Source organism: Eptatretus burgeri, chromosome 16 (assembly GCF_056783735.1).
Source record: "Eptatretus burgeri isolate ZD-2024b chromosome 16, Ebu_testis_v1, whole genome shotgun sequence".
Lineage (NCBI taxonomy): Eukaryota > Metazoa > Chordata > Myxini > Myxiniformes > Myxinidae > Eptatretus > Eptatretus burgeri.
In genome coordinates, this window is record NC_140976.1 from 64,325,230 (window position 1) to 64,452,729 (window position 127,500).

Sequence of the window (127,500 nt, forward strand, 5' to 3'; positions counted from 1 at the left end):
CTATAAGAGCAGACACATAGTACTGGTTTCTATTTAGCTGGTCAGCATTGAGGAGTGTGGAAATCTCCTCACCACAATCGATGCACCTCTCATTCTCCTTCCACCTCAAAACACAAGTTAAATGTTCCTTTGAAGTTGTGTGTTTGTGAAACCCCCTGCCTTTCTCAATGGCATGTTTCCAATTCCGGTAGCCTCGCACTGTGAAAGTAGAGTCCACTGGGCCACGTGCAGTGTTAAACTTCCTACATGGATAGCAGAATGCTGCATCTGTCTGCACACTGTATTCCAGCCATTCATTAGTCTGGTACCACGAGGACACAAACGAGCGACTCTTGTTCTCAAACAGTCAATGTGTGGCCCTAAGTGGAGTTCTTTCATCCCCTCTTCCTGTGCAGGCTGGAGTTCCTCAAGGTAGCGTTCTGGGCCCTGTTATTTTTCTGGTTTTCATCAATAATCTCTCGGACTCTCTGGAAAATCCTCTATTTCTCTTTGCCGATGACTCCACCCTCTGCCGTACCATCTGTCATCCCTCAGACCGGCAAGCAGCAGCTTCTTCGCTCACTGCAGATCTGGATAAAATCACAAACTGGTCCAACACGTGGAACATGTCTTTCAATCCAGACAAATCTCACACTCTCACTATGTCTCTTCGAAAGGACCGTTTAGAAAACCCCCCCATCCACTTTCTCAACAATCCTCTGGAAGAAGTCTTTTCTTTCAAGCTTCTAGGTCTCACTATCTGCCATGACCTTTCCTGGGAAAGTCACATTTCCAACCTCGCCTCAAAAGCCAGTCGCCGACTGGGAATCCTCCGTCGTGCTAAGTCCTTCCTCGGCCCTCTTGAGCTCCTGACCACTTACAAAGCTTTTGTCCGTAGCCTGATGGAGTACTGCTCTCCCCTCTGGGTTGGTGCTCCTGCCTCCCACCTTTCTCGGCTTCACGCTGTCGAAACCAGGGCATTTAAGATCATCGGCTTCTCCCGCAATGAAGCTGAGTCTTTGGGCCTCTCACTCAATCACCGCAGGTTGGTCGGTGGTCTTTCTGTCTTCTACCGACTCCTCTCCAGCCTTGCCCCCCCCTGCTCTCTCTGCGATTTGTCCCCACCACATTTCCACAGGGCGCTCAAGGTCCGCCAATAACCCCCTTCTGGTAAAACTACCAAAATCACGAATCACTGCTCATCTTCACTCTTTCATTCCTCTTTTTTCCCGCCTTTGGAATAAACTTCCTCACTCTATTCTTTCCCATTCTTCCCTCCAGGCTTTCAAAACAGCTGTTCACCACCACCTCTTATCTTCCCCCATCCAAATCCTCGATCTTTTCTACCCCCGATAATCCACCCAAGCCCACTTCCTTCAATTCTCCTGCTTTCCTTCCTGAAAGTCCCTGAAATGTCCATCTTCTCTTCGCCATGTTCCCCGTCCCATCCCCATCCCTCTCCCTTCCACAGTTCACCTAATGTGTCTGTTCCCCAATGTTTTGTCCCTTCCACTCCCGCCCCTCTTGTCTCATGCCTCCTTGCTGTGAGTTGTGTGTTAGCTCTCATATGAGCCTCGACCAAGGTATACAAAAAAAAAAAAAAAGATGGCCAGGGTACCGCTGTAGAACAACTTGATTCGGTCTCTCACTTCCAAGATCATCGGGAAGCGGCTTGACAGTCACACCCGATCCTGAGGTCGCCGCCGAAGGTGGTAACTCGGCTGTCTGCACTGGGGCTCCAGCCGCAGGGCTCACGTTGCTGGCTTGGCCAGGTTGGCCAGCTTCTGTCGGTATTTCATCGACATGATCGTCTTTTCCTCCTCCTCCTCCTCCCACAACACGTCTTTCATCATCTTCTTCATTTTCGTCGCTTGCATTTTTTCCTTTTCTGAGCCATTTTCGTGTATCCATCATCTAAGTCTTTTTCTCCTGCTGCGAGCTCGTGCTCTGTGATTCGTCCCTTGTGACTCGCGTCACTAATCTCGCGACTCACACAGGTGAACTCTTAAACAGCAAGTTCACAGTGGGCGCTAGTCCTTAAACACTAAGTTGTTCACAGAGTACAACAGGGCATAAATGGGTGGCGTACAAGTGGGGGGGGGGCACCAGATGCGCCATGGGGGGGAATTGCACCCAAATGCCCCCCCCCTAGCGACGGGCCTGCTGTACCGGTATCACTTTGTACTGGTATGACCATGTACTAGTATGTACTCAGCATCGGCACAAGTCCACACATAATCAATTGGCAATTGCTTTGAAAATAGCCATGAGAGCAAAGAAAAATTTGATTGCTTGGATGGTACTTGAGTGCTGATGGTTAAAAGTTAAAACCGACTGCACTTACTTCCTCATCTGTCTTGACGTCATACGTTTCGCAGTTCCAGGTGTACCCGAGAGGCTGAGTGCATCAAAGCTTAAGTCATGTTCGTTATTTAATGATTGTAAACACCTTTCTTCGATTTGTTGTTGATATACCAGTTTGTTACTCTTGCCAAAGGAGAGGGTATTGCATTTTGGTCCATTTGTTTGCCTGTCTGTCTGTCTATCTGTCTGTTTGTTTGTCTGCACAGAACTTTCGTGTTTTTCTCCGCAACCGCTTGTCAAATTCAGACAAAATGTTCGCCATAGGAGCTACTACTCATGTAGAATGCTTAATTGATAATTATGTCATAGATCATGTGGTGTGGCAGCCATGTTGAACAAACGGAAAAAAAAAACTTTGGATCTCTGTATCTCTGAAACCGAACCAAGGAAAAAAATTGAAATTTTGCATATGGCAAGTTCTCCTCATGGGAAATAGGTGATTATTTTTTATGACATCATAATTACATATGGAGAACACTACATCTTATGAGTATGAACATTTTTGAGGGTCATATAGGGATAAAATGGTCCACAGAAAATTTTTTGAAGATGTCATCGGTCACATGATTTGGCTGCCATATTGTTTAAAGAAATATTTTTAAAACCTTCAAATATCTTCTTTGAAGTGGCTGAACAGATTGAGGGGCAACTTTACACGTATGATCGCCTATCCATGAGGAACAAAAGGTTCACACATATGTCATCGGTCATATGGTTTGGCAGCCATATTAGATTGAATAAAATATTAAATAATGTTTTCTCTGGAACCGCTTAATCAATCGAAGTTAAACTTCACAATTATGATCTAGTAATGATGGGGAATACATACTTTAACTTTCAACTTGATCAGATGCATGGTCTTGCAGCCAGAACGATCGAATTTTTTTTTGTTCGGGGTTCTTTTTGATTTTTTTTCTTTTTTTTTAGGCTCACTTGGCTGTGCTTGGATGGGTTTGAGGGTAGAGAAGTAGCTGAAATGTGAATCCTATCCAGGTTCCCCCTGTTGACTTCATCTTTGGTTTTTGCTTGTTTGGGTTCCTTCTGATTACTCCAATGCAGGACTTGTACCTATTTGGTCTTCCATTTGATTTGAATTGAATTGATTTCAATCCCATTCTAAATTCAATTGAATAATAATAAAAAAAACGTCATGGGTCAGGGTCAGGTGTCGAATCAAAGTGCGGTTGCATCAAAGCGGGACGTCTTGGTACCCGGTCATCATTACCAGCAGTTATAAAGTGACAGTTCTAATTATGTCTCTTATTAATTACGTAACACACCAGTACACAAACGACACACAAAATACACCACAAAAAATACACCACACAAAACTACACAAAACAAGTACTGGCGATGGTCTGTAATCTCTGATTGCTCTTTTTCTTGTTTGTTTGTTTTTTCAGCATACCGGTATATTCAGAATTCCAATACTGGTATCTAGATATGAAAAATTATACTGGTATAACCAGTATATCCACACGTTGCCAGAATATACCCCTAGGCCTCACCCCCAGTTTGCCTCCAAGCACATGTTCCACACCGTCCGCCATTACGTGAATATCCGCCATTTTGTCCACTTTCCCCTCGTGCGTTCAAATTCAAACAATAAAATCTCTTCTAAATTTAACAGCGCCAACCGTGCTTTCTTTGACCTTAATTAAATTGAATTTAAAATTTTCCTTGGGGAATTTAAATTGGGTTGATATCCCAATTCTGAGCAGCAAATATCACGTCAGAGGCTCGCAAAAGTGATATGCCTCGGCATTGGGATCTTCGATCCGGCGAACAGTCGAAAGGTTTCAAACTAAATTGTGTTCAATTTTATTACTACAAACCATGTTCGGATGTGACAACTTACCGTTCCCCACGGTCACCTTCTGGAAAGCCGAAATTTTGTGGCGGAATGTGCACAGGAGGCAGAAGGATGGGAAAACTATTCTTACCTTCATAAGGGGTAGGTTGAGAAAGGTGGACGGGACATGCAAAATGAACAAACCAAGCGAGTCAACAAACATCAGCATGGAGAAGGGAACACACAACTTATGTATAGTGAAATGAAATAAATAAACCTAACCCCTCTAGGCACCACAGAAAACTGAATCACTGCAACGATGGGGAAAATAGACGAAGACTTAACAGGTACGACGAAGCTGAGAATGTGCAGAGCGATGGTGCAGCTCGGGAACAGGAAAGGGTGGCAGGAGCGATGCAGTGGAGGTAAGGGATTGTGAGGTGGCATCCACGTCTCAAAGGTCGGTCCTTCCTGTCCTGACAACAAAGCAGAGCTGGAATCAGACAACAGGAGACAAACAGAGCCAGTGAGATGAAGAGCAAAACAGAGAGCAATCTTCTTCCCACACCAAGTCCACACACATGTGCAGACCCAGCCCTTGTGGACTCTGGGACCACCTTCACCTGCAGCTGCTTGTGGGAGGTGCCATCCTCAGGGCCATCCCAATAAAAAGTTTTTCTCCATTCTTCCGGGCCCCACAGCGCATCTCACCTGCACACACGTGCTGACAGTTCGTATTGGTGTTCTTTTAATACTTGTAGCGCTTCTCCGTGTGCGTTCATGTTTCATCACATCATGCGTACCTTAGCTTGTACTAAGCAATAAATCACATATTGCAGTATAAACCTCATTCATGCAAAAACAACATTATTTATTAAACTTAGTGTGTTTTGGAGTTTGAGTGTTTTGGTGTGTTTTTTTTGTAGGTTTTGGTGCTTTCTCGTGTTTTTTGGCATGTTTTCGGTTTTTTGTTTTTCTTGAGGAACCACGTATGACCTATGATGGCTAGAGAATGGACAGAAGGGGAAGTTGCATGGCCACATGCAGGCTTGTGTAAAATTGAGTGCCCACCAACTTGCTGCCAGTGGGTGAGTGACAGTCAGAAGGAATCTGACTCCCGTCTCAACATTCCGATAGTGGTGCAAGGCCATTTTTTGACTGCCTTGAGAGGACCAAGCTGGGAAGCAGGAGCAATAGCCAAGAGTGGGGAGCCATACCCCCCACTGAGTCATTGTATTGCACATCGTGATGAATTTGGTGCATCTTTAGAATTAATTTGCTCCTAAAAATACCCAGGTGATGACTTGCCTTTGATGCCAGTTTGGAGATATGATCCTCCCAGGAACCTTTATGGTAGATAATGTGTCCAAGGAGTTCCAGGGCCTGCACCCTCTTCCACTGGCTATCTAGATTAAAGGACCGACACATATAAACACATATACAAAGAATACACACATTATGACTCAGCATATTAGCTGAGAAAGAGGGCCTGTGCTATTACCATTGATGAAAATGGCAGATGTGTAGTTGCTAATGAAATTAGAAAGTCAGAAATGGAAAGTACCAAGTCAAAAGGGAAACAGCAGACTATGAAATGGAGTTGTTGTTGTGAATGCAAAGCAGTCACTAAAGGAGAAGTGGATGTCATCGTTAACCTCAAACAAGCATTTCAGGAACCCATGCAAGAACTGAAACCGCCTTCGATGCATATGGTGATGGGTATCCTAATGAACACTACACCCCCGTTACTAGCAACTTCGTACATAAGAGCTCAGGCTTGCCCATGCATTTGTTGAGTATAATGTAATGGTGATACAAAAGCATCCCCATAAACCTGCAGTATCAACTGTATTGCTGATATTATTTCATTTACATTTTAATTGGAATATAATACTTGTATGAACCGACTTCAACACTTGATTTACACGTGACAATTGAACCTCTATTTGCACAATCATACATAATTCTCTTCCTCCTACCCTTCCCCACTCCCACCCTCAAAGAACAACAAAAATAAACATTTATAAAAACATGTCGGAATGTAATCCCGAAAAGACAACAAAAACAAGTTGGGAAAAACACCACAAAACTTTTACGGAAATTACCATTAAGACATCTTTTGACATTTTTTCTTCTTAACTCAATCACAAATTAAACAATTATATCAATCAAATAACTGACCAAATACAGCACTGGAGTATCAGGAGGAACCCAAATAGACAAAGACTGAGTCATCAGGAGGAATCTGGGTAGGATCTGGTTTTGACTGATACTACTCTACCCTCAAACCCATCCAGGTGCAGCCAAGCAGTCGTCAACCCACACTACCAATGTTTAACTCCCTCCCAGACAGACATCTTTCTGCAATAATTAATGGTTCGTGGGGTGGTAGGATGGCCTGGAGGTATGCACACTCGCTTCTGAGCTGTCTCGCCTGGGTTTGAATTCTGGCCCAGGTATAAACTGGCATCCCGGTGTTTCACAGGCTGGGCACTTCATCAATGTGTGTGCCATCCCTCAGATGGACATTAGATGGACATCCTGTCTGCCAGAATTAGATAGTGTATGTTAAATATACCATGGTGCCCTTTGTGAAGAGTGGTCGAGCAATGCTGGTATGCGAAACAAATTACTAATTCCTGCTCTCACCTATAGAGGGCACTTTTTTGTGGCATTGAGATTAAAAAGTATCAAAAGATGTGGTTATGGCAATCCATAAAAAAATATTGTGGTGTCCTATTGTGTAATTCCCATCTTGTTGGGTTGTTTTGGGGGAATTCCATCGTGAAAAGTTTTAAAAAAATTTTCTTAATGTTTTTTTTTTCTTTCTCTGAATTGCACATTTTCAATTTTAAGATTAGAAAACGACAAAATGACATTTAATTCACAATCTCATGAGATTCCATCATCTTGCAATAATTGTGACGGTGGGACAGATAGATGTGACAATCATGTTATATATATATATATATATATATATAGATATATATATATATATATATATATATATATATATATATATATATATATATATATATATATATATATATATATATATATATATATATATATATATATATATATATATATATATATATATATATATTCTTCTTTCGGCGGCTCCCGTTAGGGGTCGCCACAGCGGATCATCTGTTATGATCCGCATACTGATTTGGCATAGGTTTTGCGCCGGATGCCCTTGCTGACGCAACCCTGGTCGTCTCTTACGACACAGGGATAAGGATTGGGTTTCGCCATGATTCCGGACTGCCCTGCACCCTCTCATAGGACGGCCCAGCGCAGAGCTCCCGTTCTCAAGCGATCCTCTAACCCAAGCCTCCGAGTAGACGGATTACAGGCGCACGCCACTATGCCCGGTATATACACACACATACAATATATATATATATACACATACAATATATATATATATATATATATATATATATATATATATATATATATATATATATATATATATATATATATACACACACACACACACACACACACACACACACACACACACACACACACACACACACACACACACACACACACACACACACACACACACACACACACACACACACACACACACACACACACACACACACACACACATAATATTGACGTAAAATCCACAAAATAGAAACACAAATGAACACAGCGAGTAATTTAATTAACAGTAATTAGATGAGACCAATCCGGAGCACTGGGTATTCCACGTTTTCGAGACGTTCACTGTACAGTAGTGTCGGTGTGTTCGTGTCGAGCACAAAGAATGCCGTGTGTACACAATGGGGGTTCAACACTCAGAGGTAGAAGATTTCGATCTTGTACCAAACCTCCATTTGAGGAAGAACCTTTGGCAATGTTGGAAATCAATGGAAGTCTGAGATCCTCAAAATGAAGATTCGAAGGAAGGAGATGAAAACCTTCCATTAGTGTTTCGTTCTTCGTTTGGATGGGGTTCAGGTGTGTCAAGTAAATGTCAAATAGTTTACTCTTATTGGACCAGACATTGGGAAATGGATTACATATTCTTCCTTCACATTATCTTTAATCACAGCTTCCTCTGTTATGAAGTCCCTTTGGTGGTGGCACGTGGTAAAGGCCTATGGAGACCCCTCACCCCTCACCCTTTCTCTTGTTTTGTGTGTACATATATATATATATATATATATATATATATATATATATATATATATATATGTACAATAACATGATTGTTATCCAATGTCTAAATCCTGGCAGTTGGTAGCTTGTCTTAATTTCACAACTGACGTCCTGAAATTATTTTTGAATATTTATTATTCAAATTTATTATTCTGCACCATCTTGACAGTTTGATGAATATTTCAAAAGGAGATGCAATACAAGCGTGCGGAGACTGTGAAGCATTGAGCAGCAATGCAGCACCTGATGCATTCGACCTTTCACCTTTAACAGGTCGTTAGTGTGGAGGCCGAGGCATTTAAACAATGTGACCATTGTTCAACCCATCAACAAATTGTGGCTCAACATACAAGAGCTGAATTTTGAGCACACTTCAAATTTTCTGTTTTGGGATTGATCGGTGCATCGATATGATGGAGTGGGTTACACGCTTATCACCGAGTTACCAGTTGCAAAGCATTGTTGTTACAAATGCAATGCAAGGATTCTAAAACACAAATGATGTTATTTCAAAGAGGAAACATGCCACTTGCTCCTTCAGTGTTTGCTTTTCAATTTGTCCTGCTATATTTAAGCACATTGGCATTGTGTTTTCATTTTCCAGATGCATTGGTGGTTGAAGTGGACATTTTGTCCATTATGTACTGCCCTGACTGCAAGAATAAATTCCAATGTCGAGGTTTTCAAAAACAACAGGTCTGCCAGCACAGTGGTTGAGCATTCTCTCCAATTGTTGCAGCTTTGGGTAAAGATAACAATTGTGGTACAGAGCACACCGCACTCGGTGGTTATAATGGTTAGAGCATCCGCTCGAGTCTGGGAGGTCGGTAGTTCAAAGTTTAAACCCCGGCCGAGTCATACAAAAGATTGAAAATGGTACATTATGCTTTGTTGCTTGACGTTTAGCATTTAAAAGGATGGAATACAGACAAACAACGCTGGGAAGGCAATGGCAAACCTCCCAGTATAAGCCTTGCCAAGAAACTACTTCGACAGCATCCACGTTCTGTAAAGAGGACAGGAATTCAAAATTTTAAAAATGGTGCAGAGGAGCTATCAGGGTTTTGGTTGTTAGCCCACACTCACAAAGCAAAAAGAGTGGTGAAGCAATTCGTTCACTTTGTCTGTCTGTCTGTCTGTCTGTCTACAAACGTCAGCTTATGATCGAGGAACAACTTAATTTTCATTGAATGGTATACTTTGAACACCAATGGGAACATGAACCAGAAAATGAACCTACCGTTTAACAGTACTTTGGCTCCAAATTCAACTCCATTGCACATGTGCAGAGAGGAGTGAGATATTTTGTTTTTACTCTGTCTGTTTGTCTGGCAGTGAAAGAAAATTGAAAATCATTCCAAACAGGAAACTTAATGTTGTTAAGGACGTTATAAAGGACACAAACAACAGGCATGAATAACTAATGTGACATGTTGGATAGGGTGATGTAAACGACGGTGCATCAATGGCAGTAAACTTCACAAAAAGTTATTTTTGTTTTGTTTTGTTAACCTGTACATGTCGACAAGAGCTTCACTTTGCTGTTACTGATGTTGTTGTTGGGGTTCTTATTGCAGGTCGATTTTTGAAATGTGCACCCATTGGTCGGACAGTTGCCGGATCACACCCACATCTTTCGCTTGACTCCACCCACCATGGCACCCCGACAAAATGATATGGCCGCATCTTGGGTTTCTGGTGGGCTGAATGCAAAGCAAATTGTAAAGGATTATATGCAAAAGTCAAATTAACTCGATTGGTCACCACCTCCACCACCTTATGTTCCAGTGATGGTGAGTGCACCCCTACCACTGGGAGCATTGAGTGCGGTCGTGCCACAGCCTCTGTATGGAAGAATGTCGGGACAATTAAGAGCATTTCCAGGACCAGATAGGTAATACACTACATAGCCAAAAGTATTTGGATAACCCTTCTAATTCATGGATTCAGCGACTTCAGCCACAGCCATTGCCGACAGGTGTATAGAAATCAAGCACACAGCCATGCAATACCCATAGGCAAACATTGGCAGTAGAATGGGCAGTACAGAAGAGCTCAGTGACTTTCAACGTGGCACCGTCATAGAATGCCACCTTTCCAATAAGTCAGTTCATCAAATTTCTGCCCTGCTAGAGCTACCCTGGTCAAATGTAACTGCTGTTATTGTGAAGTGGAAACATCTGGGAGAAACAACAGCTCAGCCACGAAGTGGTAGGCCACACAAGCTCACAGAATGGGACTGCCGAGTGCTGAAGCGCGTAGCGTGGAAAAATTGTTTGTCATCGGTTGCAACACTCACTGCCTTGTTCCAAACTGACTCTGGAAGCAACGTCAGCGCAAGCATTGTTCCCCAAGAGCTTCAAGATCAAGATCTCTGAACTTTATTTCGCAGATGATGCAATCATCTTTACGGAGACTCCAGATAGCCTTTTGGGGGCCCTCGAGGTACTGAATGAGGAGTCGGAGCTGCTGGAATTATGGGTTTCCTGGGTCAAAACTAAGATCCAGGCTTTCAATGACATCTTGGATGCTGCTGTCTTGTCTGTGCCCGTTTGTGGTGAGGATGTTGAGGTCTTGGAGACATTCACTTACCTTGGCAGTGATATTCATGTCTCTGCTGGCTGTGAGCCAGAGGTCAATAGACGTCTGGTTCGGGCCTGGGGGAGTCCTGGATTCACTGGATCATGGGGTGTGGCGCTGCCGGTACCTGTGCGGGAGGACAAAAGTCTGAGTGTTCAGGTCTTTTGTGCTTTAAACCTTGTTCTATGGATGTGAGACTTGGAATCTGACTCGGGATGTGAAACGGGGACTTAATTCCTTTGGTACCAGATCTCTTCGGAGAATCCTTGGCTATTGCTGGTTGGACTTTGTGTCCAACGAGGAATTGCTGAGAGAGACTCAAATGAGATTTGTTACCTGTATCGTCCGTGAGCACCAGTTGCGGCTGTATGGACATGTGGCTCATTTTCCTGACGCTGATCCTGCTCACCAGATTCTCTCAGTGAGGGAGCCTCGTGAATGGAGGAGGCCAATGGGCTGACCGCATGCCTCATGGTTGCAGCAGGTTGATCGGCATCTCAAGGAGATAGGGATGGGCCAGGCATCTGCTGGGTGATGGTCAGACGGAGGTCCCTGGAGTACCGGCGGAAAGTGGACGCAGCGACACGCTGCTCTGGCGCATGCTCCCATACCTGACCTGACTGACCAGTCGTGCCATGAAAAGGACGGGTGAGTTGGACCTTGATAAAATAATCTCAAACCTTCCCCTCCTCTCGAACGCTCACCACTCGTTGCTTTGGTTGTGGGTTGGGGACATCAGACCGGAGACGTGGTTCAATGATCACAAACAGAGAGGCAAACAGGGATGATAACGTATCCTCTGTCAACCTTCTGTAGCATCCAACTCCAGTAGCAGAAGTGATAGTGTGATGAGAGTACATAAATTTGCATACATAATGTACAGATGGTCCCTTTTCTGAACATAATTGCTCAGGTATTGATAAAGATGAAAAACACACGTTTCTTCATTAGAATAGTGATATAGAATAAAAAATGGAATCAGCACGAGCTCATGTGTTGTTTAGAACGGTTGTATTTGGCAGATTCAACTGTTTTTGCATGAATTTGGTTTCTCGTGTAAAATATTTTGTTTTCCTTAGAACAAGCTAAAATACACAATATTTGATGAAAAATATGCGTTTTTGCTTTAGAATAGTGATTTAGAAGAAAAAAACGGAGTGAATACAAACTCGTGTATTGGTAAAAAAATGCTTGTTTTCGGTAAATAAGACCGTTTTTGCATGAATAAGGTTATTGATGTAAAATATTATGTTTTCCTTAAACAATCAAAATACACAATATTTGATGAAAATCACACGTTTCTGCTTTGGAATAGTAATTTGGAACAAAAAAAACGTGGTCAAAACAAGCTAATGTGTTGGTAAAAACACTTGTTTTCGGTAAATTCAACCGTTTTTGCATGAATCAAGTTTCTTGTGTAAAATATTTTGTTTTCCTTAGAACAAGTTAAAATACACTCTTTGATGAAAAGCATGCGTTTCTGCATGAGACTAGTGATGTAGAACAAAAAACTGAGTCAGAACAAGTGAATGTGTAGTTTAAAACGCTTGTATTTGGCAAATTCAACCACTTTTGCATGAATAAGGTTTCTTATGTAAAATATTTTGTTTTCCTTGGAAGAAGGCAAAATACACAATATTTGATGAAAAACATGCATTTCTGAATTAGAATAGTGATTTGGAACAAAAAGTGGAGTCACATCAACCTAAAATGTGTTGTTAAAAACACTTGTTTTAGGGAAATAAGACCGTTTTTGCATGAATTAGGTTTCTTATGTAAAATGTGTTGTTTTTCAGATTTTCTGGCGAAAATGGCAGATTTCCTGCAATGTTTATTTCACGGGCGATTGAACTTTGCTTTGTCTCCAGGGTTGTTTTGCATTAAACAGCAACGCTTTTGAGGATAAAGTCATTTTATTTCATTAACTGCTGTATGTGCGGTGAAGACAGTTTTAAAGTTAAAGGTATCCTTTATAGTATGCAGCAACAACCTGGCCAACTGTTCCTTATCAACCATTTAATTGGAGTGCTTGCATGAGTGCTTAAGTCACTTGCCCATTGTCGATAGCAGTACTGTGCTACGTTATTCTGAGCAAATCGTTCACTCTCTGCGGACTCTTTTGCTGCGCCATGTCATTCAGAGCGAGTGGTTTGTGCTCAGTCACCCTGAGCGAGTTGTTGTGAAATGACACCCGATTTCTGAGCCATTTGCCACATTAACATGTTTTCTAAATATTGAGCCAAATTATTTTTCCACCCGTCCCACACAGCCGTTTGTAAAGAATAATGATTGTGCACATATCCCTGAAATGTCTATATAAATGCAATGTTGTTTATCGGTGAAAGCTACTCAAGGTTTCTGGGTTGAATACAATAAGTACTATAGTTGGTAATGTAGAAGAAATGAACTCAATTTCCACTCAGGTTGAGCATACAAAGTTGAATGTTTAATAACATACATGCGCACGTGCTGGAGAGAAAAAAAAATCCATCAACCAGACTCTCTTAAGGAAAAAAAACTCCCTTGAGGCCCAGTCACACCTTGACGTTTTAGCCAGCAATAGCAACGTATTAAAATGTATGCAAAACGCTGGCTGACGTTGAACTTTTGATGTTTTTTTTTAAAGATTCGGACGTATTCATAACGACTTGGTCTTGTGCATAACGTATTCGTAACGGACACAGAACGTTTCGTTGTGTTATAGATAACTTATACCAACGAATTCTGAGCCTGTTGTCGGCCTTCCCAACCTATGCCCAACGATAGTCTAACTTAGGCATAGCGCGCTGCACGCATCGCCGACGATGACGTGGCGTAGGTTATGAAAAGGCTGCCGCACAACGATTCAAATCATAACCGCCGCAGAAATGGAAGTGTTAACATCGCAGTCACACCTTGGCGATCTTGCCAGCGTATGCCGACCTCTGAAAAATGCGTCTAAAACGCTAGCGCACGTCGAATACGGTATGGGTAAGTTTGGTATGCGTGAATAGAACGCTAAAGTACGCTATCATATGTCGTAGTAAGTGGAGTGCGTCTTGTAATTTTGAACATGTTGAAAATTTTACGACGTACTTGCCGTATGACACACGCTCCGCATGCGATGGGAATAAGTTGTACGCACGATAAGCGATCGTTGACGCACATTGACACACGTTACTTGTAAGGTGCTCATAAGTCGAAACACGTCAAGGTAATGGTTAGCGTCAGTGTTCCAGACTCCCAGTATTTTTTTTTCTTTTCGGTATGACGGTGTTCAGTGTACAGTGCGGTTACGATTTAAATCGTTGAGCTGCAGCCTATTAATTATATTATATTATAACCGCACTAGAAATCGAAGTGTCAAAATCACCATCATACCATAGGAAGGAAGAAAAAAAAACCAAAAAAAAAAAACCAGGGAGTCTGGAACACTGACGCTAACCATTATATTGACGTGTTTCGACTTATGAGCACCTTACAAGTAACGTGTGTCGATGTGTGTCACCGATCGCGTAACGTGAGTACAACACATAACTCATAGGTTAAAAATAAGTTTCGGGTACGCTAAACATTACCTCGACGTGTTTCGACTTATGAGTAACTCACAAGTAACGTGTGTCGACGTGTGTCAACGATCGCATAATGTGCCTACAACTTATGGCCAGCGTTATGCGGAACGTGTGAGTCATACGCTGGCATAAGTCTTAAAATTTCAAGCATGGAAAATTTGAGGACAACCGAAAAGTACAACGTTTAAAGCCAGCTTACAACGACGTATGGCAGTGTTTTTCAGTGTGCTCTCAATGTTATCAAAACTTACCCATAACGTATTCGACATGTACCAGCGTTTTAGACAAATTTTCCAAAAATCGGCATAAGTTGGCTAAAACGTCAAGGTGTGACTGGGCCTTTAACCCAAGTCTTATGTATCGAGTAAGGGCTAAGTGGGGGAAATGAAAATAGCTTTTCATCTGCGAAAGTGTAATTATTCCCAAAATTCGAAATTAAAATATGTGCTTTCTACTTCTGGGAAAGGAGTGAAAACATTCTAAACAATGTGGGCAAGGCCCAAGTACAGCCAATCAGAAAAGAACACAACAGCTCCCTTACTTCGAGGTTCCCCAGGGTTTGGAAGTACAGACAGTTACACAGATCAAGGGAGTGAATCATTAGTTCAGCACGTTCTCAGCATTGATAAAGAACATGACATTGACTGCCGCTGCTCACAGAAGCTTTTACAATGCATCTACACAAAAAGCCATGAATTGTATTCATTAAATTTGTGAACTAAATAAGAAATATCTGAAGTTATGTTTAATCAGGTAATAATTGATATCCGTAATTCTTCCTGGAACTTATGCAACATTTCCAAGTTGTTACACAGTTTTAATCAAAAATAAATCAATATCAACAGAAGGCAGATGTATGTTTTACACATAATACATGGATAATCATGTATTTAATGGAATCCTCTCAACTGCAGCATTTTACCAAATTAAAATAATGTTTTATGAGTGAGGAACAATTTATTTATTCATTCACACTTTGAGCTGGCAATACCAATTACAAATGCTTGAAAAGGAAATTATTGACACTCCCCATCCTCACCTCCTGCTTTTTTTTTCTTTTCTTTAGGCCACCGTAGTAAGAGAAGAAGTAGGCCCTTAAACCATTGTGGTAGGGATCTACACAACATGGGTGATCCAGCCATTTTCAACACAGCTGGGCGTAGGGTTCAGGGAACAAGGCTGATAAGTGCATTAAGGATAACATTTGTCCACAGTCATAGAATCTACTCATGACATCAAACTATGCATTCTCAATCACAATTTTGCACAAGTTATGAAACTTCTCTTCAATATCAGGATCCTGTTCATGAGATGTTTGTTGAGAAATCATGACAGGTGTAGTTTTCCTCTCAAAGCATGAGGCAATCAGTGATGGCAATGTTATAGTAGCACATTTAAAAGTACTGTGATAACATCAAATAACATTAGTCGAATAAAAAAAAAATTCAATGCAACAGCTTTATCGACCATCCTCCAAAGATCCCTTTTAACCAAGAAAATATTCCACCACCTGTATAATAATTATGAAAGTTAGCTTCTTATTCTTTAATTTTTCTCAAACTTGTAATGTGTTCTGAATTGTCTGGGATACAAGTACAACATACAAACTCAATAAGAGCACATCACTCCCATCCACCTCCGCCCCCATACTAAATCCAAAGCGATTCGATTTTGCATAGCTACTGTTCACATTGCAATCATTTTGATATTAATATCTGCTAAATAATCCACAGTTTCATTTGCAAGTGGTTCCAAAGCAGCTGCCATTTTTATTTATTTATATATTTACAGGTACCTTAGCACTTCCATACTGAGGAAAGATGGTCATAAAGGCCAAGTCAGTGTTAAAAGCACCCCGCTTACTTCGTTGCAAAATTTGAAATGGGGAATGCAAAAGTAATTAACTCAGTTACCGTACACACCCCCCACTAGCTGCTAACTCTCCCCCATGTCAATGTATGTGACGACCAACCCAGTAAGCAGGTGTGTGGAAATCACTTTTCTGATGAATGCACATGAAAACATTACCACAAGTATTACTCGTTGGTCCGATTGACCATGAGAGCACCCCAATCCCTAAACAAGTCAAAACACACTGTTGTGCTGTTGGATATAAATAATTCAAAGCTGGGTTGCGCATTGTTACGTTAATTAAACAGGAGTAATTAAACAGAAAACGAGAAAGGCTGTCATAATAGTCACAGGGCGATCATTTAGGAGTCTTTTCTCGGGATTCTCCGTACTGTGGACTCTTTTGCAGTGGGAGGGGTTGGTTCATGCTGCTTTGCCTTGACATTTTACAGCAGTGCAAGTTGTCAAGCTATAAAACTTGACAGGCACCCAGACCACTTTGGCAGCAGGGTGTTCTTTCTTTGTGAGTCTGTATAGACAAAGTCACCATTTGTGAAGCTTTGGCAGTCAGCGGAAGCTTGCTCCTGGCAATGCTTACTTCACCTGCACATATAAACTCCTGGCAGCACGATTTAAGGCAATACAAAATATAAATTGTGTTATCTATTCCTTTTATACTTGATGGAAGTGAAAATGTCAACCTCATTGGTCTTCTCATAATAATCTCATGTGGACATATGCCCATTTTTGGCTAGCGGTCGATCTCATTAACAATAAAGTTACAGGAAGGGAACCTGGCTAATTTAAACTTGTCTGGCAGTAAACAAATTTTCCAGGTAAATTTTTATTTTTATTTATTTCTTAGAATCATCAGCAAATTTGTATCTGGATGACGTAGGAGGATTATGACATCGTCCAGTAATCTTCAGATCCTTATCATCCCGAATGGAGGACAAAGAGCCAACCATAAATCTCTTTCTGCAGTATTAACAGCTGCTTGCAAAGCAGGGACATCGTCAAGAGGAGCAATTTTTAAAACACATATGTTGCAAGGAGACCGGTATTAAAGCATTGAAATACCAATAGGGAGTTTTGGGAAATGGTCGTGACTTTAAACTTGTCTGTTGCAGCAGTTACCAAAGAATCATCATTCAATTCATCTGTTTGGGCATCACACTTGATAGCTGCAATTAGAGAGGGCAACAGGATTGCCTGTAACAAGTTAGCAATTAACTGACCATTTTTCCCGGAGTGCCGGTGGATGTTATAAATCATCGTTCACACCGCAAGGCACCAAAATCATGCACAACACCAAACGCACGGTGCGAGTCAGTGTAAATTGTCACAATTTGGCCTATTGCTAAGCAACATGCATGAATTAAAACAAAACACCTCAGCTTGCTGGGCTGAGCAATTGGAGGCAATTTCCTACTTTTCAGGATGTTAAAATCATTACAAATCACATTTCCAGAGAACAATGGTCCATCAACGTAAAGTATGAAATCAAAAATTTGGAAACGTCTCTCGAGTCACTGAACATTACCAGGAGAGAGGCAGGACTCGATGACGAGCATTGCTGCTGAAAACAAGTCCACACATAGCAACCCTTCAACAAAGTAAGCTTTAATGTCTATCCGAGGGATGGCACATACATTTATGCCCTTCAGATCAGGTGTGCTGTTGCGCCAGAGCATGCGCCAGAGCAGCGAGTCGCTGCGTCCACTTCCCACCGGTAATCCAGGGACCTCCGTCTGGCCATCCCCCAGGCAGATGCCTGGCCCATCCCAATCTCCTTGAGATGCTGATCAACCTGCTGCAACCACGAGGCACGTGGTCGGCTCGTTGGCCTCCTCCACTCACGAGGCTCCCCTGCTGGGTTTCCTTCCCTTCCTACAAAACACAGAGTTTCCCATTCATGGCGAAGCTGAGATACAACCACAGTCTCCGTGGAGTGTGCACATATCTCTAGACTTACCATGTCACCAAGACTATAATGTATGCATTATTATTTAATATTCTACAATGGCCATTCAAATTATGTTATTTCGAGGAGACCATTTATGTATTATGTATGCAACATAGTGTTAAAAGCCAGAAATGGATGCAAAGTTATCTCATGGGACCATTCAAACAATGGGAAAGTCAGAGCTTTAATCCATTATCAATCCCACGGCGGCCGCAGCACGAGTGAGGAATTCTCACACGCTCATGATCAATCCCTCCCTACAAACATTATATTCATTCACTGTCTGGAGCAACCCAAGACAACGTGATTCATAATTCAAGACATAATAAAACACATGTGCGCATATCTGAGGGATATTTTAAGCATCAAACATGATATGCATCCATGATTAAACAGCAAATCGAAGTGATCGAGAATGCACACAACAAACATCCCTCTGCTCCACGTCATGAGCCAGCCACCAACCCACTAACAGAAAAAGCTTTAAGAGCCTGCTTCAACTCTCTGCCTCAAGTTTTATATTCAATTGACCCAAGCAACCATGGGCACAAGTTTGGCTGTTCATGTGAATAATCTGCGTCTTGCTGAAGTGGTTTCTTGGAACAAGTTATAATACTGTTACAAATTGCGGCCCGCCCGGTGTGCGATCGGTCAGGTAACTCAAACCGCGACCATGTCGCCCACCGGAACGGACAATTCAGTCGTGACCCTCCTTGGAACTATCGTCAGGAGCTAGTCACGGGTGGGTCTTTCGACCACACCACAATCGTGCCAATCGGCTACCCGCGCAGGATAGGGTTGTTCGCCAAACTCGACCTACCTAAGTACCTGCGCGGGTAGTTAACCGGGCGATTGTACCTTGCCGCTGGCCGACCTAGGACACAAACCGCTTAAGCGGTCCGTTCCGTGCTTCAGTGATAACCGAGCGGTGTTATCGCCGGCCCCGACGGACATGATTAGTTACCGGGTGCTTACACCCTTCTACCAATTCCTTCCGTGATGCAAGATGGCACTTTCAAACAAAGGAAAGGACGCAACAAAACGGGGAACAGTTCGACAAGTACATTTATTACGCACTCAGACAAGGCAAGCACGTATTCACAGCCATACAGTAAGAATGCAATTTACAAGCAAGAGTTACAACCGAATAAAGCAATGTTTATTTACATGCACTTAAACAATTCTACTTACAGGACTCGGCGCCACAACACGCATTCAAAGAAAAAGCAAGAAAATACCCCCTCATAGACAAGGGAGTCAGACTGGGCCCATGGGCCTAATGTGCGTGGAACCTGGAGGAGTGGCCAGGTCCACGAGACCGAAGGGTCTTACCCGCGCCCTCGTGGCATGATGGCGGGCAAGCCGCGATGTCAGCGTAGCTGCGCCTGGCTTCGTGCCCCTGGCGGGGTCGGCGAGCTCTCTCTCCGGCGCTCGCCGTCTGCCTTTCCCGTCGGCTTCGAGCTCCGTCTCCCGACTCGAATGCCCCGCCGACACTGCTGACTCGACTGCACCGCCGACACTGCAGACTCGACTGCCCCGCCGACACTGCTGCTGCCACTTCTCTGCTCCCACTTTTCCGCGCTCTCCAGACCCTCCAGACTTGACTTTCCTGCCGACACTCCGCCGCTCCCACTTGACTGTTCTGCCGACACTCCGCCGCTCCCACTTGACTGACTTTTTTCTGCTGACACTCCGCCGCTCCCACTTGACTGCTCTGCGAGCTGCACCGTGCTCGCACTTATATAGCCCGGGGGAGGGGCGTACATGCAAATTTCTGGATCACAGCGGGTTCGGAGGCAGGGCCACACCACCCGATGCTCAGCCATTGGGCGAATGAAAAGGGGGCGTGAAGCATTCCTGATCCGCTTTTTGAGGCGAAAGGAACGCATTCACAACCCATGGTACGACGTGTGGTAGAAAGGCGGAGGTGGTGGGAGTTTGCTGCGATGGTTTGGGAAGGGTTTTGGTGGTGGCGATTTGGTTGCTGGCAGGCGTCGTTTGAGAATGGCGGTGAAGCGATGTTTGCTGGGTGGAGTGGTGGAGGTAAAGAGGCGAAGGTGGTGGTGTTTGAGTTGTACTTGTTTGGGAATGATGTTGGTGGTGGCGATTTGGTTTTGGGGTATGGTTGGTGGTGTTGATTTGGTTGTTGGGGGATGATTGGTCCAAAATAATGATAGAGAAAAGAAAAACGGCTATCTTAAAGGATCGCAGCCCGGTGAACACGGAAATTCCCTTTAAACAACGGTGGGGAACTCTAACTACACAATTACTTATCGTCATAACTGATTTAAGGTCCTTTATGGTGTATTGCGAATTTCCACAGCCGTAACACTACCCCCTCCCCTTTTTACAGACTCGTCCCGAGTAGCCGAATTTTCGTGTGCCATCATGTGTAGTTCTCCCCTAGTACGATTTACCTTCGGATCCCTGAGTGTGACATTCATGGTATTTGTGTCCCCAAAATAAATAACCTACGGGCTGAGTAACTATCTAAACAAACCCACTCATACAGACGACTTAAATAAATTGCCGGCGCTAAGACTTACATGCCGGGGGCGCAAAACACATTTACAATGCACAACTTAACAACTTAACCTTATAATTTACACTATTCCATGGCCCAGGATTGATGGACTCAGCAAGAAAAACAACAGTCACAAGCAGGGGGCCAGGCTGCTCAAGCGCAGTCCAAGGCACCCCCCCCCCCTTATTAAAATGAATGCAGTGAACAAACAACCGGTGCACGGGCCGCTGGTGCAGTCCCGTGTTGCAGCTGTCTACAAGGCAGTCCCTGCAATTTGCGCGGGGATCCTGGCGCACATGGCAATGAACAAGGGGAGGGGAAAATGCAAAACACAACGGGGCTGGTGGACATGGGCAGTAAGCATGGATGGCAAAGGTGGGCAGGCAAGGCATGGCATGACAAGGCCGCTGTCGCAAACACAGCCACAAAGCCATTGTGTAAAAATCAATGAAATGGACACAGATAGGGATGCGAAACGATGCAAGTTTCAATATGAACACGACTCAAACAAAACCTGCTCCCATCTACTTAAACCAAGACACTGAAAACCACAATTTGTTCGTTTCATCCACTGAGATCATCCTTCGTGTGTCGTTCTCCTCTTACTTTTATTGTACGTGACACCTTCACTCTGAATCGGCTTGTCTTTTAAACCCATTCCCCCGATTAACCTATCACACAGAACCAACTAACCTCCACTAACCCCACCTAACCCATCACCTTCACCCTGATCGGCTTGTCTTGTAAACCCATTCCCCCCGATTAACCTCTCACACAGAACCAATTAACCCCCACTAACCCATCACCTTCACTTGCAGGTTGGGCTGAAACGATGGCCCAATGCACACTCGCCTTGGTTTGAATACCGACCCAGCTACTGTATAAACCGTCATCGCGGTGTTTCACAGGCAGGGTGATTCATCAATGGTGTGTCGTCCCTCGGATGGACGTTAAACTGGACGTCCCGTCTGCCGGCATTCATTGGTGGACGTTAAACATTCATGAAGAGGAGGTGAGCCATCACCGGCACCCTGAACAAGTGACTAATTCCTGCCCTAATCAGCAGAGGACATCTGCAGACCTCAGTCAATGATGCTACCCCGCAGCCCTGTGCTGCACACGAACGAAGAAAGTGCAGGTTACCCTTTATTGTTTCCTTCTCTCTTCTCTTTTCCAATTTGTTCATTCCATTGATGAATGTACTTACTGTCAGTTCGTTGCTTTTCACCCTCGGGTCACCTCGGTCTTCCATGAGCCTCGATCTAGTGCAGGACGGGAAAAAACAAATGCAAGAGATGTTATCACAGGCAATTCTTGCTTACCACATTGTACTCTCGCTGTCATTGTTTAACCAAGTACAGTATGTTGATCGAATATTCTTGAGATGTACAAGTTTTACATTACGAGTGCATATCGCTACAATTGCTCTTTGAGACAATCAACAATTAAATTACCATTGTTAGCCCCGAAAATGACTCACATTGCATTCAGACAACTACACCGTCTCGAAAAAACACACACACAGACACAGACACAGACACAGACAAAGACCTGATTGGATACACTGGAACAATAAGGACGAAACGCCAGCTCCGAAACAAGTCCGTTGAGTTGGAAATGACATTTGACCAGTGGAGGACCCAGAATTCTTTATTTTTGGATGCAAAGTCGAGGCTCGTGGAAGAGCAAGAATACTCAACCGATGACGACACAATGACGGAACAAAAGTAACAGTGGAGAGAGAGAGGGGGGACACCAACTGGGTTGAAGGACAAATTAGAGGGAGACTTGGACAAACTATGGGTGTCGGGGTAGGGGAGGATGCACGTGGACAAGATGGACACAGAAGGAAACTCTCTGGAAGGAAAAACTGTAAATCTGGAAGGAGGTGGACAAGTGGGTTATCGAGGGTAAGAAAAAAAAAATCACGATTTTGGATGGGGGATGATCTGAGATGGTGGTGAACAGCTGCTGTCTTGAACACCTGGATAGAAGGATGAGATTGATGAGGATGTAAGTTGATTCCACAGGTGCTGGGAAGAGGAACGAACGAGTGGAGGTGTAAACCCAGCTTGTGACCTTGAATTGGTACAATTTGCATTTTGGCATCAATACCACACCCAGAGTGCTGGCCGTTAAGCCGGCCGTCCCGTGTGATACACTATATTAGTTGGTAGACGTTAAAGATCCTCGGGTGTCGGCCGTGAAGAGGAGGCGACTTATCGCCACCAAGCTAAACAAGTTAGAAATTCCTGTCCGGATCATCTTCGTCAAACCTCAGGCCTGGCCAGTCAGCTCGTGAAAGACTTGCACTAAAAACTCCCCTCCTGTAGTGAGAATCGTTGGAGCCGTTAAATAATTCCCCAAGTTCTTAGGAAGTTTGAGAGTCACCTTTAGTCCGAAAACAAACGTCAGAGATTTTGTGGGAAACCGTGTTCGATCACAGTTACTGAGCCATCTTGTTCCAGCTCACACAGGATTCCGATAACAAGATTAGATGCATTATTTATTTATTTATTTCACAGACAGCTGCTAGCACCGCAGCGTTTGCGTTGGAGTGTTGAGCAAGAATCTTAAGGAATATTTCAGAAGTTACTGGAAACGTGATGCAGCCAGCCTGTGGCTGATTGGCTGCATCATTTTTGGGGTGCAGCTGTACCGCTTGATGTTCCCAGTCAGCTGGTACTCATTTCGCCGACCTCGGACACATGACTGGCCGAGTCAACCCACCTGGTGTTACTTCAACGGCCGACAGTGGCTTGAACTCAAGAACCTATAAGACCTGAAGCTAACATCAGGCTCATAGAGCGAATGCGTACCTTCATTGTATCACACAGTACATGGTAAGTTCTAAAGGAGTTGAGATGCACCAAGGAAGGACTTTCAGCTCACCATCAGACTATGCCCAGGTGGCATTCATCTGCGGAGGACCTGCTTGGAGAACAATCTCCCATGTCCAGGACAGACTGAATCAGGAGAAACCTTGAGAGACCCGAGCTGGATAGAGAGGATTAACCAAAATTTTTCGAGAAAAGTTAAAAGACGTACGTGTATTTCTGTGTGTGTGTTTCAATGTCTATAAAGGACCTCTGAGGGCAATGATGCCAACGGGTCTGGAATTGCATCGCTCTCGGTAGTAAATCCCAGCTCAGATCCACGGTTCCTGGTCAGGAGAACAAACTGATCCAGTATATGTATTTTGCTTCCATAAAGAACCAGCACACATGACTTGTGGTGTGTGGAAAAAATGTTTTGGACAAAAGCACAACACGAAGCTGAATGGAAAAAAAAAACAAAAAAAAAGAACCCGTGTGTGGTTTTACTGGTAAAGTGGTTAAATGCAGTGATGTTGTGGTTTGCTTCGTTTCGGTCTCGGGGTGGCGGTACCTTTACACGCCTCTCGGAGTGTCGCCCATTGGTCTTTAAAAAGGATTCTAATCATGGCTGGGTGGTTCTCACAAATGGTCTTTGGTGGTCAAAGCAGTGGTTTTCAGGAGAGGGAGGTTGTGAGGGGGGGGTTAAAGACAAAATGATGACGTTTCCTATTGAAGACCTCAAAACGACCTCATTGGACCGATTTAATGACATGGGTCAACAGCCATACGTATAGAAAGTCCTTCATCCAATGGATGGTCAACCTGCATGGACACGGATCCACGTAAACAGTGTGCAAACATTGTACTGAGACACCGTCCTCTGTGTTACTCCTTTTCATACAAGAGAGCGATCAACTCTAATCAAAACATTTCCTTCCAAATACACCTGTTCCAGAGGGGAACGAGGTTATGTGTAACAAGGTTAAAGGCCCAGTCACACCTTGACGTTTTAGCCAGCTTATGCCGATTTTTGGAAAATTTGTCTAAAACGCTGGTACACGTCGAATACGTTATGGGTAAGTTTTGATAACATTGAGAGCACGCTGAAAAACACTGCCATACGTCGTGTACGCTGGCTTTAAACGTTGTACTTTTTGGTTGTCCTCAAATTTTCCATGCTTGAAATTTTAAGACTTATGCCAGCGTATGACTCACACGTTCTGCATAACGCTAGCCATAAGTTGTAGGCACGACATGCCATCGTTGATACACGTTACTTGTAAGTTACTCATAAGTCGAAACACGTCGAGGTAATGTTTAGCGTACCCGAAACTTATTTCTAACCTATGAGTAACGTGTTGTACTCACGTTGCGCGATGGTTGACACATGTCGACACACGTTACTTGTAAGGTACTCAGAAGTCGAAACACGTCAAGGTAATGGTTCGCATCAGTGTTCCAGACTCCCTGGTTTTATTTTTTTATTTCATTTTTCTTCCTTCCTTCGGTATGATGGTGATTTTGACACGGCGATTTCTAGTGCGGTTATAATATAATATAATTAATAGGCTGCCGCTCAACGATTTAAATCATAACCGCACTGTACACTGAACACCGTCATACTGAAAAGAAAAAAAAAACCGGGAGTCTGGAACACTGACGCTAACCATTACCTTGACGTGTTTCGACTTATGAGTGCCTTACAAGTAACGTGTGTCGATGTGTATCAACGATCGCATATCGTGTGTACAACTTATTCCCATCGCATGTGGAACGTGTGTCATACGGCAAGTACATCGTAAAATTTTCAACATGTTTAAAATTACAAGACGTACTCCACTGACTACGACGTATGATAGCGTACGTTAGCGTTCTATTCACGCATACCAAACTTACCCATACCGTATTCGAAGTGCGCCAACGTTTTAGACGCATTTTTCAGAGGTCGGCATACGCTGGCAAGATCGCCGAGGTGTGACTGCGATGTTGACACTTCCATTTTCTGTGGCGGTTATGATTTGAATCGTTGTGCGGCAGCCTTTTCATAACCTACGCCACGTCATCGTCGGTGATACGCTGCCGCGCGCTATGCCTAAGTTAGACTATCGTTGGGCATAGGTTGTGAAGGCCGACAACAGGTTCAGCATTCGTTGGTATAAGTTATCTATAACACAACGAAACGTTCAAAGTCCGTTACTAATACGTTGTGCATAAGACCAAGTCGTTATGAATACGTCCGAATCTTTAAAAAAAACATCAAAAGTTCAACGTAAGCCAGCGTTTTACATACATTTTAATACGTTGCCATTGCTGGCTATAACGTCAAGGTGTGACTAGGCCTTAAACCCTGGTAGGATTCCCATCTCATCTACAGCTTATGATGTCGAGAACCCATGTTCAAATCCAATACATCATGTACATTTCTCCATTGTCGACAAGTTCATATCTACGCCTGTCTTTGTCCTGCACATATGTATAGACAGGACATGCATGAGCCTTAGATAAGAGAAATCGATAATAATAATAATAATAAACGTGTGTGTGCGTGTGTGTGTGTGTGTGTGTGTGTGTGTGTGTGTGTGTGTGTGTGTGTGTACCTGAACCCCTCGTGTCTCTCCACCCTCCTCTCTCGCTGCCCCCTTCATTGATTCCCGCCTCTTCCCCCTCCTCACTCCCTCCTCCTACCTGGGGGTATTTGTACCCTTTGGTACAATGCCAATCACCAGGAGAACAGTTTATAGTTGTGCATGAAAGCAACTTCAGACTAAACAGCTTAAGGGTGAGTATGTGACCCCTGACCTTATCCGAACAACCTTGTATTCAGAGAGTGGGAATGTGGTCGGAAAATGAAATAATCATTCGATATTTGGGAATCAAACATGAACATTCCCCTTTCCAGTACAGTACTCCCAATTTTGTGAAAACCACCCCTCCACCAATATCACATAATGACCTCACCCTGCTTAATAAACAGATGCAAGTAAAATACAACAAAGAACAATCAATAAGGAATCATAGAGTGTGAGCTTATCTATCTATATATTACTAAACCTCTCATCTTGTATGTATGTATGTATATATGTATGTATGTATGTATGTACCCGAAATACAGCCAAAACGGTACACGATAGCGCAAAACTTTTAGGGCCACCTCACTCAACATTGTCCTGCGGTGTGCAGTATCAAATTTTGTTCAAATCGGGCAACGAAAAAAATAATTTAAAAAATCAATTCCCGATTCAGTGAAGTACTCTTCGGGAGTATTTGATCAATGAAAACAACCTCAGCGGTAGAGTTCACTGGAGCTATGATTTTTTTTATTTATTATTTTTTTATCAACTGCTGTCACAACGGGAACCCAACAGGTTCACAGGTCTAGTTGTATATAAAACGGAGCAAAGCAAAGTGATTCATGACGTCACGGACAATGTGGATGCTTTTCTAAAACGAGAGAGAGAGAGAGAGAGACAGAGACAGAGACAGAGACAGAGACAGAGACAGAGACAGAGACAGAGACAGAGAGAGAGAGAGAGAGAGAGAGAGAGAGAGAGAGAGAGAGAGAGAGAGAGAGAGAGAGAGAGAGAGAGAGAGAGAGAGAGAGAGAAACACCAACAAGAGACACCTTGCAAGTTAGAAGGAGAAATTAAACTGCTGGTCCCGTCTGTCAGCATTCACCGGTGGACCAGGAAGATTTATCGCTACCCTTCAAAAGGAGGTAGCAGTCATTTGCCAGCACACCAGGCCAGATTATAAATCCCTGCCCTGACCCACAGTGGGGGGCGGGGGGGCACTGCATTGGCAGCGTAGCCACACCCCCAGGAATGATGCAATCAGAAGCCATTTTTGCAGTGGATGACTAATAAACAGGAGGACATAAATCAGTAATTACGTGCAAGTCATTTAAGCAGGCTGATGCATCCTACAATTATATTCACCAATGTAAGGTGAATATTGAGTTTTAGGATGCATTGGTCAGAGGAAACTATTTCAGGTGGAATAACTCAAGGTCGAATTAGGCCACATTGTGTTCACTTATTATATCATTGTAAGTGTGTAGATATTGTGCGAATTGACCAAGTAGAGCCAAGCCTACTAATCTTTGGGCCTGCATGCTAATCCGGCACACGGCACACGTGAAGCATACCAATACATAACGTACTTGTTATTCTATTTACAGGGAGTTCACGTCATGCTGCAGCACATGGAAGGAATTGTGGAATGTGTATTGGAAAACAATAGTCATTTAGATTATCCCATCTTGATGTTGGTCATATCTCACCCGAACCAGTGCTTGGTGCCAATCTGAGATTAGCACACGACCACGTTCCCAGGCAAACAACAAGTGCTCCAAATGATGTGGAAAGCCTGTTTATATTTCACTTTATCCTGACACGAGGGCGACAGATAATGGAAGATTCTGTCTGGCTTGAGGCCACACAGAGGTCTGACATCTTAGAAATAACAGCTATCTAAGGGGAAGAGTGGTGGCCCAATGCTGAGCATACTTGGCAGAATGAATGATTTTAACTTCCAGAAACTGAGCTAGTATCGTTAACATCATTCCAGCAGCTTATTGGTGAAAACCCAGCTGGCCCATGAATGATCTGCAGGGAGGGTTTAATATACCTTTAATCCACCTGGGCCAGTCCACATAATGTGGATGACTTAATGCCTTCAGGGAAACTTTGAATGGACACTAAAATACTTTACCTATGAAAAGGTAAATATTGGAAACCTATAAGCTGAGGCCATCGTGGTGTTCATGTGTTTACGAGACTTGTGCAACAACAAAAAAAGGAGTGGTGGAATAATGCTTGGTCGTAACAACGAACAAAGTAGAATACTTGGTAGAGCACATACCTCCGCCAGGCTGAACAGTTTACGTTTTGTATCCCACTGATAGATCTGGATCTCGATCCGGCCTTCAGCAAAATCGAATCACTTGGTCCTTGTCACACAGCCAACATTTCCACCAAGTTTCATCCGAATCCGTCAATAACCTTTTGAGATATCCTGCTCACCGACAGACAGACAGTACCTTCAAATGAAGGAATTTGCATTGTTGTAATAATTATTAGGATTAGTTACAAATAATGGAATATATGTCCTATACAGTGGGCCGACTCTACTCCCAAAAGTCGTAGGACTTCCATTTGCAGACAGTGAATTACCCACTCATGTTTGACTTGCACAACAATAAAAATTGTTATAAAAACGACTTTGGGGGTTAATGATTCATCAGTTATATCTTAATGAGTGTGAGCTTAAGTGTTTGTAACAGCCAATTAGTGTCGACCAGATTCAATGTCTCGTTAGCTTCGTCGTCATCCTCAACCTCTTGTGTCCTTCTCTTCTCTCCATCTTCATCAGTGTTAAATTCTTGAATCACCCCCATTGTTGTTCCATCACAACTCAACATGATGTCTCCATCTGAGCTACAACGGAGCCACTCACACACACACACACACACACACACACACACACATTTTGGCAATATGGAGTGCACACACGTGCTACTTTAAACCTTCCAAACATGGGTTTTACAAATGGCTGTCACATTTGTGCTACCTTGATGCCATGAGAGTGCATGCAGGTGGCGGGGAAGAGTGGGAGGGAGCAGAGGTGCTGCTTAAAATGGAGTGAGGTGTGTCGATTAACATACACAGCACCACTATGAATGAGGCTATAGAGCGCCGCGACAGAGCCCGTGACGCCGTACCAGTGGCAAAGCCAGAGTCACACAATCCAGTGCGGAGGAGAAGTGGAGCAGCAGGGACAGAACAGGCAGCGCAGAGATCCACGGACACACAGCCACTGACAGCAGAGCCAGACGGAGAGCCGAGGAGACCCAAGGGCAACACCAGACCAGGAGAGACATCTGAAGCCGTGCCTGCACCAAGACGTCCCGGGTCATCTCTGACGACTTGCAAGACCAGCCTGTGCCACACCACCTGGCACTTCACAAGGACGACCACGCACACACAATCACACTTTGGTCAATTCTCCTGTGCGTCTTGTGCTTCCGATCGAGTCTGCCGATGTTAACATTAATGCTAAGAATAGCAGAGGAATTGCTACCATCCAGTTAAGCACACCACTCGATTGTCTCACAAATTTTGTCGTTTTCACTTTCTGTGCCCTTGTCCCAATCATTTATGAAACCTGTTGTTTTAAAAAGCAAATCTTGAGCTGCAGTCATCCTCCAGTGTCATCAAAATCCCTGTAATAATCCTAATGATCAGCAAGTCAACAAGTCAACCGTGGGGAACATAATTAATTGGAACAATACAGGAAAAACCAATCCTGACAATACATCTAACATACCATCAAAACCACCTCAAATGTGGAGAAAAACCATTGATGGAAAACCCATTGGGCATTCAGAACTCCATGATTATGTGATCATAATATCACAGAAGAGCGGAAAGCCATTGCAATGTCAAGCAAGCAGCAAATACAGTTGGTGGAACCTTTCATTTCCTTGGAATAGCGTGAAAGAGTAGCGGCACACAACCTCTTGAGTGTAAAATCTGAAAGAACGAGGTGGGGTAGCGAAGAATCCACCCCCACCATTTAATACAGCGATACCACGTTTGCACCTCCAGGAAGTTAGGTGTGGGCATTAAGCCGAGGACAGTATTCCCAACCTCAGAAACTCTAAAACAAGCCTTAGTTGGACCGGAGCCACAGGAATCACAGCCCTATCAGGTGTTTACCATGTACACCGAGTCGAGGTCGAGAATCCCCATTATTCGCACCTTAAGCATCACCCATATGCTTTGTGATTTCGCCTTATCTGCCAAACACAAAATCGCAGACTTGTGACATATAAACAGCCTGGCAAAGAAACCAGACAGAACAATTTCTGGCAGTTTTTGCCAATAAGAATACACTACACACCAGGTAGATAGATGACAAATCTCAGTCTCACCATGTCATTCTGGAAGGATCATCAAATTAACCCACTTATCTAATTCCATGGTCAGCCACTGGAAGAGGCTCAGTCCATTGAACATCTCGGCCTCAATATAAACCATGATGTTCTCCTGGACCGACCACTGAGCAAAGCTGGCCTCCAAAGCCAACGAGAAAATGGTCATTATTTGTCAATCCAAGTCTTTCCTTGATAAACCTAAACTACTCAAAGACTACAAGACCTTTGTACTTAGATCAATGAAGTACTGCTCTCCTGTATGGGCCGGGGTGTTAACGCCACATCCATCAATCTTTTTTTTTCTCTCTCTCCCTTCTCTGTCTCTTTCTTTCTCTCCCATCTTCCAGAGACGGTTCAATTACACTTTTCCTTCCAGGACTTCAAACCGGATTTTCACCACCACATCATGAAATTCACCATTCCAACCTGCAATGTTTTCCACCCCCTGTAATCCAATCTAATAACCCTCTTCCTTGCAGGTTACTGTTTCCTCCACTCCCAAATCTCATTTTTTGTAATCAGCTCATTCCCTCACTTGTTTCCAACTATTACATATCCAACGACAAGCTGAGTCAACCCCACTTGGTGCTATTTCAATGAGTGGCAGGACTCAAATTAAGAACCCTAAGATTCCAAGCCAGCTACCGTAACCACTAAGCCACCACCAGGCTTGTGCACAACTTTTTGAAATATCATGCTATCCAGTATATCGTTTTTGGCCCCTGCATCTCTCAATGGTGAAGAATCACTTTTAAAATTCCAAAAGAGTCTTAGTGGGATCCGGATTAGGATCTTCACCAAAATTGAAACAATTTGTACTTGTCACTCACCAAACCTGTCCACCAAGTTCCGTCCAAATCCATCCACAAACTTTCGAGATATTAGTTCACAGACAAACAGACACACAGGGGTGCAAACATAACCTCCGTTATGGTGGCCTTTGGTGGCAGAGATAATCTATACGAATAAAAGGCATGTGTGTGTGTGTGTGTGTGTGTGTGTGTGTGTGTGTGTGTGTGTGTGTGTCTCCTCCATTATTACAAAATTGTAAAACCTAGCAGCCTGAAACTTTGCATGCACACTAAGAAAACTCCAAGGAAGTGCCAGAGTGAAAATTGTGTGTTTGGGTTAATTAAAACACCCCTTTTGAAGATAAAAGTAAAAAAAAAAGACATAAAAAGTCACAGCCCTCGTTGTTTTTGTAATTTTACTGTTCGGAGATAAAGGGCTAGCCCATATTTATGTACAACTAAAATAGCCACCAGTCTACCAGTCGGCCAGCATTAATCAGATTGCAAAATAAACTGAGGTGCACGTGTACGCACGCCATCAAGTAATGTCCTTGTGCAATGTCAGAAATGATTGAGGACACATGTAAGTAAGAAAAAGGCAACCAGTTGGCCATCTTGGATCTGATATCGACAAAAAAATGAGGTACATATTATGAAAGCCATCATTCTTTATTTGTGTGCCAAGTTTGAAAAACATCGGCAAAGGCACGTCCGATGAATGGTTGAGGACGTGTTCAACATCGGGATTTTTATAACGAAAATGGCCGCAAGTCGGCATCTTGGATCTGAACTCGAAAAAAAAAAAACAAGACGTGCATATGCAAGCCATCATTCATTATCTGGGTACCAAGTTTGAACAAGATCCGTAAATGCATGTCTGAGAAATGGTTGAGGATGTGTACGATACCGGATTTTTTTTACATCTAAAATGGTCGCCAGTCTACCAGTCAGCCATCTTTGATCACATTACAAAATAAAGTGAGTTACACATGTATGCCATCATGTACTGTGTTTGTGCCTAGTTTGAACAAAATCGGACCACGCATGTCTGAGAAATGGTTGGGGAGGCATTCAAATAAGAAAATGGCTGCCAGTCGGACATCTTGGATTTGATCTCAAAAATAAAATGACGTGCATTTGTAAGGCACCGTTCATTATCTGATCGCCAAGTTTGAACAACATTGGTACATGCATGTCAGGCATCATACTCCATTGTGCATGCACGCGCCGATAGCGAGTAGTTGTGGAGCGGTCTGAGAGCTGGACCCTCAGGAACATTGCGTGTTGTCTTTTAAAGGCGAGACGGGATGGAGACGCGTCAAGAGAGTGCATATCGGAGAATTGGTATAATATCTGATATGGTACCAAGAGCGGGTCACGTTGGCAAGAGTGCGCCATGGATAAAAAAAAAGTTTGTGGTTTGATCGGATGTGGACCATTTAGCTTCCTTCCAGGTATACAACTGCTGAGACCACATTTGTAGGTAAACCTTTAATCACAGATCGGATCGCATTGAGTAGCTCGACACAAGAAAAACAAGCTACGAAATCACTTGGTCGAGTAAAGTTTCATTAAAATAAGTTAACTAGCCCTGACATGTTAACTTGCTTTGATGGATCTTTCAATCATCATTATAACGATTAATATTTTTATTATTTTCACTTTATGGTTGTTTTTGATTTTTTCCTATTAACGCAACTTTTTGCAATCGAACTTAAAAAACAAAATTATGGACCAAAGGTTGGAGGAACCATTTATTTATTACGTACGCACTAGGGAGGCCGTGTCGGTAAAAGTGTATCATATTTGCGTACGTAGTAAAGATATTTCGCACCTAAGCATTTACTTTTCTTTAATCTTTATGGGCTTCATAAGTCCAACGCTCAGCAGTAATTTCACTGATAGTAATTTATTCGAATATTGTGTTGCATTGTTCCTGGTAGCTACAGCATGGAAAGTTTGTGCAGTGTGACCTTTTGTATGATAGGATCTTCTGTTGGGGGTTCAACGTGACTGCTCCTCACATGGACTCCTCCAGCGATTATAGACCAGGACAAATCATCTTTAAGCAGTGTGGAAGACTCCTACACCTAATGCATGAAATCGTTTTGACTCAACCAGCAAGTTCGCCACGTCCGCACGGGATTCTAAATGGCGTAGGCTGTTGGGATGGGGATGCAAAATGCAAATGGCGTCTTCTGTCATCGAGCAAACATTCGCATTTATTGCCACTTCTGATGCAATTTAAATGCTCTAATGGCGGCGAGGTGCTCCATTTGAAACTGTTCAATTCATGTAGATTTTTGATGCTGAGGATCCGTATTATAATAACTTCTACAGGTGTCAAAGCCAGTGATCAATTGCAAAATTAACAGTAGCATCGCTGTATTAACGTCTATGTCCGTGCACCTATCAGGATCATAATTCGTATTGTTGTTTTGGTGTAATCCATATTTGAATTGAGACTTGAACCTTGTCCCAGCAATTATTTCACCGTGTACGGTTTATTCAAATGTCGTTGAATAATAATCATCGCACACATACTAAAATATGCAACTTGGTGTCTCTGTCTGTCTGTCTGACAGTTTTTTTCACCTCAATACATTCGGTTGTTACTTATCCAATCTCATCCAAATTTGACAGGACTATAAGGATCAAATGATGGAGGTTGTAGCGACTTTATTTACCCTCCTCCCCAAGAGGGTGTTCCTCCTTGGGTGAAGTCTGCATTAAGGTGTATATCCGTGTTAAAATAGCTAATTGTGGCGTTTTTTCCAAAGCAGCTTCTAATAAGAAAAGTAATAAGAGCACTAATGATAATAGCATAATATTTATGTTATTACAAAATATCATGAATACTAATGCCATGTTAACGTGTATAAATAGCTTATTGTGGCATTTCACGGGCCTTGAAAATGAGGAAGAATAAGAGGCCTACAAGAGGTTAAAATGTTATAAACCATAAACACATATGATTACATTTGTGAAGTCACTACTGCGGTTTAACATAAAACTAAAATAAATCTGGAGGAATCCTGACATCCTTGAGGCATACTCTGCTTCTGACGTCAACCACAGAACAGACCTGGGCTGAGATGTACTGTAATCTTTGTACCCCAGAGAGGACAACAACATGACCCTTCCTGTCGCTAATCCTGGAGAGGGTGGGTGGTGTACTCCATTATAAGTGTGTGTGTATCATTCATAAAGCAAAACCTATTCTCTCTGCTAACTCCCCTCCTCCACGCCTCTCTCTGTCCTATCCTTGCTCAAACACCTCCTAATACAGTGCAGCAACCTCCTCCCACCCCTCTCTCTCCCACATCAGGTCCAGAGACGAACTTTGATGGTTTAAAGTTAATCTCAGGACGCATCTGGATGGCGTTCGTCTTCGAAAGTGTCTGAGCGGGCTTTATATCTGGACGGCAGTTTGATTCTCCGGACGCGTCCGGACAGGAGTTTGTCCCTGGACAGCTTGGCTCCGGACAACTTGGCTCCGGATGTATCTGGACAGTGTTTGTCTCCAAAAGTGAAAAACACTGCCCAGACGTGGTGGTATTTATGTCTGGATGGGAGTTCGATTCCAGACGCATCCGAGCAGTGTTTGTCTCTGGGCAGCTTGTCTCTGGACGCATCTGGGCGGTGTTTGCCTCTGTGCGGTGTTTATCGTATGTCCGGTAGATAATGGATTTCAGACATTATTTTGTTTCCATTGTCACCGTTATTATTTGCAGAATCCTTATGATGAAACAGTAGGAATTGTAATTAACGCTCCACCACTCGTCTGCCTTCTGTTCCTCTCACTGCTTTCCCTTCCCCCCACCACTCCTCACCCCCCCCCATCCGACACCCATCCCCCATTCCCCCACTTCCCCCCCCTCTCAGTATTCCTTTCAGCGAAGCAACGAGTGGGATTTGTTAGTAAATTAATAAAAAGAGACTAAGCTGGAGTGATAAACGAGAAAAGTGAATATTTATGGGGAAATTGCCGAGGAGCTTTGGAAGAAAGGTCAAGACAAGCAGCTATGTTCAGGGTGGCGGCCATAACTCGCTGACTCTTCACGAAAGACGCACCGTGGGATCTTCAACATCCACTGAGGAATATTAGCCAACGGGTTCCCCGGCTCAACATCCATCCTAGGGACGATGCACCTTGTGATGCAACGCACTACCTGCGAAGCACCAATCCGACGGTTTATAGCTGGGTCAGGGATTGAACCCAGGTGAGATGGTTGAAAGGCAATTCATTACTTGCATACCATCACATTGTACTGAGGAATGAATATACCACAAGGCATTAAATGGCCACACACCTATAGTAAATAAATAAATAAATAAATAAATAGATGTGTGTGTGCACTGGATTTTGATGGGATAATAATGTTGGTGTCAGACTCAGAATGATAGGTGCTACAGGTAGTATTGCTATTCCACAACCAGTGGCGTTAGGGTTTGAACCTTCAACCAAAGATGAGCCAAAGTTAGTGAATACAAGACAGAGAACGTTCTAAGTTCAATGGATCGAAATGAAGGGAATAAATAGAAAGTGGCGAGGCAAGTCGATTTGTTGGTGTGTGTTGGTCTATATTGGTATATCAAGGGGAACCAACCACTTCTCTCGTCTGTGGGATTAACCTTTTCTCTTTTGTCTTCTCACCGTGTTGAGAATTTTTTTTTGTCTCATTTCTTTGTAATTGCACAGTACTCTGACCCTGAACGCTAGCCTCACCACAAACGTCATTGGGAAAGCCCAGTTTTCAGGTGCCGCACATGATCGATGGGTCAAACTTTCCCCTATCTTTGAGTTTCCTTACATTATCAAAGTCATTTGATAGTTCTGTAAAATATGAAATCTATTTGGTTTCAAGTCTTGATTCATATGAGGAAATACCAACAATTATTTAAAGTAAGGGTTTGGTCGGACAAAAGTTTCGGACATGGTTGTACATCCTCCTTTGTTCTGTCGTTTTATTCACAACAGCAAATACAACCCGTCGCGATACCAACCGGTTGCATCGCTGAAGGGAATATTAAAGGGGGGAGGGGGGAGGGGGGATATAAAGAGGGAGAGGAGGAAGTGAAGGGAGGGAGAGAGGAGGGGTGGGAGAAAGAGGGATAGGTGTGGGAGTGGGAAGGCAGCATGAGGGGAAGGAGGGGGAGGAAGGCAGCATGAGGAGAAAGGAGTGGAAGTCAGTGTGAGGAGGTGGGAAGGCAGCACGAGGGGTGGGACGGCAGTGCAAGGGAGAAGGGGAGGCAGCGTGGGAGGGGCGGCAGCATGAGGGGAGGGAAAGGCAGCGCGAGGGGCGGGAGGAAGCACGAGGGGGCGGGAGGAAGCACGAGGGGAGGGAGGAAGCACGAGGGGGAGGGAGGCAGCGTGAGGGGTGAGAGGCAGCGTGAGGAGGAGGGGGAGGAAGCATTGGAGGGGAGGGGAGGCAGCGCAAGGGGGAGAGGGAGGGGGAGGCAGCGTGGGAGGGGGAGGGGAGGCAGCACAAGGGGTGGGGAGGCAGCACAAAGGGGAGGGGAGGCAGCGCAAGGGGGAGGGGAGGCAGCGCAAGGGGGAGGGAGGCAGTGTGAGGGAAAGGGGTCAGTCCTTAGCAGTCTCCTTAACAGAGGGGGAGGGTGGATGAACAGGGGGACAGAGATGGAGGGGCTGGGAGAGAGGGAGAGAGAGAGGGGAGAAAGCAAGTGGGATAGCGGTTGGAGGGAGAGGGATGGGGGTGTGAGAGAGAGTGAGAGCTGGGAGGGGGAGGGAGAGAGACGGGAGGGGGGGAGAGAGACGGGAGGGAAGAGTGAGGATGGGAGGAGGGGGGAGATTCTGGCAGATGTGACTTCCAGTTTAACGGCACACACACTGATGAATCACCCTGTCTGTGAAACACCGGGATGACAGTTTATAGCTGGGTCGAGATTCGAACCCAGGCTGGACAGCTTTGAGCGAGCATGCATTCCTCTCATCTATCCTGCCGAGATGTTAACAAAAGTTTCATTTTTTTGGTTTGTATTTATCTATGCTGAAGTGACGGGTCGTATAATGAAAGATCGTACATAAACGGGAAACGTGGTGTAAAATAAAATTGCACCTTTTCAGCGAGCCAGAAACTGCCTGATACACTGCAGTACAATGTGGGGTCAACACAGGTGAGTGGCCCCTAAACATTGTTCACATCGATCCGATATACACGATTCAGTGACATTGCGAATATTGTAGAGTGCTCACCAATGGCTTAAGCACTCCAACGAAACGGTTAAGGAAAGGCTGGCTCAGCAAGCGATTCGTGATCGCCGATCTGTCATATTAAATACACAGCTCCCAGAGACACCCAAAATATCAAACTATGTCCAAATTACACAAATAAACACGTTTGTTTGTCTTTTTAGGAGTCGGAATAGTTGCGAAGTTCAATTCTGGAGCTAAAATTTTGTCGTTCAGCTTAGTTTAAGAGATTCTCGAGGTTAGGGCATGTGTAGAAATGAAATAAAGCCATGAATGCTTGCATCTCAGGGCATTTATCAGCATTGCAATGTATCCAGCGATTTGAAGCAATAATGAACAAGCATTCGATAATGAGTGAGGAAATTGGAAAAAAACAGACAACTTTATCATTAAGAAATCATTGCGGCCTGTTCCAAGTCAAGGCATAGTTGAACAGGCCAAAAAAAACATAAGATCCTCATCCTCTTAATGATGACGTCATGTGATGTATCAGGTTTGCAATAAATTATCTGTGCTAATGCCCGGCTTGATTCCCGCAAACAAAATTCAAAGAGCTTGCCTCGTTTCGGAGATAATGGAATAGGCAATTTCCATTAGCGGCGATATTATGACATCAACTTTTTTTCTAGGAAGAATTTCCAAAATCGGAGATGGTTACTGCCTGTGTGTGGGCTTTCTGCATAAACATGGCAAGTTTCACGAAGATCCGATGAAAACTCTGGGTTGTGAAACAAAAAATGTCAAAAAATAGGAATGACGTCATAAAAATTGATATGACGTCATAGTGATGTATCATATGTGCGGTAATTCATCTCTGCTAATGCCCTGTTCGATTCCAGCAAACAGAATTAAAACAGCTTGCCTAGTTTCGGAGAAAATCTTTTGGCGATTTCCATTAGCGGAGATATTTTGACGTCATAACTTTTGTTCTAGGAGAAATTTTCAAAATTGGAGATGGTTACTGTCTGCGCAGGGTATTTTTACATATATATGCCAAGTTTCAGGAAGTTTCGATGAAAACTGTAGGCTGTGAAACAAAAAAGTCCACAAGAAGAAGATGAAGAACAACAACGTGAGTGATACTTAGAGATCCTCCACGAGGATCTAAAAAATGGCAAACCAAGACCCTATTGAGGGAGAGCGAGTTTTCCGAAGATTCGTCTGAAAAAGGATATAATTAAATAATGCCGTTAATTAATTATCTTCAAAAGGGATGTTTTAATTAACCCAAACATCCAATTTTCACTCTTGCACTTCCTTGGAGTTCAAATGTATGTCCTTGGAGTATGCATGCAAAGTTTCAGGCTGCTCGGTTTCATAGTTTTGGAGTTATGGACGACACGACACAACACAACACAACACAACACAACACAACACAACACAACACAACACAACACACACACTTATTATGGAGTATACCAGCATCAGCAACAGGAAGGGTCATGTTGTTATCCTCTCTGGGGTACAGAGATTACAGTACATCTCAGCTCAGGTCTGTTCTTCTGTGGCTGACACGAGAAGCAGAGTATGCCTCAAGGATGTCAGGATTCCTCCAGATTTATTTTAGTTTTATGTTAAACAGCAGTAGTGACTTCACAAATGTAATCATATGTGTTTATGGTTTATAACATTTTAACCTCTTGTAGGCCTCTTATTCTTCCTCATTTTCAAGGCCCGTGAAATGCCACAATAAGCTATTTATACACATTAACACGGCATTAGTATTAATGATATTTTGTAATAACATTAATATTATGCCATTATCATTAGTGCTCTTATTACTTTTGTTATTAGAAGCGCTTTGGAAAAACTCCACAATTAGCTATCTTAAACATGGATATACACCTTAGCGCAGACTTCACCCAAGGAGGAACACCTTGTTGGGGAGGAGGGTAAATAAAGTCGCTACAACCTCCATCATTTGACCCTTATAGTCCTGTCAAATTTGGATGAGATTGGATAAGTAACGACCGAATGTATTGAGGTGAAAAAAACTGTCAGACAGACAGACAGACACCAAGTTGCATATTTTATTATGTGTGCGATGATTATTATTAAACGACATTTGAATGAACCGTAAACGGTGAAATAATTGCTGGGACAAGGTTCAATTCTCAATTCGAATATGGATTACACCAAAACAACAATACGAATTATGATCCTGACAGGTGCATGGACATGAACGTTAATACAGCGATGTTACTGTTAAGTTGCAATTGATCACTGGCTTTGACACCTGCAGAAGTTATTATAATATGGATCCGAGACATCAAAAATCTACGTGTATTGAACACTTTCAAATGGAGCACCTCGCCGCCATTAGAGCATTTAAATTGTATCAGAAGTGGCAATAAATGCGAATATTTGCTCGATGACAGAAGACGCCAATTGCATTTTTGCATCCCCCATCCCAACAGCCTACTCAGTTTAGAATCCCGTGCGGGCGCGGGCCACCTGGCCAACTTGCTGGTTTAGTCAAAACGATTTCATGCATTAGGTGTAGGAGTCTTCCACACTGCTTAAAGATGATTTGTCCTGGTCTATAATCGCTGGAGGAGTCCATGTGAGGAGCAGTCACGTTGAACCCCCAACAGAAGATCCTATCATACAAAAGGTCACACTGCACAAACTTTCCATGCTGTAGCTACCAGGAACAATGCAACACAATATTCGAATAAATTACTATCAGTGAAATTACTGCTGAGCGTTGGACTTATGAAGCCCATAAAGATTAAAGAAAAGGAAATACTTAGGTGCGAAATCTCTTTACTACGTACGCAAATATGGTACACTTTTACAGCCACGGCACCCCCAGTGCGTACGTAATAAATACATGGTTCCTTCAACCTTTCGTCCATAATTTTCTTTTTTTTAAAGTTCGATTGCAAAAAGTTACGTTAATAGGAGAAAAAAAAACCATAAAATGAAAATAATAAAAATATTAATCGTTATAATGATGATTGAAAGATCCATCAAAGCAAGTTAACATGTCAGGGCTAGTTAACTTATTTTAATGAAACTTTACTCGACCAAGTGATTTCGTTGCTTGATTTTCCTGTCGAGCTACTCAATGCGATCCGATCTGTGATTAAAGGTTTACCTTCAAATGTGGTCTCAGCAGTTATATACCTGGAAGGAAGCCAAATGGTCAACATGCGATAAAACCACAAACTTTTTTTTTATCCACGGCGCACTATTGCCAACGTGACCCGCTCTTCGTACCATCTCAGATATTATACCAATTCTCCGATATGCACTCCCTAGACACGCCTCCATTCCGTCTCGCCTTTAAAAGGCAACACGCAATGTTCCCGAGGGTCCAGCTCTCAGACTATCAGCGCGTGCATGCACCATGGAGTATGATGACTCAATGTACTATGATTATTCCTCGGATCTGTTTCCCAATAATAGCTACTATGGTGACAGCTGGATTCACAATCATAGCTACTATAGTGATGGGTGGATTAACAATCATTCTCTGAATTGCGAGCACCCTGTCGACTCCAAGGCAAACCTGGCCATCATCCCAACCGTCTATTGGCTGGCCTTCCTATTCGGTGTGCTGGGTAACGGGTTAGTCGTGTGGAGCACGCTGCACCTCAAGCAGAAGAAGCGCAACACGGATCTGTACATCACGAGCCTGGCCATCGCAGACTTGGTCTTCGTTGTGACTCTGCCACTATGGAGCATCTACACAGCGATGGGTTACCACTGGCCATTTGGAAGTTTTCTCTGCACCACTTGCAGGTTCATCATATCCCTCAACATGTATGCGAGCATCTTGTGCTTGGTCATTCTCAGCCTGGACCGCTACATCGCCGTGGTGCACTCGTTCAAGGCAGGGAAGTTCCGCAGCAAGACCACGGCTTGCCGTTGCATCGCCGGGATCTGGATCGCATCCATGATCCTCTCCTTTCCGACCATTGCTCTGACTGAGACCATATCTGACAACAATGGGATTGTGCACTGCACAGTAAGCTACAAATTGGTGAGCTCGGTGCTGGAGGATCATTCAAAATGGCAAGGAGGGTTGGGTCTCTTTGTTACATTCACAAGCTTCTTGCTGCCATTGGGGGCCATGGTGTTCTGCTACATATGCATATTCAAAAAGATCCACAGACATTTTACTGTGCGTAACGAAATCAAGAAAAGGAGAAAACTTCTCCGGACGATTATAGTCCTGCTCCTGGCCTTCTTTTTCTGCTGGTTCCCATTCCACTTAGTGAAGATCTTGCACTCACTGGCGATGCTCAACGCAATCGAGTATACCTGCGGTTTGGTTGTCTTCATATATCAAAGTCTAACCTACTTCGTCTGCCTCGGTTATCTCAACAGCTGCCTCAACCCAATCCTCTACGCCTGTCTCGATGACAAGTTCCGAAAGCTGCTGGCTGCCTTGACTCATTGCGAGTCCTTGAAGACCCTTGCACAGACCCAAGAAACGTCTGCCGTGTCCCAATCTCGAGATGATCCATCTCCAGATCGACCGACACAGACTTTGGTGGTACACGTTTAACCGCATTTATATGCACTCGCGTTGTATAATACGAGCATCCACCTACCTCCGGTGGTAAATTTAAACTGGTGATATGTCCACAAAGTGATACTTCCTTCTGGAACACACTGTACATGAGAAAAAATAAAATTCGGATATACTGTTCTGTAAACATATTTGGCCTTGCTGGATGGACCCCACTGTATTTGTGATGTAAAACACCAACTGATCAATTCTGAAGTTAAGTTATTATATATATATATATATATATATACATATATATACATATATATATATATATATATATATATATATATACACATATATATACACACACACACACACACACACACACACACACACACACACACACACACACACACACACACACACACACACACACACACACACACCTTCTGGTTTCTTGCATTAGCAGGAACAACCATCTGAGTGGCAAACAGGCTTTTGTTATTTGTGGATTATGCGGTTTTACCGGGTGAAACTTAGGTCATGAGAATGGCAGGTTAAACATTTGAACTATATAATAAGGATAAGGATAACAGGCTAGTTCACTTATAGTATAAAGATAAAGACCATATAGTTGTCCAATCCAGGTTCGAGTCGGATCCTGAAACCGTACATCAGATCGCGTCGTCTTCTCGAGCGGATGTCCATCTGACTCTTTCGTCTGCCTGAACTCTATTGTCGAGGTTAAAGGTTCAACATCTTTCCAGTGCAAGTGTAACTTTGGCGACATGCCACCTGTGCAAATGACCCGTACAGATATAATTGCAGTACCTGAATTTGTACATTTATGCTTTAAAAAGGTATTCCTTGAGTAAATGTGGACACTTCAACTTGTATTACAAACTTTTTCCACAATTAGTCTTCACCTTGCAATGATGGTAATTGCAAGAAGAGCATCAAATGACTTTAAATTGTGGAAGAACTCCATTCCCATTGAACTGTCAGTGGTGTACATGGAGTTGATTGTACAGTACTGAGTTTATAATTATTTTAATAAAAATGCATATGGATGACATAAATGATACTCGCCTTTGTGGGTGTGGGAGGGAAGGGACCCGTGGTATGGAGCCACATGTTAGGGGTGTCCAAGGACTATTCTTCTGTCATCGACTCCCTCCTACAGCTTCCAGCAACAACAGCCGTAGCAGGATGGTTTGTTCCCGAGTTGTGAGTTCATACACCTGAACAACTAGCAAAAGACGTTTCATGCATCAGGTAAACATGGTCCCAAAAATAGTAGCATCCATTAATGGCCGATGCTGTGAAGGTTGTCTCGTGATTCACACGTATTGAAAGAGCACGTTTTAACCCAGGAACAGAACTAAGCATGGAGAACTTGGTAAAAGGAAAAGTAAATGCAGGAAAAGACCATCTGCCCATCAAAGAAAGATCATATCCACCAATGGGACACAAATCAAGAGTGGCAAAGAATACACACCTGAAAGAACAGGTTAAAACTGTGCAAAACAGACGTTCAAACGATTTTTAAACTTTGGATATTAACAGTAGATTTGTTGGAGTGAAAATGGAATAGTAGAGCACTCAGCTTCGCTCATTTATTGCCATTTTCTCCACCAGTGCACTCACATAATACTCATTAATGGACTCCGCTATCTCGCCCTACTCACTGGGAAATCTCCCAAAATTATCTTTAATTCACGGGCCATGAAGCTACGAATGTGAGAAACAGAATTCTGCTCGGGAGGGGGCAGATCTACCGCAACCGAAAGCGTGTTCTGGTACTGATAGGTTTAGGGACTTATTTTGCACTCAATATGGCATGAGCAGGATGAAGCTGATAGAGCATATATGACCACCAACTTAAAAGAACAAAAAAAGAAACACTGCCTCAAAGAAACCTGCACCACCCCACGTGCAGGTCTTGTAATGGACTGCTGTTCATGGGCTTCCCCTCCCCCTACTAAATTTTGTACCAAAATTGTTAAAAAGCACACAAAACGTGACTATTTTTACCGACCGATGTGGAATAAATGCAGTTGACGAAACCAACGGTCACCCAAAACTACTGATAAGGCCAGTGGGATTCTTCTGAATCACAGGAAGTCGCTGCATGGCTTAACAGAACACTCAGCAAACTTGAATAACATTTTAAATCCCCTTTTAATAATAACGGCTTTTTACTTCCTTCCAGGTGTTTGTTTTTTTTGGAACAAGTCCCTTACATTTCACCTTGATGACAGGTTAAAAAATATATATATTTATATGTATTTCCAACAAAATCTCATGGAAAGTGAAGGCAACAACATCTCAGGCTCAGGCTAGCTCGGCAGAGCTGCTTCGGCAATCGGCAAGGACAGCTTACTTTGCATCATTTTTTAGTTCATTTTTAACCAACACCACGTTTGCTATTCCTCACTTTCATAATCATCATGGAGAACACGGTATGCAGGAAGTTGGTGCTGCCGAATCAAGTCACTAGGCCACAATCCTTGTCGGGTCACCCCTCTGACATAGGGAGTCCAGGCAGGAATTTGGAATTTGATCAGGGTGCCGGAGGTAGCTCGCCCACTCTTTACGAAGGACACTATGGGATCTTTAACGCCCACAAACTAATGCCGGCAGACTGGATGCCGGGCTTAATGTCCATTTGAGTGACAGCACACTCATTGATGCCTCGCCTTGCCTGCGAGACACCAAGATGATGGTTTCTAGCTTGGCCGATATTCAAACCCAGGCTAAACAGCTTAAAGGCAAGTGTGCATAACTTATGGCCACCCTGCCAGGCCATTCCTCACTTCAACAATTCTAACCATGCAGAAAGACTAAAAGCACCACCAAGTGAGCACCGTCTGATCTGAAGCAAAAGCCATTTGAACGACCAAACCAAAGCTGACATTTACATTTCAAAGTTGTTGTACATTTGGCATTCCGAGCTTCATTATCGAATTAGAAAAGCCAAAAAAAACAAAAAAAATATATTAACAGCCAACGGTAATTTATGAATGCTTCGTTGGTTTCTTCGAACGTGGCAAAAAGAAAGACTTTCCCTCGAGTTTATCGAGTAATGCATCTCTTATCAATTGTTTCTACAAACAATAGCTTCAACAAGCCAAACGGCTCATGAACCTTTAATTTCCTGAATGTGGTGAAACACATTTGGCTGAACGGTAACAGAAACGGGTTGGTGTTGCATTTGATAACGGGAAACAAATCGGACACGGTGAAGCACGAGAAATAATGGGTGTGGGGAGGAATGAGGAGTATGGAAGGATGCACAGGGTGGATAATATGAATACAGAAGGAAACTCTCTGGAAGGAGGTGGACTTGGGGGAAGGGGAGAAGGGAGGGTTGACGGGGGTAGAAAAGATCATGGTTTTGGATGGGAGGCGATCTGAGATGTTGGTAAACAGCTGCCTGGAAGACATGGAGGAAAGAATGAGATATAAAGAATGTGGAAGTTAGTTCCAAAGACAGGAAAAAAAAGAGGAATGAATGAGTGGAGGTGAGCAGCGATTCTGGATTTAGGGTGTTTCACCAGAAGGTGGTTGATGGTGGACCTTGCGTGCCCTGCAGAAACCTTGGGGGAAGTGTGGGGGAGGGACAGGGCACAGAAAGGGTGAATGGTGCAAGACCAGAAAAGAGGTGGGATAAGTCAGAGACCACCGACCTGTCTGCGATGGGAATGTGACAAGCCAATCGACGCAGCTTCAATGTTGGAGATTCCAATGATCTTGAAGGCCTTGGTCTCTACTGTGTCGAGCTGAATTTCCTTGTAATTGCAATGACTGGTGTAGGCAGGCAGCCACAATTGGTCAAAATGCAATTGTGATCCACATGTGCTTCGCAGCCAATCACGGAGAACAATTTTTTTTTCCACAACAATTACTCGGAAATTCACCAAAGTTGCATTTGCTGCTCAGTGGCTCATGTTGGGGAGGAGAGGGTGGGGCATGTCCATATGAACGTATAAAGTTGAAAGTATATCAGTCACGACTTTTGAAAATTTTAATTTATTTCACTGTAACCTCAAAGTCGGCTGTCAAGAGAACAAAGTCAAAAGCTGTGTAAACAAACATGTCATCATTAAGAAGAAATAAGAAAGGCCCAAAGCTTTCTGGGTAGATGTTTGTTTTCAAAGATGAACACTAAATCACCAGCAATGACAAGGATACAGTGAGTTAGTGTGTGTGTTTATACACACTACATTTAGTGGGTGTACATTCACAGGGACCAAGCACTGAAAACTTATAACCACCATTATGTTCTTGTGCGTCCAACATGCGGTGCTATGGACACTTCGAGAGTTAAGAGGCAGAAAACTTATTTTGGTTCGATCGATGAAACTGCTGCATCCTGGCTTCAATCTCCGGCCTGAAATGGCGGATCAGACCCTGCAGTCCAACAACAACAACAACACAAAAAACAAAGCAATGACTTGACACGGATTCAATGACTTTGTGGGAAATAAATAACCAATTGAACTCGTCAATTACCGAAACTTATCCAATGTCTGTGGAGGAATGATACTTTTTGAGGAAGTTTAACACTTGCAAGCAAAACCATCAAACAAATCAAGGTTGTTCTTGACAATGACAGGAACACAATCACACAAGCATACAGTTATGACGAAATGCCCCGTCTCATATCAGAAACTGAGCTGTTAGGGCACTGTATATGAACAACTTGGTTATTCGGAGTTTATTCCAGGAAACCGTGGCAAATAAATCAAAAGTACAAATGGAATGCTCCTGACATTTTGAAATTCAAACTATTACACTCCTGTGTTTAAAGGTCTGCCACCACACTGCACCAATGCAGTAATCCCAATAGCACAAACAGCCTCTGCTGTACCGACCTGCACAGGCCAGGCTGCACCATCACCGAGCGCACAGATGGTGTGTCCCTCGATCTGCTTGGTGATCTCCCACAGCATATCTATCTCGTCGACACGAGCATGTCCCTCCACAAAGCGCCACATCATTTTGTTCATCCATCCCATACCTGTCACAACAGCAGAGGAATTGGTATACGTGTCGGAAAAATGAATAAAATGTTGAAAAGGTCCATGCGAGGGACAGCACATAAAGTTGCAAAGATCAAATTGTTTGCTTCTAATATTGGGATCCCAGGTTCAAGTCCCACACACTGTACTGTGTTGAGTGTCTACAAGTATCCTTGTAATACCTATAATACATAAATGTCAACCCAAAACCTGCTTGAAGGAGTGAAAATATTTTGTAACCAGGGTCCAGGTGCCACAGGCCCCGGTCAGATCCAGGTTGATGCCCTGATGGGGGGGTGGGGGGGTGGAGGGCGGAGGGGAGCCCCCTGCCGAGAACCAACACACAATTCAACTTCAAACTTACATCGACAGACAAAACAAATTTAGTTCTCATTAGAATATAATACCTCCCTTTTCGCCGATGGTGTTTTGACTTGCAAATGCTGTAAATAGGGATCCTGGTGAAGACTTGACCTTTTCAAAGTCCTTGTGTGCATTTGTTTTGGTGAGTTTTTGAACATCACACAGTCCTTGGTGTTTGCAGCTGATTGATCGATTGCAAACTGTGCATCAGAAGTCATGCTCATTTGTCGAATAAGACACGAAACACAGATATTTGTTCATCCATTCTGGATTGAACTTCGTGTCAGACTTTGCAGCACCATGACACTTCGTAATCTTTGGCTGTTTTGATGTTGAAGGACCATCAGATTCAAAGCCACTTTCGTCTATGCTTGCTCATGAGAATGACAACAAAATAGTGTGCACTGAAACTGTATGGAACGGTGACAGCGTTTTTCACTGGTTGAAAACTTCGCTGGTTTGACTGGGGACCCATCTAATGACTGTTAAAAAGAAATATCGTTTCGAAAAAAAAATCAAAACGCGAGATTTCAGGAGTTGGGCGTGGGGAGCGTGACCCGAGTTGGAAAAGCAAGAGCCTCACACGAAATGCGTGAAAGTTGATGGGTTAGGCAATATGCCCCAATGCTTTCTTATCAGCCCATGCAAAGGTCAAAAGAAATTACAGCATGCAGTCCATGTTTGATAATATACAAAGTACAAAAATACAAAAAAAACAAAACAACACGGGTCATAGAATAAACAAAACCTGCCAGCTTGCAAAAAGGCCAAGTGCAAAATGAGAATAACTCAAAAACAAGCCATGAATCACTGTTTAAACTCGAGTTCATGGAACACCTTGCCCCACACAGACTTGAGAAACAAGGACATGGGCGGGGTCTGCGAGCGGAAAATTTCATTGGTCAAGATGATGTAAAATGGCGTAAGGTTAAAAAAATAAATAAAAATTGTATACATTGTCGAGGCTTGTATGAGAGAGAGATAAAAGAGATTTTGTATGAGAGATAAAAGAGATTTTGTATGAGAGAGAGATAAAAGAGATTTTGTATGAGAGAGATAGAGATAGAGATAGAGATAGAGATAGAGATAGAGATAGAGATAGAGATAGAGATAGAGATAGAGATAGAGATAGAGATAGAGATAGAGATAGAGATAGAGATAGAGATAGAGATAGAGATAGAGATAGAAAAGAGATCGTATGAGAGAGAGATAAAAGAGATTTTGGCTAAGTACTGCTAAACAGAAGGGTTTTGAAAGTGCCAATAAGACAATTTGTGTTCTTGTGTGCAAGTATTTAATTCAATTGAAATAAAATGATGGTTTTTTAATGGTTATAGAAAAAAAAAAAACGTTTTCGCAAGTGAATCGCTGTTGATGCAGAGTCTTTTACACCACCATATTTAACAAGTCACATAAGTTCTTCATGCCTGTTGTTTGTGTCCTTTATGACGTCCCTAAAAACAGTAAGTTTCCTGTTTGGAATGATTTTCAATTTTGTTTCACTGCCACACAGTAAAAATATCTCACTCCTTTCCACACATGCGTAATTCCATACAATTTGCCAAATTCAGAGCCAAACTACTGCTAAACTACAGGTTCATGTTCTGGTTTGTGTTCACAAATCAACATTGAATTGAAATGAAGTTGCTCCTCGATCATAAACAGAGGTTTACAGACAGACAGATTAAGTAAACCAATTGCTTAAAGAGCAGGTTTTGGGTCGCTGATGACATCGTGTGATTCGAAGGTTGTAATCACATTAATGATTGTTGAGAAGTTATTTTCTTACATTTGAAACTCAAAATATGCTAAAATTAACTTTTAAGTCAAAACTTTTGTCAGTGATCGAAAAACAGACCGGAATTTACCAAATATGCTATGATGAAACGTTCTCCGAAAACTTCGTGAAGATTCGGAAACAGCGTGTGAACAATGGCGAGATGCGAATCAGAGAGTGATTTCAGCGGCGATGAAATTGAGTGTTTTCATTCCGATATTGCCGAGGACGAGTCGGAGGATGATGGGAATTTACACTATGGAGTTTCTGGCCCTGAGCCATATAAATTTGAGCCACTTGCAAGTGCCAGAAAACGGCCTATTTCGTGTACAAGTGGCAGGACTGACTGCCCGGCAGTTCACACTGACAGACTCCACCAGACAGATTGGTTTGTAGATTTTCATTTTCTTGTTCGATGCATAAAATAATGTAAAGTTTGATTCATCTGCGACTTGATATAATAATTTTAACCCTCTAGAGTCAGAAATAGAATTAATCAATAATGGACCCAAATATATTATACACCGTAGCCTTGGCGTTGAAGTCTGACAGCTAAGCTTGACCCCAGCGAAAGTGAACAGTTAGAACAAACCCCAACGTTCAAGAGACTGTTGTGGCATATAAATACCAAAACATGTTTAGCCTCATTGGGAAATATTCTACCAAATTTAGAAAAAAAAGTGCGAAATTGATCAATTTTTTACAATTGAAATGAAATAGCCCAATTTGCTGATGCTGTTAAAAAGTAATTTAATCAACAATTAGTTGATTTGTTGAGAAATTTTTTCATGCTTGTGTTTTTCAGAAAGTTTATTTATGTGTTTTTCCATGTACTCTTTAAGAATACATTTCAAGGTTTTTCTCACTTAAACTCAACAATTGATTCTGTGACAGAGCAGTATCTGGAGAACTTGTCAACCAACAACGCATATTCACAGAGTGGTGATCAGATGTGTTTATGTCATCGTAATCCTTGGCTGTGAAATGGTCACCACAAATGACAAGTCTATCCAAAGGGTCCTCTTTACCCGTTTTCTATGGGGGAAAATTTGCCCGTTTTGTTTGTACAAATCTTATCCACTGCCGGCGAATGTTTGATTCATTCGGGAATCGGTGGAAGCGATTACCCGTTTTCCAGCCATTTTCGCAAAACATGACGACACACGTACGAGGCATGATGTACAAATATCCAAACAACTTTTTTCTACAATAATTCAAAATAAAAAAGGATAATCTAGATAGTTGCAAGCTCAAAAAAAGTGAAAGAACGGCCCGCTGAACTGGACACTTCTTCAATGAGCGAGTAAGCATCCGCTTTGTTTTGGAGAATGTGACGTCACCATCCATAAATGGCACGCGGCTGTTTTTTTCAACAGCCTCGAGAAATAACAACTTCGGAGTTAAATGTCATTAATTTTCCCAATAGTTAGGCAACCACAATAGTTTGCATCAAACTATTTCATGCACATATAATCATATTGATAAATTTTCAGAACATGTTTGGTGACCAACAACCTGCTCTTTAGTTCTGCCTTTTGCTTTGCATGCACGGGGTAATAAATAATACTAATAATAAAGAAGACGAAGAAGAAGTAGAACAGACAGACAGATCAAGTAACAAATTGCTTCATTATGCTTTTCGCTTTGCACGCATGGGGTAATAAATAATAAAGAAGAAGTAAAAGAAGTAGAATAAGTACATGAAGAAGAAGAAAAAAGTGCCTTAGTCATACTGACACCCTCTGAAAGCACTTCTCAATTGAAGCAGTTTCCACTTTAAGGAAGTAGCGGCATAAAAAAAAAAACAGGCAGCCGACGTGACCAAGCTTGACCCACTCTGCAGTGAAAGACCTTGCAGCATTTCTTTACAAAAAACATTTCAATGTGGGCAGTCAAAGCGGAACACGTCTGATGATTTGGGGGACCGAGTAACCAGATTTCTAAAAGCAGGCAAAGACCATTTTACAACCACGATGAAAAAATAAAACTTGATAAGAAAGTAAGTTCTCATCAAAGACAAAGCCCCCAAACACACCGAAAAAAAATGGGACGTGTAAATTTTACATTTAAATAACAAATTAAACAAACAAACAATTCATCGCAGTGTTGGTAAATTGTATGCAAATAAATACTTTCGGTGGTTTGTCAGTCGTATGTAGGTAGCAGTGATGACAAAATGGATCGAAAATAAATTAAGAGGAGAGCGAAGTCGATGGCGAGCCATCGGAAATCCCCACGCTTCCCACATAAAGTAAAGTTTCACCAGGAATGACTCGATATCCAATTTTGAGTTAAAACAATTTTTTCCTGTTTTGACCCCTTTGACCATAAGTCTCCATCTCCTGAAGCAAGAATCAGGGATCAAATCTAAAAACTCATTACATGTTCCATGTTTCCCCCAATGTTGATTACATATACAAAGTTTCATTCAATAATGTTTTAAAATGAGCCCGTAATTGCATTTTTTTGGTATTTGACCTTTTGACCCCATCGCAGGTCAAAATTATACTGTTCTTACACCTTCGTGCCACGTGGTGATCGTAACTACCAAGTATGGTGAATTTGTACCCAACTGTTTAGGTCTTTAGGAGGAGATACCGTGACAGACAGACAGACACAGACATACAGAGTCATTAACAATATCCCCCTTTTTTCATTTTCAGAAAGTGTGGTGATAGTAAATTCAAGGTGATACATAGGTAGGTAGCGGTGATGGTGAAGTGTATACAAATAAATAATTCAATGTGGTATGTAGGTTTACAATGGTAAAAGGTAAAAAATAAAAAAACACCCTTTTTACAGCCATTTTTCCCTGCTGAGCAGGGGTTAGCTTTTTGCGGGCCACATGCAAACATGGTTCCCTTCTTGAGACAATGTTTTATGGCCGGATGCCCTTCCTGACATCAACCCTGGTCGCCTCTTACGACATACAGGGATATGGTAGACCTATTCCAGCCCGGGCATACACCGGGGCCAGTACACTGGTACTCATTTCGTCGACCTCGGAAGGATGACAGGCTTAGTCAACACCCTGGTGTTAATTCAGTGACCAACGGGGCTCAAACTCAGGTCCCTAGGATCCCAAGCCAGCCATCCTCACCACTAAGCCAACACCAGGCTACAATGCTAAAAGGTATATTCAAATATAAATGATTCAAGTTGGTATGTCAGTAGTGGTGATGGTAAAGTGTATTAAATAAATAAATATTTCAAGGAGGTATGTCAGAAGCAGCCACATTGATGGTAAAGTGTATATAAATGGATCCAATCTCAAAATCATTTGACGTGCCTCATACCCAGATATCATTGCAGACATTTGCCAAATATGAAATAAATGCGTCCAGTCATTTTCGAGTAGAGGCTACGGAGAGACGAAGGAACAGATGGGCGGTCAAACAGGTCCCAAAATACAAGCACCCAGCTGGGCTGAAACCCAGCTCGAGGCTAAAAATAAATCGTACTGTGTTGATGTGCTTGATAAAAGAGCCAAAGAATGAGAAGAGAGAATGAGACGAGAAAGAATAAGGGCAGGTGCAAAACATAAATAAATTATTAACACCTTGATTCCAAGTCTCATGAACATATTGCTTGTACGGTCGCCACAAGACCACCTCAACACTTTCGAAAAACAAATAAACTTTTCATTCATTTTCCCAGTGCTGTGATTTACATTGGAGCTGTGACAGCATTAACGAATCAATGTAGTTCACACATCATCAGCACACATTTACCTTCTCGGCACGGCGTGCACTGCCCACAACTCTCGTGCTTGTAGAACTCAATGAGACGGGCAATTGCTCGGATAACGTCCGTCTGCAGTGAATGTCAATAAATCAATCTTACGGTCATCCTCCATCGTCCAAGAGCCTTGATTGTGCAACCAAAACATAATCTGCTCATTAACTGCAACAGAAAACTGCGAAGCATTCCGTTATCAATCTGAATAATTAACGGTGGTAAAGAGACGACGAGCAATGTGCTGCACCGAGCTCACCGACTTGTCCATGACGATGAGCGCCGCAGTGCCGAGGGCAGAGTTCACCTCAACCAGAGCATCAAAATCCATCATGACAGTCTCACAAACAGATTTGGGAAGAATAGGTGTCGACGAGCCGCCTGGAATTATGGCGAGGAGGTTATCCCAGCCCCCACGAACGCCTCCTGCACGAACAACAGTGAAGGCCTATGAGCAGCATGTCTGAGACATACGAGCCGATTGTTTCGTTTCACTTGCAGGACCTTACATGCCACCCAAGTGTGTTTGTAAGCCTGCCATAAAACAATGGCTCATATCACTAAGGAGTCTAAAATAAACATGGTGGTAATCACTTTGCTTCTTGAAAGCATTGCTATTGGCTGAGCAAATAACTTACTCAAAACTAGAAAGAAAGCATTTCTACTTCTGATAAAATGAACAAGAGGAGGGGAGGAGGGGAGGAGGGGGGGAGGGGAGGAGGGGAGGAGGGGAGGAGGAGGAGGAGGGGAGGAGGGGAGGAGGGGAGGAGGGGAGGAGGGGGGAGGAGAAGGAGAAGGAGAAGGAGAAGGAGAAGGAGAGGAGGGGAGGAGGGGGGAGGAGAAGAAGGAGAAGGAGAAGGAGAAGGAGAAGGAGAAGGAGAAGGAGAAGGAGAAGGAGAAGGAGAAGGAGAAGGAGAAGGAGAAGGAGAAGGAGAAGGAGAAGGAGAAGGAGAAGGAGAAGGAGAAGGAGAAGGAGAAGGAGAAGGAGAAGGAGAAGGAGAAGGAGAAGGAGAAGGAGAAGGAGAAGGAGAAGGAGAAGGAGAAGAAGTTATTCAACACAATCTTATATATTATTTCCGAGTTTGTGGTTTCGTGGCACGCTATCTTCGACTTTGTTCTGCGCTCGAGTAACGTGATATTCGGCTTACATTATGTCAAAGACCATATGAGGTGCATGGTACAAGAAAAAGTAAATAAAATGGTTCTGAAACAGTGAAATCGTATTCCACTTACTGCATCAAAGTAAAATTACTACTGATACTCTGCATCAGTTCCTTTCTCAAACACACCCACCAACATGTTGCGCAGAGTGCGGGTTATGCTAGTAATTAAACCAGAGTTGGTGTCAAAGCCACCCAATGCTCGCCTGTTTATACATTTATCGTTTTTAAAAGACTCGTCTAATAATTAATATTTTTTTATAAAGCATTGCAGTGAAGTATAATTATAAAGCAATATATGTATTTGTATATTGTAATCAGTAACAAGAGCGCAAGTGAGCACAATATACGCCCTAACAAGAAGGTATATACAGAATTGTGCTACTACATGGAAAACAGCATCCTGGTTGCCATGGCAACCACTTTAGATGACGAACGTATGTCATGACACACCGTCTCCACAGTCTGTACCTATGTACCAAATATGAAACGTGAAAGTTGAAAACTTTGGGAGTTAGAGTGCGGACAGGAACGGACGGACAGACAGACAGACAGAGACAGACAGACGGACGGACGACTGGTATCACATAATACGCCCCGATATATATATATATACATACATATATATATATATATATATATATATATATATATATATATATATATATATACACATACATACATACATACATACATACATATATATATATATATATATATATATATATATATATACACATATATATATATATATATACATACATATATATACATATATATATACATATATATATATACATATATATATATATATATCGGGCGTATAAAAAAGAGTTTGGTCGATAAAAACATTAGAAAGGAAACTAGAGGGGGAACACTCGGAAGAGTGCAAAACCTCCGCCGCCAATACTGCTGGGTCACTCAAGTGAACATTATATCTTATTCATTAAATATGATGTCAACAGTGCTGACAGAGTTATAGTTCTTTTCTCCAACATTGTTTTTTTTGGGGGGGGGGGTGGAAATCGCTTAAAACATGTAGAAATGTTTTATGTAGTAAAAAACATGTAGAAAAAAAAGAAATCGAAATTTTGTTGAAAAAAAAGTTGCAAAATTTTTTTTTCTCAACCAATTTTTGGGGGGGCGGGGGGGGGGAGGGGGGTTGGAAATCACTTAAAACGTAAAAATGCAAAAAAAAAATTTTCTCTAACAATTTCTTTTTGGGGGGGACTTTTTTGGGGGGGTTGGAAATCACTTAAAACATGTAGAAATGCAAAAAAAAAAATTCTCTTAATTTTTTTTTTGGGGGGGGGGACCAATTCCAAAATCTTATGGCATGATCCTTGGACCATACCTAACCCCCCCCCACCAAGTTTCGTCGAAATCCGTCGAGGAGTTTTTTCCGTAATACAAAAAATTTAACATTTTCACGCTGACGCTCACGCCGGGGGTATCGCGATAGCTCTCTGTTCTTCGAACAGGCGAGCTAAAAACTAGAAAGAATCTCAAACTGATGTGATGTTTTCTAAGTCCAAAAAGGGTATAACTGAAAAATTGATGAAACGCCCCGAAACTCGAACTTGTTCTGTAACTCATCATCATAAAGCCACGCACCAAGTTTCAGGTCAATATGTTAAAGGGAATGGGAAAAAAAGTTTGAGAAACCACAGGTGGGACGGACATACGGAGACCAAACCTATAGTCCCCTCCTGTGAAACCGGTGGGGACTAAAAAACAAATCGATAGAGCACAGACAAACTCTGTGAGTTGACAACTGGTGGGACAATGGGGGTGGGGGAGAGTGAGGGTTCTCCTTAATCATCCCACGGACTGTGGGGACAAAAGTGACGTCAAGTTCATGTTGCAGGCACTCAGATGACACCTGGAAGTTAGGGCACTTCCCCAAGGTCGCTGGCTGGGTTTGTCTTTAGTAGTGTCTGGTGTTGTCTAATATGTCCACGTGCAAGTGTGCAAGTAACTCGCTATTCCATGAGCATTAGTAGCCTTAACCCAAAAAAATTATAAACAAACAAAACATATATTTGGTTTAAGAGTAATGTATATCCCTGTACCAGCATGCCTCTCAATCAGCTCTCTCATGGAAATAGACATCTCCTCCTCCACCGTGCATGGGTTGTTCACGTGACCAGAAATGTTGAACAGCTTGGTTCCAGAGTTCCTCTCACGACCAAAGCTCGCGAACCAAGTTCCACCTCGCCGACAAATAGTCGGAGCCACTGCAACGGTCTCGACATTGGCCACTGTCGTGGGACATCCGAACAAGCCTGGGAGGGACAACAACGACCCATTTTGATCAGAACAAGTGTATTTCATTTATCCTTTCAATGAACAAAAATGATAAGATTAGAAGCACGGAGGCTAGACATCATTTTTTTGGGACAAGTCACCGAAATGATCAACGATATCGACAATGCACCCGATTGTGGGTACGTCAGTGGGACGGCAACGTGTAAAACAAAGGAGTTATTTTGGTTAACTGGGTGCGTTTATTTGCAGCTTCTTCTTGAGCTTGGACTTTCCTTTACTCACCCACATGGTCCATCTTTTGCAGAGGTAGTGGAACAGATACCGGATATGTGGAATTACGTGTCAAATGGCCTTTCCTTATCAGTTTCTTTTCGCCTTCAGTTCCACTTTCGTTCCAATCTTTTTATATTTTATTATGTCTGCCACTTGAAGGGAGAGGCATCAGATGGAGGTGATTATTGAAGCAATCATCTTGGAAATCGCTAATCATCATTTTATTACATGCAGCAAATCAAACTGTGCTCATTAACATGTTCACAAGAAGCATCACATCACAAAAAAAACAGAAGTTGTCAATAATGTCGGTTTAAGTCTTTCAGAGCTTTAAACACATGAGCATGAATATCATGTTAAGGAAATGGACAGATTAGAGGGATCATTCAGGGTGGACAAATGACCATTTTCACTGGAATTATATGACAAAATAAATTCTATTATCCTGTTATATTATCATGGATTAAATCGAAAAACAACAATTCAGCAATTAGTTAATAATTTTCCACCAGTGTGCCGTGCACGTGAGGAACAACTCACCGTCAAATCAAAACCGCAACAGACTATCATAGCAATGCACCGAGCTGTCATTGGAAAGAATATATATATATATATATATATATATATATATATATATATATATAAATATATATATATAAATATAAATATAAATATATATATATATATATATAAATATAAATATATATATAAATATATATATATATATAAATATATATATATATAAATATATATATAAATATATATATATATAAATATATATATATATATATATATATATATATATATATATATATATATATATATATATATATATGTTCTTCTTCTTTTGGCTGCTCCCATTCGGGGTCGCCACAGCGGATCATCCATATGATCCGCATAGTGATTTGGCACATTTTTTACACCGGATGCCCTTCCTGACGCAACCCTGGTCGCCTCTTGTGACACAGGGATCTGGTACACCTATTTTTAACCGGGGTATACACCGGCCCAGTACACTGGTACTCATTTCGCCGACCTCGGAAGGATGACAGGCTGAGTCAACCCCCTGGTGTATTAATTCAGTGGCTCAACGGGGCTTGAACTCAGGACCTTTTGGATCCTAAGCCGCTGCCCAAACCACTGCGCCAACACCAGGCATATATATATATATATATATATATATATAAATAAATAAATATATATATATATATATATATGTTGTGGGCCGGGGGTCGGTGGCGAGAACGACCACGAGGTGGGATAGTTTATGCCGTCTCCCACCAGACTCCCCGGAATTGTAGGCAGTCGCTCCGGATAATTCCGTGAGCTGGCGGGTCGCTGAACCGACCGTGGACGCCAATATCTCAACTACGTAGCGTAGGGTCTATTTGTCTAAAACCAATTTACTGAATTAACTACGTGATTTCGATTACCGGGGAAACCACGCCCTCGGCACATCTTGCTCGAACCGGGTCACTCTACCGACTGCGGTAGAGTTAAAACTACCGACATCCAACTCCGGTTCGGGTGCAACCGAGCGGAAACTGCCAAAGCCATGCCGGCTACAATTAACAGATTATCGGGAATAAAACCCCGCTTATACTCAGACCCGGACCATACTGGACCAATGAAAGAAGGGACAGAAACGGACTGGGAACATTTATACAAATGTATATTTACAATAAATGAAGACACAAAGCAAGACTTAACGCGAATATGCAAGGAATATTTACAAGGATTCAAGCACTTACACGGTTCTACTTTAAGATGGGCACACACGCAGACACACACAATAAGAAAAGAAACCTCAGAGTCTTTATTTGACCCTCGCAGCTGTGAAGAGAGACAAGCTGGGGGTCAGAGTTCAGTGGGTACCTGGTCATCAGAGGGAAAGCGTGTTCTGTAGTGCGGCACCTGCCAAAGGTCGTCGGTTTGGTCGCAGTCGTACGTGTGGGACTCGTGGCTCGTGGCAGAGCTCACGTGGCGAATAGTCGGGATCCACAGAACTCCTCTCCCCGTAACAGCCACCGTGAAGAACGAACCAAACTGCTCACAGCCACCGTGAACAAAAACTGCCTGACCCAACCACCGTGAAAACTCTGGTTCCTTGTAACCGCTGCTCGTCACCACACAATAACTCCAGCGCAACCCACCAACGCCGCCTCAGAGAGTGCTCGGGAATTTATGGACCTTCCTCAGTGGGGAGGGCCTTGGTCAACACACCTCGCTGTTCACCTCTGATTGGACAGGTCCTACGGCCCACCTTTCCAGGGCAGGGCCTTGGCCCCTGCCGGGAAACCCCAGCCACTCCTCCACGTGGCTTCGCTCTTGAAGAGTGACAGGGTCAATGCTGAAAAAGTCATCATACAAGAACTACACATTCGTGGGAGCCGAGGACTGGAACCGCGAGGCCCCCTCTCGGAAAGTCAAGGTACGAGCAGCCAACGGTGGTGATGGAGCGTGATGGGCAGGTGGTGAGATGTAATAACCTAACGATAAAAAAACATCACAACGCACATATTCGACTCTCCCACCAGACAAAAGGAAGGGACCAGTCTCACACGTACTTACAGGCATAACTAACTTTTGGGACCTGAATGTTGAATGCACTTGGTTTCCAGATCCGTAACAATATATATATATATATATATATATATATATATATATATATATATATATATATATATATATATATATATATATATATATATATATATATATATATACACACACATACATACATACACACACGTTTTCATAAAGCGGATGTGGGTTATTGCTGGCACCCTTGAACAAATTAAAAAAAATTCCTGCCTAATGTGCAGGGGCAGAGCCCCAGCCCCATCTCAAACATCGGGTCAAATCTCGGTCCAACATGCACTCTCCAACAATGACAGGATTCGATGCAAGGAAGAAAAGTATATTTTGGACACGCAAGGATCCAGGAAGAGGGGAAGTTTAGAAAGTTAAGCAGCATTTTACCATAACAAAGGTCACACACAAATAATCCACTGCAGTGTTTGTAGGAAATAGTTAAAGGTTTAACACAAAACTGTTCTTGATGTTCATTCACAAACTTTGAACAAAGCAAATGTTGTTTGGCAAATAAATGGCACACGTCATCTTAAAACGATTGATGAATTGATGACTAAACATGTACGATTCAAGTTAATCAATACGACTTTAGGATCGTTACCCCATGCGTACGAAGCGAAAAGTAGGGTTAAACAATTGGTTCACTTTGTCCGTCTGTCTGCGTCTACAAACACGAGTTTATGTTCGAGGAACAACTTAATTTCAATTGAATGATATATTTTTAACATGAATTGGAAAACGAACCTGCAGTTTAACAGTACCTTGCCTTTAAATTAGTCCTGATCACCCTTGCAGAGAGAGAGAGAGGAGTGAGATAATTGTCTTACTCCATCTGCCTGTCTGGTAGTCAAACAAAACTGAAAATCATTCCAAACAGGAAACTTACAGTTTTTGAGGACGTCATGAAGGACACAAACAACAGGCACGAATAACGAATGTAACATGTTGGATAAGGCGGTGTAAAAGATACTGCATCAACGGCGGTAAACTTCTGGAATAAATTTTTTTTTTTAATCGGACCTTTACAAACCTTATTTTATTTCAATTGAATTATGTACTTGAGCACTGGAGAACACAAATCGACTTTTTGGCACTTCCAAAATCCCTCCGTTTCGGAGTCAAACCTGTATAGAAAGACCGCTCAAGGGAAATGGAAAAAGTGGCCTTTATAGACAGGTGGTCTTTCTGTACAGGTTTGCAGCTGCCATCTTGGCACCCATTTTTTTCTGCAATACAGCGAAGATATTCAAACACAAGTCCACGAGTGTTCAAAGTAAGCAAACCTGCCTCGGTGACCTTTACTACCATCGCCAGAGGAGAGGGAATTGCATTTGGGTCCATTTGATTGTTTGTCTGTCTGTCTGTTTGTCCGCACAGAACGCGAGTATGTGTATGAATTACATTAGACCCTTTAGATCCTTAAGCACCTTTAAAACCATGAAAACCCTTTATAACCCGAAGACCCCAAGACCCCGAACACCCTCAGGTCAGGTATGGGAGCATTTGCCGGAGCAGCGAGTCACTGCGTCCACTTTCCGCCTGTACTCTAGGGGCCTCCGTCTGGCCATCCCCATCTCCTTGAGATGCTGATCAACCTCCTGCAACCACAAAGCACGTGGTCGGCCTATTGGCCTCCTCCACTCACGAGGGAGGCTCCCTTTCTGAGAGAATCTAATGAGCAGGATTAGCGTAAGGAAAATGAGCCACATGTCAATACACCCACAGTTGACGCTTATGGACTATACAGGCAACAAATCTCATCTGAGTCTCTCTCAGCAACTTCTCGTTAGACACAAAGTCTGACCTTTAGACCCCAAAGACCCTTTATACCATTTAAGACCCTTAACACTATTTAGACGCCAAATACCCTTTAAGACCCCCAAGACCCCTTTTGACCTCTTAGATCCTTCAATACCTTATAGATCCCTTTGACCTTTAGACAGTTTTTATACATTTTGGGACCCTTTAGACCCCTTCAGACAATTCCGACCCTTCAGACTCCAAATTACACCCTTTAGACTTCTTCGACCTTTAAAACCGTTGAGACAAGTGTCGAGTGTCTAGTCCACCAATGCCTTAAAGAAAAGGCCAGTCTCATCCATGCTGTATATGTCCTGTAGATCGTGACCAGCACAAAGTTTGGGAACCTTGACTTTCCATTCCTCCACTGTAGCACTGTCAACGCCACTGCTCGCACCACTAATTTTTCCGAAGATGATGGTATGTCTCCTCCTAAAAGCTTCCAGACATCCATTTGATCCCGTGAAGTCATGAACCTTGAGCTGTTTAGTGATTTCAAAGGCCTCTCTTGAAGCAGAGGACTAGAAACAGGAAACATTCTCACAGTTGAGTTCTTAAACCACTCGTAACACTTCTAAAACCACTTGACCTCTTTGATTCCCGTCTTCCGAATCTTTATTTTTCTGTTGAAGAGGAACATTGCCCTCAAACTCTTCCATCCAGCCTCTCTTCCTCTTCACTATGTTTTGGATCTGCGTCTTTCGACAGTGATGGCCTTGCATGTTAAGCGTCTCGGTGATCACTCTGCAGCTCAACTTCTGCTGGTCATGCACCTTGATCACCTCCATTTTGATCACCAACGACAGCCGATTATGCGATAACTTCCAGGGATTCACAAAAGAAGCCATAGTTCAGCGTTAATCAGGGGATGAATTTCAGAGTTTGTCATCACACTGAAAACCGAGTCGAATTTGAATATTGAAAACATAATCCAAATCAGAGTAGATGACAGAAGTGATCGTACAGAATTAATTGACGATAAAACACAAATGCACTGAAACATGGAACTCGGAAGTTCCGTACAGCAAAACACAATTTTTTTTAAAAAAATTTAAATATGATCTACGGCTCACAATGGAGCTGCCACCCACGCATCTTACACACATGGACATAGACGGGATACAACAAAGGACTATTAAATGAGACATACACAGCCACTGAGTTTTGGGGAAGCGGCGTCACGTCTCGAGATACTCGGGGTACCAGCAACGCCAAAATGATGGCGCTGCTTTGCCCACTGGTTATACTGGGTGGTTTGCCATTGCCTTCCCAGCGTTGTTTGTCTGTGCTCTATCCTTTTAAATGCTGAACATCAAGCAAGGGAGCAGCACATACCATTTTTAAAGTCTTTGGCATTACTCAGTCGGGGTTTGAACCGCCGACCATCCAGATGCAGATTGGATGCTCTACCCATTACATGACCGAGTCTGATATTGATCGCAGAGATCTGTTGGGGTGTTTTTTGTGAAAACTGTTTTATGCATGAAAAGTGACTGAATTGACCGATTTACAATGAAATCAATTTGTTGTCATTTCATACGCAGCCCGTGGCTGCTTGGTTGCATCAATTTTTGTAAGCACGGCTGTGCCGCTGATGCAGTGCCTGTTACCAGTTAGCTGGTACTCATCTTGCCAACTCCTGAAGGATGACAGGCTGACTCAACCTACCTGGTGTTATTTCATTGGCAGCCAGGAGCTTGAAAACAAGACCCTAAGTTCTTAAGCCAGCCACCTTAACCATTAAACCAACACCAGGCTAATGAAATCAATGACCGTTGTGTACAAATTTGAGGTTACGAAGGGAAGCAATTGGGTGGCCACTGGTTGCGTTATACAGGTGATTGTTTTGTACAGGTTATTTAGCACAGGTTTTCTCTGCAGGAGAAATTTAAGTGGTCACTTAGGCAGGTTTGACTGTATTTAGGCAAAATATTATTGAAACTATGTCATCTTGACCAATTAAATTTGCTGCTTGAAGACCCCGTGCATGTCCTCGTTTCTCAATACTGTGCGGGAAAAGGTGTTCTATAGACTCTCTAGTTTGTTTTAAGTGGTCGTTATCTGCATTTGCTGTACAAATTATCCATCAATTTATTCAACAGATAATGGGTCTCATGTAAAAGCTGAACGAATGAGGGGTCACATTAACACAACGATGGAGCAGAGCAAGTTTGCATACAGGGGGGTGGAATTAAGAACATATAAATGGCCAGACAGCATAAGTTTGGACATATAGACAAGACAAAAGGACCATTGTGGGACGAGTGGACAAGGAATATGTATGGAGAGAGGAAAAGCTGAGAAACAAAGAAAAGGTGGAACCGTGCTCGTATGGGCAGGAGAGGAGAGTTGGTGAAAAAAAAAATATTGGGAATAGGAAGATGAGTGAAATGGGGGGGGGGGGGGTGGGAAAGTGGTTGCAAAAGAGCAGCTGCAAAAATGAGGAAGGTGTTTTTCCATACCCACGTCAGCAGGGAACGGAGGTTTGAGTCGTGGCTTTCCTTGCTTCCCTTCTAAGGACTCGATCAGGGCGGTTTCTTCTCCACAGATGTAGGCACCAGCTCCTCGATGAACGAACACATCAAAATCATAGCCAGAGCCACATGAATTCTGACCAATGAGGCCCTTCTCGTATGCCTCTCTGATTGCCACCTGGGGTTATGATTTTGGAATGAACGATTGCATATTATGAACATGCTTTTTACCGATGTGAATAATGAAATTTTTAGGTTACCCAAATAAGTCTGATGTCTACCGAGAAACAATTCTCAAGAGAACCAGAGATAGAGTCCGTGGACCATTTACTCTGAAAGATGGCGCACGGTGCAAACGAGAGTTTGCATTTATTATCACCCCTGACTATCAGACATATTGCTGTGCATGCTTTTGAGTGTACATGCCCCACCCACAACTACAAGCGATCAAATGGGGAGAACTTCACATGGCAGGAGTTAATCACGTGAACAGTAAAAAGAAAAGGTCAAATTAAGGCAGTGCACCGCCCAAGCGGTTTTTGCGGCGTGCCTCCAGTCTGAACACATGTCTGACATGTGCACTTTGACAAACAAAGCCTTTTTTTAGTATATGGAGTCAAGGCTCGTGGAAGAGCTAGAAAACAAAACAGATGAGCATGCAACAGAACAAAATTAACAGCAGAAAGAGAACGGGGAATTGCCAACAGTAGGGCCGTGGAAGAAAATAAATGGAAGCGGACAAACAAGGGAAGAGGGGAAGGAAGAGGTGCAGAGGAAAATGCAGGGAATGGATGAGGTGGATAGAGAAGCAAAAAACCCCAAAATAACTGAGGGGTTAACAGGAGTGGGGGGGGGGGGGAGGAGGTTGATGGGGTAGAGAAGATCATGGTTTTGGGTGGGGGATGATTGGAGATGACTGATGAACAGCTGGCTTGAAGACCTGGAGGGAAGAATGAGATTGAAGACAGTGCGGAAGTTGGTTCTACAGGCTGGGGGAAAAAAAAGAAAGGAACGAATAAGGGGTGAGCAGTGATCCTGGAGTTTGAAAGTTTCACTAGGAGGGGGTTCCCGCTGGACTACGTGCATCCTTCAGATACCTGGGAGGAGGGGAGAAAGCACGGAGAGGGCAGAGGGCGCAAGACCAGAAAGGAGGTGGAAGAAGACAGAGACCACCAACCTGTCGGTGATGGTGAAGTGCTGCATTGAATCTGTGCATTATTCACTTGCTAAGTTTGTTGCAATTTCATTGTGGGGGTGAGAAAATAAAATAGACATTTTAACTGCAGAGTGTCACCAGGGTATAATATTGATGAGATCAGAGAACAAGTCTTTAAAAAAAAAAAAAAGGTTGCTCTGCATGTGGACTCGCACACACCCGATAACAACAGCCTTCCCTTCTAAGTGAAACTAACAATGCAGCTGCTTCATTTAATGTTGAAGAAGCATTTTTATACAGAATCATAGATGCCAATAAATCGTTAACTTCCTTTAGCACTGCATGTCAACCTTCGAGGTTTTCTCTGTTCAGGCCTACACTTGAGGAGCATTTTCAACCAATGAAAATTACCCATGTGCACTGGATGCAAGTATGAGCCATCACAATGGAGGAACAAATGCACAAAACGATAATCATGCAATTCACAACTGGTAAACGTTGGGTTGGAGTTACGTTTAAAAAAAAAAAAAGAGAAAAAATAGTACCATGCAGGCATTGTGAAATCCTATGAAATATACCTGCAGGTTACAAGCCTCATTGTAGAACTCGCCACGGATATAGATGTATGCTGAACGAGCACCCATAGATCTGCCAGCAACCAGGCAACCCTCTATCAGCTTGTGTGGGTCATGGCGGATGATCTCACGATCCTTGCATGTTCCAGGTTCACCCTCATCAGCATTGACCACAAGGTACTTGGGCCTGAACCGAAGAGATGAGGGTGTGGAGAGTTTTAGACCAAGGGACGATGGTTCAGGCGAGTAATACAATGCTGCGATTACCCCCGTGCCATTACTCTCACCTGCCATCGGGTGGCTTGTTCATGAAACCCCATTTCATACCAGTTGGAAAACCTGCACCACCACGCCCACGCAGGCCTGAAGACTTCACTTCCTGCAGAATCCATTCATGACCCTTGAGGAGAATTTCTTTGGTCTTGTACCAGTCCCCCCTGGATAAAGCGCCTTTCAACCTGCACGATGAGATATAGGCAATTAATGTTAGCACCATCAAATCTGTGGCACCTCTGGCTCCATTCATGCAGTGCCATGAAATCCATGACTCAAAAAGAAACGTGTCCAGCTATTGTTATCTCATTGTGTACCACATTATAGTTTATGACCTATTTTCTCACCAACCTGACATGGAATTAAAGGTGGAATTTGGAGTGGAGTACACTCTTTGCTGAAGCTAAATAACTGAGTAAATTGAAACAGCCATAATTTCAGGGTCAACAGTGGTTTGCCACGTGCATGTGCGAGTGCACTTTCACAGCTGTTCTAACGATGTTCCAAGAGTACGAACTCACATTCTAATAGCAATCAAAATAAAAACCAATTACAGCACGGTAGTCCCAAGAAGGAAGCCAGACATAACAATACATGCACATGCATGCAGACATGCTTACATATATACACATATACATCCACACATACACAAACACGGATATATTGTTGTGGTGCCGGGTCTCGGTGGTGAGCACGACCGCTAGGGGGAGCAGTAGAGTCGGCTCCACCGAACACACCGGAATTTAGGTCGTGACCCTCGGATAAGTCTGAAGTCTGAAGGTACGGGTCCCTTACAGGACCATGAATCGCCAATAATTCGACCACGTGGAGTAGGGTTAATTGCCAACTTCAATATACCTAAGTACCCATGCAGCAAAGCTTACCGGGGAATTCATACCCTCGGCAGGCCTCGAGCGGAACGAGCCGTTACCATGCTCGAACCATGCGTAACCCGAGCGGATGGTTACCGAGGCCCGTCGGTCCAAATGTACAACTACGGCAACGGCCTTCCTAATCCCCAATACGCACCGTGGCAAACCAATGGCAGAAATGACAAAGAACGAGCTGGTACATTCAACAAGAGGGAAATTTATTAACAACAATAATTGGGGAGGGGAACCAGGGGTTTCTTTAAAAGCCGGTTACCGGCGACCCGCAGCCGTCTACTCAGAGAAAAAATGTCAAAGGTCGCCGCCTACTTCAGCGCCGATTTTTCGATCTTTTTTTTTTGTCACCACAAAATCTCTACACCCCCTGTTTTGAAATCCGAGACGAAAACACATTAGTATTTCGATAAAAGCGGGCTTACTTTTACTGTTAGTACTCTCGCCAGGTCGAGCACAACACTGACCTAAAAATAACACAAGCAGCTAAAACACACCTCCTGCAATGGAGAGTTCTCTGCTTTAGCCTCGTTTTAGACTGTTGGCCTAATACCCTGATACCATACAGCAATGACCTCAAGAAAATAAACTTTGTAGGCCTCGCAGTTTCGGTGCCGAAACGATGGCATCGAAACGAAAATCCCTGTTTGACTTTGGATTTTTGAAGAAGTCCAAAGACATGGGAGGTAAGCTTCTGGCCATCATAATTGGTCTATACTTGCACTCTCGCGAGTGCGACGTTGTTGTTGTTTCACGAAACACGTGTTTCACCTCGTCCATTTTGAGCTTTTGTCAAGTGATGCGGCTCCAAAATACACAGTCACCCATTGTGCCTTTTTAATTTATAAAGTAATTAGCCTATAAGCTTAAAGCAGCTTTTGTACAAGTTATTATTCGTGGTTATTTGCACTGAAAATCTCCGTTTATTCACTGAAGTGAAGGCCAAGTATGAGCAGCTGTGAACTGGCCAACTGAATACTGGTACCGCAGGTACATGCATGTTCCATAGACTTGCGAGCTTTTCTTGACGGTATAACACAATATTGGCGGATAATGTAAGGTGGAAGTTTAACAAAATTGGGATTGTGACTGACGCAGTATTCACACTTAGACTGTTTGATTGGTTGACTGATTGAAGCTCGCTGACATCAAATAAAGAAATTATCAGAAAACAAGTGAAGTTAAATACATGTTTATCATTCATTTTCAAACAATAAACTAGTCTAAAGTTATTAGTTTGAGCTGTTTATTAAATCAAAACAAAACACAATAAAATAATAATAAACAATATTTAACAAAGTACAATGAAATCGAAGAGGGAAAACATGCATAAAATGAATGAAAGATAATTTACAAATATAATACTTAGCTTCCCTATGCTTAAATAGTTCATCAGATATTTAGGGAGTTGTGAAGTTTAGGTGTTGTCATTGTTTGAGGTGGCCCTCAACTTCTGGCGAATGGTAGGCCCTTTTGAAAATCAGTTTCTCACAGTGATGAATGCATTTGGACTATTTTCAGTAACTCCACTGCTTAACATCCAAGCAATTTTCATTACATTTAGTGAGTGGGGTGTGGGCCACATTAAAAATTATAGTATGGGAAACATCAATTCACAATTTTTCATTCACAAGTATACAGCACATGTACACAAGTATACAGCACATTTTAAGTTTACTAACTGTCAATCATTGATTATTCATTTACATATAATATCATAAAGATGTTAGATATGTTTGCAACTGAAAATAGACTGTGAATTCATGGCTACTTTGATCCTGAAGTTTGGACAACATTGTTTTGAAAGTTGAGGATGTAGAATGTTTGCAGCACAAAAATATCTAAGAAACTTTTTGAATGTGAAATCTCATTTATGAATTAATTTTTCTTTCTATAAAACATATATAGTGACTCAGATTCCCAAAGGACTTGATTTTAATACTAAAGATTGATTCAAATATTGTTTACCGGTATATGAGTTTGCCATTGGTTTGACAGCAGAAATGCAAGATGAGTATAACTCCGAGAATGTTTTGTATAGATATCAAAAATATCACACTTCCTTGATTACTGGAATTAAATAATATCACTATAAGTCTATTACTTCACTCAAACTTTAGATCCTGATGTATACAGAATTTGCAGTGTTAATAGTTTTGTTTGCACATTTTACCCAACATTATTATAATAATGTAATCCTTCGTGCTCACAGCATTCATACAGCAAACCCTGAACACTCACAGAAGTGAAATGGAATATGGTTTCCTTATTGAATGCGAGTTCATCTCCACTATTATTATGTAACACACTTCAGATTGCTCATTGTAGTCCACCATATGCAGTATTATCTCCCTATTAAGTACTAAGGTATGGCCCAAATGTTGCTAAAATGCCTCTCTTTTAAAGTGCTTAAATACTCCATCTTCCAGACACCTTGGTGTGCCCGAAACCATGGCCTGAAATTAATGAACCCTGTTTAAAAGCTGCTTGAACTAATTAGACAGTATAGCTGAATTTCAGTCAACCAGTCAGTCAGTCAGTATGTTAATGCAACTACATCCAGTATAAGCCTAACCACCTCTTTTTGTGGAGTTTTCCACCCCAACAGCATGATAATATGAGAACTATTTAATGTCAGAAATCATGCCAGAATGCATCTCCAGCCATCTTGGATCTTCCGGCTTCCAGGGCCCGCCTAGGGCCCTGGACCCCGGCCATACAGCTGCGCTAGCTTCACTCGCGGTGATGGTAACCTGCTACTTTTTAATGGTAGCCTCCTACTCCAAAAAATAAGGAAACCCCTGGGGGAACACAGAGCAGAGTTATCACAAATATGCAGTCAATGTACAAGGGCGAGATACTTAAGCAATGTCTACTTATCGGACTGGCGCCACACACACACACACACACACACACACACACACACACACACACACACACACACACACACACACACACACACACACACACACACACACACACACACACACACACACACACACACAGACACTGGGGCCGGTTGCCTTTATTGTGCCCGACAGCTCGGGAGGGAAGACGAGCTGAGGGAAGGGCCTGTTCTTGCACTTGCCCACCTCGTGCGGTAACGTTGATCTTGTTCGGTGGCAGGACTCAAACCCGCGCCGATATACCAGGTATCGAGGGACCAAGGATTCAGCCACGGACGCCAGTCAGCTGGAATAATGACGAGGCGAGAGATCACTGCGACGAGATAAGAGCCAGCGACAAGACGAGACCAGCGCCAGCGACAAGACGAGACCAGCAGCGAGATGACCGCGCCGTCCCATCTATTTCTTTTTCCACCCGGGTCGGTGGGGGAGGACGTGTCTCACCTCATTCGCCGGGGGAAATCGGGCGTCTCCCTGTGATTGGTCGGGGGGCGTGTCGGGGCGTCTCGATCCCCCGCCTCCCAAAGAGACTGCTTCTCTTGGAGCTCGCTCTGCACCCATTGGCTGAAAGGCCGCAAATGCGCTCGCACCCTTCCGATTGGCCGAAGCGTAGAGTCAGAACTTCGATGACCAAGGGAACTCCACCCATATGCGTTTTCAACACGCCATCGTGCGGGGAATGCTCCATAGTGTTGTTGTTATTTTTGTGGATATAAAAATCCTAACTATAAAATAATTTTGCAGTGCACGTACACATAATTCCCATTAGACGTAGGGGTCGGGACCCTAACTAGAAACACAAAGTTACCGATATAATTGATCGAAAGGACCTGTCTGTTGTGTGCTCATGGCTGCCAGATTCGTAACAATATTATGTATGTATATGTATATATATATATATATATATATATATATATATATATATATATATATATATATATATATATATATATACATACATACATACATACATACATACATATATATATATATATATACATATACATATACATATACATATACATATACATACATATATATATATATATATATATATATATATATATATATTGTTGCGGATTCCGCGCCCGCCGGCGTGCTGACGGCCACGTAACTCGAATCGCGGCACGTCGCCCACCGGACGGACAATCCAGTCGTGACCCTCTCGGACTAACGCCGGGAACCAGTCACGGGTGGACCTTTCGGTCTCACCGCGATCGAGCCAATCAGCCCCCGCGTGGGATAGGGTTGCTCGCCAAATTCGACCTACCTAAGTACCCACGCGGAGGGTAGACCGGGCGATCGCACCTCGCCGCAGGTCGACTTCGGACACGGGCCACTTAAGCGACCCGTTCCGTACTATCAGAATAACCGAGCGGTGTTATCGTCGACCTCGACGGTTCGATTAATTATCGGGCGTATTCAGCCCACTACCAACCCTTTACGTGAAGCAAGATGAGGGTTCAATGGGGGAAAAGACGAAGCGAAGCGGGAGAACAGTTCAACAATAAAGCACATTTATTCGCGGCACACGGGAAGCACACAAATACAATTCCACCAAATGCACACAAAAAAAAGAAAACACAATTCCATTTACACAAAAAGCAAATGTAAAAGCGAAAACAATGCAGAGCTAATACCGACTACCGAGCACACGGCAACACTTATACAATTCTACTTCACAGACGGCGCCGACAACACATACCCAAAACCAAGGAAAAGAAATACCCTCAAGGATGAGGCGGGCCTGAGGCCGAGACCGGGTCGCGCCTACCCGTCTGGTGATGAGACGCGGAGCGGCGATGGCGCCTCTCTCCGCGGGCCTCGCGGACAGTGTCAGGCAGGGGGTGGGAAAAGGGGCCCCCTTGGTCGCACTATCTCAGCGCGGGGGGAAACAGGAGGGGGTTGCTGATGCTCGGGGTATAGAGGATCTTTATTATCCCTGGTGTGCGTCTCCACCTCGGCCAGGTCGCGCTGCCGGCCTTCCTCGGGCGTGCAGCTCCCGGCACCGTCGCGAGCACCCCCTCGTCTGCCTTCGCCGCGGCCGCCTCTCCGCCTCTGGACTCTCCACCCTGGACTCTTCTTTGGGCTCCCCTCGTTCGACTCTCTTCAGCTTCTCCAGCTACTGCAGGCTTCGGGCTCCAGACTTCCACACTCGTCCCCTCCGTTCCGACTCCTTCTCGTTCTCGTTCTGCTGACTGACGAACACCGTCCTTTTATCCCCCCGTAGCTTCGCCTTTGACCCCCTCCCTTTGACCTTTCACCTCGCTCCCCATTGGCCCGAGAAAAAGTGGGCGTGAAGGCTTTTTGATCCACAAATTTGCATATATCGATCGTTCTGGAGGCGGGGCCAAATCGCCCCTCGCTCACCGATTGGACGGCAAAAAGTGGGCGTGTGTCGTTTTTGATCCGTTTTTGAAGCACAAAATCCGTGATTTTGTACACGCTGTTCGACGCGCGCTCTGCACGAATCCAGCACCGGTACCCACAGCGGGGCAAGAACGGTGGCGATGCTACGGTTGCGAGGTGTGACGGGAAGGTCGTGGCGGTTGTGGTGAAGCGGCGTTGTGGTTGGTGGTTGATGTTGTGGTTGTGGTGGTAATCATGGCGGTTGGTCCAAAATAAAGATAGTAAAAGAAAAACGGCTATCCTGAAGAGTCGCAGCTCGCATATATGACATGTATTCCCACTAGACAACGGGTTTGGGCCTAACTACACATGCACTTACCGAGATACCTCACCTAAGGGACCTGAATGGTGGTTTGCGAATTTGGTAACCACAACAATATATATATACATATATATTTTGTTACGGCTGTGGAAATTTGCAATACACCATAAAGGGTCCTTAGATCAGTTATGACGATAAGTAATTGTGTATATAGATTTCCCCACTGTTGTTGAGAGGGAATTTCCATGTTCACAGGGCTGTGATCCTTTGAGTTAGCCCTTTTTCTTTTCTCTATCGTTATTTTGGACCAATAATCCCCCAACAACTCAAACACCACCACCTTCGCCTCTTTGCCTCCACAACTCCACCCCGCAAACATCGCTTCACCGCCATTCTCAAACGACGCCCGCCAACAACCAAACTCCCACCACCTCGCCTTTCTACCACACGTCATGCCATGGGCTGTGAATGCGTTCCTTTCGCCTCAAGAATCGGATCAGGAATGCTTCATGCCCCCTTTGCATCCATCCAATGACCGAGCATCGGGTAGTGTAGCTCCGCCTCCGAACCCGCTGTGAATGCGTTCCTTTCGCCCCAAAAAGTAGATCAGGAAGGCTTCACGCCCCCTTTTCATCCATCCAATGACCGAGCATCGGGTGGCATGGCCCCACCTCCGAACCCGCTGTGATCCAGAAATTTACATATACGCTCCTCCCCGGGCTATACAAGCGGGAAGTCAGGCAGGAAGTCAAGTTGCGCAGTACGTCGGCAGAGAACCAAGTGGGAGCAGTGGAGTGGCAGCGGCGGAGTGTCGGGAGACGAAGTCAAGTCTGCAGTGTCGGCAGGGCAGTGGAGTCGGGAGACGGAGGTCGAAGCCGACGGGAAAGGCAGACGGGGAGCGCCGGAGAGAGCTCGCCGACCCCGCCAGGGGCACGAAGCCAGGCGCAGCTACGCTGACAGTGCGGCTTGCCCGCCATTGCGCCACGAGGGCACGGGTAGGACCCTTCGGTCTCGTGAACCTGGCCGCTCATCCAGGTTCCACGCGCATTAGGCCCACGGGCCCAGTCTGACTCCCTTGCCTTTGAGGGGGTCTTTCCTTTGCTTTTGTGTGAATGCGTGTTGTGGCGCCGTGTCTAAAGTAGAAACTGTTTAAGTGCATGTAAATAAACCTTTGCTTGTAGTCGGTTGTCATTCTTGCTTTCTTTGCTTTAACTGTTATATGTGCATTCTTACGGCATGGCTGTGAATACGTGCTTGCCTTGTCTGAGTGTGGAATAAATGTACTTGTCGAACTGTTTCCCGTTTCGTTGCGTCCTTTCCTTTGTTTGAAAGTTCCATCTTGCATCACGGAAGGAATTGGTAGAAGGGTGTAAGCACCCGGTAAATAATCACGTCCGTCGGGGCCGGCGATAACACCGCTCGGTTATCACTGAAGCACAGAACGGACTGCTTAAGCGGTTCGTGTCCTAGGCTAGCCAGCGGCGAGGTACGATCGCCCGGTTAACTACCCGCACAGGTACTTAGGTAGGTCGAGTTTGGCAAACAACCCTATCCTGCGCGGGTGGCCGATTGGCACGATTGTGGTGTGGTCGAAAGACCCACCCGTGACTAGCTCCTGGCGATAGTTCCACAGAGGGTCACGACTGAATTGTCCGTTCCGGTGGGCGACGCGGTCGCGATTTGAGTTACGTGGCCGATCGCATGCCGAAATTCGTAACTATATATATATAATGATATTACATGCACAATTATTACGACATACGAATAATTTTAATTGTACACCGCTATATATTAAAATGCATTAAACGAAAAACACTAACTTGTAGATAAGTACTTTATGGACTTACTCACATACCAATAGTACGTAATAGACATGAAGAAAGCAAACGCGCGTGTGTGTGTGTGTGTGTGTGTGTGTGTGTGTGTGTGTGTGTGTGTGTGTGTGTGTGTGTGTGTGTGTGTGTGTGTGTGTGTGTGTGTGTGTGTGTGTGTGTGTGTGTGTGTGTGTGTGTGTGTGTATACCTTCACAACAAAGTCATTTATAAAATCATCAAAAGTATCAAAATAGTGTAGTTCGGATTTTCAAACCATGACGTCACACGTTATTGACAAGCGATTTTGTGGTGTCATGTGCATCATGTTGTATGCCAAATATGAAACAATTGCTCACTATTATTGGACATTATATAATGTTTGTTGAGGCTACAAACTAGAAGGGTGCTCGGTAGAGCGCATACCTCTGCCACGAGAACATATCGGGCCCAATACATTTTTGAAATATCATGCGAGACAGTACTATATCGTTTTTGGTCCTGTGTCTCAATAGTGAAGAATCACTTTGAAAATTAAATAATTCTCGTATGCAGATCCAGACTTGGATCTTCACCAAAATCAAATCAATTCATCCTTGCCATGCACTCAACATGTCCACCAAGTTTCATCCGAATCCATCCATAACTTTTTGAGATATCGTGCTATATATTATAGTTTAGCCCGATCTCTCAATGGTGAAGAATCACTTAAAAAATTATCAAATCCGGATTCGGATCTTCACCAACATTGAATCAATTCTTCCTTGTCATACACCCAACATGTCCACCAAGTTTCGTCCTAATTCATCCACAACGTTTTGAGATATCATGCTAGTTATCATTTTTGGCCCCATCTCTCAATGTTGAATAAGCATTAAAAAAATTTCAAGGGGTAGGATCCGGATCTTCACCAAAATCTCATCAGTTCGTCCTTGTCATTCACCCAACCTGTCCACAAAATTTCATCCGGATCTGTACACAAAGTTTTGAGATATACTGCACACAAACAAACAGACAAACAAATAAACAAACAGACAAAGAGAGAAGTAAGCAACCATTTGCTTTGTGCAGTGCCATGTCAGAGTGTTCGAGTGTCAATTTGCATTTTCCCTTTTTATTTTTTATACATTGTCGAGGCTCATATGCGAGCTAACACACAATGTACAACAAGGGTAGCAGGAGACAAGGGGGAGGGTGGAGGGAAGGAATAAACAGTGTGTGTAAGGAATGTACGCTGCCTTGAGGAACAGAGAGATGAGGAGATCTGTGGAAGGGAGAGAGATGGGACGGGATACACAGGGTATACAAGATGGACACTACAGGGACTTTCAGGAAGGAAAGCAGGGAATTTGAAGGAGGTGGGTTTGGGGTGGATTAGCGGGGGTAGAAAATATTGTGGTTTTGGAGAGGGGAAGATAAGAGATGGTGGTAAACAGCTGTTTTGAAGGCCTGGTGGGAAGAATGGGATTGAACAGAGTGAGGAAGTTTATTCCAAAGGCGGGAAAAAAGAGGAATGAAAGAGTGAAGGTGAGCAGTGATTCGAAATTATGGTAGTTTTACCAGAAGGGGGTACTGGCAGACCTTGAACACCCTGTGGAAATATAGGGGGGGGACAGAAAGCAGACACCATGTGGAAATATAGGGGGGGGACAGAAAGCAGACAGCGCGGGGGGGGGGCAAGGCCGGAGAGAAGACAGACAGACCACCGACCTGCCTGCGGTGAGGGAGTGAGAGGCCCAAAGACTCAGCGTCATCACAGGAGATACCAATGATCCTAAATGCCTTGGTTTCCACAGCGTGGAGCCGAGAAAGGTGAGAGGCAGGAGCACCAACCCAGAGGGGAGAGCAGTACTCCATCAGTCTGAGGACAAAAACTTTGTATGTGGTCAGGAGCTCAGGTAGGCCGAGGAAGGACTTTGCATGACGAAGGATTCCCAGTCGGCGACTGGATTTGGAGGCCAGCTTGGAAATGTGGCTTTCCCAAGAAAGATTGTGGCAGATAGTGAGACCCAGAAGATTGAATGAAAGGACTTCTTCCAGAGGATTGTTGAGAAAGTAGTTGGGGTGGGGGGGGGGGGGAGGTGAGGAGGGGTTCCAGATAATCTTTTCGTAGAGACGTCGTGAGAGTGAGAGATTTGTCTGGGTTGAAAGACATGTTCCACATGTTGGACCAGCTTGTGATTTTATCCAGATGTGCAGAGAGTGAAGAGACTGCTGCTTGCCGGTGTGAGGGATGACAGATGGTACGGCAGAGGGTGGAGTCATCAGCAAAGAGATAAAGAGGATTTACCAGAGTCGGACAGATCATTGATGAAAACCAGAAAAAGATCAGGGCCCAGAACGCTGCCTTGAGGAACTCCAACCTGGACAGGAAGAGGGGATGAAAGCACTCCATTTAGGGCCACACGTTGGCTACCGCAGGAGAGGAGGTCTGTGAGCCCTGAATGGAGATGGCCTTGGATGCCATAGGAAAAGAGAGTTTGATGATCAGGGCAGGGTGCCAGATTGTATCGAAGGCACGTGATATGTCAAGGGAGATGGCTGATTTCATGTCTGGCTTTGAGGACCTCCACCCATTGTTGGGGGAGCAAAGCACCATATCCAGGGTAGAATGACCTCATCCGACACCAAATTGATGATCGGAAATTAAGGCATTTGAGAAGAGGAAGGATTTAATGTCTGAAGCGATGATGGATTCCATAACCTTGCTGATTATTGGGGAGAAGGCCGATTGATCTGTCGCTGCAGGAATCCGTTTTTTGCACCTTTTTACGCAGGGCAGTAATGTTTGCTGATTTCCAAGCAGATGGCAGATGACCTTGAGTAAATGAGTTAGTGAATAGAACAGAGAGAGGGTGAGCAAGAGGAGAGGAGCAGGTTTTAGGACATATGGGCTGATGCCGTCTGGACCGGTTGCAGAATCTGAGTCGAGGTTTGACAGCAAGCTCTCCACTTTGTCAGAAGAAAAGGACACAGAGTCCAGGGACAGTTGTGCGTGACTGGGTAAGGTGGGTACAGAAGGCGATGGGTTTCAAACACGATATTGCGATGCAAACACCGAGTTTAGGCATTCAGCCTTTTTACGTGCAGTGTCAACTGTGCGACCATTTGAGGTAAGGGAGGGGATGGAGGGGGACATACACCTGAAACAGACTTAACTCAACACCACCAGGATTTGGAGGAGGGAGACAGGTTTGAGAGTTCAGACTTGAGGTCCCTTTAAAGTTTAAATAAACGCAAGTTTGGACCACACTCGACCGAGTCCTCATTAGACGTCGATCAAGCGAATGACAGCCTGTCTTGATGAATGTACCTTTCTGGGAATAACAAGTACTTAAGAAGCAATCAATGTACATTTACAGGAATATGAAAGATATTGTGTGATATCAATGTGCAGGTAGTGGACAAAAAAAAATGGCAAGACCAATTTAAAATTACTTAATTGGGCGTTGGGCCACTATGTGCAGCCCTTATGCACCATGGCATAGAATCCAACAGTGTCTGGAATTCTGCAGGAGTGAAGCGGCACGATTCTTCCACGAGAAAGTCAATCAACTCACACCTGTTTGATGGAGGTGGAAAACGCTGTCTCAGGCATTGTTCCAGAATATCCTTTAAATGCTCGATTGGGTTAAGATCTGGTGACTGAGAAGGCCATGACATATGGATATGGATAACATCAGTGTCATGCTCATCAAACCATTGAGCGACTACACTTGCTCTGTGGATGGAGGCATTTGGAGGGGTTGTGGGGGAGGGTCTCCTCTTGCAGCCATGCGAGCCATAATTATCGGCAGCCACACCTGTGTAGTATTTTTATACATGACTAAACATACTGAGATGCTACTTGCTTCATTAACACATCGGCCACACCTGTGTGGAAGCTGTTGCTTAGTGTGTCCCTTATTTATGCAGGTGTTTTCATTTTTTGTCCATTACCTGTAGCTTGAGAAGAAACAAGGAACATTAGGAGACATCAATATCCTTTGATGTGATTTAAGACACTAGGTGATGTTATGAAGCAAAGGTCACAAAAGGAAACAAAGGATTGGAATGGCTTTAGAAGGCAAACATATTTGTGAGTCTTTACACAAGTCATGCACATTCTACATTGGAGAATCTGGATTCCAACTGCCAGTTTGATGCAAAGCCAGACCGACATAGCAGACAGGAAGTGGTGAGTTTGTAGGGTTGATGTGTTTGTAACACATTAATGCGTCAAACCTACACCACTAAGCTTTAGCACAAACACAACCAGTGAAGTCATAAACCCCAAAATGGTGTAAAAAAATGCAACTTGATTTGGAGCTGTGAAGAAGCCACATAGGCAATGTGTGCCAAGTTTTAATTATTTATTAATTTAGCATGCATGCAACGCAAGGAACGTTGTGCAAAAACAATTTCTGAACGTGGGTGTGTGGTTTGTCAAACATTTTGCAAAAGGATAGACTGAGGGCAACATTTGGTGTTTATCACAATTTGTGGATTTTAACGTTGTATGAACCAATAATCAGTACAACAGCACAGAAAACACATAAGCAGATACAAATCTGTACTCTATTAGCTTGGGACAAATGAGAAATGGGGCAACAAGAATTGAGAAGAAGAAAGGGAAAGGAAGAGGGAATATATGGGACTGAGGGAGAAGAGGAAAAGTAAAAAATACAACATTTTTGCAAACAAGATATGCTGATGGTCGGCAACACAAAACTAGAGCGAAGTTGATGACGCGCAATTGCAAATCCCCACATTTCCCACCTAAAGCAAAGTTGAAAGGTGGGAAAAGGTTCCACCAGGAATGGTGTTAAATATCAAATGTTAAATTTTTCAATTGTAAGATCAAATGTAATATCAATTGTAATATCAATTGTAATATCAAATGGTGTAATATCAAATGTTAAATTTTTTTTTAAAAAATTCTCCCCCATTTTGACCTCTGTGACCCTAAGTCCCCACCCCCAGTGCAGGGGTCAAATCCCCCCAAAATTACATATTTCATGCATCCTCCAATGTTGATTGCATGTACAAAGTTTCATGAAAAAAAAAATGTTTGAAAATATGCCCAGAATTGCATTTTTTTGGTATTTGACCTTTTTACTCCAACCTAGGGGGCGGAGCCAAAATTATGCCGCTCTTGCACCTTTGTGCCATCTGGGTGATCATAGCCACCAAGTTTGGTGAATTTCACCCAACCGTTTAGGAGGAGAAAGTGACGAAAAGACAGACAGACACAGAGCCAATTACAATCTCCCTCAGTTTTGTTGTGGCGATAAACAACAACAAAAACTGTGTGCACTGCAGCGAACGCGTGCCCGCTGCAATGCGTGCTGCAGTGCGTGCGCGCTGAAGTGCGTGCTGCAGTGCGTGCGCGCTGCAGTGCGTGCTGCAGTGCGCGCGCGCGCACACACACACACACACACACACACACACACACACACACACACACACACACACACACACACACACACACACACACACACACACACACACACACACACACACCTTATCAAAAAGGTTGTGGTAAGTTTACACATGACGATGTTAACTCATTTCAATCATTCATAAAAAGTATGGGATGAAACAGACAATACATTGGTAAAACACCCTCACGGTAAAAATCGATGTTAGGAAGGAAATTTTAACTGCTTTCAAGATAAACGAAAATGCTGGTAAAAGCAAACAAAATGGAGACGTGCACATTTACAGGTAAAGGAAAGGGTACCTCCAGTCGTGCCGCCCGTAGAGATTGGTAAAAATTCGATCATCGTCCTTCATTGGTCCGTACTTGCTTTTACGTTGCTGCTGTTGCTGTAAAAAAAAATATATATATATATCACAGATAGAGACAGAAACCTTGTACTCGGGTTGTGCACCTAAAATGCACAACACATTACAAGAGTAAAACTTTACGGTGCATGATAACAACCAACTATTTTTGCAAATACAACTCATCTTTACAACTCAAACATCTTTATTTCCTCCCAGATGCCTTCAAACTAGGTGGCGAGCTGAAATAAAAAAAAAACTAGACGACATTCAGAATTGTTCCATGACAAATGATTTGAAAGATAAAGGAATGTCATTGCACAAAAAAAAAACATCCCCACACAGTCCAAAATACTTTGGCTGGGAACGGGTATTTACCACAAACCACCAACGAAAAGGGGCACAGTGTGAAATGATCAGGTGCTTTTTCACGAGTTCACACCGGCAATGTGAAACACAGTTTGTGCCTTCAAGGCTTTGTCATGATGGCTTATAAATAAATAAATAAATAAATAAATAAATAAATAAACAGAGGCAAATTATGAAACTTGTGAAACACACCCCAAACGTCAGCCAAAGAAAGAGTTAAGTAGAAATACCAAGAGGTTAAGAAAGGAAAGAGCCAAAAATAGTGATTTTTTTAAAAGGAAGCAGAAAGAGAGAACGACCACAATATACAACCGAAAGGAAGTCGATGGTGCATCGTATCAAAATCCCCACATTTCCAACCTAAAGCAAAGTTGAAAGATGGCAGAAAGTTCCAACGGCAATGACCCAATATCACATCCAGAGTCTAAAATATTTTTCTCGTTTTTGACCCTCGTGACCCTAAGTCCCTACCTCCTGGAGCATGAACCGGGGGTCAAATCTAAAATTTGTTACATATTTCAGGTATTTGATGATTGCATGTTGATTGCATGTATAAAGTTTCATTCAATGATGTTCAAAAATGTGCCCGTAATTGCATTTTTTGGTATATAACCGTATGACCACGCCTCATGGGACGGGGCCAAAAATGGCATTTCCCTTGCATATTTTTGCCAAGTGGCGATCACAACTACCAAGTTTAGTGAATTTCTGCCAAACCGTTTAAGAGGAGATTGCTCTTTTTCCCCACCAATGGAACCAACTTCCACATCCTCTTCAATCTCAATCTTCCCTCCAGGTCTTCAAGACAGCTGTCACCACCATCTCAGATCATGCCAAATCCAAAGCCCAACATTTTTAACCATAGTTTACCTCCCCCCCATGACTGGTGTTGGCTTAATGGTTCGGGTAGCGTGCTTTGGATATGAGGGTCCCGAGTTCAAATCCCGCTTAGCTGTTGAATTAATACCAGGTGGGGTTAACTCGGCCTGTCATCCTTCCGAGATCGGCAAAATGAGTGCCAGCATGCTGGTATACTGTGTCAGAGCGGCGTCCCGTCCAGGATTGTGCCCAATAGCTAAGGAGACTGCTTAGGCAACAACAACGCTCTGCAAAGAGTATGGTCTCAATCTCCACCTACTCTCCCTCCCCCCCCCCAACCACCACAGGCCCTCCTCCTTCCAAATTTCCAGTTTTCCCTCACAAGAGTTCCTTTCTGTATCCATCTTGTCCACACCATGCATCCTCCTCTGCCCCCACATTCATCATCTGCTTGTCTCCTTCTGTCTTGGCCTTCGACAATGCTGTTAGTGTCTCTGTCTGTCTCTCTGCTGTTCCTTTTGAATTGTTGCATCCTGATCCATTCAGTTTACCAGAACCAACTTTTCCATGAGCTTCGACTATGTATAGAAAAATATTTTTTTTTAATGAAATGCAACTATGTACGTATTTTTTTAAATTTTAAATGAAACTTTGGATATGCAGTCAACACTGGGAGGCACATTAAAAATATGAAACAAGTTGTTGGATTATATATATTTTATTTTTGGATACATTGTCGAGGCTCGTACAAGAGCTAACACACAGAACGTATAACAAAGAATGCAGGAGTCAAGAGGGGTGGGAGAGGGAAGCACAAAACAGTGCGGAACAGAGACATGAGGAGATCTGTGGAATGGAGAGGGATGGGGTGGGGTACTCGGGCTAAATTTGGCCCCCAGTTCATGCCGAAGGGGGTGAGGACTTAAGGTCACAGGGGTTAAAAACGGAGATTTTTTTTTATCCACCTTTGATATTCAGTTATTCCTGGTGGAAGCTTCTTTTTTATCCTTCTTCTTCTTCTACTTTTCTGAATACATAGTCAAGGCTCATGGAAGAGATAGAACACTGAACAGATCAGGATGGAACAGACAAAAACAGGACGCCAAACATGCAAGCATGGAGAAAGAAACTCCAAGGAGGAAAAACTAGAAAATTCGGAAGGATTTGGGTGGGGTTAACGAGGGTAAAAAACAGACCATGTGTTTGGATTGGGGACAATCTGATATTGTGGTCTATGGCTGTCTTGAAGACCTGGAGGGGAGAATGAGATAGAAGAGGATGGGGAAGTTGATTCTACAGGTGGGAAGGAACAAATGAGTGGAGGTGAGCAGTGATCCTGGATGTAGGTAGTTTTTACCAGAAGAGGGTTGCTGGTGGAGCGTATGGCCCCTGCAGAAAACCTGGGGGAGGGGGGCGGGGGACAAAGCACGGAAAAAGCATAGGGTGCAAGACTAGAAAGGATGTGGAAGAAGACAGAGACCAATGACCTGTCTGCGATGGCAAAGTGATGTACCCATATACTCAGCTGCATCATGGAAGATTCCAATGATCTTGAAGGCCTTTGTTTCTGCAGCGTCAAGCTGAGCAAGATGTGAGGCAGGGGAGCCAGTCCAGATGGGAAAGCATTACTCCATCAAGCTGTAAATTAAGGCCTTGTCGGTGAATCGGAGTTCAGATGTGCCAAGGAAGGACTTTGTTTAATGGAGGATGCCATGTTGGCAGGAGGCTTTGGAGGCCAACATGTTTGCCCAAGAAAGGTTGTGGCTGATAGTGAAACCCAGAATTTCGAATGACAACCTCCAGAAGGATTGCTCAGAAAATAGATGGGGGGAGAGGGGTTGCCAGACAATCCTTTCGGAGAGAGATAGTGAGAGTATGCCTGGTGTTGGCTTAATGGTTAAGGTGGTGGGATTGGGATCGTAGGGTCCCCGAGTTCAAATCCTGCTCGGCTGTTGAATTAATATCAGGTGGGGTTAACTCTGCCTGTCATCTTCTGAGGTCAACAAAATGAGTACCACTGGGATGATTGAGCCATTTGAGTATCCTGCGTTGGAGTGGCGACCTATCCAGGGTTATGTCCAATTGCCGAGGAGACTGCTTTGACAGCACCGACACTATATATAGAGTACGGTCCCAATGGATGGATGGATCATGAGAGTAAGATATGTCAGGATTGAAAGACATATTCCAAGTGTTTGACCATCTTGTGATTTTATCAAAGTCTAAAGAAAGGGAAGAGGCTGTAGCCTACCTGTCTGAAGGATGAGAAGAGAGAGATCAGAAAATACATAAAGAGGATTTTCCAGAGAGATCACTGGTGAAGATCAGGAATGGGAATTGAACATTGCCTTGGGACACTCCAGCCTTAACACAAAGAGGAGATGAAAGGATTCCATTGAGTGCCGCATGTTGACTACAAGAGTGGCGAAAGTCAGAAATCCATGTGTGGAGTTGGCCTTGGATGCCGAAGGCAGACAGTTTGGAGAGTTTGGCAGGATGCTAGAACACATCAAAAGAATGAGATGTCCAGAGAGATGGCCCTGAACTCATGCCTGACATTGAGGGGGTTGATGCATTGTTGGTTGAGTAGAAGCGGCATGTCCAAGGTGGAGTGACCTGGTCTGAACCAAATTGGTGATCGGAGGTGAGGTTTTTGGAGAAAAGGAAGGTTTTCATATCAATTGTGATGATTGATTCCATGACCTTGCTGATGATTAGAAGTAAGCTAATTGGTCTGTAGTTGAGGGGATCCGTTTTTGCACGTTTTTATGGAGTGCAGTGATGGTGAATTTCCAAGCAGATGGAAGATGACCGGGTGCAAATGTTAGGGTGAAAAGGGCAGAGAGAGGATGTGCAAGAGCAGCAGAGCAAGTATTCTAGGACATGTGAGCTGATGCCGTTCGGTCCAGCAGCAGAGTCAGAGTCAAGGGATGAAAGAACCTTCTCCACCTTCTCAAATGCAAAAGACAGAGTCCAAGAGCAAGTAGGTACGACAGGGAAGGATGGGTACTGAGAGTGAGGGATTGGGGACAAGATTTTGAAGCAAACACAGAATTGAGGCATTCTGCCTTCTCATGAGTGGAGTCAGCTGTGGTGCCATTTGAAGAGAGGGAAGGAATGGAAGGGGAGCATACTCCAGAGAGAGACTTAACGAGGTCCCACCAGGTTTTAGAGGGAGAAAAGTTGGAAAGTTCACTCTTGAGGTTGGACAGATGTTTTTTCTGCCTCTCCTGAGAGTGGACACACACTTGTTGCGGAGTTTTTGGAAAGTACTGAGATTTCCTTCCGTCGGATTTTCCTTATTGTAAGAGAAGGCAAGTTGTTTCAGAGCAACTGCCTCATCACATGATTCAGAGTACCATCGGCAGGAAAAAGGGTTGGATAAATAATTGAAGACTCGATGGGATGAATCTGTGCATGAGAGAGAGAGCAGGTTTATGTGGAAGAATTCTCAGGCTGAGTTAACATCAGGGGTGGTAAATGTGGGAGACCAGTTCTGAAGAGAGATGAGATGGCTGCTTGCAGTCCCTGCCAATCTGCTTGAGTGATGCCAGACCTCTGAGAATAGCCCGAGAGATGTTCACTTTCACAAGCACATGATCAGATGAACAAACTGGAGCAGAGGCAGAATAGGAGACATTTGAAGGAAAGTTAGTCATCATCAAGTTCAGAAAGGAGGATTTGCCATTTGGAGAAATCCAGGTTGGAAAGTTCACAGATCAAGTCAGTCCCATGGAGTCACAAAAGTCCTTTTCTGAAGTGCCCTGTCTAGTAAGGTACCAACACAGTTAGAGATGAGGGAGAGGAGGCATTGGGATGGTGCAGGATTGGGGGGGGGTTGCATAGGCAAGGTGAGGCTTTGGGGGAGTGGTGTGAGGGGGAAGACTTGAGTGTGTAGAGTGCGGGGGAAGCATTTTGAGGTGGGGTGAGGGGAAAGCATCGAGAGGGTGGGGTGAGGATGGAAGCAGAAAGGGTGGACATTCAATTTTGAGGGGGTGGTATGGGTGTGATTACATTTTCTGAGTCCATATTCACAATTTTGACAGACGACGATAAAGATCATGGGATGAGAGATTCTCTTCTTCTTCTTCTTTCGGCTGCTCCCGTTTGGGGTCGCCACAGCGGATCATCCGTATGATCCGCATAGTGGTTTGGCACATGTTTTACGCCGGATGCCCTTCCTGACGCAACCCTGGTCGCCTCGTACGACACAGGGATATGGTACACCTATTTTAACCGGGGTATACACCGGCCCAGTACACTGGTACTCATTTCGTCGACCTCGGAAGGATGACAGGCTGAGTCAACCCCATGGTGTATTAATTCAGTGGCCCAACGGGGCTTGAACTCAGGACCTTTTGGATCCCAAGCCGCTGCCCTAACCACTGCGCCAACACCAGGCTATATGGGATGGGAGATTATAATACTTGTTAAATGCATGGAGAAATGCTGTGCCATATGAGCGGGGGTGAGGGGCGAGGAGGGTTTGGATGAGGCTGGATCTTTCAACTTTGCTTTAGGTGTGAAGCATGGGGATTTGCCATAGCATGTCATCGTGAATTCATGGTCATCTATCCATGGTCCTCATCAACCCTCTCCAAGCCCACCCATTCTTTCCTGGTTATTGTGTGTACCTCCCCCCCCCCACACTCCTTGTCATCATCATTTTTTTGGTGCGATTTCTTGATCATCCCTGGTTTTTTTCTTCCTCTTCTTTCTGTGCTTGAGCTTGTATCCAGATTGCTCACCATGTGTCCTCCTCATCCCCCTCAATTTCTCATTCTAACTCCAAGTGTCCCTACTTCCCATCCCTCAACCCTATTGTTGGTTGAAAAAAAAAAACAGAACCCCCCCCCCCCAAGCAAAAGGTATGATCATCAATCAATTGATGGAGAGATCCATCCAGAAAAATGTTGAAAAATAAATCCAAACATGGTGAACCCACATTTCAACCTCTTCCTTGTCCTAAGTGAGAATGAAATGTGGATTCACCATTTCAATCTCACATTAAAATGAAAAAGCAGGGCCTGCAAGCACTTTGATTCACGTCAACCATCAATTTTAAGTTCAGATCACATCAATCAATTTTGGAACCAATCCAATTGATCAGATCTCTCAATCACTTCCCTCTTTACACAAAGTCAAACAAACAGGAAAGCAATTTGACACACTCAATGCATCAGCCATTAAATCAAAACCAGGTACAATCCCCAACTGACTTGTGTTGTGCTGGCAGCATGCCGGACACCCCAGCACACTGCAGGAACTAGAGGCCTTGTGGATCGAGATGGCAGGAGTGACCCAAAGTGCAAACGTCCCAGCAGCAGTGCCATCGTGTGGTCAAACCTCCTCAGAGTGTTGACGTTGGTTCAAACCACTGCAGTGTCGCCACGTGAGAGATATGCACATGGAGAGAGAAAATGAAAAAAATTAATTGTGGAAGGCTACAATGAGCCCAGCAATTTCAGCATTGTGAGATTTACCCAGATGGTAAAACCAAACAAACACAATGTTGAAAAATTGAGATAGTTATAATTACAAACTCTGAAAACTGGGGACCTACTGGACTCAAATCTTAACAGAGAATCAAGCAAACAAGACATCTGTCATATATCAAAATGAAAAACTTCAAAGCAAAAACTCGTTTTTGTTATGCCACACCCAAGCAAATGCAAGAAGCACAAAACCATGCAAGATAAAACCTAAATGCAACAACACCTCAAGATGTTCACGACATGATCTGGCTTTGTAGCTCAAATAATAAACCAAACACATCTAAAACTAGAAGGGCACTCGGTAGAGCACACACCTTCACCACGTAATGCTTGATCTTCGAGAACATATCAAGCCCATTACATTTTTGAGATATCGTGATATATATATATATATATATATATATATATATATATATATATATATATATATATATATATATATATATATATATATATATATATATATATATATAGAAATCGAAGTGTCAACATCACTACAAATCGAAGTGTCAACATGACCGTCATACCGAAGAAAAAATAAATAAATAAATAAAAACCAGGGAGTCTGGAACACTGACGCTAAACATTACCTCGACGTGTTTCGACTTATGGGTAACTTACAAGTAACGTGAGTCCGACGTGTGTCAACGATCGCGTAACATGCCTTCAACTTATGGCCAGCGTATGCTGAACATGTGAGTCATACGCTGGCATACGTCAAAAAATTTCAAGCATGGAAAATTTGTCCAACAGCTCGGCGTACTACAACGTATGCCAGCGTGCTCTTAACGTATACAAAACTTACCCATACATATTCGAGGTGTGCCAGCGTTTTAGACAAATTTTTCATACGTCGGCATACGCTGACTAAATCGTCAAGGTGTGACAGGGCCTTTAATGAGTTATAGCACTTAGTTTGGTCACGATCATAACTTGGAAGTCAATCAGACTCGAAATGGCGTTTTTATCCCCTGACATTCGATCCCCGACCGCTAAGAAGGGTGTTGGTGTGACACCCCAATGAGGCATATGGTTGGATGCAGTATTGGAAGATGCACATTTTGGATTTGGTTTGAAGTCGATACGACCATTTTAGCAGACGTTATTGCGAAAATAAGAATTTCGGTTTTTCAGTGACCTTGACCTTTGAGCTAGATTCACCAAAAACGACAAGTGTCTAAGTTGGACTATGGCCGACGTCTGTACCCAGTTTGGTCATGATCGCTGAAACGGTGTGGCTGCTTCAGGGTAAACAAACACACAAACAAACAGACAGACACACAGAATGACACAAAACTGACCAACATAATTGCTGAAATCCGAAGGATCCCGGCAATTAAACAACAAGCAAACAGACAGAAAGGGGTGAAAACATAACTTCCTTCACCTTTGGTGGCAGAGGTAACAATAAACACCAAAAAAAACAGAGAAATATGAGACCACACCAATCTTAATTCACAATAACAGTTGAAAAAAAAAAAAAACTCCAACAACAACTGTGGTTGCGGATAAGAACAACCACATCCAATAACAGCTTTTCCAAGCCAAGAACCAAATCATGAGTTTCATTATGAGCAATAATTGAAGTTGTTACCATCATCAGGTAAACCACCAAGTACCCAATCTGAACCACAACTGTGACTTCAACCAACAGGCTTCTTCAGTCAACCACCATCAAAGTTACAAAAAAGTCACTTTTTGAATGACAACACATAACCATCACCACAGACTAGCAACGCCCTCTACAATCAGGAAATGGAATAACAGCTCAGTTCACTTGATGTCCACTTTGAGCTTTTATTTATTTATTTATTTAGTCGTATGCAGCCTGTGCCTGCTTGGTTGCATCCTTGCAGAAGTTGCATCCTTTTTATAGCCCCTGTTGGACTTGGTCTGAAACGGGGGCTCATGGATTTCGTCTCGATTTTCGTGCCCGTGCGTGCGTGCGTCCGAAACCATATCTCGGACATGTATGGACCGATTTTATTCGCACTTGGCTTGGCACAAAGCCAACACATAATGGTATACATATGCACATCATTTTGTTTTGCAATGTGATCAAAGATTTCCGACTGGCGGCCATTTTAGTTGAAAAAAAAAACAAAAACAAGCAGTCATAGACTGGTACTTACAAAATCGTCAACTTGACCTCTGACCTTGTCTAATAAAAGCCGTCTCCAGAGAAGGTAGCGATGCAAACTAGAAGTTTCTACGATGATTCTGTACCAAACCATCAAAAATCGAATGTTTGACCTCACTGTGACCTTGACCTTTGACCGATTTTGACCAAAACCTAATCAGCGCTAGCCATCACCCTCCTGAATCAAGTAGTGTAATTTGACATTGGTAGCTTCTTCCATTCTCGAGTTATCATGCCTACACACACACACACACACACACACACACACACACACACACACACACACACACACACACACACACACACACACACACACACACACACACACACACACACACACACACACTAGAGGGGGAGCACTCGGGATAGTGCAAAACCTCCGCCGCCAATACTGCTGGGTCACTCAAGTGAACCTTATATCTTATTCATTAAATATGTCAACAGTGCTGACAGTTATAGTTCTTTTCTCCAACAATTTTTTTTGGGGGGGTAGGGGTTGGAAATCACTTAAAACATGTAGAATTGCAAAAAAAAAATTTTTTTTTCTCTAAATTTTTTTTTTGGGGTGGGTTGGAAATCACTTAAAACATGGAGAAATGCAAAAAAAAAAATTTCTCTAACAATTTTTTTGGGGGGGGGGGGGTTGGAAATCACTTAAAACATGTAGAAATGAAAAAAAATTATTTCTCCAACAATTTTTTTTTGAGGAGGGGGGTTGGAAATCACTTAAAACATGTAGAAATGCAAAAAAAAATTTCTCAAACAATTTTTTTTTGGGGGGGGGGTACCAAGTCCAAAATCTAATGGCATGCTCCTTGGACCATACCTAACCCCGCCACCAAGTTTCGTCGAAATCCGTCGAGGAGTTTTCCGTAATACTGTTCACAAACAAACAAACAAACAAGCAGTCATAGACTGGTACTTACGAAATCGTCAACTTGACCTCTGACCTTGTCGAATAAAAGCTGTCTCTCGAGAAGGTAGCGACGCAAACCAGAAGTTTCTACAATGATTCTGTACCAAACGATCAAAAAATCGAATGTTTGACCTCACTGTGACCTTGACCTTTGACTGATTTTGATCAAAATCTAATCAGCGCTAGCCATCACTCTCCTGAATCACGTGGTGTAATTTGACATTGGTAGCTTCTTCCGTTCTCGAGTTATCGTGCCTACAAACAAACAAACAAACAAACAAACAAACAAACAGAAACGGAAGGCATCGATATACTTACGAAATCTTTAGATTTTATAAGTAACAAACAAACAAACAGAAACAGAAGGCATCAATATACTTATGAAATCTTTAGATTTAGTAACACACACACACACACACACACACACACACACACACACACACACACACACACACACACACACACACACACACACACACACACACACACACACACACACACACACACACACACACACACACACACACACACACACACACACACAATTAGGAGAATGAGGGGATGAATGAATGATGATCAACCAGCCTCGACTATGGGAGTGTGAGCAGGTGAGGGATTCTGTCAGTGGCAACCTGTATGGAAAGATCTGTAAGGTTTGAGCGAAGGCCCTGGATATTTGAGGTCGACACTGTTAATGAAGAGGGAGGGGAGGAGGCTTTGGGTGCAGGGGATGGGGAGGATAGGACAATGGAGGAGGGGGGGAAGTCAGAAGAGTTGTTGAAAGAGTGCGGGGGGGTTGCAGAATGGCTAGGGGAGGGGGCCGGATGAGGAGGAGAAAAGGCTCTGTGGTGCTGGGGGAGAAGGGGTTCAGAAGAGGAGGAGGAAGGCAGTTGAGGATTTGAGGAGGTAGAGTGATGAGATGGAGGTGAGAGGGCAGGGGAAGGAGGCAGCTTTGTGGATGTCAGGGGGGGGCAACTTTGAGAAGGGTGAATGGTGGGAGAAGGGTGTGTGGGGAGAGTTGAGGGAGAAAGGTAAGAGGGAAGCTTGGAGGGAGAAGAGTGAGAGAGTGAGAGAGTGAGAGAGCGAGAGAGCGAGAGAGCGAGAGAGCGAGAGAGCGAGAGAGCGAGAGAGCGAGAGAGCGAGAGAGCGAGAGAGCGAGAGAGCGAGAGAGCGAGAGAGCGAGAGAGCGAGATGAGTTGGCACTGAAGTTGGAAAAAAAGAATGGTTGATGGAAAGCAAACATTCATTGCAAACGGTTTTTTTTTTAATTCTTAGGTCAGAAATGCAATTGAGGACGTTTCTTGATGGATGCAATAAAGGCGAATTCAGAGAATGAAGAGAAGAAACGCTGTAACAGTTGGATTTCTTCGGTAAGGTATGAAAGAAAGGTCGAATTTAGAGCAGTCTGTTGAAATAGCAGAAGAGTAGTGAATTGTGGTACAGTGAAGAGAACCACACGTGTGAAAGAGGAATATGAAGCATTATAAGAGATCGTGATTATTATTATTGTTTTTTTTTTTTGAGAGAGAGTTTTCATCAGATTAGGTAATGGAAAGGTTGTAGAAAAAATTGAGGTGAATGGTGAATTTGAATCGGTAAACGCAGAGGGAGGAAACAGATCATGTGGTTACGGGAGAAGCACGTGGCTACGGGAGGCGTTTCGTCAAAAGTGGATTTTTTTTTTATTGCGTAACATTCAGAAAAGGGAAGGTTGAAGTAAAATCGTGAAGGTGTATGGTGAATTTGGAACTGCAAACGCAGAGCGAAGCTGATGGATCGATGAAAAGTATCAGTAAGAGGGTAGAGAGAGACACGTGGTTACAGGAGGTGTATATACAGAAAGGATACAAGGAAAATTAGGTAAGATTCGGGAATGGTAGGTTGTAGGAAGAAATCGTGAACGTAATGGAGAGAGTGGGTCAGCTCAAATAGAAGAAAGATGGTGTGCTGGCAGAAGGAGGAAGAAGAAGAATAAGAAGAGGGATCAGAATTCGTGGATATGCCGGGAGGAAGGTAGTTTTTTTTTCATTTAAATGCAAGACAAGAAACAGAGTGTTTAGTTGGGAGGGATGGGGGTGTTGGGAAAGTGGGGAAAATAGGAATTGAAGGTAGGAGGGAGAGAATACAAATAAAAACGATCGTACACCTTGAGGGGAAGGATGAGTAGGCCCCTCAAGGGACCCAGTAAGACAAGATTGACAAAAACTCACAAAATAGCACGATTTTTGAAACAAAACCGAACTCGGAACACGCAGTAACATGTCGGTGAGAAAATAAACAGTTAAAACGGGACAGATAACGACCGGAAACTTAACTTTGAGAAAGTCGGGAGAGACCCCTGAGAGAACCTGCCGACGCTCCAAACCCAGAACAGGAAGTTTGAGAAAGTCGGGAGAGACAATGACGGCAAATTCTCCATTCGAATGTCCAATCACCTTGTGTGCTTTATTTAATGACACTCATTGGCTTTTCTCCAAGACAACAAAAATGAGTAAGATTTTAAATGAAAAATCACTCATAGAGTGACACTTGGAGAAACGGAACGGCACTCGGTCGAGTGCATACCTCCACCAGGCTGATCAGCTGACATTTTGTATGCCACTGATAGGTTGGATCTGAATCCGGACCTAAATCAAAATCGAATCGGCTTGTTCTTGTCACCTAAGCAACTCATCCACCTAGTTTTGTCATAACCCGTCCACAACTTTTTGAGATATCACGCTATACCATAGTTTTTGGCCCGATCTCTCAATGGTGAAGAATCACTATAAAAAAAAAAGTTTCAGATCCACATCTTAACAAAAATCGAATCAATTCGTCCTTGCCACACACCCAACCTGTCCACCAAGTTTAATCCAAATCCGTCCACAACTTTCTTGAGATATCGTGATATATATATATATATATATATATATATATATATATATATATATATATATATATATATATATATATATATACACACACATATATATATGTATATCGTTTTTGGCCCTATTTTTCAACGGTGAAGAATCACATAAAAAATTTTTTTTCTCAGATCCGGATCTTCACTAAAATCATGCTTTGCTGTCCTTGGCTGGTCTCACACACACACACACACACACACACACACACACACACACACACACACACACACACACACACACACACACACACACACACACACACACACACACACACACACACACACACACACACACACACACACACACTTCAGAACGATTACTTGAAAACTGGCCAAAGATCGTGTGACAAACAGACAAACGCTACAGACCAACATACTTGGGGGGGGGGGGAAATTTAGCCAAGTAATAAATCCAATGTGGAAAAGGGGGACAAATGTCCCCGATGATCAACAATCCTCCACAGCGTCTTGGAGCCAAGTGTGACGTCACAATTCTCATGCATCAGCATCACAAACGAAGAACGAGAGTTCAGAGAGTTTCATCACCTCACTTCTTACATTCCTAACCCATCCACACTGTCCTCCGTGAAAATGCATCCATTTATAAACACAAGGTCACAGCAACGGTGCTCAAAAACACACGGAACAATCACAATGGCATCGAGGCCCAGATCAATACCTTAAGCTACGAGATTACTTTGCGTCAAATAATAATAAACCTTTCAAAAAAAAAAAAAAAAAAAACACCTGAAGTGAAGAGAAATCTGTGCATGGCCTGCGCTGAGGAAACACAACACCAAGCGAACGCAGCGACTTACACTTCCGGTGAAAGACGCTTGCAGTCAGGTTTTGCTGCAAAATAATTTCCCTTAGCTAATGATTTACATGAGATAATATTTCCCTTCGAGAAACTTTGTGAAATCATACCACATCGATGAATAATGTAGGAGAGAAACTGTACGGTTTCTGAGGGGACCTTCTGTTACACCACCACGCAAAAAACGCTGCTACACCGCCACTACAGAACAAGATTCTACATTGTCATTTAAACCCTCCTTTTGTTGTCCGAAATATATCGTCTCACGTAGTGGAACTTGGGGTTCAGCGCGTCGTCACTGCTTCCAAAGTAAAAAAAATAAATAAATCAAAAACATTGAAAAAGAAATCGACCTTGTGTTGTCGTTCATTAAGTCCACAACCACATTCAGTGGTGTAATGGTTTGTAGATCTTTTACTCTGAGTCAGGAAGATCAGGGGTTTGAATCATGAGCCAGCCGTCGATATTTTAGAGTTGATGATCAGAAAGGGGAACTAAAAGCCACCATATTTTCCAGTTAGGTTGATGTCTGTAACCAATAAAAAAAAAAAATGACGGACTCAAAAAACTCAAAAGAGTCGCTGAACACCTTTTTGGCGGCCATCTTGGAAAATGGCTGTCTCATTTGATCATATTTCTGAAAATTGATTATAACTTTGCAATGGCTGATCTGAGGCATGCACAACTCAAAACAAGATATGTTCAGTATAAAATTTGGCACATGTCAGTATCACTTTTGTAAATATTGGTCCACTGGATTCCGAAATGAATGAGAAAATAGGTCAGAATTTGGATTTTTCTCGCACAAAATTTTCTAAACCTGGCATCATGCTTACTGAAATTTTTTTGATATTTAACTTATTTTACATGCAGCTATAAGGCAAGTACGAGCTTTAATGCTATTCTTCATGTTTCAGATATAATGACTCGCCTACTGATGCCTACTGATGTTTCAGATATAATGACTCGCCTACTGATGTCGCCTACTGATGACTCGCCTACTGTCGCCTACTTATTCCCCGTGGGGAGTACTTGACAATGAGCCATGTATAAATTTTTTCCATGGAGCGGTTTCGGAGATATGGAGGTTCAAAGGTTTTTGGTTTTTCCAAGATGGCGCCTGTACCACGTGAGATATGACGTCATAATTAAGAAAAAAATTACACAGGAGGAGGTGCACCTATTTGGAAAATTTTGTGTCAATCAGACAAACGGTTGTTGAGAAAATGAACTTTAAAATGCAGACTCAAACTGTACATACGCACTTACCTATGGTACACGTACATGATCGATCGCTTAACCCCACTTTTCACTTCGCGAGCACAGGGTAATAATTTGGAGTTGAATTCAATGACCAAATGTACAAATCCTCTTCAAATGTCAAGTCAATCTGATGAAAGTTGACAATTTTACAAATCAGGACTATGTTAACCTTTTGGCCGATGTTGACCTCAAAAATTGTTGGTGGTTGAATTTAGTGACCTGATATGAAAATGCTGTTCAAATTTCAAGTCAAAGGAAAATTGACAATTTTAGAAATTCGGTCTATGTTGACATTTTGGCTGATGTTGACCTCTTAAGGCTTATGTTGACCTCAAAAATAATTGGCTGGTTGAATTCAGTGACCTGAAATATAAAAACTCTTCAGATTTCTAGTCAATCGGATGAAAATTGAGGATTTTAGAAATACCACCTAGGTTGTTGACCTTTTGGTGGATGTTGACCTCAAAAATAATTGGCTGGTTGAATTTAGTGACCTGGAATATATACTCTTCAAATTTCTAGTCAATCAGATGAAAATTGAGGATTTTAGAAATTTGGCCAATGTTGACCTCAAAAGAGTGACCACTATATCACATGGTCATGTAACATGTGGTAAAGTTTCAATTTCCTCCGCCAAACGGTTTTCGATATATGCTCTAAACAAAATGCAGACACGTACGACGTATGACATACTTATGTACGCTACTGATCGCTTAACCCTGCTTCTCGCTCAGCGAGTACGGGGTAATAATCGACATAACGAAAACTGCCACTTGATAAGTGCAGTCCTGCATTGGGGTCATCAAACAAGCAAGTCAACTCAAGCAAGCGAGTCCCACATGGGAGTCAACCCAAACATGAAAAAAAGCAAAGATGGAGTCACCAGGAGGAACCTGGACAGGATTCAGCTTTCAGCTGGTACTCCTCTACCCTCAAATCAATCCAGGCATAGCCAAGTGAGCTTCATTGCAAAAAAAACAAAAAAGGACATCAAAAACAATCCCAGATTCAAAAAACTCAATAACTCTGCCTGCCAGACCATCTCTTCAATCAGGCTGAAATATTATATATATATATATATATATATATATATATATATATATATATATATATATATATATATATATATATATATATATATTTCCCATCACCACAAGATCATACTTGTGAAGTTTCACTCCGACTGATAAAATGGTTCAAGAGAAAGTTTATTAAAAAGATTTTTCACTCAATCCAATAAGGCTGCCAGACCATGTGATCCATAAATTATTCATGAATACCCTGGTATCGTGGTATCGTGAAGGCTTTGGCAACATTTGTGTGAAGTTTCCCCTCGATCTGTCCATCCATTATGGAGATTTTTTTTGGGGGGGGGGGGTAAGTGTGTGTGTGTGTGTGTGTGTGTGTGTGTGTGTGTGTGTGTGTGTGTGTGTGTGTGTGTGTGTGTGTGTGTGTGTGTGTGTGTGTGTGTGTGTGTGTGTGTGTGTGTGTGTGTGTGTGTGCGCGCGTGTGTGTGTGCGTGCACAGATGCGTGCAGGTATTATGTCTGGCTTCTTTCGTGGGACTACGTTGCAGGAATTGGTCTTTATTTTGATGAATATCTTGGCGTTGAGGTGTTTTTAATACGTTGGCGGTGATGTGTTTTAATAAGATGGTGGTGAGGTGTTTTAAATATCTTGGTGGAGAGGTGTTTTTAATATTCTGGCAGTGATGTGTTTTTAAAACCTTGGTGGAGAGGAGTTTTTAATATCTTGGTGGAGGTGTTTTTAATAACATGGTGGTGAGGTGTTTTTAATATCTTTGCGGTGAGGTGTTTTTAATAACATGGTGGTGAGGTGTTTTTAATAACTTGGTGGTGAGGAGTTTTTAACATCTTGGCGATGACGTGTTTTTATTATCTTGGCACTGAGGTGTTTTTAATAACATGGTGGTGAGGTGTTTTTAATAACATGGTGGTGAGGAGTTTGTAATAACATGGTGGTGAGGTGTTTGTAATAACATGGTGGTAAGGTGTTTTTAATAACATGGTGGTGAGGTGTTTTTAAAAACATGGTGGTGAGGTGTTTTAATAACATGGTGGTGAGGTGTTTTTAATGTCTTGGCGATGACGTGTTTATATTATCTTGGCACTGAGGTGTTTTTAATAACATGGTGGTGAGTTGTTTTTAATAACATGGTGGTGAGGTCTTTTTAATAACATGGTGGTGAGGTCTTTTTAATAACATGGTGGTGAGGTGGTTTAATATCTTGGCAGTGAGGTGTTTTTAACATGTTGGCGGGGAGGTGTTTTTAATATCTTGGTGGTGAGGTGTTTTTAATAATATGTTGGTGAGGTGTTTTTAATATCTAGGCAGTGAAGTGTTTTAATAAGATGGTGGTGAGGTGTTTTAAATATCTTGGAGGAGAGGTGTTTTTAATATTTTGGCAGTGATGTGTTTTTAAAACCTTGGTGGAGAGGAGTTTTTAATATCTTGGTGGAGGTGTTTTTAATAACATGGTGGTGAGGTGTTTTTAATAACATGGTGGTGAAGTGTTTTTAATAACATGGTGGTGAGGTGTTTTTAATAACTTGGTGGTGAGGAGTTTTTTCACATCTTGGCGATGACGTGTTTTTATTATCTTGGCACTGAGGTGTTTTTAATAACATGGTGGTGAGGTGTTTTTAATATCTTGGCGGTGAGGTGTTTTTAATAACATGGTGGTGAGGTGTTTTTAATAACATGGTGGTGAAGTGTTTTTAATAACATGGTGGTGAGGTGTTTTTAATAACTTGGTGGTGAGGAGTTTTTAACATCTTGGCGATGCCGTGTTTTTATTATCTTGGCACTGAGGTGTTTTTAATAACATGGTGGTGAGGTGTTTTTAATATCTTGGCGGTGAGGTGTTTTTAATAACATGGTGGTGAGGTGTTTTTAATAACATGGTGGTGAAGTGTTTTTAATAACATGGTGGTGAGGTCTTTTTAATAACATGGTGGTGAGGTCTTTTTAATAACATGGTGGTGAGGTGGTTTAATATCTTGGCAGTGAGGTGTTTTTAACATGTTGGCAGGGAGGTGTTTTTAATTTCTTGGTGGTGAGGTGTTTTTAATAATATGTTGGTGAGGTGTTTTTTAATATCTTGGCAGTGAAGTGTTTTAATAAGATGGTGGTGAGGTGTTTTAAATATCTTGGTGGAGAGGTGTTTTTAATATTTTGGCAGTGATGTGTTTTTAAAACCTTGGTGGAGAGGAGTTTTTAATATCTTGGTGGAGGTATTTTTAATAACATGGTGGTGAGGTGTTTTTAATAACATGGTGGTGAGGTGTTTTTAATAACTTGGTGGTGAGGAGTTTTTAACATCTTGGCGATGACGTGTTTTTATTATCTTGGCACTGAGGTGTTTTTAATAACATGGTGGTGAGGTGTTTTTAATATCTTGGTGGTGAGGTGTTTTTAATAACATGGTGGCGAGGTGTTTTTAATAACATGGTGGTGAAGTGTTTTTAATAACATGGTGGTGAGGTGTTTTTAATAACTTGGTGGTGAGGAGTTTTTAACATCTTGGCGATGATGTGTTTTTATTATCTTGGCACTGAGGTGTTTTTAATAACATGGTGGTGAGGTGATTTTAATAACATGGTGGTGAGGTGATTTTAATAACATGGTGGTGAGGTGTTTTTAATGTCTTGGCGATGACGTGTTTATATTATCTTCGCACTGAGGTGTTTTTAATAACATGGTGGTGAGGTGTTTTTAATAACATGGTGGTGAGGTGTTTTAAATATCTTGGCGATGATGCGTTTTTATTATCTTGGCACTGAGGTGTTTTTAATAACATGGTGGTGAGGTGATTTTAATAACATGGTGGTGAGGTGTTTTTAATAACTTGGTGGTGAGGAGTTTTTAACATCTTGGCGATGCCGTGTTTTTATTATCTTGGCACTGAGGTGTTTTTAATAACATGGTGGTGAGGTGTTTTTAATAACATGGTGGTGAGGTGTTTGTAATAACATGGTGGTGAGGTGTTTTTAATAACATGGTGGTGAGGTGTTTGTAATGACATGGTGGTAAGGTGTTTTTAATAACATGGTGGTGAGGTGTTTTAAATATCTTGGCGATGATGTGTTTTTATTATCTTGGCACTGAGGTGTTTTTAATAACATGGTGGTGAGGTGAATTTAATAACATGGTGGTGAGGTGATTTTAATCACATGGTGGTGAGGTGTTTTTAATGTCTTGGCGATGACGTGTTTATATTATCTTGGCACTGAGGTGTTTTTAATAACATGGTAGTGAGGTGTTTTTAAAAACATGGTGGTGAGGTGTTTTAAATATCCTGGCGATGATGTGTTTTTATTATCTTGGCACTGAGGTGTTTTTAATAACATGGTGGTGAGGTGATTTTAATAACATGGTGGTGAGGTGTTTTTAATGTCTTTGCGATGACGTGTTTATATTATCTTGGCACTGAGGTGTTTTTAATAACATGGTGGTGAGGTGTTTTTAATAACATGGTGGTGAGGTCTTTTTAATAACATGGTGGTGAGGTCTTTTTACTAACATGGTGGTGAGGTGTTTTTAATAACACTGTGGTGAGGTGTTTTTAATAACATGGTGGTGAGGTGTTTTAAATATCTTGGCGATGATGTGTTTTTATTATCTTGGCACTGAGGTGTTTTTAATAACATGGTGGTGAGGTGTTTTTAATAACATGGTGGTGAGGTGTTTTTAATAACATGGTGGTGAGGTGTTTTTAATACCATGGTGGTGAGGTGTTTTTAATAACATGGTGGTGAGGGGTTTGTAATAACATGGTGGTGAGGTGTTTTTGATAAACGTGGCAGTGAGGGGGATTTAATTTTATTTTAAATTTATCATGACAATGCATTGTCATCACGTGCAGTAATCCGCTATTCACACAAGCATGTTCCTCTGTTGCAATTTGTGGTGAGGTGAGCGTCGTGAGCCGATCCATGATAGTATGTCTTTCCATGCTTTGCAAGTTGAAGACGACAGAAAACGGGTTCGTTGGATTCGAATGCGGGTTTCCTTTTCAACCCGTTGCGTGATGCAGCCGCAGAGTTGCGACGAGATTTAAAAAATTGACACCATTTATTTTTATTTTTTTTTATTTTTGTTGTCCGGCTGACTGGACACCCAAGTTGTGTTTTTTTGCAAATGTGACTTGAAATTCACAGCTCTTTGAAGACCACGTTTACGACCTCGAGATGGTGGCACTGAAAGAGACAACAACAGAGGTAGCAGGTTTGAGAGAGCAATGTTTTGAGGAGAATTGAGGAAGTGAAGATGGTGGATAGAAGGAGGATGGATGAACTGAGGGAGGAGATTGATGTACAGATGAGTTTGGTGGGGAGATTGGTGACATCCAGGCTGAGATGGGCTGGACACTTTGTGTCTGCGGCTGGGGGGTTCGTGAGAATGGCAAAGACAGCGGTTCGGTTGAAGGAGCAAGGTCGGAGGCAAAGAGGTAGACCACAGTTCAGATGGGAGGATTGTGTGAGGAGGGAGATCTGTAAGGAGGGGATGGTTGGAGAGTGGAGACAGTTGGCTGAGGACAGAGGGAGGTGGAGGAGTATCGTGATCAAGGCAAGGCAGATGCTTGGTGCCATCGGACATCACCACTTATGAAGGGCAGTGGAGGAGGAGAAGAAGGTACCCACCCTCGTCATTGCTTACTTTACCCTCACGTGACAGCAATATTATAACTTATTCTACATATTACATTTGTGGTCGGCACGCTGCGAGGTGGGGAAAATTTATATTGAGAAAAGGAATTTGAATTTAATTGGTGGCGGGGTTGGAGTGGTTTGGTGAAAGGGTGGTGGGGGTCTCGGAGGAAGGTTGTGCATGAGATGAGTAAACAAATCAGGAAGGTAAATGTGTGGAGAATACGAGAGAATAAGAGATATGGAGAGAGAATATTCCGTCAAAAATACGACACATAAATGGATGGTACATTTAACAAAAGCAAACTTTTGGTACTAAAGTGTGACGTCAGAGGGTGTGGCATTGGAGGGATCGCATACCCAGCGCGCTGTCCTCCAGACATCACAGAACGTGGTGTAAAGTGCGCGCGTCCGTGATTGCACCGTCAAGGTCCGCTGACCAAGCCCCTCCTCTTTGGGTTTAACCTCTTTCCCACGTCCGAGTTCCCTCCTCCGAGTTCCCTCCTCCGAGTTCTCACGTCCGAGTTCCCACATCCGAGTTCCCTCCTCCGAGTTCCCACGTCCGAATTCCCACGTCCGAATTCCCACGTCCGAGTTCCCACGTCCGAGTTCCCACGTCCGAGTTCCCTCCTCCGAATTCCCACGTCCGAATTCCCACGTCCGAGTTCCCACGTCCGAATTCCCACGTCCGAATTCCCACTTCCGAATTCCCACGTCCGAGTTCCCACGTCCGAGTTCTCACGTCCAAATTCCCACGTCCGAGTTCTCACGTCCGAGTTCCCTCCTCCGAGTTCTCACGTCCGAGTTCCCACATCCGAGTTCCCTCCTCCGAGTTCCCTCCTCCGAGTTCCCACATTCGAGTTCCCACATTCGAGTTCCCTCCTCCGAGTTCCCACGTCCGAATTCCCACGTCCGAGTTCCCACGTCCGAGTTCCCACGTCCGAGTTCCCTCCTCCGAGTTCCCTCCTCCGAATTCCCACTTCCGAATTCACTCGTCCGAATTCCCACGTCCGAGTTCCCACGTCCGAATTCCCACGTCCGAATTCCCACTTCCGAATTCCCACGTCCGAGTTCTCTCCTCCGAATTCCCACGTCCGAATTCCCACGTCCGAGTTCCCACGTCCGAATTCCCACGTCCGAATTCCCACGTCCGAATTCCCACGTCCGAGTTCTCACGTCCGAGTTCCCTCCTCCGAGTTCTCACGTCCGAGTCCCTCCCTCCGGACTCTCGGAGCGTCCGCACTGCTGTCCGGGGAGAAGTCGCGGTCCCGGCGGGCGAGAGGCGTCTCCGTTGGACATGAAGGACCGAATGCAGGATCTCGACTCGGTGAGCGAACGGTCCACAGCACGTCGATCAGTACCTCGGACAGCGCACCGAGAACTTCTCACCTCCTGTCTGTGCCCCGAGTGTGCTGTTCGTGTGGGGAAAATTAACCTCGTAGTTTATGTAAACGGATTTTGTGCGTTTACGCTTCTCATATTCCTGTTTGGGTCCTTGACCTCGATTCATCCTCTTTGTATTTCGAGCTGTTCAATTGATGTGATCGTGTGACGAAAACGCAAATACTACGTCATAGCTTGTGTTCACTCCGACGACCAGTGAAAAAGACAAGGATTTCAAGAATTCGATTTTAAAAACACTTCAAGGTCTTATCAACTATTTCCAGGGATGGGCTCCACACGCGGTGTGGAAGATAAAGGGCGTGGAGTGTGTTTAGGGGACGGGTGAGGATGAATTGGTGAGGGAAGGTGAGCCGCGAGGGATTGAGTGAGTAGATAACCGTGATGTGAACTGTTTGGGAAAAGGACTAGTCTTAGTTGGATTAAGTGGGGCGTGGGGGGGGGGATGGGAAGGGTTCATGGCGTCCATCGTGATTGGGGGGGGGGGTTCGTGGCGTCCATCGTGATTGGGGGGGGGGTAAAAAGGAGGAGTGGGGTATCGTTAAATGCGTAATTCCCCACGGACACGCGCGTGACACGGTGCAAAGAGCACGCGCTCGATCCATCACACACCATGTGATTCACGCTCCTTGACAACAAGGCCCTTACGACGCGTTTCCATTGCTCGGGCTCTGGGAGGAGTGGAGGGGGGGGGTAGAGCAGATGGCACGAGGCAGCAGCCAGGTGCTCGCCACCAGTTACACAACTTGGGGTCACTCTGTTTGCTGCTTCCGGTCAAGGGTCCCCGTCTCGTGGGATTTTTATCTTTCCTTCTGCCTTTAGTTTCAGAACAGAGACAGTGATGATGAAGACGACGTGTCCATCACGGTGGAGAGGGATCACTTCATGGAGGAATTCTTTGAACAGGTAATCAACGGTCTAGTTCACCTGACTATTGAATACACCATTTACAGAACCCAAGCACACACTACAGAACACACCTGAGCCGATCAGGTTCGAAGTATTTTTCATAGATATTTATTCATCATCGACTTTATCGTAGACGATCTAAAAATGGGAAAAAAGTAAGGATGATGATGTCATTGAGGAAGGAGTCCATCCATCCATCCATCCATGAGGACCATACTCTGTGCAGAGCGTTGGTGCTGCCTAAGCAGTCTCCTTGGCTTTTGGGCACAATCCTGGACGGGTCGCCACTCCGACACAAGATACCAGCAAACTGGTACTCATTTTGCCGACCTCGGAAGGATGACAGGCAGAGTCAACCCCACCTGGTATAAATTCAACAGCCGAGCGAGATTTGAACTCAGGATACTAGGATTCCCAACGAGGATTCCAAGCCCACAACTCTAGCCATTAAGATTGAAGAAGGAGTGCAAGAAGAGAAAGAGGTTTGGGAGGAGATAATGGGAGTAGAGGGAGGACCAGGGAGGTTTTGGGGGCATGGGGAGCACCGGGGAGGGTTGGAAGAAGGGGAGTGTGAATGGGGGCAGGGCAAGTGAAACAATTGCGGTTTGTGTGCATAATAAATATACTAACCCTTAAATACATTTTGATATGAATAAAACTTCCTGATTTCTTGTGCGCATTCATCACCGGGTCCAACGTCACACACATAACATACTCATATTTGATGAGAACTAGCATAACCCGCGCTCTGCGCGACATGTTGGGGTGGGTGTGTTTGAGAAAGGAACTGATGCAGAGTATCAGTCGTAATTTTACTTTAATGCAGTAAGTGGAATACGATTTCACTGTTTCAGAACCATTTTGTTTACTTTTTTTTTGTACCTTGCACCTCATATGGTCTTTGAGATAATGTAAGCCGAATATCACGTTACTCGAGCGCAGAACAAAGTCGAAGATAGCGCGACACGAAACCACAGACTCGGAAATAATATATAAGATTATTACATCAGTTTAATCATTTTGGCTTTTCACTTTTATATACATTTCAGTGTGCTATTTTGAACAAGGATCAGCAAGCTGGAGCTTTAAAAGGAAACAATTGCCTGTTTTTCTATTTTATTTTAAACCATCACCACAAATACACTATGCAATGTATTTCAATGGAGTGGAGAATACGCGACTTTAGAAATGATGTAATCTGCCCCAGACTGCTGGGACGGTCAGGACGGCCTGGACATCATCCGTGCCTCCAAGGTAATGATTGTAGGATGAAACGACTGAAAAAACTTCTAAAGATGCCGAAAGTATTTGTAAGTGTCCCTGCGAGAAAGGGGAGAGTCTCTGCACAACGAAACTGTTGGAAATCTTCCTGATCTACTCGTCCAAAAAGTTGATGTGTTACAGTCCGTCCTGCAAAAACTCCCAGCGATGTGGACCCGTGAAAGGCCGAATATGGTGCGTTTTAACCGAGCCTTCGTGCTTCTTCACACCGATGGGAAGGTCATATCTGGGGCTTATCGATGCACAGGGAGGGTAATGTTAAAAAGATGATATTTATTATTAATCTTGTTTGGGAGGAAGGAGGGGAGAAAGGGGGGAAGGCATGTGGGAGTGTGAGCTGTATGGGCCAATATAAATATATATACTGTATATATGTTTGGTCCAGGCTCTTCAAGAGAAATTATACTATACTCTATACTAATTATATTCACACACCTCGATATTGGCGGAGTATCTGCCAAAAGGGTGGCGATCTTCTTCCAAACATGTAACACATTCCTCTGATGCATACCTTTATTTGGGTGGTGTATAAGCAACTGACTACTGCCTCAACTTCTCCTCAAAAATAAAATAAAAACTAACCCGGGTTACGTGCATGAAACAAAAACACACCTTATAATGCTAATGATTCAAAACACCTCACTGCACTGGAAAACATGGGGACAGGAATACTGTACTGTAAATGGTGGGTAAAAACACCCCTAAAAAACACCCCTGTACACGAATTGGGGTCATGCTGATCCCATGCAGCAAGTCTGGGTATAATCGGGCCAGAACTGGAGGAGGAATAGCGAGACAAACAAACAAACACCGGTCCGTGAAATATCGTGAGGATTTTTGCATCTATTGGTGAAAGTTGAAGCGTCCAATTGTGTGTTTGTTTCTACAGAGCCTTCAAAAAGTATTCACACCCCTCTACATTTGTCACATTTTGTTGTGTTAAGTCCTGAATTTAAAATGATTAAATTTAATTTTTTTGTCACCGATCTACACAAAATACCCCATAACGACAAAGTGAAAACATGTTTTTACAAATTTTTACAAATTAATTAAAAATGAAAAGCTGACAAGCCGGGAGATGACGATGGTTCGCTAGCGGTATTTGATGATGTAGATTGTTTCAGAAGTCAAGGATGATATGATAATTTTTGACCAAGTTATAAAAATGATCAACATGATGTGGTACGAGTGACAGGTTATTAGCTGCAAAATGTCGAAAACCCGGTTTCGTTCAACAACTTTCAAAATTTGACTTTTGCATAACCTTTAAAGATCACAAAACAATGTTGTGGACATTAAAATAAGGAAACAGGATACGTGCTATAGCTTATTGAAGTTAGTTTGTCGAAGAAGGTCGAAAACCCGGTTCGATTCCTTCAACTTTGAAAGTTTGACCTTTGTGGCCTTTAAAGGTCGAAGGTCAAGGATTATGACCTTTGGTGCAAAACTTCCTCTGGAACATTCCAGGAACAATATAACGTCATATAGGCTATATGGCATTTCGCATTCCTCGGATTATCCATACTTTGATGAAATCAGCGTAAAAACAAATTTGAAGGGGGCGCCACGGGCAAGGTGTTCGAGATAGAGCAAAATGGTTTCAAGACTTGAGGTGGGGAATGACCTCAAGATTATGCATAAAAAATATTGTCATCCTAGCTCTCAAAGTTTGGGCAGTCGTATGATTTTTATGTCAAAATTCGCAATTTTCTAAGTTTTTGACCTTGTGACCTTGACCTTGGGACGAAAATGGAAAATCGGACAACGACAAGTTTTAGATAATTCATTTTGCTATTCAAATACCGAAGAACCCATTCCATTCAGTCAATTTAATCCGAGGAAAAGATAGATTTTAAATCTGACTACCCCCTAAAAATGGCTATTTTTTTTGGGCGTGGCTCCGCCCACAATGGGCGTAGCACACCCTCATCCAGGAAAACACAACTAGACATTGATATCGAATACATAACCAAGTTTCATCAAGATCGGATCAAAGTGCACGGAGTTATGCTCTGGACAGACAGACACACAGACACACAGACATAACGAATATAGTGGTCACTCTGGCTGGCGCTCGTGAACCAAAAAACAAAAATTACAAGTGGGCGTGGCTCCGCCCACAATGGGCAATCTTAGCTGCTGCCCTACTATCTGTCACCGCCAATTTCTTCAAAACCAGTCTTCTCCCTCAAAATTGGCCGAATCAAACTGAATTTTTATATGTTCTACATATGGCCAATGCGCACAATTTCTCGAGCGGGAATTTCGATAAAAAAATCGAGAAAAAATATGACAAAAAAACAAAAATTACAAGTGGGCGTGGCTCCGCCCACAATGGGCGTGGGATGCCCATCGCCAGGAAGACAAAACTAGGCATTGATATCAACATCATATTCAAGTTTCATCCAAATCGGATCACATCCCACGAAGTTGTGCTCTGGACAGACAGACAGACATACATACAGACACACAGACATAACGAATATAGTGGTCACTCTGGCTGGCGCTCGTGAACCAAAATTTCTAATTTACATGAGTGTTCAACCATCTGAGTCCATACTGTATAGAAGTGCCGTTGGCAGCGATTACAGCATCAAGTCTTCTTGGAATGTCTGTATCTGCATATCTGCAAGGAAGAATGGGAGAAAATCCCCAAATCCAGATGTTCACACATCTGGAAGCAGCTGCTTCACACATCTGTATTTGGGGATTTTCTCCCATTCTTTCTTGCAGATTTGCTCAAACTCTGTCAAGTGTGATGGGGAGCATCAGTGAACAGCGATCGATCTTCAAGTCTTTCCACAAATTCTCGGCTTTGGCTGGGCCACTCAAGGACTTTCACGTTCTTGTTCTGAAGCTATTCCTGTGTTGATTTGGCTATGTGTTTGGGATCATTGTCCTGTTGGAACATAAATCTTCGCCACAGTCAAAGCTCTTTTGCACTCCGAAGCAGGTTCTCCTCAAGGATCTGCCTGTATTTAGCTCCATTCATTGTTCCCTCTATCCTTACAAGTCTCCCAGTCCCTGCCACTGAAAAGCATCTCCATTGCATGATGCTGCCACCACCATGCTTCACGGTCGGGATGGTGTTGGATGGGTGATGAGTTGTGCTCGGTTTCCCCCAGATGTTGGACTTTGCATTCAGGTCAAAGAGTTCAATTTTTGTCGAATCAGACCACAGATTCTTTCACCTCATGTTCTCAAAGACTTTCACGTGCCCTTTTGCAAATTCCAGCTGTGCTGTCATGTGCCTTTTTCTCAGGAGGGGCTTCTGTCTGGCTACTCTCCCATAAAGCCTACATTTGTGAAGTCCTGCAGAGACTGTTGTCCCTCCGGCAGGTTATCCCATCCCAGCCAAGGTTCTGTCAGAGTGGTCATTGAGTTCTTGCTCACTTTCCTGACCAAGATCCTTCTTGCCCGGTTGCTCAGTTTGCTCAGATGAACAGTTCTAGGAAGAGTCTGGGTAGTTATATATTCTTTCCATTTCCTAATGATGGAGCTCACTGTGCTCTTGGGAACTTTCAACAGTCTATAATTTTTTTTATACCTTTCCCCAGATCTATCCTGCCTCACAATTAATTATATTTCAGAGTTCTATGGACAGTTCCTTGGACTTCATGGTATTTTACTGACAAAAAAAACATAATCTCAATTTAATCCATTTTAAATTCAGGCTGTAACAACAAAATGTGACAAACATCGAGGGGTGTGAATACTTTTTGAAGGCACTGTACATCTACGACATAAAACTCTTTCTAACCAATGACTGACTGACTGACTCACTCACTCACTGAATGATACTAAAAACCGAAACTTTCCGGGTGACATAGAAAGTTGAAATTTTGCGTACCGATGGACACCGGAAAAATTCACAGAATCATAAGAAAACATCCATAAATGAAAATATAAATAAATGAAAAAAAGAAAAAAGAAAATGCAGGTGAGTGACCCAACAAAATGGGGAAGCACCGTCATTACATGTACTAACGGACATCAAAGCTGATACACCAGGAGAAAAGCACAGAACCATCGGAAAGCATCTGTAAATTAAAATATATAAATATAAACTAGAAGGGCACTCGGTAGAGCGCATATCTCCACCACGTGATGCCTGATCCACGAGAACATATCGGGCACAATACATGTTTGAAATACCATGCTATACAGTACCATCTCGTTTTTGGCCCCATCTCTCAATGGTGAATAATTACTTTGGAAATTAAATAATTCTCTTATCCAGATCCAGATGCAGATCTTCACCAAAATCGAATCAATTCGTCCTTGCAACACACCCAACCTGTCCACCACGTTTCGTTTGAATCCGTCCACAACTTTTTGAGATATCCTGTATGTAAACAAACAGAAAAAACAGACAAGCCGGTAGGCGGCGATGGGTCGCCGAGCATGGAAACTATAAGATATAGAGCAAAATGGATGTCATATAGCGGATAGGGAATCACCTTAAGATTATGCATATCAAATCTCATCCAGTTCCATAGACTGATAACTACTCGGTATCCATTTGAATGAAAAGTATCGAAAATGCGGTTTGAAATCGGAAATCCCCAAAGTTCGAGGGAGTGCTGTGGGTGAACAAAGATCTAAATAGGAAATCCGGCTCGATGTTTTGTGCACAATGTATTCCAGACGATTAGTGTGAATTTTCATGACCATCCCACCATAACGCGAGGAGGAGTAGCATTTGGCGCGAAGGCACCTCCAGCTCTCGCATATTATCGATTTTTGCACTAATTGACCTTTGACCCCTGACCTAAGCGAAATCGGTGAATATGTCCTGAGGCAAAGTAGTAGTACTCATTGAGTACCATGAACCTGCAAAGTTTCATTCGTATCGATGCACTCACCTGGTCGCGAGGGGCCTTCAATTTTCACCAATTTTCGCACATACCCTAATTGTAGGGGGCGCTGCGGGTAAAGTATTCCATATATATCACAAAAACCGGAATATATTTGATAGAGCAACACCTGTAGATCATTCGTGCCAAATTTCATAACCCTACGTGGGATAATGGCTTTCGGAATTGATTTCGCGTGAACGGTACCGATTTTGAAGGTTTTTCGGTTGTTGCTAGGGAACCAACGCGTCCCTAGCAACCATCACAATTTCCAAAGCACTAGGTCATAAGATGTACCTACCACCCGAGTTTGGTCAAAATCCGCCTACGTTTACTACCAATTATGCTGATGACAAACGAACAAACATCCAAACAAACTTCGAAACAAACAGACAGAATTACTGACAATAAGGGTCACCTATTTCGGCGACCCAACAGATAGACAGAGAGTGGTGAAAACATAACCTGCTTCACCTTCGGTGGCGGAGGTAATGAAGAAAAAAATAAATGAAAATAAATAAATGAAAAATCAAATGCAGGTGAGCGACCCTAGACAACGGGGAAGCATGGTTCGTATGCTTACATAATGTGTAAGCACACCCCGCTCGAATGTTATAACAATGGCCTCCGCTAATTAATTTTACTAACAGGAAATGATACAAACCTGACTCGTCTTATCCATTTGTCGTATTTCTACATTTTTGTGAATCCAATTTGCATTTGGAAACCCACCAATTATGGTTAACCATCTAGAAATTGCCACCTTAATCACTTAAACATTGAAAATTCTTTTTAAAAAGACCATTTGAATCACAGATTTCGTGCTGGCAACGGCGGTTAAAATCGGCGAGCAGAACCGATAGTTTAGAGCAGTGGTTCCAAACCTGTGATCTTCAGATCCCCAGGGGTCCACGAGGCAAGCACGAAGTGGCCCATTGAGGAGAAGTAACCCAAAAACGAAATCGTTGCAACCTTCTTGCTACATTCAAAGTGGTTTCCAGGTGAAGTACAAGGAACATTTACAAAACGTCTGAGTACAACTACACGAATACCTTCCTGCCTCCAACTCCAGGAACTTCTGCACTGTGTGGCAGTGTGTCACTATGATAGTCGTACATTGTGGTCAGAAAAGCTTTAGGTTTGAAAAGGGTCTGCACACCCCCAAAAGGTTAGGAACCACTGGCTCGGAGGTGCACACACTCACCTTTAAGCCGTCTCGCCAAGGTTCGACTCTCAATGCAGTGGATCACCATTCGAGGAATAACGAATAACCATTCATCAAATCAAAAAGGCTTCTTCATCGTCAATTTCATCCTTTAATGGAGACCCGTTGTCCTTTGGGTGTCACGTTTCAGGAATACGTAAGCACTCCCTCAGTTGTACACATTGTTTTTAAATGTTTCACATCATCTGCTTGAGTTCCCTTGTCCTCGAGCAATTCCCAGCCCCGATGACTCCTCAAAAAGAGCGAAACTCGCTCCTGAGACTCTCCCTCCCCGTCTAGGTGGAAGAGATCCGGACTTGCATCGACATGATCAAAGAGAGCGTGGACGATGTTGTGAAGATGCACAGCAGCATCCTGTCTGCACCCAGCACAGATGAGAGTGAGTGTGTTCCGCACGAAACAATGGCTAGATCATGTTGCAGAATGATCGAATGATGTTTAAACCCAATTTGATTCTCTCTTCCCCATCAAGGACATTTGGTGTAAATGTGAAAGTCCAGTTGATGTTATTAAAGATAACTGCTTTGATGTTTGCCTGGTAGGATGACCTCGACTCCAGACTAGAGGTGGTACATACACTCGCCTCGAAGCTATCAATCCTGGGTTTGAATCCTGTCCCAGCTATAAACTGTCATAATGGTGTCTTGCAGGCAAGGTGATTCATCAATGTGTGTGCCATCCCTCAGATAGACGTTAAACTGGGAGTCCCGTCTGCCAGCATTAGTTGGTGGATGTTAAAGATCTGCCGGTGTCCTTCATGAAGAGTCTTTACATCATTCTTAAATATCAACTCTAATATTATGTGCATCGATTTTTTCTTCTTCTTGCGTGTCGCAGCTTGGCTGCCAGGTAGCTATCATTTTGTTGGGGGCACAACGATGCCGCTGATGCTGTGCCCCATTCCAGTACACTGATAGTCATTTCGCCAACCTCAGAAGGATGACAAGCCGAGTCAACACCACCTGGTGTTAATTCAGCAGCCAACGGGGCTCAAACTCAGGACTTTCGGATCCCAAGCCGGCCACTCACCACTAAGCCAACGCCAGGCTTATTTGTTCATTCGATGATTGATATATTATTTCAGGATGCTAAAGTCAGGAGAGGGATTTTGTAACTTCAATGAGAAAAACTCAATGGTCCACCGTTTGGAATTGAATCCACATGACGTCAAACAAAAACACCAAAAAAGGGAGTCCGTCAAAATAAGACAGCCGGCTTCATATCGTAATGGAAGCACGGCAACCTCAACGATGGACGGTGCCCCTTTGCGAGCACAGCGGATGTATTCAGATCGGGTATTGGTATTGGTGGGAATGAAACAGGGTCAAGGAAAGGAGATGCAGCCTCATCACGTGACTTTTGACTCCTTCGATCGAATCGTTAGAACCATTTTGTTTGTTTTCCTGCAGAAATGAAGGAAGAGCTGGAACAGCTAATGGTTGAAATCAAGAAATCATCAAATAAAGTGAGGTTCAAGCTAAAAGGTACTAATTGGTTCATTTTGAGTCTGTACGTGAACACCAAAATGTGTGCTCTTTGTTGGTTCATCGCTTGTACCTCTTGCACTCCCTCTGCACAGCCATTGAACACAGTATCGAAAACGACGAGAACAACCCGAGATCATCTGCCGATCTGAGGATCAGGAAAACACAGGTTGTACAAACACTGCGCTAATTCACTTTGAGCAGTAAAGGGGGAAATCAAAGAACAATGAGTCATGTGTTGTTTACCGCTATTAACGTGTCACTGCCGTGTCATGTGTGGGCACGAGCATGCTGTGCACTCCAGCACTAATGATGGCAATTTGGGACACCGTGGTTCACAAGCACTTCACACGATGGTGATGAAGCCCTCTTGTGGCTGGCCTTTTATTTTGGTAATTTTCAAGGAGACAAGCGAAGGGGTAATTTAGATGTTTAATGATTGAGAAGTAGCCGGATGTACAGCAATCAGAGAATGACATACATTCTTACAATATTTCTTGCTTACGTTCTTTTTTGCCCACAGTACATTCTTTTGTGTTGTGGCAGCACCTGCAGGAGATCTTAGATTAGTTTCACGTAAGCTCATGAAATACACCTTGGTATTCGCTTATAACTAGGGTTACCATATTTTAACTTTCAAAAATGAGGACGCTCCGGAAAGAGACACTCCGAAAAAGGGGACACTCTGGAGGTGGACACTCCGGCGAGCGACACTCAGAAAAAGGGGACACTCCGGAGATGGACACTCTGAAAAAGGGGACACTCCGGAGAGGGACACTCCAAAAGAGGGACACTCCGAAAAAGGAGACACTCTGGAGATGGACACTGAAAAAGAGGACTCTCCGGAGATAGACACTCCAAAAAAAGGGGACACTGCGGAGAGGGATGGACACTCTGGAGATGGACACTCCGGAGATGGACACTCTGAAAAAGGGGACACTCCGGAGAGGTACACTCCCAAAAAGGGGGACACTCTGGAGATGGACACTTCGAAAAAGGGGACACTCCTGAGAGGTCAGGTCAGGTCAGGTATGGGAGCATGTGCCAGAACAGCGCGTCACTGCGTCCACTTTCTGCCGGTACTCCAGCGGCCTCCGTCTGGCCATCCCCCAGACAGATGCCAGGCCCATCCCCATCACCTTGAGATGCTGGTCAACCTGCTGCAACCACAAGGCACGTGGTCGGCCCATTGGCCTCCTCCACTCATGAGACTCCCTCGCTGAGAGAATCTGGTGAGCAGGATCAGCGTCAGGAAAACGAGCCACATGTCCATCCAGCCGTAACTGACGCTCACGGACCATGTAGGTAACAAATCTCATCTGAGTCTCTCTCAGCAACCGCTCGTTGGACACAAAATCTGACCAGCGATAGCCAAGGATTCTCCAAAGAGACCGGATACCAAAGGAATTAAGTCTCCGTCTCAGATCCTTGGTCAGAGTCCAAGTCTCGAGTCCATAGAGCAAGACCTGAAGGAGCACCAAGAGCACCAAGGACCTGAAGGACCAAGATAGAGCACCAAGGACCTGAAGACTCGGACTTTCGTCCTCCCGCACAGGTACCGGCAGCGCCACACCCCATGATCCAGTGAATCCATGACTCCCCAGGCCTGACCCAGACGTTTATTGTCCTCTGACTCACAGCCAGCAGAGACATGAATATCACTGCCAAGGTAAGTGAATCTCTCCACGACCTCAACATCCTCACCACAAACAGACACAGACAGGACAGCAGCATCCAAGATGTCATTGAAAGCCTGCATCTTTGTTTTGACCCAAGAAACCCGTAATCCCAGCGGCTCCGACTCCTCATTCAGCACCTCGAGGGCCCCCAAAAGGATATCCAAAGTCTCCGCAAAGATGCATGCATCATCTGCGAAATCAAGGTTCGAGATCTTGACATTCCCAAACGATGCACCGCAGCTTGATCTTTCCGTCATCCTCCCTAAACCATTATCTCGCCGCAATCCGGTCTCCCAACCTCAGAGAGTGCTGCAATACCGATGTCCAAACTCTTGAGCTCAGATGATAACAGAGACAGGTGATCATCCTCTCTTCGGGATAGGACATTCCAGGCACCCACCCGAAGGGACCGCCTCAGGTTAACCCAAGGAGACCGCCATCTGGTGGACGACACCTCAGCACCACTCCGACACACTCTCCCGCAATCTGACCCAGGGATGTTACCCCGTGGTTTCCCTCCTTTCCCTGAGAGGGACACTCCAAAAAGGGGGACACTCCGAAAAAATCGACACTCCGGAGAGGGACACTCTTTTCAAGAGTTTCCTTTACGTATTGAACGATTGTATCAGCAGTCTCATTCAGTGTGTTCCGGACCTCGATTAATTTTAACTGCGAACTGCTGTTCTTCCAGGCGAAATACTGAAAATTTTTCCTGGAATTATTGTGCTTGTCCGAGTCCACATCAATAACACCTTGATTTGCCACCAAGACGTATGTACCAGCTTTACCAAACCAAGCACTCAGCTTCCCATTCTTCACGACCACTTCAAAAACACGGGATTTTTGTCTTTTTTTCGACAGTGAATTTACACGTTCATTTTGCCATTGTGTTTGGGGTTAGTAAAATAAAATATCAAATAAAGCTAGCTCTTGACGAAAACCAAAGTGTGTCCGGAACGGGCTCAGAAAAGACACTGAATCGTGGACTGAGCATGCCACTCACTGGACACTCTCTCACTGTGAGATTGGACAGGAAGTGGACGCGTGAGTGTCGATGTTCGAACACGTCCATTAAGCCATGACGGAGGAGGACAGACTTGTACCAAACTGCCCTGGTCCAGACATTACATGACCAGATTTTATCACTGTAAGAAAATGTACAAATATGGGTTTACCCTTTAAATAAGGTAAAAAGTATCCCAAATCTTAAAATGTATTCCTTTGAAAATGCAAAAGCAACAAAATGGCAAATCCTGCACATTCTTAGATATGGCATTTAAAAAACCCAGCCGGAAGGAGATTTAAGGACCAAAAAGGAGGACATGTCCAGGAAAAAAAACGGACGTATGGTAACCCTAGGCTTTACAGAAAAGGTGGTTTGGCTTAACATCGTAAGGTCCTGAGTTCAAGCGTCTGCCATGCCATAACTAATGCCAGTTGAGCTGACTTAGCGTGGAATCCTTCTGAGATCGTTAAAATCAGTACCAGCTTGCTGGGAAAAGTGAGCCAGTCGAGCATCCAGGACCTGTGTCGGAGTGGCTACCCATCCAGGGTCGTGCCCCGAGCCAATGAAACTGCCTCGGCAGCCTTATGTATCTGATAGTTTGAAGAGGATCATCCATCCATCCAAGCTCATGGAATATCTTGAGTTAATAGGATAGGCAAGATCGTTTCCACGGAGCTGTCTAGTCTTGGGTATAATTCCATGATGGAGTAATGCAGAGCAGGTTATTCGCCCTCGATATCACATCCACCCCCGTAAGCTGAAACTTTTTCATTTGAAATTGCTTGCTGTACCATCACCCAGACATAAAAGCCCTTTAGGTGCTGACGGTCAGGACACTGAACATGGAAACAGGACCGAAGAGGTCATAGGATGGGGTGTAGGAGGGAAGAGGTCCAAAGAGGTTCAATTAAAACACTAATTAGTGCCCGTGCACCTTTTGTTCAAAAAGTTTGTTTTCATTGTAATTATAGCGAGCGATGATTTTATGTACAAGTTTTCAGTGATGTCTGGATCATCTGGCACCAAGTCCACTGAAAAATTAGATATACTGTACAGTAAAGTGTACACTTATCAAGTGGAAAACCAAATACTGCATTGCAGTTATCAGAAGGAACCTGAATAAGCAAAGATGGAGTAATCAGGAGGAACCTGGATAAGTTATAGGGACAGTAACATATGTATGGTCACATGACACAATGTTCAAGAAAGTAAGAAGAGTAAACAGGCAAAATTGGAATGAATAATAATGAATGAAAAGGGTTAAAGATTCCGACGTTTATATTTTGAATTTATTGGACCTTTGCGAAATGGTTGATAATGTGAGCTTTTCATTTGATGACGAATGCATTGTTTTGTTGGGAATATTTGATTTCCAGATGAGTGTGCTTTGAAATTTGACAGCATTATTGAATTTTGCAAAGGATTTTTGAAAAGATGTATTGTTCTTTATTGGCATGTGCAATGTTAGGGTTATGAATCATACTTTTTTGTTATTTGAGAAGTGTCTGTTTGTGTGTTTGACTTCTATGCATTCCTCAATCATTGGATGGAATAAGAGATGAAAACTGGTGGTTGCACTTGGGAAGGTTTGAGGCCGCAAAAAAAAATACCACAGCCACCAGGGTTCAGGATTCATGGTGCAGGGAGGGTGGGTACCAAGTCTCCATATGTAAATGTATATCGTGTCGCACCACTTGGCGGGAGCTGGTATAACAACTCATAAAAATAGGACCACTGGACCTGTAGCTTATCTGGGTCCTTGCCTAATGTTTTAACCCAAATTTGGTAGCATTCTGACCGGTCAGTCTGGAGAAGAAGATTTTTGAAGGAATTTACCAAGTCGGCTATTTTGACCTCCTTAAAGTCACATGACCGGAGTCAGGAGAGGAACGTTGCTGCCAAATTTCAGCCAGATCTGCCCGCCCAGTGGTTTGGCCAGAAAAGTCGAAATAGGGGACAGACGGTGCACAATGACAATACCTTATCTGGAATTTAAATTCCAGGTAAGCTAATAAAAGAATACTGCACTGTGTACACCAGTTCTCTGCAGGAAAACCAAATGCATATAAATAGGGAAATCAACCGGTCTGCAATGATGGGTTCTTTGCTCGGACCAGTAAAGGACATTACATGTAATCCTACAGCAAAAAAGGTAAACATCTATAGGTAAGCATGTAATGCCATCAATAAAAAGTTTGAATGGTGAGGTTGCATTGCTAGGTTGACTGTCTGAACACAGCTGAGGTCAGGGACCCAGTGACGTGGAGACACCATTTGAACCAGTCACCGGTTTCAGACACAGTCATTCTACCTGAGACATAATGCTTCTACTCTCCCAACAATTGATGGAGGCACTCAATCTCAGACGTGAGACCAGGGCCGTTTCTCTTGACATATCTCAAGCATTTGATACACTTGTGGACCGTTGATCCATTGGACAAAACTTTCATTGGTCTTCACGACCTTGTAGCATACCTGCCTGCTGTACTGCTTGAGCATGAGCTTACCTTTCACCAAACCCAGATGTGCTTGGGCCAGGGTGGGGATTATACATTCGTTATTATTATTGTCAAATTATACTCTGATTAGTGTTGTTAATATTTTTAGTATTAATTCATATATGCTTTGTTACAAATATTATCATTGTGTTTGTTTTTTTATTTTGTAATTTGAATGCCAAGCCGTATGAGGACCTTTTAAGTTGCTCTATACACCTTAACATGCATGCCTTGTGTTTAAAACATAGCAATTGTTTTTGTAGTTAATTAACCTAAACAACTCAGGAGATCATGACGATCATTTTGATGCATCACAGTCCACAACAGAAAGCTCCAGTAGAACTCCACAACAACATGACACACACACACACACACACACACACACACACACACACACACACACACACACACACACACACACACACACACACACACACACACACACACACACACACACACACACCTCAGCCATGTATAGTGGAGTCTGGCATCTGGCCTTGCTCTCCAAACTCTCTGCTGATCACATGAAAGGCCAACTCCACTTATGGATGGATGATGGATCACTGACTTCCTCCACACCCGTAGTCAGCATGTAGCTCTGACTGGAATCCTCTCATCTACTCTCCCTGTCAAGGCTGTGTCTTTGGCCCAGTCTTGTTCCCCATCTTCATCAATCCATGCATCCATCCCTCCATCGCGACCAAACTCTGTGCAGAGCGTTGGTGTTGCCTAAGCAGTCTCCTTGGCTATTGGACATGTCACCACTCCGACACAGTATACCAGCAAGCTGGCACCCATTTTGCCGACCTCGGAAGGAGGACAGGTCGAGTTAACCCCACCTGGTATTAATTCAACAGCTAAGCGGGATTTGAACTCAGGACCCTCGGATCCCAAGCCCACCACCCTAACCATTAAGCCAACACCAGGAATTTTCATCAATGATCTTTTTGATTCTTTGGGAAATCCTGCTTATCTATTAACTGATGATTCCACATTCTGCCATATCATTTGTCATCCTTCAGACAGGCAGGCAGCAGCTTCTACCCTTTCTGCAGACCTTGATAGAATCAGGAGCTGGTCCAACACATGGAATATGTCTTTCAACCCGAACAAATCCCACACACTCACTCTATCTCTCCGAAAGGATCGTTGAGCAAACATACTCATCCACTTCCTCGAGTCAGGTTAAGTCACTCAAACTTTTGGGCATCAGCATCATGCAGCCATGATCTTTCTTGGGCAGACCATATTTCCAAGATGGCCTCCAAAGGCAGCCACGAACTGGGCATCCTTCCTCGTGCAACGTCTTTCCTTGGCCATTCTGAACTCTTCATAACCAACAAGACCTCCATTCACAGCTATATGTAGTACTCTTGATGTAGAGGAAAGCAAATCCCTCAAAATCATTGGGATCCCTCATGACAAAGTTGAGTGTCTAGGCTTGTTGCTTTCGCATCGCAGGCAAGTTGATGGCTTCTTTGTATTCTACAACCTCTTTTTTGGTCTTTCACCCTCTGCCTGCCCTCTCCTGGCTCTGTCCCTCCCAGGTTTTGCAGGGTGCACACAGTCTCCGAGTAACCCTCTTCTTATTAAACTCCCAACATCCAGGCTCACTGCTCACGTAATCAGGGGACGCTGAGCAGGGGTGGGGGTGCTCACCTCCACTCATTTGTTCCTCTTTTCTCTCGCCCATTGAACAAACTTCCCCAATCAGTTCAGTCCCATTCTTCCCTTGAGGGCTTCAACTACCTCAGGTCATCCCCATTCATAATCATGTCTTCTAAAACCCCAAATGACCCCAATCCCAAGCACTCCCTTTTTCCAGGTTTTTGTGACCCCCACTCCCTCACCTCTTTGGAAATGTTAGTTGTCGGTTGATTTGTTCCTGTTTTGTTTCATCCTCGCTTTGTCCTCTCTCTTCTTGCTGTTTCATTCACCTTGTGTGCAGCTTGGTCACCCTAAGCCATGTGTCCCCCCCTTGATCTCACTCTCACTCTCTCACCTCGACTCTGCTGGTAGTGTTTCCCCCTTTCTATTTTATTCACTTCAATTCTGCTCCAACTCTTCCATGAGCCTCGATCTTATATAAAATATTTAAATATATGTTTTTTGTGGTTTGCAATTGAGATAAAGCTAGGTACAGTATACCATAGTACGTTGGAGAATTAACATAATTTATAACATCCTTTAAATGTTAATATAATGCTTTAAGAATCGCCGTTTCTGTTCAATAACTGATTAGATCTGCGAGGAACAGAAGTATGAAAATATATGTGTGTGTGTTTGTGTGTTTCTGAAGCACTCAACTTTGTCGCGCAAGTTCGTGGAGGTCATGTCAAAATACAACACAACGCAGTCAGACTACAGAGAGCGCTGCAAGAACCGTATCCAACGGCAGCTAGAAATCAGTACGTTGGACAACCGGGCATCACAGACAACCACATCACATGGATAACCACTATGGATAACATTATGGACAATGTCACATCAGAGACAACCACATATCCTGCAGAACAACAGGATAGTCAATAACACAGAATAGACAACCACACAGATAATATGCTAATTGCATGTCCTGAAAAATCAGCCTTCATGGATGACACATCATGCACAACTAACAGCTCAGGGTGACAGAGCACAAACCACTCGCTCAGGGAACCACTCACTCAGGTTGATGGAGCACAAACCACTCGCTCAGGGTGACGGAGCACGAATCACTGGCTCAGGGTGATGGAGCACGAACTGCTTGCTCAGGGTGACGGAGCATGAACTGCTCGTCCAGGGAGACAGAGCACGAACCACTCGCTCTGAATGACGTGGTGTGGCAAAAGCGTCTGCAGAGAGTGAACGATTCGCTCAGAATAACGTAGCACGGTACCGCTATAGACAATGGGTGTTTGGAAAGTGGCTTAAGCACTCATGCAAGCACTCAAATTAAATGGTTGATAAGGAACGGTTGGCCAGGCTGTTGCTGCAAACCATAATCCCTCTAACTTTAAAGCCCACCTTCACCGCGCACGCAGCAGTTAATGAAACAAAATGAATTGATGAAATAAAATGACTTCATCCACAAAAGAGTTGCAGCTTAATGCAGAACAACTCTGGTGACATTGCAAATTCAATTGCACGTGAAATGAACATTGAAGAAAATGCACCATTTGCCTGCTCATCTGTGCACGTGTCATGTGGTGCATCGGTTTGAGGTCTGCACAAGCATTATAACTTTATTTTACAACATCCGTTTTTTTTTTTTAATCAGATTTGCTTTGATTCCTCGGAGAGCACCTTGCGAAACCTCTGGGAATATAGACATAGATCTGGCAGACACTATGGATAGGCAGTCCCTCTGGGGAACAGGGCGTGAGGTCTTACAGTGAATGCATTGAATCATATAGCTCAATGAGGCTAGTTCCATGAAATAAACATTGTGGAAAATCTGCCATTTTTTCCTGCTCGTCTGCACACGTGTCACGTGGTACATTGGTTCATTGTCTGTGCAAAAGTTTAACTTTTTTTTAAAACTTCCGTTTTTTTATTGTTTTTTTTTTTTTTAGCAGATTTGCTTTGCTTCCCTTTAGAGCACATCATGAAACATCAAAAAATAGACACAGATCTGGCAGACGCTATGGATAGGCAGTCCTTCCTGGGGGACAGGGCACGACGACTTTCAGTGAATGCATTAAATCAGGTAGCTCAATGAAGCTGGTTAATTTTGGCACGTTCCTAAAAATTTTGGTTCACTCAATATAATTCTCCAAACAGTAGAAAAAGATAAGTTGAATGCTTTGGAAATTTCACTTTTTCTTGTGTATGTATGGAGAAGGCAACATCGCCTTGCTTGCTTAAAGTAAAAAGGTATACCAGCTCAGTCATAACACTTGTTATTTCTTTGAATTATCAGATTTCACAACAGATTTCGACACTTATTTAGTCCCGACGATATCCATTCCTCAAAACCGAAATAATATTTCCATTATATACTTTAATTTGTCAGTGAGAGTAGATCGTGGAAAATCGTATCATATAAAATGCATGAAATCGCTCCAAGCTCCTAATTTGAAAACTATAGAACCTACAAAAGCGACGTACACAGCGATTCGTAGCAATGATGAACATCCATTCGATAATATGAGTGAGGTAAGTGAAAAATAAACTTTGTCGTGAAGAAATCATTGACTGTTCCAAGTTGAGGCATGGTTGAGCAGGCCAAAAACACATGGCGGCTTTAGACCCCAGCGAGGTTACCCAGGAAACGCCTTCAGACCCAGAGAGCGAAGTGGCTGAGGATCGCCTGATGAAGGATATAATTAAATAAGGCAGTTAATCGTCTTCAAAAAGGGTGTTTTAATTAACCCAAACACCCAATTTTCACTCTTGCACTTCCTTGGAGTTTTCTTAGTGGGCATGCAAAGTTGCAGGCTGCTCGGTTTTATGGTTTTGGAGTTATGGAGGACACACACACACACCTTTTATTAGTACAGATGTACATCTACCCAATAACTTTATGACTGTTAAAATGTTCTTGTTGATGTGAATTTTTAGTTTCTGTACTTGAGTGCTGATATATTTTATGTTCACAGCTGGAAAGGCAACCACAAGTGAAGAGCTGGAGCACATGCTGGAAACTGGAAACCCAACGATTTTCACATCTGGTGTATGTCCCTCGAGTTCACTGCACAAGTTGGTCATTTAACCTGAAAGTGTTACTACTTACTACCAAATGTTGCTCATTCAATCTGAACATCCAGTTTAGTTATTAAAATAAAGTCCATGAGATTCGCCATTACTTGAAGCTCTCTGGAAAGTACATGTTGGGGGAGGTTGAGAGCTTGGTATGGAAATTGGTGTTTCGATGTAAGTGTAAAATAAAAGGTGAAGGGGGTAAAACCATAACTCTTCCACTATTTATAGGATTTTCTTCCTCCTTCGAATCGTGTTGTGCGTGCGTGTGTGCGTGCGTGTGTGTGCGTGTGTGTATATATATATATATATATATATATATATATATATATATATATATATATATATATATATATATATATATATATATATATATATATATATATATATATATATAATCAGGGTATGCTTACACATTAAAAGCAATAATGAACCGTGCTTCCCCATTGTCTCTTGGGCCACTCTCCTGAATTTGATTTTTCATTTATTGATATTTTCATATATGAATACTTTCCGACGATTCTGTGATGTTTCCTGGTCTATCAGCTTCGGTGTCCATCGATACGCAAAATTTCAGCTTTCTATGTCACCTCCATCTATAATATTGGGTAGTACTTACTTAGGGTAGTAATGGCACGCAGAGTACTTCAGGTTTGGGGCAGGTGAGGACTTGAAGAAGAAAGGGGGAGGGGAGCACAGAATTTGAGTGTGGTGATGGGGGGGGGTGGAGGCAGATAAATTTCAGCTTTCTATGTCACCTCGATCTATAGTATCGGGTAGTACTTAGAGTACCTAAGTAACGGCATGCAGAGTACTTAAGGTTTTGGGCAGGTGAGGACTTCAAGAAGAAAGGGGGAGGGGAGCACAGAGTTTGAGTATGGTGATGGGGGGGGGCAGAGAAATTTCAGAGTTGGGAGAGGGATTGAGGAATTGGGATTGTGTGTATGTAATTGGGGGGCGGGGACGGGGGGGGGGCTTGGAGACCTGAAGTCACATTTAACATGCAGAATTTCCATGGGTCCCAGAGAGTCATGTTTCGTCTTTTGGGTGCATTGGGTCTTTTGTGTCCTCGTGGTCTTTTGGATCTTTTAGGTCCTATAGATCCTTTGGGTGTTCAGGGTCCTTTGCATCTTCTGAGTCTTTTGGGTCCTTAGGTTTTCTTGGGTCTGATGGGTCCTTTGGGTCTTTGGGGGTCTTTTCATATTTTTGGTCTTTTGGGTATTTTAGGTATTTTCAGCCTTTGGGGTATTTTTGGTCTTTGGGGTATTTTGAGTCTTTGGGATTTTTTGGGTCTTCTTGGTACTTTAGGTTAAGTATTTCAGGTACCAATTGTGGGTGACATCAGGTCAGCTGTCGAACCAATGGGTGAAGAGTGGATAAACATACATACATACATACATACATACGTACACTTGCTTCATTATATATAGATATACATGCACACATGGAGGTGGATGAGACCTGGGAGGGCTTGTACCTTCTGAAATCCACAAATGGAGATAACAACCAATGACACACACACACACACACACACACACACACACACACACACACACACACACACACACACACACACACACACACACACACTTCTCTGATTTTATATAAATACTCTACCAAGTACGATGGAGTATCCTGCTTACCTTAAAGCAATCAATGGACAGCGTACAATAAAACTAGCATTCTGACGTCTCCACAGCAGATGGTGCTGTTAAATATGATGTCACAAAGAAGAAACAAACCATATATCTTGTGCGCAAATACAGTAATGTGGTTATTGGGAAAGCACACGGGGCTAAAGTTTCGTCTGCAAACTGCGATTTGTGGATTTAATAAAGCGTCGAATAATAATAAAAGCACTGATATTGTTGATATGCCTGGTGTTTGGGCTTGGGATCGGAGGGTCCTAAGTTTAAATCCTGCCATATATAAGAATCCTAAGAAAATTTGGCTGCCATATCCTAAGAAAATTTCAGCCATATATAACCCACACACATGTATAACCCACAAGCCAGCTTTCATCTCCACATGACTGGGAGATACGCGATATTGATATATCCAGCAGCTGAAACAACTTTATCAAGAACCAACGAACGGTTCTTTTGGAATACAACGGCGGTAAATAACCAATTGACATTAAAATGAATATCTTGAGAAAGGGGCCATTCAAAAAATATGTAATGCATGAGGGGGTGGGGGATGTTTGTCCAAGCATGATGGAGTGCTACAGTAGGGAAGGGTGTTTACAGTGCCGGTATGTAACGCTAAATCAATGACAACTTTGTTTCAGGCACCCTTTATTTAAAGATGCAAGTATTTAATGATACAGCTATTCAATACATCTATGATAAAAGCAAATTGCTTTGTTTAAACATCATCTTCCCATGGTAGTCGCTAGGATTTTCTCAGACACAACATGTTGGATGCCATCGGGTTGCTTTTTCATTTCAGCCCATATATTCACAGCGATGAGCTGAATGGCCTTTTTGGACCTTTATGGGTGATCTTTTCCAAAAGCTTGAATGAGACTCTGGTGCAGCTTTTCTCTATTAGCCATGGCTTTGTCAAGAGATCTTGACACTAAACTGATGACTGACAGAAAAGTGACGTCGCTTCCTTGAGATGAAATTATATTTCGTACATTCATCTCCTTTAAACTGTACGATTTTATATAAAAACATGTTTTTATAATCACCAAGATCTGTGCAATATAAAATGTAATAAAATAATAAATGTAAATTGCAAAAGTAAAAAATTATATTGCTGGTGGAGTTTTGACGACTATTCTATCATTGCTTTTCCCACAGACACTTAATCTCATTTGCAAATGAAATCGATTTAACATATTGTCGTGTCCAGAGGTTTAGCCCCGACCTGGATGGATGGCCAAACAGTTCTCTCTTGGAGGCCCACAGCCAAGAGTCCAGGAGATTAGAGCGCGTGCGGGAAATAAATGCTCGGCGCTTTACCATGGCGGTAGCACAGGGGTTTTACTCTTGAACCCACAACAGATACACGGACACAAGCAAATTAAATTAAATTAAATGGTAGTAATCAAATGCGTACAATGACAAAAATTCAAATTATAACGATGAAAGAAAAACGTGATGTAATCTAAATCTAATTTTGAGGTGTACACACACACACACACACACACACACACACACACACACACACACACACACACACACACACACACACACACACACACACACACACACACACACACACACACACACACACACTAAATAAAATGAGAAATCTCTTTTCGTTCCTTTACTTAGTTGAGTCCAGGCAATCTTTTAAGACTTGAGGATCGAACCGCATCGTCAGTGTGTGGGTAACCGTGCCCCAAAAATGGCGCCGAGCAATTCGTGAGGCAATATTCAACATCAGGGCTCCCGAACCTCGGTGTAGCTTCTTTATCGCCTGCGCCTGCCGAATCTACCTGCAGAATGGTGCCGCTCCCTTCAGTGAGACACATGAGGCTTCGAGGTCCATCTCTCACGACCAGCCAAGAGTCAATGGCCAGCGTCTTGCTCAGCACGCAGCCAATTTGCCTCAGTATGAATATGAGAATCACGCAGCTTCTTCATGCGTCGAAGGAAAGCCAGCCGTAATGCCCTGCTCTTTCGACCGCCGATCCTGCCTCTCCGTTCTGTTGCTGAGACGTGCTCTGCTTTTCTTTGATCGCTTCCCTCATAGAGAACTCCACTTCGCTTCTCGCTATGAGCTGCTTCCCCATCCTCTGAATAACATGTCCTCCGACCAATGAACCAACAAAACCAACAACCTCTTCACTTCTTCCTACTCACGTCACACCCATCAATCGTTCCTCGGGGGCGTGACTTTGCCTACTGTCACCCTTGGAGGTGGGGCTTCTTCGTACTTGGTCATGCAGCTCGGTTGTAATGTAATGGTTATAAAAACGTAATTCTATCATTGCTGCTTTGCAATACAAATCATAGGGAAAGGTCACAGGGTTCAATTACATACTGGGGAAAATGATCCTTAATCCCTATCTGTGACAAGTAAATAATACAGCATCACCCACGGTGGGGTGACAAATAATACTTAAGCTCACAGTTTCCCTACTTGGTTTACATCGAGATGTCTCCTACACATCCATGGGCCAAGCAACTCTATACGCTCCTAACTTTCTGATGAAATCCCTTCATCGACCCCACAAACATAATATTTGCACTGTCTTCAGGAAGTATTCACACCCTTCGACTTTTGCCACATTTTGTTGTTATTTTTGTTGTTTTTGTCACATAGGGTTTAAACGCCCTGGGCATGACAATACTTCTTGACGCAAGGCATTTCAGCTTTTCATTTGTGGTTGATTTGTAAAAAAATTTTTAAAACATGTTTGCACTTTGTTATTATAGGGAATTTTGTGTGGATCGGTGAAATTTATTTTTTATTTAATTCATTTTAAATTCAGGCTGTAACCCAACATGTGACAAGTGTCGAGGGGTGTTGATACTTTCTGAAAGCACTGCACAAACGATTACCGGTACATCACTCTGTGCGATTATGTCATTACAGGAATTCCGACTGTTGCTTGGTCTTATCGACGGTATACTGTACTGCCTTTTCTTTTTCAAATCTAGTTTTTAGAAGCTGAAAAAAGCCAACAGGATAAAGGTATGAAATTGGGAGGGTAGGGATGTCTTCATTGGGCGTTACGTAATATTTAGGGGATGTCTCAAAAACAAGCATTATGGAGCGTTACTTGGGGGGGGGGGTCAGATTTTAGCAAAAAATGTGTGACGTAATATTTGAATGCCGTATTGTAAAACAGTGTCCCGTATAACCCACACATGAGTATCGCCTGCAGTTGTAATTTTTTGGAACTTGTTTTTTTTTTTAATGTGTAACCCACGGGTTATTTGCATGAAAATATGGTGGTGTGTTTTATATGCATCAAAGCATTTGCCCAATCAATACTGTGGGTATCGTTCCCATATGTTTGAGATTCTTCCCAGAAGAATGACTTATTGGAAAGGAAATGTATCAACAAAGGATGACATATTTTGTAATTGAACTGTCACTCAATTCAGTAGATGTTAACTGCAGTGGTGCAGAATAATTTACAAGATGTCAAGTTATTTGGAGTTTGTAAGCAGTAATTTGTTTTGTCAATGTCATGCATGCTCCAACTCCACTTGTTCCACAAACAGATCATCATGGATTCACAGATTACCAAGCAAGCCTTGAATGAAATTGAGTGTCGACACAAAGATATCATAAAGCTTGAGAACAGCATCAGAGAGCTGCACGACATGTTTCTGGACATGGCCATGCTAGTGGAAAGTCAGGTAAAAAGAAAACCTTGAGAATTCTTTCTTTCACCTGCACAAACACCTTGTGGCCATATGATAATTCAACACTCATGAATTTGTTTGACTTCTTTGCACTTCTGAACCGCGAGAATGAATGATTTGAAAACTGATGCTTGGACCCGGTGGGTGCACACTGCACAAAAAGGTTTTAGGTGATGAAAATGTTTTTATAGTCCTGGGGATTAAGTTTGGGAGGAGGACCTCGATTCTCTCTATATAAGCGTATTGTATAGCACCCCTCCTGGTAGGAGGGGATATTACAAGTCATACAAAAATGTACCCGTTCTGGGGGATTTAACCTGTCCGTAAGGATGGGTTCTTCACTAGTATTCATTACCCCATGCATGGGAAGTCGAAAGTGTGGTTAAGCATTTGGTTTATTCACTTTGTCTGTCCACAAATATCAGTTTATGATCGAAGAACAATTTGATTTGAATTGAACGTTATATTTTGAATACGAATCAGAACATGAATCGGAAAACAAACCTGTAATTTCACCGTACTTTGGCTCTGAATCTGTCCCGATCGCACATGCACGGAGAGGAGTGATATAATTATTTTTACTCTGTCTCGTCTGGGAATCGAACAAAATTGAAAATCATTCCAAAGAGGAAATGTCCTGTTTTTAAGGACGTCATAATGGAGACAAACAACAGGCATGAATAACTCATGTAACATGTTAAATAAGGTGGTGTAAAAGAAACTGCATCAATGGCAGTAAACTTCCAAGTAAAAAAGAATATTTTCAGCATAATTAGAAAAAATAAAAATAAAAATTTTTTAAACCTGTGCCACAGGTACACCCGTAAAAATCTTTATTTTATTTCAATTGAATTTTATACTTGAACACGAGAACACAAATCGCCTTTTTGGCACTTTCAAAATCCTTCCGTTTAGCAGCATTTGGACAAAATATGGCATGTTACATCATCCCAACCAATCCAATTTGCCCCTCACAGACCCTGTCCGTGTCCTTTTTTTCTCGACTGTGCTGGGTTAAGGTGTTCTATGAACTCTCTAATTAATTATGTCAGATTTCACTTTTGTTTTTAACTACTGTTGCATTGCAAGCAGTTGCATGATATATGAGAGTGGTTTACTGCTCACTTTATTTCTTACATTATCACATAAAGTTATTGTGTAAGTATTATTAAATTAAACATATTTATGCTGCAAAGTTACAGGAATTGAGAAACATGGCTAAAGCAATACTTGAAAAAAAGA

At 43.1% G+C, this 127,500-nt stretch overlaps 3 protein-coding genes and 1 long non-coding RNA gene across 8 annotated transcripts in view; 2 read left to right on the forward strand and 2 right to left on the reverse strand.

Moving 5' to 3' along the window:
* Positions 1-13,331: 13,331 nt before the first annotated feature.
* LOC147011214 (uncharacterized) lies at positions 13,332-31,434 on the reverse strand. Of its 3 annotated transcripts, none has more exons than XR_015052323.1 (6): positions 29,322-31,434; positions 28,463-28,615; positions 26,200-26,304; positions 21,994-22,048; positions 17,949-18,186; positions 13,332-15,598 (listed from the first exon to the last, which is right to left on the reverse strand). It is a non-coding gene; the product is annotated as an uncharacterized LOC147011214 (long non-coding RNA). The 3 variants fall into 3 exon arrangements; XR_015052321.1 differs by lacking the exon at positions 29,322-31,434 and adding an exon at positions 28,938-29,292; XR_015052322.1 differs by lacking the exons at positions 26,200-26,304; positions 29,322-31,434 and adding an exon at positions 28,938-29,292.
* A 9,404-nt stretch (positions 31,435-40,838) lies between these two features.
* Positions 40,839-43,082, forward strand: LOC147011215 (apelin receptor A-like). Its single transcript, XM_085860183.1, has one exon. It carries the CDS (start codon positions 40,894-40,896, stop codon positions 42,055-42,057), a length of 1,164 nt encoding a protein of 387 aa, XP_085716309.1. The 5' UTR covers positions 40,839-40,893; the 3' UTR covers positions 42,058-43,082.
* Positions 43,083-46,016: 2,934 nt separating this feature from the next.
* Positions 46,017-93,044, reverse strand: NDUFV1 (NADH:ubiquinone oxidoreductase core subunit V1). 3 transcript variants are annotated; one of them, XM_085860181.1, is made up of 12 exons: positions 92,909-92,986; positions 88,330-88,417; positions 85,922-86,079; positions 79,471-79,556; positions 65,491-65,661; positions 65,207-65,390; positions 63,461-63,650; positions 56,135-56,347; positions 53,162-53,328; positions 52,899-52,980; positions 46,881-47,026; positions 46,017-46,416 (listed from the first exon to the last, which is right to left on the reverse strand). In XM_085860181.1, exons 3-12 carry the CDS (start codon positions 86,033-86,035, stop codon positions 46,330-46,332), a joined length of 1,440 nt encoding a protein of 479 aa, XP_085716307.1. In that variant the 5' UTR covers positions 86,036-86,079; positions 88,330-88,417; positions 92,909-92,986; the 3' UTR covers positions 46,017-46,329. The 3 variants fall into 3 exon arrangements, with proteins under 3 accessions (XP_085716307.1, XP_085716308.1, XP_085716306.1); XM_085860182.1 differs by lacking the exon at positions 88,330-88,417 and adding an exon at positions 89,264-89,351 and having other exon boundaries at positions 92,909-92,923; XM_085860180.1 differs by lacking the exon at positions 88,330-88,417 and having other exon boundaries at positions 92,909-93,044.
* A 7,318-nt stretch (positions 93,045-100,362) lies between these two features.
* The window catches only part of LOC147011217 (syntaxin-1A-like), a 29,237-nt gene continuing 2,099 nt past the window's right edge, over positions 100,363-127,500 (forward strand). Inside the window, exons 1-8 of the mRNA XM_085859306.1 lie at positions 100,363-101,236; positions 102,133-102,216; positions 109,861-109,960; positions 110,991-111,065; positions 111,161-111,234; positions 118,548-118,656; positions 120,829-120,902; positions 126,115-126,252. Of these exons, the coding sequence (XP_085715432.1) occupies positions 101,207-101,236; positions 102,133-102,216; positions 109,861-109,960; positions 110,991-111,065; positions 111,161-111,234; positions 118,548-118,656; positions 120,829-120,902; positions 126,115-126,252 (684 nt within the window). The 5' untranslated portion in view covers positions 100,363-101,206. The remainder of the gene's footprint in view (positions 101,237-102,132; positions 102,217-109,860; positions 109,961-110,990; positions 111,066-111,160; positions 111,235-118,547; positions 118,657-120,828; positions 120,903-126,114; positions 126,253-127,500) is intronic.

Bases quoted from the DNA above. Each gene is read 5' to 3' on its own strand.
- LOC147011215 (XM_085860183.1), top strand. From the start codon at position 40,894: ATGGAGTATGATGACTCAATGTACTATGATTATTCCTCGGATCTGTTT.
- NDUFV1 (XM_085860180.1), bottom strand. From the start codon at position 86,035: ATGGCACTGCTGCTGGGACGTTTGCACTTTGGGTCACTCCTGCCATCT. The intron at 47,027-52,898 runs GTAAATGTGTGC...CTGTTGTGACAG, and splicing joins GTGCACGCCGTGCCGAGAAG to GTATGGGATGGATGAACAAA. The intron at 46,417-46,880 runs GTCGGTACAGCA...GTTGGACTGCAG, and splicing joins GTGCAGCCTGGCCTGTGCAG to GGTCTGATCCGCCATTTCAG.